General features: G+C 38.6%; 3 protein-coding genes and 2 long non-coding RNA genes across 6 annotated transcripts in view; 3 read left to right on the forward strand and 2 right to left on the reverse strand.

Annotated features, from left to right (window-relative positions):
- Window positions 1-18,724: 18,724 nt before the first annotated feature.
- On the forward strand, window positions 18,725-44,445 carry TMEM184C (transmembrane protein 184C). Its single transcript, XM_026499444.4, has 10 exons — window positions 18,725-18,943; window positions 26,238-26,368; window positions 26,467-26,503; window positions 27,451-27,656; window positions 37,246-37,320; window positions 38,430-38,523; window positions 41,155-41,267; window positions 42,697-42,796; window positions 43,299-43,470; window positions 43,681-44,445. The coding sequence occupies exons 1-10, from the start codon at window positions 18,725-18,727 to the stop codon at window positions 43,944-43,946; spliced, it is 1,413 nt and encodes a 470-aa protein (XP_026355229.1). The 3' UTR covers window positions 43,947-44,445.
- On the reverse strand, window positions 42,696-82,003 carry PRMT9 (protein arginine methyltransferase 9). The gene is made up of 12 exons (XM_026499443.4): window positions 81,505-82,003; window positions 79,010-79,158; window positions 75,607-75,843; window positions 74,914-75,081; window positions 72,591-72,693; window positions 70,234-70,340; window positions 63,555-63,747; window positions 61,901-62,084; window positions 58,682-59,396; window positions 50,507-50,660; window positions 46,577-46,699; window positions 42,696-46,274 (listed from the first exon to the last, which is right to left on the reverse strand). The coding sequence occupies exons 1-12, from the start codon at window positions 81,691-81,693 to the stop codon at window positions 46,059-46,061; spliced, it is 2,538 nt and encodes an 845-aa protein (XP_026355228.2). The 5' UTR covers window positions 81,694-82,003; the 3' UTR covers window positions 42,696-46,058.
- A 23-nt stretch (window positions 82,004-82,026) lies between these two features.
- Window positions 82,027-84,239, forward strand: LOC130543346 (uncharacterized). The gene is made up of 2 exons (XR_008958646.1): window positions 82,027-82,255; window positions 83,872-84,239. It is a non-coding gene; the product is annotated as an uncharacterized LOC130543346 (long non-coding RNA).
- Window positions 84,240-121,414: 37,175 nt separating this feature from the next.
- On the reverse strand, window positions 121,415-132,238 carry LOC125281001 (uncharacterized). Its single transcript, XR_007187965.2, has 3 exons — window positions 132,018-132,238; window positions 128,265-128,344; window positions 121,415-123,303 (listed from the first exon to the last, which is right to left on the reverse strand). It is a non-coding gene; the product is annotated as an uncharacterized LOC125281001 (long non-coding RNA).
- Window positions 131,212-144,179, forward strand: part of ARHGAP10 (Rho GTPase activating protein 10) — a 308,230-nt gene continuing 295,262 nt past the window's right edge. The window contains exon 1 of one of the 2 annotated variants that reach the window (XM_026499449.4): window positions 131,212-131,599. In XM_026499449.4, coding sequence (XP_026355234.1) covers window positions 131,446-131,599 — 154 coding nt within the window. In that variant the 5' untranslated portion in view covers window positions 131,212-131,445. The remainder of the gene's footprint in view (window positions 131,600-144,179) is intronic. The other variant, XM_057310112.1, reaches the window with a different exon arrangement.

Here is a 144,179-nt window from a genome sequence, read left to right on the forward strand (position 1 = left end):
TATAATATATAATGTTTATAATAAATAAATGTTACAAATAGAAATAGAAATATTAGTTCATATCAATAGGCTTCTGCAATAAGAAAGTGCCTAGCTTTATAAACCAACTTTGGGGAAAAATACACAAAAATAAAACCCTACTAGATCTAAGAATTTGTAACTGTACACACACACACACACACACGCACACACACACCACACGCAGACACACACACAATGTCCCAAATTTAAAATAATCTGATTAAGAAACCACAGTCGCCTTTTAAAGCTGAAATTTTTATGGCCATGAATGAAGATGACAATAGTACAGCTAATGCGATATATGATAATAGTTCATTATTAGAAATTTTAAGGATTAAATATAAGTAAAAAGAAAACTAGACCACCGAGATTCACTTTGGTATACTTTTGCATAAAATTTTACTAGTCTTCAGTTTCAAAATTTGCTCTCACTGCCTTGCTTCACCTCTTTCAGAAAATATACATTGTGCAATTCAGGGCTCCCTGAGGTTAACTAGTATGGTCAGTTCAGTGTGGCTGTAAACTTCAGATCTGGATATTGTCCCCCATTTGCTCTTTCCAAAGATGCAGGGCACTTATTTCAGGAAACCTGTCCTACTGTATTAGCTTAAAAAGTGCTGGTGACAGTGTAGCTGAAAAGTCAAATGGAAAAGAATTTGAAAGGCTCAGCATCTTCTCTTCTGCTGATTTTTTTAGACTGATTCTTGAGAAGAATGCTCCTGTGCAGAATGACCAGGCTGCAGCACCTCTAATCCCATCACCACAAGCCCCTTCATAATCAGTATAGATGGCCACACAGTTCATTCACCCCATAGTGATGAGAATCAAACATGAAAATGGCTGAAATAATTGGGTCAAATCTGCAGCGGGCCAGTTCAGTGGTCACATGAAAATGAGGGCATGTTCAAAAATCATAACAGATCATACTTTCTGTGGGTAAAATAGGAGTGAAGATGGGGAAGTATCAGCCAGTTTCAGAAGGACACTAGCAAGTAAAATGATGTAAATCATTCATATTTATACAAGTATGGAATAAAAATAAACAATACTGGTTATCATATAAATTTAGGCAGATTTATGTCCCAAACATCTAATTTCCAGCTCATTCCCTCTCATAATAAAAAAGTAAGCCAGCAATGGAAGCACTGGAGAGTCAGAATATTTTAAGCTTAAGTATTGTTTTTAATACTGTTTCATTATGCTGGGTTGGATTTCTTCCATTTGTCATTCCAAATCCATCCTCTGCCCTTCTCTGCTGTGTTCTGTGCCCTGGGAGGCTGGTTTGTTTGGACTATATCAAGAGGCTTCCTTGTCCTCTGGCTTCCAGTTTGGCCAACAGAGGGCATGAAAGAAGATCAGAGAAAGGGAGGAGAGTGAGGTTGAGCATTGTTTCAGCTCCTGTTGATGAGGTCATCCCTCCACAGAAGGTCATGGCTCTTTCTAGATGACCTATTGCACACAGTCTGTCTTCAGATCCCTGCAACGACTTCCTCCTCTTTGCCCTGTTACTGCACCGCCCCTAGTGGTTTCCATAGTCCTTGTCCAAACTTTTGTAAACAATCCCTCTGTTAAACTCTCCTCGAAACACCAACCTGTTTGACCATGTGTGACCTTGGTTGAATCATATGACCAGCTAGAACCTTGACTGAATCATATGACCAGTAATCATTATAAGTATTCGGCAATTCGTCCAAAATTGTCTGATAATAACAAAAGGTGTGGCTGTTTCCCTTAACCTGTTGCATGCTTTCCTGATAAACCTGAGACAAGATCATGGAATGCACCTTCTGTATTATCTCAGACATTCCTCAAGGGTATATGGCCTTCCCTTTATTAAAAGAGCTCTACGCCTAACAGCTGTCTTGGGAAAGGAAAGCAAGTAATTCTGTCAGGTTGACTCAAGTCAGTCCTCTATTCACCAGGTGTATAATTTTGGTGATACAAATCAAGTAGGTCTGGTTATCTAGTTTAATCTTTATTAGGGGACAAATTCATTCATAACATTTCTGCTTGCTTTCTATCAGCTTTTGCTCTGAACTATCTTTTTGCCGCGACACCGCCCGCAGCGCCGCGGCATTGATTCAGGAGAAGGACGAGGCACAGACAGGTTAGCTTGCGAAAGAGAGTGTGGGTGCAGGGGACGACCACCAGGCATGCCACTGCCAAGACTGCAATCGCCCCGAACAGCTGCAACCTTGCGTATTTATTGGCAATAAACAATCAAAGACAATCAAAGGAATGAGCCGTATTACATCCTAGTGAATAGTAGTACATCACGGGGAAGGTCACGGGATTAGATGATGTTACGTTCAGCAAGTGAGGCCTATCTTAAACATGTTTCTATGGACCCTGCGGACTATTGTCAAGAGCAATCACGTTTCGGTTGGGGCAGCGTTCTGCACTGAGCTCACTGAGCAAGCTGGGCGTTCCCAACTAGTGTGTAAGCCTGGCATTCCTGGCCGCTGGGCAAGCCGGCCTTTCCGGCCGCTGTGCTCTGACGTTTACGCTAAAGCCCGCAAGGTCACAAACCTGTTTTCCTATTATATCCTTAGCCTAAGCTCTCGGCCAGTGGCTGCTACATCTTTTCAAGGATTTATACGGCAAACAGCCTTGTAATGTAAAGATAATATCTCCTTCTAGGGCAAAGAGCACATTTGTTTCCTGACCAAGATAATAAGGATGAGTTCTACCTCCAGGGCAAAGGGGGCAGGTTCACCTGCAGGTCATTCTAAAAGATTGGGGTTTTCTAAATTTGGAGTTTCTCAGCTCTGATGCAAACCCACTACATTCGCAGCATATACTGGGACCTTTTCACCTAACCCATGGAACTTGGAAGGCAAGGGAACCAATACAGACATGAAGCTCACACTGCCTGCTGTGCTATGAGTAGAAAAGTCCTTTGTCTCTGACCGAGATGTCTCATATCTTCTATAGGCATTTATGAAACTATGGCAGGCTAATCTGTTAGTTTGCAAAAAGGGTAAAAATCTCATACCCTTCACAGTTCTTAACAGTCCAAGGACACCCATGGTAACTGAACTTACTTGAATTCACTCCTTGGTGAGTCACAGATAGAAACTACAGCAGGTGGAACAAAGCAAACTTTATTTGCAGCAAATAAGAACATCATGAGGAATAACTTCCAAAGCCATGACTCCTCAAGTAAGGGTAAATGGGTTCCTTTTATCTAGGGTTAGGATGAATATTTAGATAGGGGAGCCTTGTCATCATAGAGGTGGACATAGGGTGGGGCATGTGCCTTATGGAAACATGCCTATATATACAATGTATGTTATGTGAAGGAGGCTTGTGCTCCTCCTTGGGCACAGATTTTAGTATTATAACGAGGGAAAGGTAACTGTTGGTCACTCCATGGTTACTCCATGGTCCACCTGTGCAGGTGTGAGTCGGGGTTAAGTTAAAACTGGCCTGATGCCAAGTGATGTGGAGAATTTTTTCATGTGTCTGCTGGCCATTTGAATGTCTTCTTTGGAGAAATGTCTATTTATGTCTTCTGCCCATTTCTTGATTGGATTTTTTGTTTTTTGGGTGTTGAGTTTGGTAAGTTCTTTATAGATTTTGGATATTAGCCCTTTATCTGATAAGACGCAAATATCTTCTCCCATTCTGTTGGTTGTCTTCTGGCTTTGTTGACCATTTCCTCTGCTACGCAAAAATTTTTTATCTTGATGAAGTCTTAATGGTTCATTTTTGCTTTTGTTTCTCCTGCCTTTGGGGACACATCTAGCAAGAAGTTGTTGTGGCCGACGTCAAAGAGGTGCCTGCATTCTCCTCTAGGATTTTGATGGATTCCTGTCTCATTTAGGTCCTTCATCCATTTTGAGTTTATTTTTGTGTATGGTGTAAGAAAGTGATCCAGTTTCATTCTTCTGCATGTGGCTGTCCAATTTTCCCAATACCATTTGTTGGAGAGACTTTTTTTCATTGGATATTCTTTCCTGCTTTGTGAAAGATCAGTTGACTATAGAGTTGAAGGTCCATTTCTGGGTTCTCTATTCTGTTCCTTTAATCTATGTGTCTGTTTTCTCACTAGTACCATACTGTCTTGATGATTATAGCTTTGTAATAGAGCTTGAAGTCCAGAATTGTGATGCCTCCAGCTTTGGTTTTCTTTTTCAACATTCCTTTGGCTATTTGGGCTCTTTTCTGGTTCCATACAAATTTTAGGATTGTCTATTCCAGTTCTGTGAAAAATATTGATGGTATTTTGATAGGGATTGCATTGAATGTGTAGATCGCTTTGGGTAGCATAGGCATTTTAACAATATTTGTTCTTCCAATCCATGAACATGGAATGTTTTTCCATTTCTTTGTGTCTTCCTCAATTTCTTTCACAAGTGTTTTATAGTTTTCAGGGTACAGATCCCTACCTCTTTGGTTAGGTTTATTCCTTGGTATCTTATGGGTTTTGGTGCAATTGTAAATGGGATCAATTCCTTGATTTCTCTTGATCTTCTGCCTCATTGTTAATGTATAGAAATCTGTGCACTGATTTTTTTTTTTTTTTTAAAGATTTTATTCATTTATGTGACAGAGAGACAGCCAGCAAGAGAGGGAACACAGCAGGGGGAGTGGGAGAGGAAGAAGCAGGCTCACAGCGGAGGAGCCCGATGTGGGACTCGATCCCGGTACGCCGGGATCACGCCCTGAGCCAAAGGCAGACGCTTTAACGACTGCGCTACCCAGGTGCCCCTGTGCACTGATTTTTTATACTTAACAAATTTTTTAAAGGATTTTATTTATCTGAGAGAGAGAATGTGAGCAAGAAAGAACATGAATGGTGGGGAGAGGCAGATGGCAAAGGAGAAGCAGACTCCCTGCTGAGTGGGGAGCCCGATGTGGGGCTTAATCCCAGGACCCCAGGATCATGACCTGAGCCACCCAGGCCCCCCGTGTGTTGGTTTTATATCCTGCCACTTTGCTGAATTCCTGTATCAGTCCTGTTTCATTTTTTTGCTGGAGTCTTTATGTCATCTGTGAAAAATGAAAGGTTGAACTCTTAGAATATTATGTCATCTGTGAAAAATGAAAGGTTGAACTCTTCTTTGCAGATTTGGGGGCTTTTTATTTCTTTTTGTTGTCTGATTGCTGAGGCTAGGAATTCCAGTACTATGTTGAACAACAGTGGTGAGAGTGGACATTCCTGTTGTGTTCAGAACAGCTAAAAGTAACACTCAGGAAACAATAGATATCGGTGAGAATGCAGAGAAAGGGGAACCCTCTTGCACTGTTGGTGGGAATGCAAACTGGTGCAGCCACTCTGGAAATAGTATGGAGGTTCCTCAAAAAGTTAAAAATAGAACTGCCCTACGACCCAGCAATTGTACTACTGGGTATTTATCCAAAGGATACAAACAGTGATTCAAAGGGGCACATGCACACCAATGTTTATAGGAACAATGTCTGCAATTGCCAAAATATCGAAAGAACCCAGAAGTCCATCAACAGATGAATGGATAAAGAAGATATGGTATATGATGTAGTTTTTCAATGTTGGTGATGTCTGGGCCGACGGCCAAGAAAGAATTCTTGAGACGTCTTTGGTGCAAAAAAGGTGATTTTATTAAAGCACGGGGACAGGACCGATGGGCAGAAAGAGCTGCTGTCCACGGATAGTGAGGGGCAACTAATGATATGCTTTGGGGTTGGGGGAAGGAAAGACAAAGGGAAGTTCCAAAAGGATTTTCTTTATGTTAAAGGAGACTCACAGGATATCAGAGGCTTTGCTGTTGTCAAACTAAGGCTGTTTTTCCCTCTAGCAAGGCGTTAAACATTAGGACAGTTGGGAGCTTCCTGGAGGAAAGTTTATACTCTGCCTGCTGCAAGTATTTGTCAATGGGCTATAGGTTTATAAGGACATTTACTTTTATCCACACTTCCTTCTGCCTTTGTTTCCCATATCTGTATGTATGTATGTATATATATACATATATACATACATATATATATATATATATATATATATATATATATATATATATATGTGTATATATACACACACACACACACTGGAATATTACTCGGCCATCAAAAAATGAAATCCTGCCATTTGCAGTGATGTGGATGGAACTAGAGGGTATTATGCTAAGCAAAATAAGCCATATGATTTCACTCATATGTGGAATTTAAGAAACAAAACATGAACATAGGGAGAGGGAAGGAAAAACAAAATAAGAGGAAAATGGAGAGGGAGGCAAACCATAAGAGACTCTTTAACTGTAGCAAATTGAGGGTTGCTGGAGGACAGGTGGGGGGGATGGGGTAACTGGGTGATGGGTATTAAGGAGGACACTTGAAGTAATGAGCACCAGGTAGTGTATGCAACTGATGAATCACTGAGTTCTACCTCTGAAACTAATAGTACAGTATATGTTGATTAAATTGAATGTAAATTTTTAAAAAATTTTTTAAAAGATAAAGAAAAACTGATCCGGATGGTCTGGGTGGGCCCACCTGGGTGGAACCTTGTCTAGACAGTCATCATTGCTTGAGGCGTAGTTTTGGTTTCTATCAGGAAATGCTATGCATCTCAGGAAGTCATCATTGCTTGAGGGCTAGTTTTGGTTTCTATCAAGAAATGCTATGCATCTTGGTCTTTAGTCTGAGTGAAGAGATAAGCTGGAAAAAAATGCTTAAGGAAAAACATGGGATAAAGGTCAGTGGTACAAGCAGGTGAGCAGGAAAAGTCAGGTCTTGGGGTCTAGCTGCTGTCACCATGTCAGTGATGAGGGAGCAGAAGGCAAGCTGAGGACAAAGCACAAGCTGACACCCTGAAACCTACCCACCCCCCTACCATAGGGATATGTGTGACATTCCTCCAGGAAACTCCCAACTGTCTTAATGGTTTGCTGGAGGGAAAGGCAACCTTAGCTTGACAATAGTAAGGCCTCCAGTATCCTGAGGGCCTTCTTTAGCATATGAAAATCCTTTTGGACACCTCCCTTTGTCCTGATCTCCCCCAACTCCCAAGTGTATAATCAGCCATTCCTCACAACCCCAGTGCTGCCGCTCTCTTTGCCCTCTGGTCTTGACCCCTTGCCTTTTTTTTTTTTTTTAAGATTTTATTTATTCATTTGAGAGAGAGCAGAGTAAGAAAGAGCGTGAGTGTGGGAAGGGGGGTTGCGGAGGGAGAAGCAGGCTCCCCACTGAGCAGGGATCCTGATGTGGGGCTCGATCCCACGACTCCGAGATCATGACCTGAGCCAAAGGCAGACACTTAACTGACTGAGCCACCTAGGCACCTCAAAAACTGCTTTTCAAAAGAACAGTTATAGCTTGAACTTCCTCAGAAATCTAGGGCTTGCCAAAGTCTCCAACAGCATCTCTGCTGCTGGGCACACTTACAAGGCCATTAGATCTGCTAAGCCCATAAGGCCCAACAGGTACGTCAGCCTGCTTATCAGCCTGGACCTGCTGCAGAACTCGTTCTTGTTCCAGGACCCACTTAAAACTGGCAGCTGATGGCTTATCTCACGAATGGGCTGGTACAGCATGCCCAAATGTGGTATAGGTTGTCACCAAAATCCAGAAAGCTTCATCATACACTGTGCCTCTTTCTTTGAGGTGGTTGGTGCAAGGTACTGCCACTTGTCTCTCTGTAGAAGGGATTTCCTAAAATATGCCCCAAATCACTGAACCCCTTAAAACTTCATCAAGGTGGTAGGGCCCTAAACTATTAGTTTATCTCCCACCCTCCAGCATACACAGTTTCTACTCCTGCTCACTAGGTTCAATTAACATTGCAAAATAATCAATGTAAAAAAAATGTGATGTTTCATAAAATGCAGTAAAAGGTATAGCTTTGGCTCTGCTATATAAATGCAAACTGCTCCTGACTGGTTGTAAAAGAATGCATTTGCCAGGTCATTGGTCGCAGGGCAGGTGCTAGGGTGATGACCTGTTCCAGTCAATATACGCCTAAAACTACACCCACAAGGAACATCACAATCTGATCAGATCTGCAATAATCAATCATTTTCCAAGGCCCTTCAAGCTGTTGCTCTGATCACATAGAAATATTTTATGCAGATATAATAGGAATCACTATCCCTGCTTCTCTCGAGGTTTTTATGGCAGTGGTAATTTCTCCAATCCCTTCCGAAGTACTGCTTCCCAATTACTATTGGTGTATTGTGTGGGATGAGTTCCAGAGACTCTAGTTTTTCCTTTCATAACAGCCCTCACTCTGAAGGACAGGGAACCAGAACGGTACTTTGTTGCCACGTATATTGTGTGTACATTCTCACCATATATCCTGCAATTGTAATAATCAGCACAGTGTGGATCTGCAATTCCACTAGACCCACTGTTAGCTGAATTTGGGTCAAGACTTTATGTAAAACCTGACGTCCATAAGCACCAACTTTGGTGGACTTTTGTAGAGTTCAGGGTTTCTGGGGATCAGTGTAAAATTAGAGTCAGTATGTCATAGCTCCCAGATGTTCTGGGTATTTCCCTTTCCTCAGTGCACAGTCCCATGGGTAAATAGCTGCAGGTCACTCTGCAGAAAGCTCTTCTCCACTCTGTGGAGGAAATTCACTGTATACCCCTATAGCTGTCCTATAGGGTTCTTTTTCAGAGGCATGTAGTCCCCACCTCTGTTGAGGGACTTCAGGTCTATACACTGGCTTACTTCTGGGAACCTGGTAAGAAATCATGAATCCAGTGATCTAGTTAGTTTCTTCCCAGCTGACCTCAAAGTATTCCTTCTATGTAAAGCAGAGCTGTGTACGTGTCTATTCCAGAACACCCCTATTACTATTCTCTGTGGATTCATTGTACTAACCACACCAAACATGTCTTTGTGAGGACCTACGGCCTAGCTTCTTCCCCTCTGAAATTCCATTTTCCCACTGTAATCTAGAAGTGCAGCTTCTGTGACATTTCTCACCGTCTTCTCTGGATGTCGAGAGCGCCTTGGAGAGATGCCCTCTTGCTCCCTTACCCAATGCTTGCTAAAAGAAGTGGTCTCTAGGCTTTCCCAGAGGGCATAATTAGGTGGTAGCAGAGCTGGTGGCCAATGACAGGGTTTAGAGAATCAAATCCAGAGGCTGCCACTGCCTCCAGTTTCTTCACTATGAACTCTAGAATGCTGCTAGGAGACCAAGCTGTGCTGGACACCTCATTCTGCCTTCTACACATCAGAGAATGCATCACTAGAGGAACCTAATCACTATTCAGAACTTGAGCTCCAAAGGGTTTGAGAAATGTACTTTCTAGATAGGTGGCCTTGTGCCGAACCACAAGTCTTTTACTGTGGCAGAAGGGAAGAACAGATACATGTGGGAGAATTACCTTCAGTCTGCCATGCTTCCCTTTCCTCCTCTACTGGCTCCCTCCCATCAGCACTTAAACATGCTCAAATCATTGTTGTTTTCTGTCATTTTTGGAAGAGAAAACTTTCCCTCATCTCTGTATCTCCTTTATTTCCATCCCCTTATTCTATATAGTTCTATACTATGAAAGAATTATCCTCAAATACTAATTGGTGGATGTAAGAAAGTCTGAATTCAGCATAGCAAAGGAAACTGTAGATATCAATATACAATGTACGAAACTGACAGCTGAGGACTGGCTGAAAGCTGAAGACTGTTCCAATATCAGGTCCTTTATGAACATCACCAAGTGTGGTATGCAGAATAATGGGCCCCAAAGATGTTCATGTCCTCCTACTTCCAGAACCTGTGAATACGTTACCTTGCATGGCAAAACAGATTTTGCAAACGTCATTAAGGATCTTGAGATTATTTTAAATTAGCTGGGTGGCACCAATCTAATCACAAGGATCTTTAGGAGTATAAGATGGGGGCACCTGGGTGGCTCAGTTGGTTAAGTGTCTGCCATCGGCTCAGGTCATGATCCCAGGGTCCTGGGATCAAGCACTACATCAGGCTCCCTGCTCAGTGGGAGTCTGCTTGTCCCTCCCCCTCTGCCTCTACCCCCAGCTCGTGCACACTCTCTCTCTCAAATAAATAAATAAATAAATAAATAAATAAATAAATAAATGAAAACGTTAAAAAATAGAAGTACAAGATGAAGAAAAAAGAGGGGACTCTTGAAAGGAACTCAACTTACTGTTGCTGGCTTTGAAAGTAGAGGAAAAAGACCACAAAGCAAGGATGTGGACATCCTCTAGAAGCTGTGGACAGCCCTCAGCTGACAGCCAGCAAGGACAGGAACTTTAGTTCTGTAACTTCAAGGACCTGAATTCTGCCAATGATGTGAATGAGCAAGGAAAGACATTTTCCCTAGAGCCTCCAGAAAGGAATGTTACCCAGCCAACTCCTGGGCTTTAGCTCTTTGAGGTCCAGGCCTCTAGAACTGTGAGATAATATATATTATTTAAGCCACTAGATTTGTGTTTGTTATGGCAGCTATAGAAAATATATCAAACAAGGTACTTTTGCCATTGAGTCTTCTTTCCTGGGGACACTGATTATAAAACACTATGAAGTCTATCTAGAAAGTACATTTCTCAAACCCTTTGGAGCTCCCTGAGATTAGGGGGAGGTGAAAAAGATTGGTTCTGGGACAACCACCTGATTCTTATACCCTGACTTAGAAAGAGTTCTAGGGAGAGTATCAAGCAGGGAGGGAGAAACAAAGACACTGCTATTCTTTTTTGTTCTCCCTTCCCAAATAAGAAAACTGGAAAGCAGAAATCCTAAGACTTACACAAGAGCAGCAAAAAATTCTAGTTCTACCTCTACATAGTAAAGATGATATCTAAATAAAAGCATTGATTAGACTGGCCCAAGCCTGGTGGGATTCCATGCAGAGCTACGCATGTACAGAATACTGGTTCTATAGCACAGGAGAGGTATTAATACTTACCCTACCCCCATCTCCTACCTGTGTAAAAGTACATAGGACATGTACTTTACATGAGTTTACACAAGTGCAATTCACAGCCTGAAATTATAGAGAGCTCTCCTCATATTTGAAGAAGAAAACCATTCCTCCACAGTAGACCAAAATCCTCCCATGAATTCTCCTTACCTCGTGTAAGTCAAAGCCTTCTTTCTATGGGTGATCACCATAGTCTAGCATCTAATGTACAGATGAATGACATAATGACCTTTGTTTAAATCCTAAAATAATTTGTTTCAGTATAAAAACATTTTTCCTTTCTCACATTTTTATAATGCACAGAATCTTTTTCCTAACCAGAAATACCTTCTCTCCCAAATCTGAATTATCTAGTTTTGAATCTATTACCTAATAATGTTATTAAGGTTTTTCAAATTTCTTTTAACCTGTAACTTGGTATTTCAGAAGTGTCACTTAAGTCAGCCTGAAACATCCATGGAGATAAGAAGGCAAAAAAAGAAAAAGAAAAAGAAAAAACAACTTCCCTACCAGACAGAGCTACTGGAAAGTTCATCTAGTGAGTAATAATTTATAGTAAAGGTAATTTATTATTTACCATGCAAGTTGTTTATACCATTCACAGCATCTTCTTCACTTCAGTGACAAAGGCCAACATATACTACTAAGGATTATCAGGTGGCTTAAGATACTTTATCACCTTTCTTGTGAGGAAACTAAAGAGCCTTACAGTCATTAATCTAGTAATTCCCCTAACACACTTTTGAAGATGAGGGTAAATGTTCTACTCATTTAAGTATTTATTTCAGTAGTATAACACAAAGACTTTATAAAGAAAAACCAATATAAAAGCTAATGAAGGAAGAAACCTGAATCAAGAATGTAAAAATTAAATCTGTAAGCAGAGAGAGCCATCAGAAATTGTTAGGCAAACCCTGGAAATGTGGGAAATAGTAATTGGGTTAAAACAAGAAGCAAGGGTAAGGACAAAATCAAATCCAAGTCAGAAACACAGGTAGAAGACCCCAGGACTGCAATTCCCAAATTGTGTGCTCAGGGGCATAGGACATTGGAGTGAACTCACAAGGCACCATGGGACATTTTAAATTTTTGAGAGAAACACAGAAACAGCCGCGAAACATTATAAGAATGTCTATGATTAGGTTGTTTGGACCTAATTACTTAATAAATGGAACTATGAAGTATTTCTTAGGCTCAAGGACACCATGAAAAAATTAGAGATTCCAATGGTGCTGTCAAATGAGAAAGTTTGGGAATCTCTGTCTTAAGGACATACTAGGGTTCGAAAGACAGCTTGCCCAGAGTAGCATCAGAAAAGTAGAGCAAAAGTAAAAAGGACAGTGCCTCCAACCTCTATATTCCTAGTTATACCTAGTGGGGCCTTTTTTCACTCTATCCTGCTCTAAAAAAAGGAACTTTTGTGCCCTATTACCCTGAATTTACTGCAGGATCTCTTTAAAATCAATGAATCTTGCTTGTAAACCCGTGAACCTTACTCTTACTTAATAACAAAAACAAAACCATGATTTTTTCAATGTTGGTTTGGGGACTAAATTAACTAGAGTTCCCCAAATATTTACTATGAGAAAGTCTACTAAAATTTAAATACTTCTCTAGTGAAGAAATGAATGAACTTTATGTGGAGATTCATTCAGCAATAATAGCCCATTATAGAAGTTTTAAAAGTTACTTTAAATTAAGGGTTGGCAAACTTTTTCTGTAGAAGGCCAGATAGTATTTTTAAATGCTTTTTAATCTTTTTTAACAACTCTAGAAATGTAAGAGCCAATTGAAAGCAGTTGGTATATTCACACTGTTGTCAACCAATCTCCAGATCTCATTACATCTTGAAAAGCTGAAACTCTATACCTACTGAACTAACAGTTCTCCATTTCCCCTTGTAACCTGTGTACACAGTGGCACTAGACGCCATTAGGGGATAGAAAGGAGGGCTCTGTGGACAGGGTCAAAAGGTCAAAGTACATACACCAATGTTCGCAGCAGCAATATTCACAACAGGCAAAAGGCGGAAACCCAAATGCCCATTGACAGGTGAATGGACAAAGAACATGTGGTATATACATACAACAGCATACTAGTCAGCCTTAAAAAAGAAAGTTCTGATACCTGCTACAACATGAATGGACCTTAAAAACATTATGCTAAGTGAAATACGCCAGATGTGAAAAGGACAAATAGTGTATGTCTCCACTTACATGAAGTACCTAGAACAAATTCATAGAGACAGAAAGTAGGATAGTGACTACCAGGACCTGGGGGAAAGGAAAATGGGGAGTTGGGTGTCAAATAGATACAAAGTTTCAGTTTGGGACAATGAAAAAAACCACATATGGATTTGGTGCTGGCAGTTTCACAATATGAATGTACTTAATGCCACTGAACTGTACACTTAAAAATGGTTAAATGGTAACTTTTATAGTATGTTATTTTACTACAGTAAAAAAAGATGTAAAAATAGCTCTTAGCTCATAAGCCACACAGAAACAGACTGCAGACCACAACTGGGTGGCAGGCCATAGGTTGCTCTGAATCCTAAGATCCACAAACAAAATGAACAAAATGACATGAAATATTTGAAAATTTTTTCCAAGTCATTTTAATTCATTTTTCTTTTAACATGAACATGTTAAACAGATTTTCATATTTCATATATTTGTTACATCCACCAAAACTTGTAAGTGCAACCAAAAAATACTTGAGAGAAGTCTAAAATGAGGTCAAAATGTATATAAAGACATACAGACATGTATGTAGAAATCTGGTAATACATAGACGTATGTACAGCTTTACCTATTACAGATGTAGAGGTAGAAATGAATAAACCATGGTGTCTTCAATGAAGCTTAAAATGTAACCTGAACAATGTGATAGGTAAAGCTGACACTTAACGGGCAAAGTTCAGATTTTAAAGTTTCCACTTTTATTTTCTTCCCCATTCATTTGGTACACAGTAGGCTATTTTCCCTCCCACTTTGGGGGAGGAGAAAAAAATGACACATGACAGAAATCTAGCATTATGGAAAGACCTACTCACATCCCTTCCCTGCATTTGCAACCTTTAAATCTAACACTCACTTAACTCTTTCATTGGTTAACACAATCTCAGACTCTGAAGGCAACATATTCCTAAAAAAGAAAACCCTAGACATCTTTTCTAAGCTTAAAGTCAGCTCTAGGCAAAAAAAATCACCTGAAGCAAGAAGCCTTTTTCAAATAGGTGGAGTGTATGTAAGTACAGAGACAATGGACATGGTTCCAATTATCTATTCCCTGGCACAGTTGCATAACAAACAACCCTAAACAAGAAGTAAAACAATCATTTTCATTATGCTTCTTTTTAAGACTTTATTTTTTCTCAGAGCAGTTTCAGATTTACAACAAAACTGAGCAAAAGGCACAGAGAATTCCTGTATACCCACTATCCCCCCACATGCACAGCCTCTCCCATTATCAGTATTGTTTACTAGAAAGGTACATTTTTTACCAAGGATGAATCTACACTGACACATCAAAATCACCCAAAGTCCACTGTTTACCTTAGGGTTCATTCTTGGTGTTGTACATTCTATGGATTTGGACAAAAGCACTGTGACATACATTCATCATTATAATATACAGAATATTTCTGTTGCCCTAAAAATCCTCTATATCCTGCCTACTCATCTCTCCCTTGTCCCCATCTGGCAACCACTGATCTTTTTTACTGTCTCCAAAGTTTTGTCTTTTCCAGAATGATGTATAGTTGGAATCACAGTGTGTAGCCTTTTCAGATTACTTCTTTCACCTAGTAGTATTCATTTAAGTTTCCTCCCTGTCTTTTCATAGCTTGATAGCTCAATTCTCTTTACTGCTAAATAATATTCCATTGTCTGAATGTACCACTGTTTATTAATCCATTTATCTACTGAAGGACATCTTGGTTGCTTCTAAGTTTTGGCAACTATGAGTAAAGATAACATCAATGTGCAGGTTTCTGTACGGACATAAAATTTCACCTCCTTTAGGTAAATAGTAACAAGTGCAATTGCTGGATCACACGGGAAGAGTATGTTTCATTTTATAAGAAACTTACAAACTATCTTCCAAAGTAGCTGTACCATTTTGCATTCCCATTAACATTGTATGAGAATCCTTCTGCTCCACATCTTCACCAGTCTTTGGTGTTATCAGTGTACTGGATTTTGGCCATTCTAATAGGTGTGTGGTGGTAAGTCATTTTGTTTTACTTCGCATTTCCCTGAGGATATGATATAGAGCATCTTTGCATATATTCATATGACATCTGTATTATCTTCTTCGGTGAGGTTTATTAAGGTGTTTGGCCCATTGTTTTTAATGAGCTTTTATTTTCTTATTGTTGAGTTTTAAAAGTTCTTTATACATCTTGGATAACAGTCCTTTATCAGATGTATTTTTTGCAAATATTTCTCCCAGTCTGTGTCTTGTTTTCCAATTCTTTTAAGGCCATGAATTCTTCAGGTCAGGAATTAGGACAAGACAGAACAGGAATGGCTCGCTTCTGGTCCACAAGTCTATGGCCTCAGCTCAACAAGACTGAAAAGGCTGACGGGTGGCTCAAATGGCTGAGAGATGGAATCTGCTTCACCATTCACATAACTGGTACCTGGGCTAACTGGTGTGGTGGGTTCAGCTGTGATTGCCAATGAGAGTACTTCAAGGGGTCTCGTATTATTCTGGGCTTTTCACAGCACACCAGACTCAAGTAGTCAGACTTCTTACATGATGGCTGAGAGTTCCAAAACCAAGTGTTTCAATACACAAGATGCAGTTGCATGGCCTTTTATGACCTAGCCTCTGACGTCACATATACTGATTATGATCACTTTCACTATATTCTGTTGTATAAATCAATCATAAGCCCATCCAGATTTAAGCAGGGGGCACAAGGTATCTTTTTATGGGAAGGATATCAAATAAGTTGTACCATGTTTTAAAACCACCATGGACATATTTCTAGAGAGAGATAGAAATATATGCCAAAGGGTTAACAGTGCCCACCTCCCAGGGTCCCTCAAAGTGAATTTTATTAACTTACTATTTTGTCAGACTAACCCAAACATATCCTCCATGGATGGCAAAATTTCATCTACATATTTTCATATAATACAGTAACGGACAGAAACTTCATTTTATCTATATAAACTGCATTAAGAATGACTAGTATCTTACTTTTGGCCCTAGTACCATCTGCCAGTTACAACCATTTCTTATTATCTGAACACCATCAAGCTCAGACCCATCCTCGGACTAAGGCTAACTCATATCCAGAATGAATACAGAGACTATTACAGCAAATGAAGCAAGTAGATTAGGATCACGCCAGCATTATGATTGCTGACATTGGTGGCCATTCTCTATCTTAGTGATTGTTAGATTTTAGGATTTCATGAACCAAGAAAAATTTCAGAAATAAAATAAACCAAATGGGAGCAAATAAAGCTAGCAACATTTATTTTCCAAGGAAAAATATTTAGAAAACAACTACTGCTCTATAACTGTCATCATATAAATGTAATAGAATGGACAATTTCAAAATAAAGCACAATCCTTAAGAGTAAGTTTGACTAAATGAAAACTCACTATATATATTTTTTCTCATTTCTCCGCTGAGCTGCAGAAACTTCACCATAGATGAACAAACTGTGTGTGAAACCACTTGTGCATCTGACATTCTGGTCTCTTCCATCTCTTGCTTTGTTCTAATAGTTCTAGAACTTTAGCTTGCTCCTAGGAACTCGGTCTAAAAGACATACAAATAGGTAATTATAATACAACATGAATGCTATAAGGATACAGTAGAAGAAATCGCAAAAGGTTTCATATATTGGTTGGAAAAAGTTTGCCCATGAGCAGGAATGAGGAAGACTATTAAAGGTGGCAATGACTATGGCTGAAAGCAGAGAAAATATGCGTGTGCGGTATATCCAAGGAAGCTATATTGTGTGCCAAAAATAAGTAGTGGTTATACTTGGTTGCACAGAAAGGGTTACTTTTCTTTATTCTTCTATTTTCTGAAATTTAACAATGGAATATGTATTAATTTAATGACCAGGAAATAAACAACTATTTTAATTTTGTAGATTACAAAAACTAACAAAAGGCCTATTTCCCTTTAAGAAAGCAGTTTGTATTAAAAGAGGCCAGGTTGGAAAATGAAGATGTTAAGAATCTGATAGATGGGTGCAGAAATCCAGCTCCAGATTTTGGCTAGGACAGATGACACTGGGGAAGATAACACTCCCTCAGGGCCTCTGGGAGAATTCTAAGCTAGGTGCACTCAATACTGAGGTCTTCTTGTCCACATAGTCATTAAATTAGTCAGAAATTCTCAGGGGGCAGGTGCTGCTGATGGGTCAAATGCTTACAGTGCCTTTGGAGTCAAGAGACCAAGGGTAGAATTTGGCTCTACCACTAACTAGCTCAATGAGCAAAAGCAAATTACATCACCACTTGAACCTGTTTTCTCATGTTTAACATGGAAAACTGCCTACCTTTCTGGATTTTTGTACAGATCAACTGACATAATGTAGGTAAAGAATTTAGTACAATGCCTGCCCCTCAGAAAATGAGAATTACAATATAGAACATTTTTGTATATCTAATTGAGAAGTTAGAAATTTGTTTGCCTTATCGATTTTGAAAGGCTTTATCTTATTTTCCATTTGTTCTATAGGTTTAGCTAAGACCTGTAAGCACATAAAAAGTCTGTCAGTTGGGATGTCAAAACCTTTTGAAACTTAAGGGTATGAGAGTTTCTAAAACAAGTTCTAAATGCGGAAAGGATATTCATTATTTGCAGTTGCTTCTAAAATTAAGCTACCTTTAGAGTGTTCTGCAGGATCCGGAAATAACTAAGTAGCCCTCCCCTAGACTCTAACAACTGCTAGAAAACGAAGAGGACGTTTCCCATTCTTCACTGACTTACTCCGTCTGGCTCCCCTATCCACTCCCAGAGAACCGGAGATCTTTGTGCAGATAAAAGGCTCAGTTCTAAGGTCTTACCCAGGCTTTCTTAATTCTGGAATACAGTGAGCAGAAGAATGTAGTAGGTATTCCTCGAGTCTTTTCAAACAATTCTTAACAGCTTCCAGAATCCTGCTAACGGGCCATCGGGAGCCCACTACCAATTCCAACTCCTGCCTATCTCCTCTCTTCCCAACCTTCTCACCTCGCTACGCCTCTCCACAGCCCCGCCCCCTGAAAATGACCAATCAGAGAGTGTAAAGTGAGGCGGATGGGGTGGGCCCAGGTTGGCGCTATAGACGAATCAGCACCCTCAAACAGCGGGGGCGGAAGCGGAAGTCCTGGGTTGGCCTTGGGTTCCGCTGTGGGGGATGTCCCGCGGGAGTGAGTGAGGAAATCCTGGGGCCGGCGGGTTTGAGTCCTCGCCTCTTATCTGCCAGCAGAATAGGGCCAAGAGACGCCTGCAGGCACGGGAGGGAGGAAGCTCGACCGCCCAAGAAAGGAGCAAGTGGGCAGGCAGCTGCGGGGCAGAACCGAACTGTGTGCAGGGTGTTTAGAAGTCGGTCCTGGTCGGCGCCGCTGTCCTCGAGGCCATGGTGCAGGCGGAGCTCTGGGCGATACCCAGGTGAGGGCAGCGGCTCCGCCCGGGGATTCCACCGCGGAAGAACTGGGTAGATGCGGGGCAGGGAAGAAAGGATGCTGCCCGCACTACTCCCTGGTAGCACCCTGAGCGGCCGCAGTTGCGGTAGCAGCAGCAGAAAGCACAGCGCGGGCCGAGGAGGCGGCTCGAGCTGCTGGTAAAGTCGCCCAACAGCTGTTTCTCTGTAGTATGCGAGTTGACAAAACAGCCAAAGAACAGGGCTCCCCATTACAATCTCCTTCGAGCTCTTTTTCCTTGCTACTTGGAGCTGATTTATGCGGAAACATGCCTTGCACTTGTACCTGGAGGAACTGGAGACAGTGGATTCGACCTTTAGCGGTGGTCATCTACCTGGTGTCCATAGTGGTTGCGGTTCCTCTATGCGTGTGGGAATTACAGAAGCTGGAGGTAAGAGGGTCCTTCACCATCTTCTTCTACCGTCCTGTCCATCTAAGGTTGCTCATTTTTTACCCCAGATGCCCCAGACTTGATATCCTGAAAATATGTAAATGACCCCAGTCGTAGTTGATAAACCTGTCTGGTTTCTTGTTCACGGTTTTTCAGAGCATGCTGCAGGTGGAAGGAAGACCAGGTAGAGAAAATAGTTAGAATATATTAAGTTGCTGCTTAGAAGAGCACTATTGCAAGTATTCATCAATTACCAAAAAGTAAGGTAATTCCTGAAATCTGATCTGTTCAGACATTGGACTTAACTAGATCAAATAAACTACCTGAAAACTGCGTATTGAATTTTATTAGCATTTAACAAGCTTCCTGAATTAAAGGTTTCTAGTTGGTTTAACTTTGTAGTCTGTTTTTACTTATGAATTAACTCTTAACTCACAAAGATTTTGCAAAAAGTCCCTTGTATATTTTTTTATGTCATATTCTTATTGTGACATCAGTAAAGTATTACAAACTGGAAAACCCCAAGGTAAATACTCAACTTAGATGGGTACTTTATAAAAATTGTATAATGAATTTTAAATTCTAAGTCAATAAATACCAGAAAGTACTTTTATTTAGCAACACCTATTTTACAAGAGCAATGGCAAGACCGTGGTGGCTATTTTAGGCTTTTTATTGAAGTGGTTCTTACATAATTAAACAAAATGCAGTTTAATATATATTTGTTTTCTTTATGTTCACTAAATTATATTTTGTTGACTTTCCCATATTGGCATAACCTATGTAGTTATTTTTAATGCTAATATAATATTCCACTACATTAGATATTCCCCATTTGTTAGATATTTAGGTTATTCTCATAATTTGCCTACCACAATTCAAATATAGACATCTTAATACAAATAGGTATCTTTTACTTGGGAGTATTTTTTTGGAGTGTGGTATAGTAACTCCTTTTAAGGCTACTATGTATAATATCAACCTAGTTCAAGATTTCTCTTAGTTGTTAACTGTAGTTTTTAAGTGCCAGATTTTAAGGAACATTTAATCTGCCATCTCTACTGCAAACACCCTGAACCAAATTCTCTTCATGTCTTGTCTGGACTCTTCTCAATTCACCAGCCAAAGTATCTGATTAAAACGTAAGTTACATTATGTGCCTCTTCTCTAAATTTTCCAATCACTCAGTGTCCCAGATTGACAGCGATATTCCTAACTATGGCTGTTATGGCCCAACATAATCTGACACCACCCCTGTCTCATCCACGTCTGACTTTCCCCAATTCTGGGCTTCTACCACAGTGACTTTGCTCAAACGTGGGGTAGGTGACCTCCTTAGGGCCTTTGCATTAAATGTTCCCCCTTCGTGGTATGCTCTTACCCCAGATGGTATTCTTATTCCCTTACGTCCTTCAGGTCTTTCTTCAAATGTCACCCAGCTACCCTGTTTAAAAATTGCAAGCTTTCCTTCATCCCAGTGATAAATCAGGCTTGTGTTCTATATGGTGAGAGCTAAAAACCTGGCACCCAGCTGCATGGAACTTAGTGGTGGAGACCAGTACAACCAAAAAAAAAAAAAAAAACCCCAAATCAATAAAATAAAATTGTACAAAATGCTGTGGAAGAAACTAAAAAAGATCTAAGAAATGGACAAGTGGGCATCTTCGAAAGACCACAACCAGCTATGGAAAATTAAGTTGAAGTAAAGGGACGTTGGAAAGCTCTTTATGGTAGTTAAGAGGTCATCGGTGCCTGAGTTACAGTGACTTATGGCCCAAATCAGGATAGCAGAAATAGAGATGGAAAACTGAATTTTAAGTATCATTGGCAGTGAAGAAACAAGACTTTTGACAGTAGGTTGGGTTGGGGAGGAGAGGCAATGAGAGAAAAATCAAGAACAACTGAGGTTTTTATCTTGAACAACAGGGTAAATGGTGATGCCAGTTAGTGAAGTGGAAAATTGGTGGGGACAGGTTTGACAGAAATTGAGTTCTGCTTTGGACATTTAGTTTGAGGTGTATGAGAGACCATCAGATGGGCATGTCAGATACACAGTTGGATAGGCAAGTCTAGAGCTCAGAAAGGTTTGAGCTGCAGATACTAATATGAGAGTTGTCAGAACAGAGGTGGTGGTTGGCGCCTGGATGGCTCAGTCAGTCAAGTGCCTGCCTTGGATTCAGGTCCTGATCCTGGAGTCCTGGGGTAGAGCCCCGAGTCAGGCTTCCTTTCCCACTTCCCCTGCTTGTGCCCTTGCGCACTCTCTCTCCGTCAAATAAATAAATAAATCTTTGGGAAAAAAAATAAAGCCATCAGGATGAATGAGATTATAAAGGCTGAGGACCTGGCACCAACATTTAGAAATCTGCTAGAGGAATAGGAACTTAACAAAAAAGAAGCATCAGCTAGTGAGGAAACGGAATGCCAAAAAGAGTGGTGATGGAGGCCAGAACAGGAGAGTGTTTCAGGAACTAAATAGTGAACAGTGTCCAGTGCTACTGAGACGTCTGTTGGTTTTCATAAGATAGGAGGGTCATTGGTGATCCTAGTAATGGTTTCAGTGGAGTTGAAAGGGCTGGAAACTAGAGGGAGCTGTTGGAAGAATGAATGTGAGGCAAGGAAGTGGTATCAGGATATGAAGACAAGTTTTTTGTTTGTTTTTGTTTTGAGTATTTTGACTCAAATGGGCCATAGAAATGAATGGCATTGTAGATAGGAGTGTGGGTTAGAGAAGGTTTTTTTTTTTTTTCTCTCTCGTTATGTTTTGTTTTTAAGGTTACATACAGTAACTAGAGCATGTCCCCAAGATTTACGTATAATTTTATTTAATCTTCTTAAAACCCTTGAACATGGGAATTGTCCTCATTGTGTAGATGTGAAAACTGAAACAGAGATAGTGGCTAACATGACATTGTGCTAAGTGCATTATATGCAATATATCATTCTCTTCATCATTATTCACTAAATGTGTTTATGTACCTAAAATGCTTAACATGGGGCCTGCCACTTAGTAGGTGTTCAGTAAGCCATAATTATCACTGTTGTTTTTAAAATTTCACTGTTGCTTTGGAGCAGCAATTCTTTTTCTTGTGGAATAACATCTTAGTTGGAATTAGGTTCTCAGTTGAGCACCTAAGGCAGAGTCACATACACCTGCTTGAGCATGAAAAACATTTGTCTTTTAAACACTAGAATCCTGTGCTTACATTGTGAGAAGTCAGTGGGAACTGAGATTGTAGAAAACAAGAAGTTCATAGAGCTCATCCCATGCCCATGGTGGGGCATATACTTAATTATTGGATAGCAAGATAACCATCTGCTCTACATAAACTACTTCTGTCTCTTGCTTGGCTGAGCATGTGTAATGGAAATCCAGTCAGTTAAATGCACACATACTGGCACACTACTCCGCGGTCATTTTACCCTACCCCTAAGGAGTACTCTTCATGTAAATGCTCCTGTCTTATCCTGAGGATCGGACCCAGAGAGCACTCTCTTATTGCACTCTCCTCTCTGCTCTGAAAGCATTTGGCTCAGGTTCACTTAACTCATTCCTGGATGTTTGTCCTTAATGGTTTTTTCTTTCCTCTCTACTATCTTCAAGTTACCTTAGGAAAAAAAAAAATCTATGCTACTTATCTGCTCCTTGTTTTGTGAATCAAAACAACCCTGCTTATGGACAATAAGTCTAATAATGTTACTGATATCCTCATATCAGTGTGTCTCAAGTGTGAATAATTTATTTAGAAATAAATGTAAATTAAAATAAAGGTAATAATTGTATTAATTTCTACAGATACCTGACATTTACTTATTTTATTATATTTCTTAAATATATGTGCTGCGCACACAAAACAGATAAAATTTCTAATGCATATAGCTCTTTTAGGTAGCTCAGAAGTCAAAACAACTATAAAACCAATGATTCAAATTAATGGCATTAATGTGGACAGATGATGTGTTTCTGAAACTATCACCTGCAGTGTAAAAATGGTACTGACTCTGTGATGTAAGATTTTTTTTTTTAATTTGGCTTCACTCTACTGAAATGACTCAGTTCTCTAGTCACTTGTTTTATGATCATTTGGAAGTAACTTTCTTTTTTATAGCACATTGAGGATGCTTGGCCTTTATTAGTCACAAGCACATCATTTTTTTCTTAAGTCTACCACCAAGTTGGCACTAAGGCAATTCTAAAAACAAATGTGGGCATTAATATTACTTGATAGTACTGTTCTTAATTATTGCCTTATAAGAGAGATGATCTACGATATCCTGCTGTCGTTATTTTAGGTCATCATTAAAATGAATACAGCTCTTCCTTGACTTACAATGGAGTTATGTCCTGATAAACCCATCATAAGTGGAAAATATTGTCTGTAAAAATGCATTTAATGCACTTAACCCGCCAAACATCATAGCTTAGCCTAGCCACGTTAAATATGCTCAGAACATTTACATTAGCTTACAGTTGGGCAAAATCAGGTAACCCAGCCTATTTTGTAATAAAGTATTGAGTATCTCATGTAATTTATTGGATACTGTACTGAAAGTAAGAAACAGAATGGCTGTGTGGGTACAGAAGGTCCTCAACTATGATGGTTTGACTTACGATTTTTTGACTTTACAACGGTGTGAAAGCAGTATACATTCAGTAGAGACCATACTTCATATTCTGAATATTGATCTTTTCCTGGGTTAGTGCTGTGTAGTATAATGTTCTTCTCATGATGCTGGGCCCTGGCAGCAAGCTGTAGCTTTCAGTCAGTCAGGCAGTCATCAGGGTAAACAACCGATACATTTAAACCCATATAGCCATTCTGTTTTTCACTTTCAGTATAGTGTTCATTAAATTACTTGAGATACGAGATCCTGAACACTTTATTATAAGGTAGGCTGTGTGTTAGATGATTTTGCCCAACTGTAGGCTAATATAAGGGTTCCGAGCATGTTTAAGGTAGGCGAGGCTAAGCTATAATGTTTGGCAGGCTAAATGCATTAAATGCAGTTTCAGCTTAGGGCATTTCAACCACGAGGGTTTATGGATGTATGGGGGTATAACCCCATCACACGTACAGGAAGTTGTGAGTGTACAGATTGTTTACCCTCGTGATCCCATGGCTGACTGGGAGCTATAGCTCCCTGCCCCTGCCCCACATCAGGGGCAGAGTATCATACCATACAGCGAAAAACTCAGGACAGGATGAAAATCGAAGTACAGTTTCTACTGAATGCATATCACTTTTGCACCATCGTAAAGTCAAGAAATTGCAAGTTGAACCAGGTAAGTCTGGGACCACCTGTACTCAATTTTAAATGAAATTGAGCCAAGCAAAAATCCCTAGAAAATGATTGCTCGGACATTCCTTTTAGAATCTTCACCTCCATATACTTGCTTTCCACTTACTGTTTTGATTAATCTCCAGCATTCAGCAGGACTTCTTGTGTTGTTGACCCTTGAACAGCATGAGTGTGAACTACTGCAGGTCCACTTATACACAGATATTTGTTGATAAATACAGTGTAGTACTGTAAATGTATTTTCTCTTATGATTTTTAATAGCATTTCCTTTTCTCCAGCTTACTTGCTTTATTGTAAGAAAACAGTATATAATACATGTAATCTACAAAATATATGTTAAAGGACTATTTATGTAATTGGTAAGGCTTATGGTCAACAGTAGGCTATTAGTAGTTTTGGGGGAGGCAAAAATTATAAACAGATTTTCAACTGTGCAGGAGTTGGAGGTGCTAACTCCCAAATTATTCAAGGGCTAACTGTATTTGCATTTCAAGTTTTCCATATTGTTTAGTGTAGAAGTTCTTTGTTGTAAAAAATACATTTGTTCTCTATACTTTTGTTTTTTATACCCCTGTTGAAAAAAAATAATCTTGTTCAAAACAGTAAAACTAGAAGTTGTGGACTTCAGCTCTTTTAATTAACTGTTCAGACCTCAAAAGTACCAAAATTAAATGCCTACTTTTTTCCTTGAGAAAGTTAGCATTAACTTGTACTCCTGCCTTGAAGAGTGAATTCATAAATTAATATAAAATTCATTCTGTAGGGCCCCACAGAACAGAAATTTTGTTGTTGTTGTTGTTTTCCAGGAAGTGAGTGAATTACTTCAACTTTACCTTAAGATGAGTTAGTTGAGGGGTGCCTGGGTGGCTCAGTTGGCTAAGTGTCTGCCTTCAGCTCAGGTCATGATCCCAGGGTCTTTGGGATCCAGCCCTGCATCCGGCTCCCTGCTCAGCATGGAGTCTGCTCCTCCCTCTTCCCACTGCTCCTCCCCCTCGCTCATGCTCTGTCTCTCTCTGTTAAATAAATAAAATCTTAAAAAAAAAAAAAAGAGTAGTTCAAAGTATATTTTTAGAAATTGAGTTTTAGAGGATAAAATATTGATCAGATACTGACCAAAAAAAAAGAAATTAGAGCTTTTTAAAATGTAATATCCTGAGTTGATATTGTATATGAGAGGAGTAGCATGTATTAACACAGTTTGCTTGGACAGTAGTTGTGGCAGTGCTTATCAAGCGGGAGGGTTAAAAGACATAATGCATGTAAAACACTAAGCAGAGTATTGGGCAACACTCAGAGCATGTTCTGTTAATATGTTGGGTAACAATAAAGTTCACAGAAAATGTAGGTAGGATTTTAACTCTCCAAACATAAAAGCAAAGGAGTAGACCATAAAAGATTTTTGCGGGCACCTAGGTGGCTCAGTTGGTTAAGTGTCTGATTCTTAGTTTCAGCTCAGGTCGTAATCTCAGGGTCAGGAGATCAAGTTCTGTGTTGGGCTCTGCCCTGATCATGGAGCCTGCCTGTGATTCTCTCTCTCTCTCTCTCCCCCCACACACCTCCCCCCTGCACAGGCGTGTGTTCTCTCTCTCTCTCTCAAAAAAATAAAATGAAAAAAAAAAAAAAGATTTTTAGACTTGACTTGGGGAAAATTTAAAAACTTCTATACATCCCCGAACACAATAATAATCAAATATAACAGACAACAAGCTGAGGAGAAATGATCTGATGTTAATATTCTTAAGGTATACAGTGCTATTACAAAAGGCCTCACAAAGAAAAATGCTCGGCCCCATAAGGAAAAATTCTCCCTCTCCCTCTGCAAAAGCAAAAGTAGGCTATTTTTTGAAAAAGAAAAAAAATAGCCACTAGATATTTGGAAAATGTTGGGCCTCCTTAAAAATCAAATAAATATAAATTTAAGAAATAAAAATATTTTGTTTAGCTTTTTAGTTTTAATATCAGGATTTATTTTAATATGTTCATTTTTTTTTTAAGGTTGGAATACACACCAAGGCTTGGTTTATTGCTGGAATCTTTTTGCTCTTAACTATACCTATATCGCTCTGGGTGATATTGCAACATTTAGTACATTATACACAACCGGAACTACAGAAACCAATAATAAGGTAAATCTTAATAAATTTTAATTCTTCTAATGTTATGTTCACTTATTTCGTAAATATGATATAAAATGTTTTTAATTTATGCTTTGCTTTCCAACTAGGATTCTTTGGATGGTACCCATATACAGTTTAGATAGTGTAAGTATGTTTCATTTTATCTCATTAGCTAAGGACTTCCTTGATGATACAACAATATTTACAGAGTGCTTAAGGTAATGAAAGTTTATTATTTGGCAATAAGGAGTCAGATTAATAAGAAAAGTGAATAGATTCACTTGTTTTTAATGTTAATAAAAAGATGAAGTATGACGGGTGTTTTAAATTTTTAAAAACCTATAGCTATTTTCTTTGCTTAATCTTTTAAAATTTCCAAGTACTAGTTCTTAGTCCTTTAAAGAATGTAATATTTAAAATTATATTATCTGGGGCGCCTGGGTGGCACAGCGGTTAAAGCGTCTGCCTTCGGCTCAGGGCGTGATCCCGGCGTTATGGGATCGAGCCCCACATCAGGCTCCTCTGCTATGAGCCTGCTTCTTCCTCTCCCACTCCCCCTGCTTGTGTTCCCTCTCTCGCTGGCTGTCTCTATCTCTGTCAAATAAATAAATAAAATCTTTAAAAAAAAAAAAAAAATAAAAAAAATAAAATTATATTATCATCCTTTTTGTTTATTAAATCTTTTATTTGGGGGGGGAAAAACCCTTCCCTGATGGATTCTAACATGCAGTTGTCACAGATGACTGCTTTGATTTGGTTAAATATAAAGGAAATGTCTTTAATTGCATTTTCTATGATCTCAAGAAAAATTTCAGATTATATTTAAGAACCCAATAACAAAGTAATTTAGCTTCTTTCTTCATATTCACTACTTACCCCCCAGCATGAATGTTTTTACCAGTATCCAAAATGTTTATTGATTTTAAAAATTCATTTCAAAAATTATCTGGTAGCTGTCATAAATTTTAGAAAGTTTGATGTAAATATGTGACAAAACATCTCAAGTTTAAAAATTATGATTACCATGAATTAGAATGGCAGTTCGTTTTATCTTAGCTGCAACTATTTTTAACATCTATGTTTTTTCACAGTGGATAGCTTTGAAATATCCCAGCATTGCAATATATGTGGATACCTGCAGAGAATGTTATGAAGCTTATGTCATTTACAACTTTATGGGATTCCTTACCAATTATCTAACTAACCGGTATCCAAATCTGGTATTAATCCTTGAAGCCAAAGATCAGCAGAAACATTTCCCTCCTTTATGTTGCTGTCCACCATGGACTATGGGAGAGTAAGTATGTTTGGTTTTAATCTTTTTATGTATTTAGACAGAATTTTTAAGTATCAGTCAGTTGTCTGCAAAGCAGTGTGTTAAGTACTATGAGCAGGACAGAAAGTTTAAGAAGAGTTCCTACCCTCAAGTAGTTCACAGTCAAGTTTAAAGAGTAAGAAAACACATTTTTATAATCTACACATACAGAGTACTCTCTTGTACATCATTTATCCTAAATAGAAAATTGCAGGGAAAAAACTTTATAAACCATTTTATCAACATCCTTTTACTATCAAGACCCAGGATCTACAGAGATGAACTTACTCAAGATTACATAGCTAGTTAATGACAAAATCAGGTGTAAGATCCAGGGAGAAGATAGTCTAGGTGGAGAAACAGCATATGATATGAAATGGGAGAAATAGTGTTATATAATGGGCTGTTGGCCTTATTATATATCCATAGAGGACAATAAAGGAAAATAAAGACTGAAAATTTCAGTTGAAGCTAAGATTGCACTTTTTATATGAATGAGCCATTGGGTATTTTTCAGCAAGGAAACGTTTGAAGATACCATTTTAGAAAGATTAATTTTGCAATACTATACGGAATGCATTAGGGGGAGGCAGATTCCAGAGATGGGGAAATAAATTTGGAGGTTATTATAGTAGTCCATTTGTGAGATAAGCTGAAAAGAGGGATGAAATTGGAATAGAAAGGAAAGAGACTGCAACTGAAGAACTCGTAGGACTTGATCACTGGTAATGGGGAATAAGATGAAAGTTGCAGGTCAAGATAACTGGAATGATTTGGAGTTATAGTAATCAGTGTAGATATACAACCTAGGGATACCTGTGTTGCCTACCATGCAACATAGAACCATTTGTACAACATTGGGACTGAAAATGTCTCTACACACTTGCAATGACAGGGAGCTACCTAGCTTTTTAGATAATAAGCTCTTAATGTGTTTATTAACACACTTGATATGTATTGAGCACTGAGTGTGTGCCAGTATATGGATATATCCTAGTGCATATAACAGATGTAGAACTCATGGAACCTACATTTTTGTTCAGACGTTTGGAATTAAATGAAGACACAAATACAGGGTTACTTCAATCAGAAATACTATGAAGGAAAAGGAACAGGAGACTATGAAAGAGGAATAGTAAGGGAAAACTATTGTAAGTTGGGATGGGGAGGAGATATTGTCTCAGCAACAGATACAATATCGACAGATTTGTAGCTAATGAGCAGATTGAGGTGATCACTGGATGGAAAATTACTAAGAGGAGACATCAAGGAGAGGGGGATTCTCTCTAAATGGCATAATAGAATTTCTTCCTAAGGGCAGACCAAGCACTTACACATCAAGACTGGGGGATGAGGAGCTTATCAAATATCAAGGGTAATCAGGTATCAAGGGTAGGCAGATGACTTAGCAGTATTCTTGCTTAGTCTGACTTAGTCCAAAGGGCCTAAGAATGGTGCCTAGTTGAAAAGACAACTCAGAGGAGTCCTGTCTAAAGTTTGGTCAGGAGAGAGTCTTTGTCAAATCAAAAGCCATTATAGGATGTTGAATAGAGGACTAGTGCCCAAATTTCATTTTCAGAGATTACTGTGCTCTTTGTAGACTTAATTGCAAGTGGAGAAGGATGGAAGAGATTTCAGTGTTCCAGTAAATATAATGATGATGATGGCTTGGCTTTGATTAGGACTCTTCTCCTAATACTATAGAACCTAAAATGAGGCGCTCTAGCTGTATCTTCAGAATGGCTCATCACAATTAGCTAGTGGTCCACTAAAACCCCAAACCTTTTTCAAATGATGCTACTGATCAAAATCCCCATATTCTATGCTTGTGCAATTGATTTGTTCCTAACTACACCATTATATTTATCCTTGTTAAATCTCTTTGTGTTGGTTTCATTTTTTCCTGAGACTCTTGAATTCTGACAGCTGCTGCCAGAATAATGTCAGCAGTGCATCCATAGTTATAACTGAGGTATTCTTTCCTTTGAAAAAACATTTTTACCAAAGTTATGCAGTTTGGAAGTATGGTTTTAGTAATAATAAAATGCCTCTTGTGTATAAATACATTGTAGGTTACCAGTCTTCCTCCAGTAGGTAACTGGTATTACAAATCTGATACTTAATCAGGCTATTGCTGTTTAGGATAATTCAGTATAGTCCTTTGGTTATAAGATGTAAATACCATGGCCATTTTGCAGTTGTTAATTGATTTAAAAAACTAAGTCTGCTTTTTATCCTCTTGCTGTAACATAAACAGTGAAGCACGATGAGTTTTTCTTTCAATAAACCTTAAGTTTTGTCTATGTTCAGGAGAGGAGAGGAAACAGTTTACCTACTAGTTTAGTATACTGGTGAAACAAATGTTTCCGTGAAATGGTACTGATCCTTATTATATATTTCCTTCTTTTCTCTTGTTTTTAAAATTCAGGTCGCGGACTACCAAGTTAAATTTGACAGTTTGAAAAAAATTGCTCTAGGGTAAATACCTTGTAGTGGCATGTTAGGTCTTTAGGTTTTGTTCAGCTTTGTTAGTGGTAAATTGTTTTCTGAAGTGGCAGTACCATATTCCTTTCCCACCGACAGTGTAAAACACTTCCAATTGCACTATAGCCTCCCCTACATTCGGAATTACCCAGACTTCTTTATGTTTGCCTGTCAGGAGGATATAAAGTGGTATATTGCTGTGGTCTTAATTTGGATTTCCCTGATTAGTAATGAGGTTGAGCAACTTTTTATATGTTTAGTAACCATTTGTGTTATCTTTCCTGAGGAATGTTTGTTTCTGTTTCTCATTTTTTAATGGGTTGTCTGTGTCATGGCTTTATAAGGGATCTTTATATATTCAGATACTAATTCTTTGTTTAGTGTGTATTGAAAATATCTTTTCCAGTTTTTGGTATGCTTTGTCACCTTTATTAAATCTTTCGATAAATGGAAGTTTTGAATTTGATTTTAATATAGTTGAATTTATCTTATTTTATAGTCAATACTTTTTGTTTTGTTCAAAAAATTATTCCAATTACAGGATTATAAAAACATTGTCCTGTGCTTTTCTTCTAAAGATTTCAAAATTTTCTCATTAAGATGTATAAACATTGGATGTTTTGTGTATATGTTGTGTGAGGTAGGAATGCAACTTCATTTTATTCCATTAGCTAATTGTCCTAGCTAATTCTTTCCCTTCTACCTCCCTGATCTTGCCATCTCTGTCACATGTGAAGTTTCAGCACGTGTGGGTCTGTTTGTGGCTTTTTGTTTTGGGTTTGGTTTTTCTTTTTCTGTTTTATTGGTTAACTTTTCTATTACTGGACCAATTCCATACATTAACTACTACAGGTTATTAATAAGCTTTGAAGTGAGGGGCAAGTGCCCTGACCCTATTATCTTGGCTATTTTTGGATCTTTGCTCTTACATATAAACTTTAGAAACAGTTTGTCAAGTTGCTTGAAAAACCTGTTGGGATTTTTTTATTGTAATTGAACTCCGTCTTTACTGACATCTTTATGATTTTTTGAGTCTTACCTGTGAATATGGTCTAGCTTTCTGCTTATTTAGCTCTTCATTTACCTTTCAGTAAAGTACATTTTTCTCAAATAAAGTCTTGTGTATCTTTATTGATTTTATAAATGTATTTTGTTGCTATTATAAATAACATATATTTTAAAAATCATTTTAATTGCTTTCAGTGTGTGGAAAGGCAATCGGTTTTGCCATATTGGTCTTGTATCCAAAAGTCCTGTTAGGTTTTCTTAGTCTGTAGATCTTTGTAAGTTCTCTGTGAGGATAGTTCTTCAAGTGAAGGATCTCTTTGCTTTCCAGGTTATTATATACATTTCTCTTTGTTCTCACTGTGCTGGTGAGTATCTCTAGATATTCTTGCATTATTCCTGATTTTAAAGGGAATTCTTATAAAATGTAGTTGAATTTTATTTTTCTAAAGGTGTTTTGTAGGCATCCTTTATCAAGTTAAATGAGCTCTTACTCCTAGCTTGTTTGAATTTTTAATCACGAGTAAATGATTAAATTTCATCAAATGCTTTTTCTGTATCTATTGAGGTGGTTGGTTTTTGCCTTTAGCCTGTTAATTTAGTGAATTAGATTAATAGCTTTTCTAATGTTAAATCCCCCTGCATTTCGACGATAAATTCAAAGTGATTAAGATGTATCATCTGGGGGCGCCTGGGTGGCTCAGCCGTTAAGTGTCTGCCTTGAGCTCAGGTCATGATCCATAATTTTAAAGTTTTCCAAATATTAGAGGAATACGAACAAATGTAAACAGAAAAATCTGTTTTATAACATCCACATTTAACAAATATTAATATATTATAGGTTTGTGATTATAAAATACTTTTTAAAAAATCTTGAAAACCAAAAGCTTTTTCACAGCTCACATTGGGCTTTTTCACATCAGGCTCCCTACTTGGCGGGAAGCCTGCTTCTCCCTCTCCCACTCCCCTTGCTTGTGTTCCCTCTCTCAATGTCTCTCTCTGTCAAATAAATGAATAAATAAATAATCTTAAAAAAAAAAAAAGATGTATCATCTGCTTTTCTCCATCGCAAGATTTGGTTCGCTAATATTTTTTTTTTTAAAAGATTTTATTTATTTATTCGACAGAGATAGAGACAGCCAGCGAGAGAGGGAACACAAGCAGGGGGAGTGGGAGAAGAAGAAGCAGGCTAACAGCAGAGGATCCTGATGTGGGGCTCGATCCCATAACTCCAGGATCACACCCTGAGCCGAAGGCAGACGCTTAACCGCTGTGCCACCCAGGTGCCCCTGGTTCGCTAATATTTTGTTCAGAATTTTTACATCTATGTTTATGAGTAAGATTAGATTATAATTTTCCTTTTTTACATTATTCCTGTCTGATTTTCATATCCAAGTCACACTCCCTGAATAGGCATTATCACCTTTTATTTGTGTGTCACAGAAAGAGTTGTAACTATAACATGAAAGATTAGACCTGGACTTTGTGGAAGGACAGGTATAGAACTATTTAGGCTTCCTGTTGTTTCTGAAATCATTTTTTTTTTAATGTAATTTTTAGGAATTAGGCAGAATAAACAAAGTTTTAAAATGTATAGGCAGGAGCACCTGGGTGGCTCAGTCAGGTAAGTGTCCTGCTCGATTTCGGCTAAGGTCATGATCTCAGGGTCCTGAGATGGAGCCCCAAGTTGGGCTCCAAGCTCAGCAGGGAGTCTGCTTGGGATTCTCTCTTCCTCCCTGCTCCCCCCACCCTTGCTCATGCACACACCATACACACACTCTCTCAAATAAATAAATCTTTATGGGCATACATTTATATCTTCTCAATCCCTTCTGGATCTGTTGTTATGACTCCTTTTCCATTTCTAATGCTATTAGTATCTTTTTTTTCCCTTGAACAATCTTGTTAGAAGTTTGCCTGTTTTTACTAGTCCTTTCAAGAACTGATTTTTGGTCAAGAACTGATTTTTGGGGGCACCGGGTGGCTCAGGTCATGATCTCAGGGTCTTGGGATTGAGCCCTAAATCAGGCTCCCTGCTCAGCAGGGAGTCTGCTTCTCCCTCTGCCCCTTCCCCCACTTGTGCTCTCTCTCACTCTGCTCGCTCCCTCTCTCAAATAAAATCTTTAAAAAAATAAAAATAATAAAATTCTTTTAAAAAGAACTGATTTTTCGCTTTGTTGATTCTCTGTGTAATATATTGGTTTTCTCTATCATTAATTTCTGTCCTATTTTACTTCCTTTTTCCCATTTCTTTTGGTTTACTATCTTTTCCTAACTTTAGTTAGAGTCTTAGCTCACTAATTTACACAGCCTGTCTTCTTTCTTTTTTTTAAGTAATCTTCACCTAATGTGGGGCTTGAATTTAACCCTGAGATCAAGTCACATGGTCTTCCGACTCAGCCAGCCAGCCAGCCACCCCCTTCTTTTTTAATACTGCATTGAAAACTATACATTTCCCTTCAAGTTCTACATTCACTGAATCCCAGTTTTTGGGTTTTTTTTTTTAATTGAAATGTAATTGACATACATTATATTAATTTCAGTTGTACAATATAATTCTTCAATATTTATATGTATTGCAAAATGTTCACCACAGTAAGTCTAGTTACTATCCCATCACCACATAAATCCCAGGTTTTGTATTTTGTTTTTTCATTATCATTCCATGTAATGTTTTTAAATTCCTGTTGGGATTTTTTTCTTTACTGGAGTTATTCTGGAATATTTTTAAATTTCCAAACACTTTGGAGTTGGGGGTAGATTTTCATTTTATTTCTTTTCATTGCAGTCAGAGAATATACTCTGAGACAGTCTTTGGAATTGGTTAAGATTTGTTTCGTGTCCTTTAGTACATGATCAGTTTTTATAAAGATTCCCTGTATGCTTGAAGAGAATGTTATATTTATATCCATGGAGTCAGTCTTACGTGTTATTCAACTTTTCTGTATTTCTGTTGACTTTGGCTACTTGCAAAGACAAGACAGATTCTAATACACCCTTCACCCAGTTTCCCCTAATATTTAACACCTTATGTAATCGTGGTACATTTATCAAAACTAAGAAATAACATTGGTGGGGTGCTTGAGTGTCTGTCAGTGAAGCATCAGACTCTTGATTTCAGCTTAGGTCATGATCTCGGGGTCGTGAGATTAAGCCCCGTCTTGGGCTCCACGCTCAGTCTGCTTGAGATTCTCTTCCTCTCCTCTCCCTTTGCCCCTCCACCCAATTGCACATGTACTCTCTCTCTAAAATAAATACATCTAAAAAAAAAAATAACATTGATATAAGACTTTTAAGTGCAGATTCTTCAGATTTCCCAAGTTCTTCCACTAATGTCCTTTTTCTGTTCTTGGATCCAGTTCAGGAATCCACATTTTAATAAAGATTTTAATAAACAATTTTAAAGTTTTCCAAATATTAGAGGAATACAAATGTAAAAAGAAAAATCTGTTTTATAACACCCACGTGTAACAAATATTAGTATATTATAGGTTTGTGATTATAAAATACTTTTTAAAACTTGAAAACCAAAAGCTTTTTCACAGCTCATATGGTGGCAAAATGGGGTATAATCTTTGACTATTTTACGTATTAATGAAAATATGTATTTTACTGCAGCTGTATCAACCTGATTGCAGGTGCTACTTGAGATTCCATTGGTAGTTAATTACTTTGTTATTGTTGCTGTTTTCATTTTCTTACTCTTTTTTTTTTTCTTATTCCAGTTTTTACTACTGGTTTGAAAGTTACAGTTTCTGGTGTTATGACTACTAAGAGTCTAAAATTTACTGTTGGCTACTTAAAAATCTATCTTAAAAATTAGACATTTTTTCAGATAGATTTTTTTGTAGATTTAACTACAAATATTAACAATTTATTTGCTGGAACACCTGGATGACTCAGTTGGTTAGGTGTCTGCTTTTGGCCCACCTCATGATTCCAGGGTCCTGGGATCGAGTTCTGTAACGGGTTCCTTGCACAACAGGGAGCCTGCTTCTCCCTCTGCCTACCGCTCCCCCTGCTTTCTCTCTCTGACAAATAAATAAAATCTTTGGGAAAAAAAAAAAAAAACAACAGTTTACTTGTTCCACACTCCTTGCATTCCAGCCCTCTGTGGAATCATTTCCTTCTTTCTAAAGTCTGGCCCTTAAAAGTCCCCTTTAATGTCAGTCCATCAGTGGCAAATTTTCTCAGATATACTTATCCAAAACTATCTTTATTTTGCCCTCATTCTTGAAAGACAATTTTGCTGGATGTAATTCTATGTTTACAGGAATTTTCTCCAAGCATTTTGAAGATTTTATTCTACTTAATTCTGGCTTCAATTATTACTGTTAAGCTTTTCTTGTCAATTTGTTATTCCATTATAGACCCCCATCTTTGATGTTTTGCAGATTGACTATGAAGTATTTAGGTGGTTTTGTTTCTGTTTTAGTCCTGCTTAATTTACAGGGTGTCTCAACCTATAGATTCATATCTTTCATCAGTTCTGAAATGTTCCTAGCCATAATCTCTTCTGATTTTGCCTTTCGTCCACTGTCTTCTGTAACTATGAATATATGTTAGATCTTCTGATTCTGTTCAGTTCTTTGGTTATAACTCTCTTTCACATTTGTTTCTTTGTCTCAGCCTTTGCTACATTCTGGGCAATTTCTTCAAATACATCTTCCAGTTCATTAATTGTCTACAGCTTTCAAAGGTTGCTAATTAATTTTACTCCGTTTATAAAGAGTATGGGGCAGGAAGCACAGCAAGTATAGCCAAGGGATTCTCAAGAGGTCTTGGAACAAGCCCAAGTGCACCCCGTAGGCCCCCACAGGGGGCACACTTAGCTATAAGTGGGAGTGAACCACCTCAACAGGGAGAAGGCTCTCAGCGCATAGAACCCCAACAGTTTCTTTATTCAGTCCTATTAACACAACACCTCAAGGCTTGTATGCCAGATTCTCAATCTTCTCAGTTTAGATGGAATTCTTTTTTTTAAAGATTTATTTCTTAATTTGAGAGAGAGAGCAAGCGGGGAGAGGCACAGAGGGAGAGGGAGAATCCTCAAGCACACTCCCTGCTGACTGCAGAGCCTGATAAGGCATTGGATCCCAGGACCCTGAGATCATGACCTGAGCCAAAATCAAGAGTCAGCCACTTAACCAATTGAGCCACCCGGGTGCCCCTAGATGTAATTCTTAAAATTAGGGGATTCATAATACATAACATTGATAATCAGTTCTCCTGATAGTAGTACTAAATAAAGCATTTGCTCTCAGAGCAACTTGGTCTTTTAAGAAGGTTAGCACAAGGTTGTCAGAGAGCCTTTTTTGTTTTGGGACTTTGTTTTGTTTTTGTTACTCCTTGTGAATTTTCACCTATGTTGAGTGAGCCCAGCAATAGGATAAAAATTGTTTATGCAGGATCTTTGTCCTTTCATTATATCTAATCAGTGATAATCTCTGAAATGATATTTAAATTCCAAACTTGAAACTGAACCTTAAATGTAAATAATACTTTCTGAATACGCTTTCACATATACATGCACACAGTTCATTTGTTACTCAGTCTTTGTTCCAGAAACATACAGGGACACACTTTTGTTCTTTCTGTGCTGTAGTAATCAAGAACTGGAGACTGAACACAGAAAGGGAAATCTTTCAGAGGGTGTAACTATCAAGTAATTTAAAAAACAGCATTTAAACAGTGTTTGCTTGGGGCTCCTGGGTGGCGCAGTCGTTAAGCGTCTGCCTTCAGCTCAGGGCGTGATCCCGGAGTCCTGGGATCGAGCCCCACATCAGGCTCCTCTGCTAGGAGCCTGCTTCTTCCTCTCCCACTCCCCCTGCTTGTGTTCTCTCTCTTGCTGGCTGGCTGTCTCTTTCACATAAATAAATAAAATCTTTTAAAAATAAATAAAGTGTTTGCTACCATCCACATTCTTCCCCAGTTGCCATTTAGAATGATTAAATTAAAAGAATTAAATATAAATATGGCATCATTTGTGAAAATGATTTTAATTCGGGGGGCTTTGGAGGAAATATGTATTCTTTAAAGGAGTAGTTGAAATGCTAAGTTTTGTTTTTTTTTCCTTTGGCAGAGTATTGCTGTTCAGGTGCAAACTGGGTGTATTGCAGTATACTGTGGTCAGACCATTCACCACCATTGTTGCTTTGTAAGTACAAAGAATTTATGTTATCGTTTTTTAAAATCCTTGTGCTCTGACTTCAGCTAGAACTGAATAGATATACAAAGAGCATTAATTTACTGGTTTAGGATATATATCTAGTCTGTTGTAAAAAAAAAAAAAATAGTATATAGAAATCCTACTATGTTAAAATAAGGTGACCATTTATAAGCAAAGAATCACCACAGAATTCTTCTAAATAACATTCCCTACAGCTTTCTGGAAAACATTTAAAAAAATTTTTTTCCCCTAATATTAATGTTCACACAGCTTTACAAAAACATATGTTACATCAAGTTAAAGTATGCTACCTTAGGTTCTGTATATGGTTTTATTTTCTATATCGTTAACTTAGAACATGAGTACCGTATTCCAAGGATGAATCATTTTTCTTTTGTAAGAATTCTGTCGAGGCTTAGGAGACGAGGTAAAATGGTATATCATTAAGCTATCTGGTAAAACTACTCCGTAAAAATTTAAGAATATCAGATAAAGTGGGTAGGTTGCGTGTTTTATCTGGGAATCATAATTAATATTGCACATATTCAGAGAAGAATGGGAAGAAAGGTAAAAGGAGCATTCTTTATTCTACCTTTGAGCTAGCAATTCTTTAGTAACATTTACCTTAGAATTAAAGCTAATTTATTTTGAAGGTATGCTTTATTTGTCAGCAGTTTAAAGGAAACTGGGGGAGGGGCAGGAATCATATAAGTTAATTCTTAGATCTGGGTGTTCATAAAATTTACCTCCCAAGATAGTTTGGGGAAAAAATTATAGTTGTATTTATAGACTTGCATTATATGCCTGTAACAACAGGCTTTTCAAAATTAGGCAACATATTTTTTTTTAATCTAGTAATTACTTCTTCTGATTCAATGTATGTGTCTTATTTTGGATTTAAGTTGGGGAATAATCATATGGTAGCATTACTAGAAAAATGCTTTAATTTTAAACCACCTCTGTGACCAAAAATCAAGTGATTATCTATAGGGTCTTTTAAATAACTAACTTCTAAATTTAAGTATTGCTGTCAGTGCTGTGTTTTAAAATATATTTTGATTTAGTTAACCATAAATCTCATTTTTACCATTTTTAAGAATCTGTGAGCTGCTTGGTATATATGATGAAGGGAACTTTAGCTTTTCAAATGCTTGGACTTACTTGGTTATAATAAACAACATGTCACAATTGGTAAGTATTAATTTTAATTGTATTAAATTAGTATGTATGACTCTAAATTTTCTTAGAGGTTTCTTTGGGAAAAAGTTTGTTATTTTTTAATTTTGAAATTCAATTTATAGGAAAGAACTTGAAGAAACTTTAGCATGTCTTTATACATACATAAAGATATAGTATCTTTGTAAATTATCTGGTGACTTTTACCTTGACCTGGTTGTTCTTGTTTGTTCATTTGGTCCTGGTAGTCATTACATAGTTGTGTGGATATCATAAATAAAAGGACAATGCTCTCCTTAAAAAACACATAACGTAGGCATACTCAATAAGAGACAATGTCTGTGTCTAAAAAAAAAAAAATGCCTAATTGGTATATGATAGTACCAGGTTTGGGTGTTTTTTTTTTTTTTTTTTTAAGTTTTTATTTATTTATTTGAGAGAGAGAGGGCGTGCACGCACAGGCAGGGGGAGCAGCAGCAGGAGAGGGAGAAGCAGGCTCTCCACTGAGCAGGAAGCCTGATGTAAGGGGTTGATCCCAGGACACTGGGATTATGACCTGAGCTGAAGGCAGACGCTTAACCAACTGAGCCACCCAGGCGCCCCAGTACTAGGTTTGAATAAAAATGGGAGACTAAAATTCTCTCAAATATTTGAAATAAAGGAAAATTGCGAATGCCAAGTTTTAAAAAAAATGAGGTTCTAGAAACTGAAATGCTCTAAAAAATAACTGGAGCGCCTGGGTGGCTCAGTCAGTTAAGCATCTGCCTTCAGCTCATAGGATCGAGCCCTGTGTTGGGTTCTCTGCTCAGTGGGGGGCTTGCTTCTCCCTCTCCCTCTGTCCTTCCCCTCCCCCCCCTTTGTGCTGTCTCTCAAATAAATGTCTGATCCTTTTGGCCTAAGAACATGCACTTTATTTAAAATCTTCAGGTAATGTTTTCAACAAAATAGTAGGTGCAGTGGCATGCATATGTGATATTTGATGTTTATAATAATTATATGCCTGTGCATTGAAAGCTTTCGCATATGTTCATATTCTTTGGAACCGGTAATTCCATTTCTGGGAATGTAGCTTCAAAAAATGGTCGTATTTTTGGTTTGAATATTTTTGTGTATACAGCCTATCATTTGTAATAGCAAAAGTCTGGAAACCTTGCAAAGCCCAGTGATAGGGACTGTTTAAATGTACTATGGTTCTTCCACTGGCCAAAATATTAAGCACTTATTAAAAAATAATCCTTATGAGGATGCCTAGGTGGCACAGTCAGTTAAGCGTCCGACTCTTGGTTTCGGCTCAGGTTGTGATGTCAGGGTCATGGGATTGAGCACTCAGTGGGGAGTCAGCTTAAAATTCTCTCCCTCCCTCTCCCTCTGCCCCTCACCCCGGTGAGTATGCTCTCACTTGCTCTCTCTCTCAAATAAAATCTTTTAAAAAATAATAATCCTCATGAAACATGAAAAAGTAACACACTTTAGGGGTGCCTGGGTGGCACAGCGGTTAAGCATCTGCCTTCGGCTCAGGGCGTGATCCCGGCGTGATGGGATCGAGCCCCACATCAGGCTCTTCCACTATGAGCCTGCTTCTTCCTCTCCCACTCCCCCTGCTTGTGTTCCCTCTCTCGCTGGCTGTCTCTATCTCTGTCGAATAAATAAATAAAATCTTTAAAAAAGAAAAGAAAAGAAAAAGTAACACACTTTAAGTGGGGTAAAAGTCGGGCAACAAAATTTTATATTTAGTTGATGATACCTGTTAAAAAGCACCTTATGTGTAGAAGGGAATGGTTAGATAATGGGATTATGGACGACTTTGTATTTTTCTTTATTGCTTTCAAATTCTAAAATATTTTAAATGAACATTTTATATAATTTTAATGGGAAAAACTAAACCTTTAGGGAAATGTTTATTTCTATGTACAATACACTAGGTTGTTACAACTGATTTCTAAAAATAAGTTAAGTCTTGAACACTTATTTTAAAAAAGTAAATTGAGCTGGATTAACATACTGCTCTCAAGAAAAAATTGTTTCCCTGATTCCTTACTTTCATATTTCATGGTCATAATTTTATTCAAATAGTACTTACTGTGTTGTCTAATAAGCAGATAGATATATTTTTATTTGGGCTGAATGAGGGCCTTTTCTTCCATTTATGATAGTCATTTGTTCATTGTTTTCTTTATGGCCCCCCATAAGTGAATACTGAAAACCATTTTCAGGGAAGACATTATGCATCTCTTCTGAGAAATTTCATATCCTATATTTTCATCCATAGTAAACTCTGCAAGCTCATTATTAATCTAGAAGTAACAGAATAGAGGTGCCTGCGTGGCTCAGTCGGTTAAGGATCTGCCTTCGGCTCAGGTCATGATCTTGGGGTCCTGGGATCGAGTCCCATGTCTGGCTCCCTGCTCAGAGGGAGCCTGCTTCTCCCTCTCCCCCTCCCCCTGCTTCTCTTCTTTCTCTGTCAAATAAATAAAAATCTTAAAAAAATAATAATAAAAATAAAAGTAACAGAATAGAAAGCCTAGAAGATTTTGCCTAAAACATTACTCTGTACCAGTTCTCTCTGGTTTATAACTATATTATTTCTGTTACCATATTTAGTTATTCTTATTGAAGAAGTTTAACTGTTGTTAATTTTGTTTCTAGTTTGCCATGTATTGTCTGCTCCTATTTTATAAAGTACTGAAGGAAGAACTGAGTCCAATCCAACCTGTTGGCAAATTTCTCTGTGTAAAACTGGTGGTTTTTGTCTCTTTTTGGTAAGTGTTACTTTCTCTTAAATGTAAATGCTCTCAATTTCTACAGGGCAATAAAACTGTTGATTAGAGAGGATTTTCAAAAGAGTTCTAATATAGAAAATGAATTAATATGCCTCTACTTACCTTTTAAAAAGTTCATCTGTTTAGCCCTTCTTGGTTTTTCATAAGGAAATAATCAGATGTTCACCGTAACAGTTATAAGAGGAAAATAACTTGAGACAACTTAACTGTCTCAGCACTAGAGGAATCATTAAAAAATATATGATGGTCCTTTCATATAAAAGAATAGTCTGCAGTTTGGAAGATAAGCATAATAAGAATATTTAATAGTGTGAGGTAATGTTCATTTACTTAGTAAAATATATTTTTTAAAGCAGAAGGCAAAACTGTACATGGTCCCAATTTAGTAAGAGGTGGGTGATAGGGGACCTAGAAACAAATACACCAAATTTAACAGTATACAAATACAAAAAGGGGAAAAAGAATAATCCTTGAAATCCTACCACCCAGAAAGAATGAGTAACATTGTGGTACAGATAATGTCACATATAAAATGCCACAGAAAGAGTTTCATACCATAAAAACTTGCAGAACTCAATGATACATTCAGTATGTTGTGGATATAGTTCTTTGTTAGTAAAGTGAGGATATAATTTTCTTATCGTTTGGTGTTTGTTTTGTTTTGTTTTTTGTTTTTACTAAGTATTCTGTTCTGTGGATCTAACTTTTTAACTACTCTCCTCTTGACATTTAGGTTGCTCCTAATTCTTTCATCATTACAAGCAATACTGAAGTAAAATTCTTATATACAGAACTATATAAACCTGTCTCTCTCATTATTAGCTGTTTAAACTTAACCTAGGGTCATAGCCACGGATGTGCTTGAAATGTTCAATATGACTCCCATCTTGGGAGTCCTGTGCCTTCTGAGTTTATGTCTAGTTCCAGCACTTCCAACAAGACTGGTTTCAAAATGTTTTAAAAAATAATCTGAATAATTAATTAATACATGTGTAAATAACACTTAAGTGCCTGTCCTTTATTTTAAATGCCTATTATTCATGGTTGTGGGCATTGTGTATAGGAAGAACTTAAAATTTAATTACTTGTATATACTTTCAAAACAAAGAAAGACATGTAAACCAAGTTTTGAAGTTCCATGTGTATAAGAAAGCATAATCAAAATTCATATGATGAAACCGTACTAGAAGAACAAATTTGTAAAGCAAATAAATATATTTAGTATACTTATACAGTGTCTTTGGGAATATGCTGTGAAGACAGGGTGGGGGTGGTGGTGGGGGTGGTGGTAGTAGTAGTAGTCCACAAGTTGTACTGGGGCTTAACTTTTTAAAATGGCCTATTTTTAAAACAACTGCTCATTTTATGCTTGATATAGATATGGCGTTTACCTTTTCCTAACATATAGGCAAGCAGTAGTTATTGCTTTGTTGGTAAAAGTTGGCGTTATTTCTGAAAAGCATACATGGGAATGGCAAACTGTAGAAGCTGTGGCTACAGGACTCCAGGTTAGTGCTATCTATGAATTTAATAAAACTTTACTGTTTACCCATTTTACATATTATCTCCTAAACCTGACAACATGCAGGCTGTGAGGTACTATTATCCTCACTTTACAGATGAGGAAATGGGGGAACCCTAGAGAGCCTAGTCATCACTAATTTGTGGTAGAGCCAGGAAAAGAACCTAGAATTTGTTTTTCCTAGTCATTTTCTCTTTGTTCTTTTCTCTTCTTAGTCTTTGGGCAGTGGATTGAGAATGCATTGTACTTTGCTAAAACACACTTGACTGAGGTAGTATAAAATAGATTTAAATTTTTGCTATTTTGTCCTTTTTTTAAGAGGTCAAAAATAATTATTTTGGAAAATGAAAAAATGTAACCTTATGGGGGATAAAACAGCTGTTGATACTGAAATATTTTTTGAAGAGAGAAAGATAGTGCTTTTCCTTTATCTACAAAACTAGATTTAAGCTCAAAGATGGCTGCTATTTTTGTTTTTATTATTGTAGGACTTTATCATCTGTATTGAGATGTTCCTTGCTGCTATTGCTCATCACTACACTTTCTCATATAAACCATATGTCCAAGAAGCAGAAGAGGGCTCATGCTTTGATTCCTTTCTCGCCATGTGGGATGTTTCAGATATTAGGGATGACATTTCTGAACAAGTAAGGCATGTTGGTAAGTATCAGCCATTTCATTCATCCAAATAGGTTATTGTAGTTCTCCTATTAGAGCAATTTAGTAGCTGTTTAAAAGATGAGAAGACTGTTTAAAGCAGTACCAATAAGACTCTTCAAATTGAGAGACGGGAGGGGTCACTCACATGGTAAGTTTATAGTGGTAAAAATAACTTTTGGCTAACTTGGAAACCTTTCTATTACTTTAAAGGAAGGACTGTCATGGGACATCCTAGGAAAAAGTTTTTTCCTGAGGATCAAGATCAAAATGAACATACAAGCTTGTTGTCCTCATCATCACAAGATGCAATTTCTGTTGCCTCTTCTGTACCACCTTCACCCATGGGTCACTACCAAGGGTTTGGACACACTGTGACTCCCCAGACTACCCCTACTACAGCTAATATATCTGATGAAATATGTAATGATACTACAGAAGAGAAAAAAGAACTTATAGATAAATCTGTGGCCTCCTGAACAGTATGCAAAAGCAAACTGCTCCTGCTACCATGTTACTTCATTACCTGGTATCCCATTGCTCAGGATTTTGTGCTTGGGACAAGCCATAAATGATGGAAAATTTCAACACAAGGTGAAAGCCAGGTACAACTACTGGATTTATATAACTGACTGAGTTTTGTTATATCACAGATAATCAGTCTAAATATCCTAGACTTAGACTTGATTTCTTAACATTAGAGTATCACATACTCAAATGGTAGAAAATGACTCTACTAAATGTTCCTGATGTTACATTGCTTTATCAAGAGGATGGACATTAAAAAAAAAAAAAATCAATGCTTCCTACCACTGCTGCATGACTATGATGCTCTGGATTTAGCAGAAAGCGTAATTTGGAAATATGAATTAGTGGAACTTAATCATAATCATGTGCCATATATGCCTAACAATTATTTCTCTATTTCTCAACTGGATGTCTTTCAATAAATAAGAATTTATCATTTATTTTCTGCAATTTTTTGTCTCTCATTCTTTAACTTAAACCCTTAATGTTTTTAGAAAAAGTTCTTGATTAAAGGAACTGCAAAAAAGAACTTAAGTCCAAAAAGGTTAAAGGTCAAAAATACCTTTACATACCTTAAACATACCTACAATGAAAGATACCTGTATCTTCTATTCCTTTTAGGAGAAACAGCTAGGACCTGATATTAATCTTTAAAACAACTAGTATCTAAAAATCCTACTTGCAACACTGCTAATAGATTAACAGATTATCCATGACTTTCAAATGAAAAGAATAAACTGGATAGAAGACTGGGAGAGTAAGAAAGAAACTTGTGATAGAAATGGAGTCTACTTTTCCTCAGTGCTATTAAGGGTGTCAGCAAACATAAAGCTAGGCTGAGTAGTCTTTAATTATTCATTAAACCACAGTCAGAAGACATGTAGGTGCTATTTTGGAGACATTTATTACTTAGGATGGAGTTTCTCTAATTGCTAATCACAACCCACTGGGTCATGTTTAACATTATATACTGAAAATCTAGAAGGTGCCAGAGTAGGAGGTTACAAATAGCAAGAATAAATATTTTCTCAGAATCTTTGCTTCATATATTTATGCACGCACACATTGACATTTATGTACTGGTTCACAGCAATTAGTCTTTATTCTGTCCACTATTTATAAACATTTCTATTGAAAGTAAAGCTGGGTAGTATAATACTAGAGGCAATGGGAATGTAGGCAATGTAGAGAGAAGGTGCATCTTATTTTCTTTGTGGCTTACTTACAAAGAGCACACAGTATGTTCAAGGCACGGTAATCATCCTTATTCATCTCCCTGTTGCAAGTCTTTAAAAATTGAGCCAATTATTATGTATTTCTTACTGTGCATCCAGATCAAAACTTTAAAAAATACTGGTTTAGGTTTAGCTCTTTCTTGAATTTACCAGTTTAATTTTCTTTGCAAAGTAGACCAAAGGAAAAAATGCTGCCTCCTACAGATTTTACTTCATCCCTAACTTTTACTCTCTTATATTTAGCTTATAGCTTAAATTCTGAATTCAAGTTTGCATTCTCAAAACACAGAGCCCAAGGAATTTCAGAAGTATAGTGAGTATTCAAAAGAAGCAACTTTGGAATTTACAGGTAACCATAACCCTCAGTCTTTAGCGGAAGCCAACTTTCTGATGTATCCCAATTAAGAAATTTGGATTTAAAAAAAGCCAAGGTGCCTAAAAAGTTAAGTTTTGCTTTATTTACTGGCACAGGACAATGAAGATGGGACCCAAATCCCTTATCTTTATAGCTTTAGAGTATAGACTGAAGTATTCAGCAAAATTGAAACCAGTGTAAGTACAACCAGGCAATAAAAACAAACTTTCCTAATTTGAAAAATTAATGACAGCCTTTTAGAGAAAGGAAGTTTGCAGCAATATCTTTGTAATAATGCTCCTCTTTAAGATCTTTTAAATATACTTTATTAATCAATTTTAAAAAATATTTGACCATTACAAGGAATTAAATCTTTATACCCTCATTTTGTGATTACAATTCCACTACTAATTCAGACCGGAATTGTGTACTTGCTGCTCTACCTGGATAGTTTTTCACTAGAAAACTGCTCTTCATCGCTTCACTGTGATGCTGACATTGCTTTTGTGGTGCTGGACACTGAGTACTAATTCCTCTCCCATTTCCACCTGGATGGGATTATCTAGAACAACTGCAGCTTGTTTCCAGTGGGAGGCTTCACTTGAAGTATCCAACCTAATCTCGTCATCAAGATACATATGATACCAAAAGGGAATGGCAGTCACTTGTCCAGATTTACAAATGTGTACCTATGAAAATTAAGAAATCATGAAAATTTCATCAGAGTAAATAGAGTAGGCTTGGATAAGTAAGTCTGTCTTTTTAAGTCAATTTTAGCTCCAAATTTTATAAAGATTTAATCGCCCAATTCAAATTAATACCAGTCTATGGTATTCACTAGGATTTACCCAAGCTCATTTTTAGATATTGTTTAGAAAAAAACGTAACATTTAAATCATCAAAGAAAGTGGCTAATACTGTTTCATGTACATCAAGTATTACCTAGCTTAAGATAATTCTAAATATGACAAGAACAATCATTTTGTATTACCTTTACTTCTCTGTTAGAGGTGTTCAAATATGGAGTCATTAAATCTAGTCTTAAGAGTTCCACTGGCTTGCTTAAAGGTATACAGGGCAATGAGGACAGATCCAAAAACACACGTATAGGTACCTAGAAAAAGTACAAATTTTTCACTTTTACTCAATTCTTTTTGTGGCCAAGTACCCTCGAGTGCTTACTTCGTACTTCCATCAGTATGATACAATGCTTTTTACATCTAATACCTCATTTAATTCCCTTATCAGCCTTAAGGCATTAGCACTTTCATGATTCCAGTTTTATAAGGATGAAAAAACCAAGGTTTAGGCAGGTTAAATAATTTGCTATGGTTTCAATATCTACAGATTCTTTTTCTGGATGAACACAGGTTAAATTTTTACTTAAGCCAAACAGCTACAAAAATTTTAAAGCCAGGATGTGCTTATGTATGAAAGATGAACCAATAAAAATGGTACGATATTAATTATTATATTGTTTGAGAAAATATGCCAAATTCAACCAAATAATTAATAGTGGATTTCATTTGGAAAATAAAGTTTATTTCTAGAAAGCAATGGTTCTCAACTTTGGCTTCAAGTTAAAATCACCTAAAGAGCTTTTTAAAAGCCCCAACTGCTCAGGCCACACCCAGATGGATCTGGAGTTGGGATCCACGTATCAGTAGTTCTGAAAGTTCAGTCAGGGTTGAGAGCCACCACTATAATGTGTTCCATCAATTTTAATATCAATGGAACGTTCCTACTAGTAACTTTTAGCCTCTTCGTTTGAAATAAAAAGGAAACTTGTTTTGAAAGTGCCCTCTTTCCTTTAAGTGAAATACTAGAGAGCAACTGTGCATAGTGAAACAGTGGACACGGATCTATCAACCCCTCTCTGGGCATCCCTGAAGGCACCCAACCTTCCCTGCCATAACAACACAGCAGTTCCATGCCATTTCCAGGACCCATTATGCCCTTTATCCTCCTTTAAATCAGTCACCAGAAGCTACCCTAGATTCCTGTTACCTCTCCTCACATGCCCTCTAATCCCTCATAGTCTGTCCTCACTCCTGTTTCTCAACTGAGCCTCCTGGCCACTCCTGGTATCTGTGCTAATTTCTACATTTCCCATCTAGAGCTCATCATTTCATGAATTCTCTAGAGTGCAGTGCTTTCTATATACCCCCATGGTGATTTCACTCAGGCTTTAAATATCATCTACCAAATTTAAGTACCAAATTTTATCTTTAGCCTCAATCTTTCCCTGAATTCTTATCCTACTGTTCAATGATCCCGTGAACACATAAACACAATCTGATCCTCCTGCTATTTCCCCCTTTCAGTAGATGGTAACTATCCTTCCAGGGGCTCTCGTACCCCACATCCAATATACCACAACCTAGCTTCAGTGTCTCTACAGTCGGAACACTTTGCACCACCTCCACACTGCTACCACTCTAAGTCACTATCACCTCTCCCCTGGATTATTGCAGTAATGCCTTTGCCTGCTCTCACAAGTGGTTTACTTATAACATAGCAATCACAGTAATCAAACCAACAAGATACACCGTGCCATTCCTCTGCTCAATACCCTCCTAGTATCTTCCATCCCTTTCAGAGTAAAAGTCTTCATATGACCAAAAGGCTGTACAAGATCTGGCTCCTAATACTTTGTTGACCGCATCTTTCATCTGACCTGTTTCTGAACACTCCAGTCATGCTCTTGCTTCACGCCATTGCACTTTTGATCCTTTGACTTGTTTATGGTTTGCTTCCTTATTTCTTCAGTTCCCTGCTTAAATATCACTTACCCATGAATCTTTTCCTTAGTCATCACCTATATAAAATAGTATATCACATAACCCCATTCCCTCTTAATCTGTTTTATGTTCACAGCACTTCTAACCATCATCATTCTAATCTTTTTACTTGCTTATTATCTATCTCGTTAGTCAGTTTGAATCCTAGCTCCATGAGCACAGGAACTTATCTCTTAGATTCACAGCTATATTCTGAAAACCTAAAGTAGCACATATATGGTAGACATTTGTTGAATGAATAAATTTGTTGTTTTCTGTACAGTAGTCCCCTTTATCTGTGATTTCACTTTGCATGGTTTCGGTTACCAGCAGTCAACCAAGGTCCGGAAGCAGAGGGTCCTCCTCCTGACAAACTGTCAGGTCAAAGCAACCTAATGCCTTATCAGTCCCCTCACATAATCTCTTTAGGTAGGCATTTTATCATCTCACCTCATCACAAGAAGGGTGAATACAATAAGCTCCTCTGAAAGACCACACCCACCAAAGTTTTATTACAGTACATTATAATTACTCTATTTTTAGTTATTGTTATCTCTTACTCTACCTAATTTATAAACTAAACTTTATCATAGGTATGTTTAGGAAAAAACAGTATTAGGTTCAGTACTATCGGTGGTTTTCATTGTGGGTCTTGGAAAGTATTCCCCATAGATAAGGGAGGACTACTGTATAGTTTGTTTTGTTTTGTTTTACAACTTCTCATTTTGTTTCATTGGTTCACTCAGTTGTCTGTGTAATAGCTAATTATCATATTATGATAGATAGGAGACAATATCTTCTAAGAAAATGGGTAAGTGGACCAGGAAATGCAAAACTACCAAGCAAAAGTTGCCTGTTGGGATGAGTAGTCACAAGCTGATGTGAGACCAAAGTCTGAATATTCAGCTGTAGGAGTACTGGTGTAGAGAAGGCAGAGAGCTGGATTTAACGAAGGAAGGGTTTTCCCAGGCCAGTGGAAAACTGAAGTGAAGGGATATATGAAAAGTATATGGACCACGGAATACAAACTATTAAGGAAGGGAGAATATAAAACAGGAAATACAGTGAAAACATGGCAGGATCAAAATATCATAGATTCTGATGGAATCAAAGAATTGTTGATGCCAAGATCAAGAGGGAATAAGCCAGAACAGAGATGGTGGTATTTCTGAACCACACAAACAACTAAAACTTCTGTCTTCGTCTTTTTTTTTTTAAAGTTTATTTATTTTTTTAGTAATCTCTCTACCCAACATGTAGACTCTAAGATTAAGTCACACACTCCTCCAACTGAAACAGCCAGGTGCCCCTAAACTTCTGTCTTCTCATAAGTGTATTCTCCTTATTAAACACTCCAAAAATCTGAGATTAAACAAACTCTGAAATCTCAGCCAGCCCTGGAAAAAAAGCATTTTCTCAACAAACTTCTATTTGTTGAGCAAGTACTATTCATAAATTCAAAGGCTTACTATGTATAGCCGTTAGAGAAAAGTTTTTAGATATCACTTCTTTAAATCTGTACCCAAATCCTACTTCCCCAAATTCTGCTTTGGCTTACACGTCAGTATTCCACGTACTTCCTACCTCTGCCTTCAACCCCAAACCTCTTTCCTTAGACACTTCATCCACTCACACAATCTTAACTCACAAATTTGTATTCTGCTGCTAATGCCTTTGCCAGCACTAAATCTTGAGTTCTTGTTTCCCAAATAACAACTAACCCCTTTGCCTTGAGCTCCAGTTTCCTAGGCGCCTGCAGTCTGTCTAGACGTTAACTGCTTATGCCTATCACCTGCTAGCCTGCGGTTTCAATGTAATTAAGGGTTCAAGTTTAGAATGCAGGCCTTTTTTCTGGCTGCTTCTGTTTTAGACAAGCACCCTTTTCCCTAAGACTAAACCTAGGATCTTATTTTTCACTTGTAACAATAGTTCAGAGGAATATCTATAGACTTTTGTCAGTAAGAACAACAGAATTCCTTGGCTATTCTAATCCCTAGGTTGATTTTCACTCATAAATTCCTTTGCTCTAGGAAACTGATTACCATCCTAATGAAGCTAAACACAGTGACTCGATAAAACTACAAAGAAAGATAACGTAGATGATGGCTAACAGCCACCTGGCCGAACTTCTAAACACTTACCTGAAATTGATTAATAAAAGGTGCTATATTTAATCCAAGAGTGCGTTCCGTTCCTTGAACAGCACTCTCTTCTACCAGTGTCTGTGATTCCACAAGCAACCCAAACATCAGCACATACTGAGGAAAGATCTTGCCTCCAGATTGTAGCAAACACCTAGAGAAGGAAAAATGTTTTAAAAAGCATCTTGATTCCCTACGTTTTATAAATACCAATAACTAAATTGTAATGAATCGGTGAGCTACAAATTGTACATAATCTGACAGACTTTAGATTATTGGCTGGTAGCTGAATGGTAAAACCACTGGAAATAAATTCCCAACAAGTCAAAATGGCTGCTGATCCATGAAAGAGAAAAATAACCAGTTGGCTAAATGGATATGTCTTCACATTTAGGAAGAGTCATCAATGGATATTAAAACTAGTGAGTGAAAGTTTTATTAGGAAAAAGATATTACAAAGTCTCAAAGTATTGCCCCCCCATCACAATGACGTACTCATTACAAAGGGAAAGAGCAATTGGTGAAAAACCTGGTGCATACAAGTTAAACCAACTGATCTAAATTAACATCAAAATAATGGAATAAAGTAACACTACGTGCCTCCCAATGTGACAAAACTTCGGTAAGATTCCTCTCTAAATTGGATAATCCAAATCTAATTAAAAACAAAATAAAACACGAGGAACATTCTACAAAATAAATGGCCTACACTCTTCAAAACTGTTAATGTCATGAAAAACTTAGGAACTGTTCCAGAATTAAGGAGACTAAAGAGACATGCAATATGTGATCCTCAACTGGATTCTGAACCAGAAACAAAAAAAGCTATAAAGGATATTATTGCAACAAATGGTGAAATCTGAGTAAGACTGTACACTAGATATAGGTTATTGTGGCCATCCTTCCTGATTTTGACAACTGTATGATGGTCATGTACATGAATATCCCTGTTCTTAGAAATATACACCAAAGTATTTAGGGGTAAAAGAACATGATATCTGGAACATACTCTAAATAGTTCCGAGAGAACAATAAAGCAAATGTGACAAAATATTAACAATTTGTGCATCTGTAAATAAGGTATAAGTTAAAAGTTCTTTGTTGTTATTAAAAGTTCTTTGTAGTATTCTTTAACTTCTCTGTAAGCCTGAAATTACTTCAAAATAAAAAGTTAAACACTGAAAGAAAAAATTGTAATTAAAAATCCAAACGTTCTAATAAAGAATGTGAGGAAGAGTGTGAGTAAAGAGTTAACAAAACCCATTCTCCTCCTACAACTGATCTTAGGTTCTTCACCTTTTGTTTCCCTGGAAATCCCATAAAGGGGGAATGTCAGCTCTCTTAGTGTGATCAGCAACACTGCTTAGGATAAAGATTTTTTTAATTGCCTCTTAATAGGTAGAGTGCACCCAGACTGACAGAACTATGAACAAACTATAAGCACCTAATGGGAAGCTATATCATCTTTGGGCTTCCCAGAGTGTGGTCTGTCTTGTAACCAAGTGTTACTATTGCTACACCCATGGAAGGTATTAGTTCCTATGTGAAATTTAGGGCTCTTAAGCCAAGGCAGTTTCCATGTCCACCTACAGTCTTATTTCCTCACACCTCAACTTTGAGAAGCATGAGGGGGTGAGTGGGTCACCCACTCACTCACCCACTCACAATGAAGCAGAGTTGGAGGATACTCTAAAGGACTTTAAAATTAAGTCATTATTTCCATTTGCCACATTTACAATCACACATTAAAGCCCTCATTTTTACTGAATATTCTAAGCTGGTTTCTACCTGAACTTCTAAGACAGGCTATTTATAGACAAATGGACTTCATATTATCATACATATCTTTCATAGTAAATTTTTCCTCTTAAATACATAGAGTTACTAAGGATCTATTTATAATAACACAAGGCTAAGGTTTGGTTTTGCCAAGACATTTGTGTGTATCTAAAAAAAATACTGCCTACAAGTTACTAAAATTTTATGCTATGTAGTTTCCCTGAATAGGTCATTAAAATCTTAACGAACTATAAAACACCCATTTCTCAAAACCTCTTTAGCACTTCTGCTCTTAGTTTCAAATCATTAATTCTTCTGGCTTTTACTAAACTGATTCTCTCAACCATTTAAAAATACTGTATCGAAAACCATAATGACAAACTATAACAAGACATGACAACTAAATGAAATGCAGAGGGACGCCTGGGTGGCTCAGATGGTTAAGCGTCTGCCTTCGGCTCAGGTCATGATCCCAGGGTCCTGGGATCGAGCCCCACATTGGGCTCCCTCCTCAGTGGGGAGCCTGCTTCTCCCTCTGCCTCTGCCATTCCCTCCGCTTGTACTCTCTGGCTCTCTCTCTCTGTCAAATAAACAAATAAAATCTTTAAAAAATTAAAAAATGTAAAAAAAATAATAAATGCAATGCAGGACCCTTGATTAGAACCTAGATTGGGGAGAGAAAAAGGAATATAGGATATTAGTGGGACAGCAGATGAAGTTTTAATATAGGCTATATATTAAATAATGGTATTTTATCAATGCTAAGCTTCCTGAGTGATTTTATTGTGATATGTAGGGGGGGGAAGCCTTTGTTCTTACTAAGGAGATACACACTAAATGTTAAAGTAAGAGTGAAGGTTATAAAGACAAAACAGTCTTTATTCCTGCAATTTTTCTTAAGCTTGAAATTTTGAAATATTTCAAAATAAAAAGCTGATGGAAAAGTTTACAATAAGGAAACAGACTGTTGTTGTAACAGCTCTGCCTAAAGATTAGCTAGCTAATCAGAAGCCGTGTCATAACCAGGTCATTTGAAGAACAGAATCAGCAAGGAAAGTTAGAGGTGATTCCTAAATACAATGGCATTAGACTGATTGAGACAAGTCATGACCCTAAACCAGGATAAACTCTCTTCAGTAACAAGTACATGATCACTTATAGTGTAATAAGTCCTATATATTAGAGATCAACCTAAAAAAGGACTCCATCCTGACCCCAATGCTTTCCTTATTTTCGTTACTGCCTTCCTAATAACTTTTGGTATTTTAGGTAAATTCTACTAGAAATTAATCTCCACAATTAGTAAAATTACACAGGTCTTAATAAAATTCCTATCTATGTCTTTAGCAAATCAGATAAAAATTTATCTTCCAAAAAACTGGAGAAACCTGTTTTTTTAAATGGATCAGGTTTAATTCTGGAAAACCATGTTACTAAATTTTTCTGAAGTTATCTGTGATCCGCTTAAATGGAACCAGATCTAATTTTTCTTTCAAGAGCACAAGATCTCAAATGACAGACTAGCCACAGAGCTTTATGCTGCTTGACTAATTCCCTCCACCCCCAAATAACCACAAGAGGGTACTATACTATGAAATCTGCAAGCTGAAAAAGCACATAGGTTAAAAGTCAACCTTCTAACCATAAAAAATCTATGAGAAAGAGGAAGGGAGGGCAATACATCAAATCATTTCAGAAAATTAGACTAAACAAAATATCAAAATTTTATCTGCTGAACCTTAAAAAGTCAGAAAAGGCTGAATCAAGTACTAATGACCATGCCAGAGATAAATACTACACAAACTCAGTATATATAAATTATTTTAAGAGGCCATGGTCCTACTCTTTCAATCTAAAATCTTGTACAAATCCTTAACTCAATATTACCGTCACTAACAGGAATGCTTCTCAGTTATGTTTAGATAAAACAGTAAACACCTTGAAACTCTGCTTAGCTTTACTGTCATCGTTTTGTTGTCACTTATGCCACTGGAGCTGCCAGACTCCTCAATGGAATCCTCTGCAAAGCCAAATAATACTTCTGAACCACCTGTGCCTTTAGGAGTGAAAAAATATGTTCCAACTCAAAAGTCTAACCATAAATGGCAAAAATTCTGAAGAGAAGAAATTCTTCAGTTTCCTTGTGACCCAACACAAGATGTTTTTAAATGGGTTTCGATTTTTTTTTAAAAAAAGTACCAACCTTTTAAACTTTCTCCTGTATTTTAATTTAGTATGACTAAACGTTTTAAAACAACAACTACAAAAGTAATTAGAAACTAAACACTTAAGGTGGTGAAATGACTTGTTTTCCCTTGCCTTTGGTGGTGATGGGGTGGGGGGGTTGCCAGGAGGAGTTCCAGTGACAGAGATGCCCTTATCCCAGATATAATCTATTCTCCCCATCACTAATTTCACCCTCTTTCACCAGTCATAAGACCCCCCTCTGTTAGAGGCTAAAGATAAAAATAGGAGGCCTGTGTGAGAATATCTGCATACCTCTGTCCCCAGAATTAAGACAAGCCTACCCACCCAGGTAAGGAGGCTGTACAACAGCTTGGGCTAAAGGAAAGAACCACTGGTTCCCCACTGTTACTCAGGAGGTATTTGGAGGGGAGGAAAAGAATACCGGTTTAAACAATGATTACAGGAGCTACTAGCACTTAGTGCCCAGAGATGTCAAACAGTGTACAATCCATGGGACAATCCTATATAAAAAATGTAAAACAAAAAAACCCCAAAAAACAAAAAAATTAAAAAAAAAACCAAAAAAACAAAAACCAAAACAAAACAAAAAAAACTGTCCCACTCAAAAAGCCAATAGGACTCCTCTCCCTACTAAGAAAATGGGGAAGAGGAGTTGATAGCTTTACATAAATTGTTTCCCACTATTATATAACTAATCCTTCACATAGAACACATTGTCTGCTAAACTGTTCTTATAACCAAAAATGCTTTTTAAAAATCCTCTAAAGGTTCCATTTAAATAAAATGTGACTGACTGAAAGCTTTTCCACTAAGATCATAAACAAGACAAGGACACCCACTTTCACTGCCTCCATTCAACATAGTCACTGGAAGTCCTAAATGAAGCAATCAGGCAAGAAAAATAGAAGGCATCAAAACTAGAAATGAAGAAGTAAAATTATCTCTGTTCACAGACATCATCATATATTTAGAAGCCCCTAAAGATTCCACACAAAAATGTTATAACTAATAAATTCAGCAAAGTTACAGGATATAAAATCAACACACACAAATTAGTTGTATTTCTATAATTAACATGAGCAGTCCAAAAAGGAAATTAAGAAAACAATCCCACTTACAAAAGCATCAAAAATAATAAAATACTTGGAAATAAACTTAACCAAGCAGGTTAAAGACTTGTAAACTGAAAACTACAAACATTTCTGGAAAGACACAAATAGGGGCAACTACATGGCTCAGCCATGGTTAAGCATCTGCCTTCAGCTAAGGTCATGATCCTAAGGTCCTGGGATGGAGTCTGTGTCAGGCTACCTGCTCAGTGGGGCGTCTCTCTGCACCCCCCACCCCCCACCATGCTCCTGTACATGCATGCACTCTCTCTCTCACATAAATAAATAAATCTTTTTTAAAAAGTCACAAATAAGAAAGACATCCCACATTCATGGACTGGAAGAAAATATTGTTAAAATGTAAATACTACCCAAAGTGAGCAATACAGATTTAATGCAATCTCTATCAAATCCCAACAGCATTTTTTACCCAAATAGAAAAATCCCCATCCTAAAATTCATATGGAATTTCAAGGGATCCAGAATAGCCAAAACAATCTTGAAAAAACAACAACAACGAAGTTGGAGGTTTTACACTTCCCAGTTTCAAAACTTAACTACAAAGTACAGGGAAAATGACCATATAAGCAAAATGGTGAATAGGAAGTCTTCAACTCACCTCTCCCCAGAGACACTTACTTAACAAAAACACACAGACTAAACTGTTTCTGTGAGATATCCAGAAACCAGTTAAGAGGTTCCTGTACCCCAGGCCAGTGCACAGCCAGAAAGAACTCCATGGAAGATGGTAGGAAAATGTATCGCATTTATTTGCCATAGTCCCTTCCCCAGGCACACACAACACAGTAAGTACAATCAAGAGAGAACTCCCAATTCCCAGCTTCCTGTGGGGAAGAAAAAGAGAAGAATGGAACGTACATCCAACATTCTAACTTTTGGCGGGGGGGGGGGGGGGGGGGGGGCTGCCCAAGGGACTGGTTTCTCTCTTGCATGAACCTAAGCAGTGACAAAAAAACAGGAGCCAGGTTGGGGACCTCTGATAGATAAAAGAGATCACTTGGCTTGATTAGGGAGCAGAGAGTGTGCAGTGCCACAGGCAGACATTAGGGTGAGCTCTAGTACCATGACTGGCCATAGCACCAAGGAAGCTGCAGTACTTCGTCAGAATTACCATATGACTCAATCGCACCCCCAGACACATACCAAAAAAGCCAAACGCAGAATCTGAGAGATGTATGCACACTCATTTTCACTACAGCATTATTCACAGCAGCTAGAAGGTAAAATAACTCAAATGTCCACCAACAGATGAATGGCTAATGAAACTAGAATATTTATACAGTGGAATATTATGCAGTTTAAAAAACAAGGAAATCCTGTTACATGTTACAACATGGATGAACCTCAAGGACATTATGGTAAGTGAAAAATATCAGTCACATAAGACAAATACCATATCATTCTACATATGAAGTATCTAAAGTACTCAAAATAATAGAAACAGAATTTGGAAAGGTGGTTGCCAAGGGCTTGGGGGCAAGGGGAATTAGTGTATTGTGGTCATAAAATTTTAGTTTTGCAAGACGAAAAAGTTCTAGCAATCTGTTGTAAGCAATGTGAATACACCTTAGTACTACTAAATTGTATGCTTAAAAATGGTTAAGATGAGGAATGCCAGGGTGGCTCAGTCAGTTAAGCACCTGTCTTTGACTCAGCTCATGATCCAGGGTTCTAGGATTGAGCCCCCTGCCTCTGGTTCCCTGCTCAGCGGGGAGTCTGCTTCTCCCTCTCCCTCCCCACCTTGCTCTCTCTGTTGAATAATAAAATAAATAAATAATTTTAAAAAATGGTTAAGATGATAAATTTAATGTTGTTTTTTACCACAACAACAAAAAAGAATTAGTTGCTTAAAAACATTTATTATAGGGGCGCCTGGGTGGCACAGCGGTTAAGCGTCTGCCTTCGGCTCAGGGCGTGATCCCGGTGTTGTGGGATCAAGCCCCACATCAGGCTCCTCTGCTGGGAGCCTGCTGCTTCCTCTCCCACTCCCCCTGCTTGTGTTCCCTCTCTCGCTGGCTGTCTCTATCTCTGTCGAATAAATAAAATCTTTAAAAAAAAAAAAAACATTTATTATAAAACTACAATAATCAAAATAGGATGGTAATGGCATAAAGACCAGATATGTACATCAATGAAATACAACTGAAGACCTCAGAAATAAACCTCGACGTATATGGTGAAACGATTTTTGCCAAGGGTGTCAAAACCATTCAATGAGGAATGGATGTCTTTTCTACTAACAGTTATTGGGAAAACTGGATATCCATATTCAAAAGACTGAAGCTGGGCCCTAACTGTATGCCACATACAAAAATTAAATCAAAATGGATCAAAGACCAAAATGTAAGACCTAAACCCTCTTAAAAAAAACATAAGAGAATAGCTCTAGGCCATAACATCTGACAACGATTTCTTGGAAATGACACCAAAAACAGGCAACAAAAGTAAAACAAACAAAAAACAAAGTGGGACTGTATCAAAAATTTAAATTTCTGCATATCAAAAGATAATATCAATAACGTAAAAAGGCAACCAACCCACAGAATGGGAGAAAATATTTGTCAATTATCTGGTAAGGGATTAATAGATACATAGAGAATTTCTAAAACTCAAAAAAAAAAAAATCTGACTCAAAAACTTGGCAAAGAACTTGAAGAGACATTTTTCTAAGAGTCAGACACTTAACTGACTGAGCCACCCAGGTGCCCCATTAAAGGTATTTCTTCAATCAAAAAGATGAGATTGGCTTTTTCTTTATTTACTCTGAATATCTTCTCTCTTCTTATAAATCTCTACTTAGTTCTCTATATTATATAGAGGCAGTCCAATCCCAAAGCAGGCTCTCTTCTTCACACCTACAGAGAAGGCATTCCTTTAGATGAAAAAAAATGAGTGATGACATGCACACAAAGAGAAAGGGATAAAGTCACACATCCTGAAAAGCAATGTTTAAGGAACACACATGATCGTGACTCATTTGTACAGTTATGCCATTAAAGAACTAAAAGAATTTACATGAATTAAGCTCAAAAACCAAAAGTTGTATTTTGTGTTTTACCTGGATATTGCTGCTTTTTCCATTATCTCCTGCTGAATGAGCCCAGATGGCTCAATGACATCCAATATAATTATACTCCACAACTTGTCTGATTTTGGCCTTTGCAACACAGCAGATTCATCTTCCACATGTCTCAACCAAAACTCAAGTGTTTCTTTAGGAAAGTGATTGGCTTCAGATATGAGGTCCAGAGTGGTACGATGCTGGTCTTTCTCCACAGAACTGTAAGGTTTAACCTGCCCAAGTGTGCCAGCAATTATGGGCAGAACAGAGAAGCCTTCAGACACATCTAACACATAGAAAGGTTCCAGGATGCTTTCTTCAGAATTACTCTCTTCACTTCCGCAGCTCATCTCATTCTCACACTGAGTGTCCATGGCCTGACACAGTTTCTCTGGTGTCAATGAAGACAACACTTTTCTCATTGCCATTTTAAAGCCTTCGTGATAGAGGTTGTTATTAAGCAAAGCAATTTCTGTGGATTCCAATATACACGTCTGTTCCACAGCATCTGGTTTACCGGTCTGAAGGTTAGCCAGGGCACTACAGAGTTCAGCCTCACTTCCTAAAGAGAGCAAGTCTTTATCCTTGGTAAAATTTTTTCTAGCATCCACTTCACGTTCCAAACCAAAAACACTGATATTCTGGATTCTTAAATAACAATCTTGACAAGACACTTCCATCATCACATGGTCGCCAGGTTTTATCCAGTAGTCTCCGTAAAATAGTAAGAAAGAAAAAAATTGTAATTGGTGAATATATTTATAAGTCTGAGGATCGTACAAACACTTCCACCATCCCCCCATTTTGAAATTACTACAGGGAAGATTACATCTATTGATTTAATAGAATTAAGTGAATTAATTTATTCATTTCCTACAAAAAACAGGAAAAATCCCTCTAGCTTTCTTAGCCAAAAACTTAAGTTTGAAGACAATTTACTCATGGTGTAATAGAGAGATTCAAGAGCTCCATTACTGGACCCCAACTATTAGCACTATAGTGCTTTTAGTGCAATCACTAGGTATCATCATCTCCATATTAGGGGATGGGGGAGGGGCTACAGGGGACTCCAAATCTTCAGTAATGAAGCCAACAATAACAAAGATAAATGAAAGAGGTCAATACCAAACCCTCACCTAAGCTTAAATGGGCATTCTTTTCCCTAAGAGAAATTTCCAAAAGAACAAGGCAGCATTTAATAGAATCTTAGCAGTAATATTTCTAACTATAAGTATTTAGACACTTGCATTTTTAGGAATTTGACAATATAAGGAAGGACCAAGTCCTGTAATAAAGACTATATCAAGTTCTTATCCATGAACTTTCAAACTCAGTAAAACTTAAAAATGTAAATGTATAATCACAATTCCTTCTTATCAGCTTAAGAACCAGTTGAAAATAAGGTTATTCTTGTGTTTACACACTTAAAATGCCGTTTCCCTAAAAAGAATTAAAAAAAAAAAAGCCCATATGTCTAAGTAACTATAAGAGAGTTAGAATAAACAAACAAAAATAACACACGAAAAGATGCTCAACATCACTCACATCAGGGAAATGCAAATCAAAACCACAATGAGATACCACCTCACACCTGTCAGAATGGCTAAAATCAAAACACAAGAAACAATAAGTGTTGGCGACAACGTAGAGAAAAAGGAACCCCTGTGCACTGTCAATGGGAATTCTGTGGAAAATAATATGGAAGTTCCTCAATAAATTAAAAACACAATTACCGTATGACCCAGTAATTCCACTACTGGGTATTTACCCAAAGAATATGAAAACACTAATTCAAAGGGATACATGTACCTCTACGTTCACAGCAGCATTATTTACAATAGCCAAGGTGTAAAAGCAGCCCAAGTGTCCACTGACAGATGAATGGATAAAGATGTGGTACAGAAGGGAGGGGTGGGGGGGGATGAGTTAAACAGGTAATGAAGATTAAGGAGTGCACTTGTGATGAGCACCAGGTGATGTATGAAGTGTTGAATCACTATATTATGCACCTGAAACTATTATTACACTGTATGTTAACTAACAGGAACTTAAACAAAAAAAAATTTTTTAAAGGTATGGTGTATAGATATAATAGAGTATTAGCCATAAAAAAGAATGAAATCTTGCCACTTGCAACAATATGCATCTATCTAGAGAGTATAATGCTAAGTGAAAGAAGTCAGTCAGAGAAAGACAAATACCATATTACATTCATATGTGGAATTTAAGCAGCAAAATAAATGAACAAAGAAAGAGACAAAGCAAAAAACAGACTCAACTATAGAGAACAAACTGGTGGTTACCAAAGGGGAGGGGGGTGGACGGATGGATGAAATAGGGGAAGGGGATTAAGAATATAATTATGATGAACACTGAGTCCATGAACTTATAAACCCTCTAAAACTGCAAAACTTTGTTTTATATGTGTGTGTGCACTTTTATGACCTGGGGTTCCACAGATTCTATAAGCAGCAAGAACTCCTACACTAGTACTTTTCCACTGTTCTATAAAAAATGGACTAGCATTTCTCTTATCTATGGATAATTAGAGTAATCAGGGCTAAAGAAATGATATTTTTTAAAGCTTTATTTATTTATTTGACAGAGCATGCATGCAAGCAAGGGGAGGGGCAGAGGGAGAGAATCCCAAGTGGACTACTCGCTGAGCACAGAGCCCTACACAGGGCTCAATCTCAGGACCCGAGATCACAACCCCAGCCGAAATCAAGAGTCGGACACTCACCCAACTGAGCCACCCAGGTGACCCAATGATAGATATTTTTGGGTAGTATGCAGCAATTATGTTTTACTTTCTCTTCTTAACTACATATATTAGTTATTTAAAACTACTTTTTAAAAAAGTTAAGTTCTGGGGCGCCTGGGTGGCTGAGCCCATTGAGCGGCTGCCTTCCGCTCGGGTCATGACCCCAACTAAAGTCCTGGATCGAGCCCCGCATGGGCTCCCTGCTCAGTGGGGAGCCTACTTCTTTTTCCCTCTGCCCCCTCTGCCCTTGACCCTGTTCATGCTCACATGCTCTCTCTCTATAAAATCTTTTTCAAAAAAAAAAGTAAGTTCTGAAAAATTTAACCAATCTCCCTTGGCTGGAAACTTCATATTCAAAGTAAATTTTTTTCCACTAATTCAAATGCTTAGAGGATTAAAGTAACAAGATTAAAACAAACAAACAAACAAACAAACAATTAGATAAGATATACCTGCAAGGTTATGTACGGGGTAGACAGCCTGTTCCCAACATGTTTCCTCACTGGGACTTGTGGATAAACTGTGTTCATCATCGAGCTGGAGTACAAACCAAACCACAATAGCATCTAATATGCCTTCTTTAATAACAGGAATACCAATTTTACCAGGTTTTTTAGTTGCAAGACTTTTTAATTCCTGACAAAAATGTAAAAGGAATGAAAACATTTTATGTGTTTAATATATACATGCCCCAATATCACATCACTTTCTATTTCTGTAAATTCTCAGATCTGCCCAGCACCCTTAGGAAAGTCAGTATCTTAACACACCTATAGCCATTTAAGGCATACTGAATGAGAAGCTCCCATCTATCATAGTGGAATACCGTGCAACTATTAAAAACAATGAGGCAGATACATAATACTGATGTAGAAAGAAGTCCATGATGTATTGTTGAATGAAGGCAGCGAGCGGCAAACGGGGATTTTGTTTTTTAAAAAGTGTGTGTGTGTGTGTGTGTGTGTGTGTGTGTGTGTGTAGAATAACAGAAAAGCAAGTCTGAAAAGACGTACTTCAAATTGGTGATCTGGGGAAAGTAGGACCTAGATTTTAAAAAGGCAGACATACGCTTTCTCTTTTCTGTTCTTGATTACTTGAAAGTGTTAAACAAGCAAATATTACTTCCAACTTAAAGCCTTGCTAAGGTGGGTTTTTTTTTTTTAATTGTGACAAAGAAAAATTAACATAAGAAAAGCTCAAAATAAGAGATGGCTTTGGGGTATTTAGCAACGATAACTGTGTTGTTCCCTACTGTACTGTTATATCAGAAATGAAATGCTCTTGAAGCTCAGCCTCAGTAAGTAATGTCAAAGTGTTAAAGTAGTTCCAAACCACCTCAAGAAGAACCTAGTAACAATTAATACGGGATTAAATTATATTAAATTTATTAAATTATAAAGATCATAGGCTAAAATGACCCGTACAAAGTCTTCTGTCCCCAGGCACATCTCATCTAACCTTAAAGATCTTCAGAGAAGGACTCTTTCTCAATTTCCTTGGGCACTTTCTCTATGCAGCACATCCACCCACCACCCACCAATAAAACACACACAGATGATACACAGGACAACCAACCTGTCCTGGTTTGCCCAAGACTGTCCTAGTCTAAAACTGAAAGTCCTATGTCTTGGGGACCTCTCACTTCTGGGCAAACTGATTTGGGAGATCACCCTACTACAGATACAATCTAGAGATCTGGATTACTGTTCATTTCAAGGAATACTGTTAACTTGAAATGGTAGCATGACATTCAGAAAGTCAGAAAGCTTTAGGTTATAACTCTTGCATTCACACTTGCATAATTTAGCACAAAGATAATTTTAACTATAATTATAATTGCAGCACTGTTGTAAAAGCAATCTAAAGAACACATGTGAAAGCACCTGGCACATTACACATTCCAACAAACCTTAGGGATTTTTCTTCCCTATGTATTTAAAGTAAGTACATAATTTCAGGAGAAAATACTGATTACCATTTAATCATTTTCCTTATATATAGTAGGTAGAATCCCATGAAAATTCATAAAATAAGACTATCCTATGTATTACTCTAAACAATGCCTGAAATTTAATGCTCAAAAACTGTAACTGAACTTTTTTTTACCTGAAGATTGTTGAAATCTACTGTCATAATTTCAAAGCACTCTGTCAAAGCCAAATATCCCCCAGGAACTCGACTCATCTTTTCAGTTGTATATGGTTCAATTGTCTCTTCAGTATCTACAGAAGAACAAGCTGGACTCTGAAATTTCACGTTTGCTGGTAAACAGATCCCAGCAACATCCTTAGTACCCACCCTGGTAGGAGGGAAAATGAGGAGGGGAAGGGAAAAAGATGGTTTCTCTGGTTTTTTTTTTTTTTTTAGAATCAAGTAACACATCTAATACTGAGTCCAGAAAAAATAAACATAAAAATGAAATAAAACTTCACTGACAGAGGTTTAAACACAATTACATACACAATCACTAACAATAAAGGAAAACAAATGACAAATAGGTCATATTAAAATTAAAAACTCTTTTCATCAAAAGATACTCAGCTTTAAGAAAGTACAAAGGCACACTGACTAGAAGGAATTTATAATATATCTATCCAAAAAAGGGCTCATATCCAAAATACATTTTTAAATTTCTACAAATTAAAAAAAATGGGCAAAAGACAAACAAGACACTTCACAGAAGGGCATATTCAAATGGCCAATAAGCATACAAAAAATTGCTCAGCTTCATTAGTCACCAGGGAAATGAAGTTAACACCTATACAACCACCAGAACTGGGAAAATGAAATAGTCAATACCAAGTTCTGGTGATGATACTGTCTCATACACTATTGGCAGGAGTATAAAATTAATAAGAACACTTTGGAAGACTTTTTCACAGTACCTACTCAAGCTGAACATAACCATTCTAGATTCAGTCTTAATATAGGAACCTCAAGGTATTTGGCTTTTCTACTTCTGGGAATATAGCCAACAAAAATCCATACACACAATCACCAAAAGAATACTCAAGAATGTTTACAGATGTACTATTTCCAATAACCAAAGAACTGGACATAACCTAAATATCCATCATCAGTAAAGGCAAATGTATTGGTATAGTCATCTACTGGTATACTGTACATCAATGAGAATGAGCAAACTACACACCAGCGAACATGGATGTTGAAAAGAAGAGGCCAGGCACAAAAAAAACCTATTCTGTATGATCCCACTTGTATGAAATTCAAAACAGGCAAAATAATCCATGGTGTTAGAAGTCAGGATAGTGGCTACTTTTACGGGGGACAGGGTACCCATAACTGGAAGGGGTTTCTTTCTGGGTACTTTCTGGGGTGATGGTAATGTTCTGGACCTTGATCTGATCAAAGATTACATAAGTGTATTAACTTCATGAAAACTCATCAAACCATAAATTTATGGTTTATGCACTTGCTATAACAGTGTTCTGATGTCAATAAAAATTTATATTGAAAAAAAAAAAACAACACTTCATGAACATTTTAGCAACACCATTTTATGAAAAATAAATACTCCATGGGTCCCTGAGTGGCTCAGCTAAGCATCTGCCTTCGGCTCAGGTCATGATCCCAGGGTCCTGGGATGGAGCCCCGCATCAGGCTCTCTGCTCAGCGGGGAGCCTGCTTCTCCCTCTCTCTCTGCCTGCTGTTCCCCCTGCTTGTGCTCTCTCTCTCCAATAAATAAATAAAATCTAGAAAAGAAAAAAGAAAAGAAAAGCTCCAATCTTATCTCATCATAGAGGCATTCATTAATCTCTCTCCTTACAGTGTTTTAGAAGTTGGAATGGTCTACTTCTAGAAATTATTTTATTATAAACTCAAAAAAATGAAATCAACAAATGGAATGATTAATGATTTTCTTTTTAAATATTTTTTTTATTTATTTGAGAGACAGAGTGAGAGAGAGAAAAAGAGAGAGAGCACGCGCACAAGCCAGGGGAGGGGCAGAGGGAGAGGGAGAAGCAGACTCCCCACTGAGCCAGGAGGCTTATGTGGGACTCGACTACAGGACCCTGGGATCATGACCTGAGAGGAAGGCAGACGCTTAACTGACTGAACCACCCAGGTGTTCGATTAATGATTTTCATAACTCAAAAGTGACAAGTTACAGAAACAAAAAAAGGATATGACAACTTCCTTTTCTTATAAAATACATGAATATAAACTTATCAAAACTCTAAACAAAATAGTAAATAGTGGAAGCCCACCTTCACAGTACTCCTTATCCCCATTTTTTCACTGTTAAAAGTCTGATCCTTTCAATACCTTTTCCTTTATGTAGTAATATGTACGTATATTGTTCAGATATATATATTTTCCTTTGCTCTATTTTGAAAATGATTTCAAATTTTTAGAAAGATTTCCAGGATAATCTAAAGAACTCTACACATCCTTTATCCAGATTCATCACATTTTTAAATAACATTTTAAATTTTTTTAAATAACATTTTTAAATAACATCACATTTTAAATTTTGCCACATTTGCTTTATCATATTCTCTCTCTCCATATCTGTTCTTTTTTTGGAATCATTTGAGAGTAGGTTGCATTCACCATGCCTATTTACCCCTTAATAACTACTTTAGTGCATCTTTATTACAAATGAGGATAATTTCTTAACCACAATACAGTTATCAATTTCAGTATTATCTACTCTTCAGTCCATAGCCTATATTTGTCAACTGAATTAACAAATCAAAATGTCCTATGGTCTTTTCTCCCTGATACAGGATAATGATTTCAATTGAACTTTTTTTTAATCTCCTTTAATCCGTAACAGTTCCTCATCCTTGCTTTGTCTCTCATGATAGGCCAGTTATTTTATAGAGTGTCCCCCAGTATAAGTTTGCGTGAGGTTTTTTCACAATTACATATATGTTATATACATTTTGGGTGTAATATTACATAAGCATATATCCTCAAAGTATGAGATTTGGAGGAATCTTACTGGTGATGCTAATTTTGATCACTTGGATAAGATGCTATGTGGTTTCTTCCCCGTGTAATTAACATTTTTCCTTTTGTAATAAGTAATTTGTGAGAAGATACTTTTAAACTTATAAATATCCCGACCTTCATTAAATTTCTCATTGATTTGATACATCCATAATTTTTGCTCCCATCTTTACATGGGGATTGCAAACAATAATTCTCCAACATTTGTTTTGTTATTAGTCAACATTCTATTGCTAGAAAGAACTGTCTTTTTGTCCCCATTTATGAATTTATTAAGCTATTTATTGTAAGTAGGAACTCATGGATTCTTATTTTACTCGATGGGTTTTGATTTATAAATGCCCTTATGTATGTATGTATTTGGTGCTTAATTTGTCTCAGATTTGGCCAGTGTGAGATCCTTCCAAGCATGCGTCTATGTCCTTTAACGGTCTATAATTTTTTTTGGAGTACCTCCTTAATTTCTGACGCAAAATGTTTCAGAGTCATCTTGGATCTGTCCTACCCTAGTTCTGGAAGCAGCCATTTCTCCAAGGAGCTATAGTTCCTTTTGGCGAGAAATGGAATTTAGAAACCAAGACCTAAGTGCCAGGTATGCTCACTGCTCCTAGGATTACACCTTGTTTTTTTCACTTAATAGTATATCATGAACTTCTTTCCATGTCAGTACATGTACCTTAAATAATTCTTTTTGACACTTACACAGTACTGCACGAGGTAAATGTTTTATCAAAAATTATTGAAATATTTTCTTATTAATAAGCCTTCAGATAGTTTTTTTCCTCCAATTACAGCATTACAGTAAGTATCCTTGTACATGTATCGCTGCACACAGGTCTAAGTACATTTATCAGGATAGATTACCAGAAATGGAATTACTAGGTCAAGGACTACACAGATCTTTAGTTTTGTTAGACAATGACGAATTGAGCTATTAAAATGTTGTACTAACAGTGTATAAGTTTTCACCACACCTGTGAGAAAATAGGATATTATCATTTTTAATGCTTACTAATATAAATATTCAAAAAATGTTCTACTATTGGATTAATTTCTTTCTGATTAACAATTTTAAGTTTATTAATACTTTGTTGTAAAAGTTACAAATTTTTATCTCAGTCTGTCAACTGTCTTTTACCTTTATTTATACTATCTTCCACCAGTATATTAAAAAATTTTTAATGTGGTCAAATTTGTCAATCTTTTATAACTTCTAGACTCTATCCTGTGTTTTCCTTTGGAAAGCCGTCATCACTCGATGGATTTTCTACACTTAGATATTTAATTCATCTTGAATTAAAGTAAGAATCTAATGTTTTCCCCCAAATAAAAAATGTCATCTCTATCTCCATTCATCCTTTCTCTGCTGATCTGAAAAACCACATCTGTATCATTATTAAATCCCTATAAATTCCAAGGTCTATATCTGTATTTATTGTGTTCCACTGATCTATTTTTCTATTTCTGCATCTGTATTTTTTATTTCTAGAATTTTATATCTAATAAGGCAAAATTTCTCACTTTTCTTGACTATTCTTAAAACATTTGCTTATTCATGGGGCGCCTGGGTGGCACAGCGGTTAAGCGTCTGCCTTCGGCTCAGGGCGTGATCCCGGCGTTATGGGATCGAGCCCCACATCAGGCTCCTCCGCTATGAGCCTGCTTCTTCCTCTCCCACTGCCCCTGCTTGTGTTCCCTCTCTCGCTGGCTGTCTCTATCTCTGTCGAATGAATAAATAAAATCTTTAAAAAAATAATCACTGTTTGGAGCCTAATTAGTTGAATCTTCTGTTTATCTGAATAAGCAGGCAGACACTTAACCGCTGTGCTACCCAGGTGCCCCCAAACAGTAATTTTTATAATAGTTAAAATTGTTTCTACCAGGGGCACCTGGATGGCTTAGTCGGTTAAGGGACTGCCTTGGGCTGGGGTCCTGATCCTGGGGTCTTGGGATCAAGCCCTGCGTTGGGCTCCCTGCTCAGCAGGGAGTCTGCTTCTTCCTCTCTCACAGCTCCTGCTCTCTCCCTCAAATAAATGAATAAAATCTTAGAAAAAAAAATTGTTTCAATCAGGGGCACCAGGTGCCTCAGTTGGTTGAACATTCAACTCTTGATTTCAGCTCAGGTCATTATCTTAGGGCCGTGGGATCAAGCCCCACGTTGGGCTCTGCCCTCAGTGTGCAGTCTGCTTGGGATTCTCTTTCCTCTTCCTCTGCCTCTCCCCATCCCCCCCACCCCTCCACCCCCACCCCCCACCCCCGCCCCCGGCCGCCATGAACGCTCTAGCTCTCTTTCTCTCTCAGGTGAATAAATAAAATCTTTAAAAAAATTGTTTCTACCAGATAAAACAGTAGCACTCATCTCTATATTATTCAGTACCCTTCTTCATCATCCTCAACCCACACTGCTGAGCTTCGTGAAAAATAAATACCAGGCCTCACTGACCCAGACCTACTCCAGCAAAATGTATGGCTTTTTTTTTTTTTTTTTTTAAACAAAAGCTGCTATGGTGCTTCTGTTGTATAGTCAGGCCCTTATTTGCTATTATTGAATCAATGATAAAGGGATCCTTTTTCAAAATGGATACCAGTCAATTTCTTTTTTGCTTAGGCAAACAATTTTAGTGACTTACCCATAAAATATAAAGAGAAACTGTTAATGGCAAAGAATCTAACATTGTGTTATAGCAAGAAATCCCAGCAAGAGACAACCTAGCTTTTCTGGTGGGCAATTCAGCAATTTGTCTCCATGAATGAAAAATGTACGTACCTTTTAACTCAATTCTTTTTTTTTTTTTTTAAGATATTAGTTAACTCAATACTTTATTAAGAAATTTATTCCAAGAAAATAATAAAGACAAGTCCACACAGACCTAAGTACGAAGGTATTTATTCTTGTTCTTAAATGCAGAACAGTAGAAGCAACCTAAAAATTCTCAACTCTGAGAACTATAAGAAATTGGTTTTAAAAAATCATGAAGCATATCTATTAACACGAAGAGGCTCACAAAGAAAAAGCAAATATATTTACTGATACTTTTGAAACAAAATTAAATTTATACACACACACATTTACTTACACAGAGCTGACACTCAACCAGCACACTAATTCAGCCAATCTATTAATTAGGGCCACTGTCTGGCTGGTGCCCTATGCCCTACCAATAACTAAATATTTTTACTTATCACCCTGTAACATGCATAGAAAAGTAAGGAAGAGTATACAACAAAGATGAACAGTAGCTATCTAATGGTGAGGAGTTTAGGATAATTTTTATTTTCTTCTTTTCATCACTATGTCTTAAAATATTTATATGTTACCTTTACTATCATTAAGTTATTGAAGGGGGCCTCTTTAATCTATCATAAATAAAAAAAAATACTAAGTTGTATCAAAATTGATTTTCCACTAAAAAACTGAAAGCTGGTTTTCATTCTAGAGTTCCACTTTATTTTTTAAGATTTTATTTATTTTTTTGAGAGAGAGAGCATGCGCACAAGCAGGGGGAGCACAGGCAGAGGGAGAAGCAGGCTCCATGCTAAGCACAGAGCCCAATGCGGAACTCAATCCCATGACCTGAGCTGAAGGCAGATGCTTAATCAACTGAGCCACCCAGGCATCCCCAGAGCTCCACTTTAAAAGAAAGTAAGAAAAAGGCAAAAAGGGAATTAAGACTGGAATAAACATCATGAATTTAAAGGCCACAAAACTACAAATTCTCATCCAAATAAATACTAAATAAACATTCAAGTATAGTTTAGTCTTTAAAATTATTGTTTTCTAAAATTTACTATTTAAATAATCACTTACCTATGATGTCTTCTTATCTCTGCACATTCTACTGCCATCCCAAATATCACAGCACTTGCTGGTATAACTTTCCCATACTTTTCACAATTACCATTTTCACCTCTGTTCTAAAATATAACAATAAAAATTATATTCAATTACATGTATGTAAAAATGTGTGCATGATTATGAGAAAGAAAATTAATAAGAAAAAAACTTTAAAAGCAACAGGTAAGGATGAACAAGTTAAGGTATTTTTTTCTTTAAAAAGTTTTTTTGGGAGGGCATCTGGGTGGCTCAGTGGGTTAAGTGTCTGACTCTTGGTTTTAGCTCAGATCATGATCTCAGGGTCATGAGACTGACTGTATCAGACTCCACGAGATTCTCTCCTTCTCCCTCTGCCCCTCCCCCCACTCGCACGTGTTCTCCCTGTCTCTCAAATAAGTTATTAAATAAATAAAATATTTAAAAAGTTTCTTTTGGGGTGCCTGGGTGGCTCAGTTGGTTAAGTGTCCGACTCTTGGTTTCTGCTCAGGTCATGATCTCAGGGTCATGAGATAAAGCCCTGCAATGAGCTCACTGCTGAGCTCAGAGTCTGTTTGAAATTCTCTCTCTTCTTCTCCCTCTGCCACTGCCCCCTGCCACTTCCCCTCTCTCTCTAAAATAAAATAAAATCTTGTTTTAAAAAAAAATATTAAAAAATTTTAAAAAGTTTCTTTTCGGGGGTGCCTGGCTGGCTCAGGAGGTAAAGCATGCAACTCTTGATCTCAGGGTTTTAAGTTCTAGCCCCACATTAGGTGTAGAGATTGCTTAAAAATAAATCTTAAAAAAAAAGCAATTGAAAAGTTTCTTTTGTGAAGAAACTTTCACAATATATACTATTTATATATAATATTCATTTCACTATATATATAGTATATATATATATACTATATATATAATATTCATATATAGTATACTATATATATAGTATTCATACTATATATACTATTTATATATAATATTCATTTCACTATATATATAGTATATATATATATACTATATATATAATATTCATATATAGTATACTATATATATAGTATTCATATACTATATATATAATATTCATTTCACAATATATACTAATTTTGAATCATTACATTCTACACCTGAAACTAATATATGTCAATCGTACCTCAATAAAAAAGCTTTAATATTAGCCATAAAAGAGAATGAAATCTTGCTATTAGCAAACAACATGGATGGATCTAGAGGGTATAATGCTAAGTGAAATAACTCTGAGAAAGATAAATATCATATGATTTCATTCATACGTGGAATTTAAGAAACAAATGAACAGCAACAACAAAGAGATAAACAAAAAAACACTTAAATACAGAGAACAAACTGGTGATTGCCAGAAGGGAGGTGGGGGGGGATGGCTGAAATAGGAGATGGGGATTCAGAGTACACGTATCATAATGAACACTGAGTAATGTACAGAATTGCTGAATCAGTATGTTGTATACCTAAAAACACTGTGTTCATTATACTTGAATAAAACATAGTAAATAAAAAAATGCAAAACAATGAATGTGATGCCATGTTAATACTAATTTTATTTTTTAAAAAGTTTACTTCACTTTCATTGCTATATATGTGTGTGTGTGTGTGTGTGTGTGTGTGTACACATTTTTTTTTCAACAGAACAAATAGGAAGAAGAGGGTAGCTATAAATCTGTATACAACAAAAAACTGTTGGGTATGACTCTAACTAAGAAGCCAAAATCCTTATTACCTACTTGAAAAACTGCTCTTCTTTTCAGCCTTTAATTATAGGTATTTTAAATTCAAATCATTTTCTATAAACAGTAAATTCTTATGACATGTTAGACTTTCATTCACATTACATATTATAAAAACCAAATCTACAATTTATGGGCCACATTAGAGGATTTCATTGCAAAACACAATTTGGCAATTTTAAGAGTTAGTCTTGTCCAATCAATTGGTACCTTAAAACCATACCAAGCCAGTTATCACTACACTCCCCTTTGATAGTTTGCCAAAATCCAAGCAGTGAGAGCTATTGAGACTAAAAGTACTTCCCTTTCTCAATCCTACTCAAGAATTCCACAATATCTGTCCCACAATGTAACCTCAATTACTATGAATTCCTTCCTGGAGTTTTTTTGCCTATATACCCCATGGGGGTACACAAGTATACATTACATTACATGACTGAATGATTTTTTGCACAGATTTCTTTCCAACTACATAGTATGTACCTTGAGAGGAGGATGTATTTCATACTGCTTTGCAAGTACACAAGGGGCTCAATAAATACCTGCTGAAATAATGAATTCTTAATCAAATTTAAGTGTTTTCATGCTGCTTACCTTTGGCTGCAAAAGTAAATGCTCCCATGCATGAATTAAACTCTCCACAATTCCTTCTCCAAATAAACCTGCATCGACAGTTTCTGTTACAACTAGGGACACTCTATAGAATGATTTTTTAAAGATATATGTAAGTAAAATATCATACTATTTAAGTAAAGATGTTAAAGTTGAGAGAACAAAGGAAAAGTATATTATAGAAACAGTCCACATATAAAATTTTCTAATGAATTTCACTTTTTTAATATCTACCCTCAAATCTGAAGGAACTTGACTCTACTGTTCCACAGGCTCCTCTGTTCTCCACTGGCACCCTCCGGGGGCAGGAAGACACACAATCTTCATATGACCCTAGGGCCTCCTCAGGCTATTGTTTCACTGCCTAAATCCATAAGAGTGCTTCACATACTCATTTGCTTTACCAGTCCCCTCCTTAATGCTGAGTAAATGGGTTTCGATCTCCAACGCTCTATAAAAACACATTCTCTATCATAAATTTAACTCCCCTACTTAAGATGAATAACCTTTCTCAGTTCTTATTTTCCTTAATCTACAAATAACATGTAATGTACCTGAGAAGAACTCCCTCTCAAAATCCTCTCTCCTTCATTACCCATGGTTACCTCTTACACACTCATTGTAGCTCTCCAGTTGTTTCTCTTGCTTTACCTACTACCTGTGAGTTTTCACAAAGGCTTAGTCCACGGAGCTGTGATCTTCTGACCATTCTTTCTAGAAAATTTCACCCAAAGACATATCAAAATAATATCTCCCTCCTCTGAACTTCTTTAGCACTTATTGCCATTATCATTTATTTATGTAATTAGAAGATAAAGAAAAGTTTCATGAATATTCCTTATCTTCCTCTCTAGATTGTAGATGCCTGGAGGACAGAAACAACTTTGGTATCTCCCCACAGTGCTATATATACTACATAAATACACAAAATTTCCAATATTTATGGTTGCATACATTTAGAATGTGGAAGGTATCTCAATCATCTAGTCCGACATCTTGATATCTCTAGATTTGCCCAAGGTCAAAATTACTTAAAAACAGAGTTAGTATTGGAATCCCTACCTCCTAATTCAAAACCTGTAGGTCCTTCAATAACACTATGTGTGAAAGAAATGAAGGTTAAATTAAAGTAACTGATCCATGCCATGGATCAAATTGTGTACCACCAAAATTCGTAAGCTGAAGCCCTAACCCCCAAAGTGCTTACATTTGGAGCTAGGGTCTTTAGGAGGTAATTAAAGTTAAATGAGGTCATAAAGGTGGGGCCCGAATGTGAAAAGGCTGGTATCCTTATAAAAGTGGAAAAGACACATGCGATCTCTCCTGATCTCTCTTTCTCCTCGCCTGCACAGAGGAAAGGGCAGGAATGTAGCTGTCTGCAAGCTAGGAAGAGCGCTCTCACCAGAAACCAAATTTGTCAGCACCCTTGATCATGGACTTCTAGCTTCCAGAACTGGAAGAAAATAAATGTTTGTTGTTTAAGCCACGTAGTCTGTGGTATTTTGTAATGGCATCCTGAGATTACAATAGTTGAGGACACTGTTTATTTCTAGAAAATGTGTCTCTCTGCCTCAACAATCTAATAAGATTGTTAGAAAATCATGTAAATCAATGTAAGACAGTCCAGATGACAACAGAGTATAAAAGTCCTCTTTCAATCTAAACTGAATTTAAGGCAGATGAGAAGACAGACCACCCAGGAGAGGTAGTAAAGAAAGTGCTACATTAAGAAACTGTCTCTAAAATGATAGTGCTGGACCAGAGGATTTGTAAATCCATTCTAGCTCTAAAATTCCATCACCCTTGGGATATAGATTAAAGCGAGATGATATACTAAAAAGCCAAAACTTATTAGATAATATTCAAAGTATGTGAAGAACCCAGGCCAAAATACTTGGACAGCTTTCATTTTCGCCAAGGATAACACAAAATATGACAAGTCCATCAAGCCTGATTTACTCATGTATTATTTTTAACTACAATTTTTAAGTAGTGACCACACAGGAGGTTGTATCTGTTTTCACAACCAGAATACTGAAATTAACAAAAGTAAAGTAACTTGCTAAAAGTCAAGTTTATTGTATATCTCTTAGCACAAGTTTTTCTCAAGATCTCTAAAAAATTTTTATCAAGGATATGACCCTATTATGAAAATCCACCTTATGCTAAATGATCCTATATTCCTATCTTTACAATATAAGGGTTTTAGCATTTTTATTTGGGCTAGAAGCTCTAAACATGAGTATTTTAATTTTTAGAAAAATTATAAAAACTAAAATTATATTATATAAACATTATATAGTACCTTTCAGGAATGTGTTTAGGAATTTCAATGTCAAGTGACTTCATATGTAAGAGTTTGATTCCTGCTTCCATCTTGTTTGCTGCCACTACATCACAGGCAAGTTCATACATGGTCTTGGATAACTCGCAAGCATATACCGAATGTGCTCCAGCTTTTTTAGCAAACATGCTGCAAGGGAAAAAGTGCTCCATCAAGAAAAAATAATCCACTGTAGTTTTTCAAATTTTAGTGGAATTATGATGCTTAGACATGGGGTTTTCCTTTTATTCTTTAACACAACCATTATTCATTCCACATAAAAAAATGAACCAGTATTCTTACCAAGAAACAAATCATACAATAAATCATGACATTCATGTTTTTAAGAAGACACAGTTGGCATGAAAAATGTTGACAGGCTTTAACTTAGACAACTAGATTCAACCAGACTGTTAATACAAAAAGTACTCTTAAAAGGCATTATTCAAAATTTCAACAGTAACCACAAATTCTTAGTAGTTACGTCCAGTTCTTGCTAAATTAAAGTTACAGTGAAAAATACAATAATGGTAGTTGCATGAATAATCATAAGATTATGAGAAATAAATTAAACTCTATTTTTAAATTCCACTGTTAAATTTTCCGTATTTGGTAAAAAGCTTTAATTTACCTTAGTATATATGTGTATATAATTAAAACACAATTACAACAAACCTCAGTATTCCAGTTCCTGCTCCAATGTCCAAAACACTCCTGGACCCCAAACAAACTGCATTTTGGATTGCTGCATTATAAACTGTATTCCTTTTGGTGTCATTAAGCATGATAAAGTGCCAGCGTTCCACCAACCAGTTGGCAACACGATAAAAATTCTCCTTTGCATCACTAAAATCAGGGTTTAGTTTCACTGCTTTATGAAAATACCCAGCTGCTTCATCTCTAAAGCCCATTCTACAGTAAAAAAATGACAGACAAAATATTCAATTATTATGGTATCAATTACTGTGCCTTTGTTCATGCCACTCAACAGGCCTGAGAATCACTATCTCCAGCACCCCAAATCCTACTCAACCCAAGAACCATCACCTCTGAGAAGCCTTTCGTGAGGATTACAATCCTTGATCATTTTTTTCCTTTCTGAACCCTTACTGTATTTATGCATTCTAGGAGACTGACTATAAGCTACTATTATAGTAAAGCAGAGTAGAAGCTCTCAAGAGTCATCCTGCATTTAACCAACTCACTAGAAAACCAGTGCTTTCTAAAAATCATTCCTGTGTAAAACATATTAATGCCTAAAGCTAGTAGGCTTCTCTGTGGTGTGCCTGTATACCTTTTCTTTCAGCAACTGAGTGAATTATCAAGAGTCAGTTGTGTTTGCTGCCAGACCAGTTTATATCAGTTGTACTTGTTATTATAATTACACATTTTAAATTAAATATTATAAAAACCAAATAAATATAACTGCAGAGAGCCATTGTAAGCTAAATGCTTTGGGAAAAAATCAAAAGGCAAGTCACCCAAAAATTGCTACTGAATTAGATGTGAGCAAATCAACAATAAAAGGCGGGAAAACTACCGAACTATCAGGAACAGTGCTTCTTAAACTTTCTGTGGCAAAGAACTCATCTCAGACCCTTTCTAAAATATCTAAATATTTGTAGAACAATACAGTTCTACTACATGTGATTAGCATGCAACTCACACATCAGATTTCAGTAGCACCCAAACTGGTCCACATTCTCCTCCACAAGTGAGTTCCCTGATCACATGCTTGGATTTAAGCAATGTCAAACTGCTATATACATTTCTAAACGCTTACTCTCAATTTCTATACTTATCTGTCATTGACTGATCATTTGTGGACCTGCCCCAGTGTGTGGTCCACAAGTTGAAGAGACATGAGCTAGTAAAACCTTTTTACACTCATACTTCTTCACAAGAACCTTTAAGCATTCTGTCAATTTTAAAGAAACCAAATCAGACTATTCATTCTAGGTATGGTTTACGTAAAAAAAAAAAAAGGAAAAAAAAAAAAGACATTCTGGAACTCCAACAGGGAACTACACTCTAACAAAAGGTAATGGTCCTATGCCAAATGATAGGCACTCATGTTTTAGGTTAAAATAAAAATGTTTAAGGTTAGTATCTATTATTTTTAAGTGAAGACAGGGTTATCTTATTCTAATTCTGCAGGTGACACTGCACATAACACAATATAAAACACATTTTATATAATCATAGTTGGTGAGACAAACCTAGCAATGGATATTTTAAAATGTTTAAATATCAATAATCTGCTGAATCAATGCCAAACCTGCCCCTAATAATTTCCTGGGGTCTGTGCTTCCCTGATTCTTAATATATCATTCAGTTTTCTTAACCGTCATGATAACCTGAAAGATATATGGTCCACTCAATTAAAGTTTATCTCATATTGATGGACTCAACATGTGTGTCAGTATCAACAAACTATAAAACCACCTTTCTTCTTTTAACTGGGAAAAAAAATTACCTTCCCACTTAGCAACTTAAATAGGTTTTGTTTAAATCTGATTCTATTGGAGTACTGGACAAGGCTGTAAAGTTGAGATTTTTCCAGACACAAATTGTATTGCACAAATAAAAGGAAGGAAGGAAGGGAAGCTATCGTTTACTCTGGAAATCTTTTTCTCCTAGAGTAGTGATTCTTTTATTGGGAAGTGAGTGACCTACCATTTTTGATGAGGAAAGTAGAGAGGACAAAGGCTAAGAACCACTGTTGTTGGGAACAAAGACAAACTGTATAGCAAAAGCCACATTCACACCATCACAAGTTCTGAATTCTCAATGTCTAAATTAGAAATTTTTCATAATTACATCTCCTGAAGTAAACAAGCATTTTTTTTTGTCTCAGTAACTGGTAACTGCTCAGACTAGTATCTTACAACAATAGGTCACCAAGTTACAACCTGTCAAAAGTGTGTAGCACTCCAATTTTCTGTTGAACTGAGTTTATCCCTAAACGTAAGTTCTAGAATGTTACAATCATTACTTGCCTTATTATCTGGAAGTATAACTGAATCCTATAGACTAACTTCCCTTATATGGACTGAAGAACTAAAGAAAATTTTGAAATTAAAATGCGGATTTTTAACTAATGTGACAAGTCATTTAAAAATCTTTTAAAATTAAATTTCATTTAAGGGCAAGTAGTTGCTAATTAATAGAGATGGAATCTGTGTATCAGGATCAAGTTAGCTGTTAGTGCGAGCAAACAAGCCTCAGTTGACAACCTGCGTCATTTTCACGGTTATTATCATACTCTACAATTAGAAACTATGAAATATTTGTCTCTTAAAGGAGTACTTATTTCACTCCCCCAGGCCATGCTGATTAAGACTATTAAACTCTATACAGCTACATCACTGAAACTAATACATTTTGATAAAGGTACTTCTTATACAGAACTTTCCATTGAATAAAACTTAATATGACTAGATGAACAAAGCAATAATACTAGAGGACAACTGCTGAACACGTAAAATGATCTCACTATATAGAATAGGACATTATCATGGTGTTTCTTAAATAAGAAGTCTCCTTCTACTTTGTACAAAGAAGAGAAAACAAATTTATTAAAACAAATCCAAAACAAAAATTGGGGGTTTTCATGTTTTCCTAATTATATAGTTTCTACAGAGAATGGACAGAATTTCCAATGGCAAGTTTCCAGCCAGATCCAGAGAACAGATTCACAAGCACCCTGGCAAGGTACCACAGTGACTTACACTGCCATCCTGCAACCCACACCTGTATCCTCTCCAGCAAGGTCTGGATTTTAGCCCAGTGAGGGGAACTCTTCCTTAGATACTCTATATCAGCCCTAGGGGCAGTGGCTATTATGTAGTATACAATATAATATTAAAATTAATCTGTTATTACATTTTATATTTGCTATTCTTATATTCTTTTGAGTTTTTACTTCTTACTAGCCGATCCTCCATTACACTAATCCCCAGTCACAGTTAATAATTCTTTACATTAAACTTTCCTTTTCAAATTACTGTGTGATTCATCCCTGATCAAGCCTGATACAGAATAATTCTTAACAAGAAATACTGAAATCACCACAAACCTGAAGAGATGCTCCCCCATACTATTGCAAATCACTTCATCATCAGGAAATAGTTCCAAAGCTTGCTCATAACAGCCAAGTAAGTCTTGTGTTCGACTGAGAGCATCAAGCTCTTCAGCCCATCTGAACAGTGTATACTGAAAAGTTTCCTATGTGAAAGAGAAAACAGTAATTTAATCAATAACATAAATGAAGAACATACAACAATGTTTGGTGATTCCACAGAGAACAGAACTTAACTATTATTAACTGATCACCTTAAACTTTATTTAGCTTTAGTAGACAGTTTGCTAAATAAATGCATAAATGAATTTTACCACCTATGTGGCAATAACATCCAGAAGTAGAGTTTGACCACTCTAAACTCTATTCTTAGCTACCATATCACATTCTCCACCTACCTCTCTTTTGTGTGCTCCTATGTTTTAGGAATTGTTTTTGGCCGCCTTCTCCTTTCTTATCCATCTCCGACGCATTAACTATCACCCATGCACTGATGGATGATGCTACACTACATCTCCAATCAAGACCCTCTCCTCTTCTGAACCTGACTCCCAGACACAACTTCCCATCAGTCATCTCAACAAGGAACTGCACCCTCATTCATCTCAAATTCAGCTCAATTCAAGTACTTCCTGAACAATCAGTATGCAAAGAACTGGACCTAAAACACAGCAATGAACAACATAGATCCTGTTCCTATTCTCACAGAAGACTTGTTGGGAGAAGTTTAACATATAACTTTGAAAAAATTCAAAATGCTCTAAAGTGAACCTATTATATTCCTCTCACACAGGATATAAGGTTAAGGTACCACCCAACCTCAAACCACTAAGTCATCTTACAATGCTACCTTAACTCCAATGCCATCAGTTTCAAACCCAGCCAATTCTATCTCAACACCTGTCCCCGTCTCTTCATCCGCACTGTTACAACGTAGTCTGGCCCTTGTAATACTTGCTGGACCACAGTAACAGCATTCCCACTGTCCCTAGCTCCAATCTCACCTCCCTCCAGCCATTCTCCACACTAGAAGACCGTAGAAAGAGGGAAGGCTTTAGTCATTCCAGTTTTATCATGAACACATTTTACATCATCTTCACAGATTTCTACAGAAGAGTTGATACTTGTAACTGAATTTTGATGGAGTTTACTAGAGAGAAAAGGATACAGAAGACGATTCTACCGTATCGGTGGGGGGGGAAGCACAGATGATATGAACTGGGTCAGGGAATCTATAGGAAACTAGCTTGGTGTGGCTGAAGTGTGGACATTGGGAATAGAGTGAGTAGTAGTAAATAAGACTAAAGAGATCTTTTGCTAAGGCCCACACGAAGAAATATGGACTTTGGTCTGTAGGAAACAGAAGTAGTTTCTGAATCCTACTGAACACGAGGCATTCAAATACATGCTTTATATATACTTTTGATGTACGCTAAACATGTATAAAAAAGGTACTGTCACTGTTTTACAAAGAGGGAACCTAAGGAACAAAGAATTAAAGACCACACTTGGTTGATCCATTATTCTACTGCTGCCTACCTGTAAGAGCAAACTGTATCTCAACATAGCACCACCTTCTCCTTGGGGCCAGCTTCTCCTGAAATTTACACTAAATTTATGTTTACCACAAACATCTAGATGTTACTGACATCTAGCAGGTAGAGGAGATCAACAATGCTGCTAAACATTCCACAATGCACAGGCCAGCACTCCAAAACAAAGAATCATTCCATCCAAAAAGTCAGTAACGCTAATGTTGAGAAACCCTGGGTGAAGTAAAGCAAGTAGCTTGAGGCTGAAAAGTGAATGCAAAATTAAGTGAAATCATTTAATTTAGATTCTAAAATAACTTGAAAAAATTTACAGCATTTAAACAGAATAACCACAACAATCCAGTAGCTGAAGCTTAAAGAACGCATCATCAAATGATTACTTTAGGCTACTTCCAAACTGCATTCAACTGCAGATAGCTGTAACATTCCTTCTGCATACAGCTGGGACAAGGGCAAAGGTCCTGAGGCAGGGACTTGCTACAATTAGACACCGGAGGAGGGATAGTATCACCTGCGGCCTCATTTGCAACACTTTGCAAACGCAAGCATTTATAGTTAAGATGGAAGTTTTGAAAAAGAGAAGTGACATCGTTTGACTTGGTATGAAATGCTCACACAGGCTGTGTTCAGACAGGCTACAGGAGAAAGCCTAAGTTATGAGCCTACTGCAACAGCCAACAGATGATTGAAGTTTTAACCATGGTAGGAAAGGAGAAGGTGGTGAGCGTAGTGGTAAGATTCGCGATATATTTCAAAGATGGAGCCGACAGGATTTTCTGATGGGCTGATTGTGGGGCGAACAAAAGAGAAGTCAAGGATGAGCAGTAAATATTAATGGCAACCACTAGCCACTCATCTCAGCCACCCACTTCCCCCAGTTTATTTTACGTGAAGAACACAGGATCTGCTAGCAAGTGAAATAAGGGACCTCCTCCTCACCTTCACGTCGTCTTTCAGCTCCGGTGCCAGGCTGAGTACGAGGAGGTAGTGGGCATAGGCGGTGCCGAAGTCCTGGGCGCCCAGGCAGTGCTCTGCGCTCTGCAAGGACCGCGACACCAGCTCTTCCCGCCCGGCTGCCCCGGCGCCACTCCGGGCACCCCGACGGGGCCTGGGCTGCGAGTTCGGCATGACAGAGCCACCGCCCTGAAACCTGCGCTTGTATAACCAAAGGGAAAACGTTCTGCTAAACGGAACGACAAAACTGTCCCGATGGCCACACTTCCAAGTGACTTTAAAAAACCACGAGGGCCGGTACAGGAAAGTTACCCCTCTGCAGCGTGCGTGCGCGCCCACCTCTCCCAGACAGAAGCCCCGCCTCCTCCTTGTCAGGCGGGCTCCGCAGACCGCAACTCCCAAGCTGGTAAGTACCGACACCGGCCGGCGGCGCACGCCAAGCGAGCGTCAGTGCGCCCGACGTGGGCACGTCGCCGTCCGCCCCATCCCGTAGGAAGGGAGGTGCAGGGCGGCCGGTGCGCGTGCGTGAAGGGCACCTTCTCTGACGGTTTCTTCTACGCTCGCCTTCCTCTCCTCCTCCTGCTCCCACCCGTCCACGCGCTGACACCGAACTTTTCTGTCTCTCTTTCCTGGCGGTCAGGAGTGTGTGACTTCGACTGCAAGACCTCACAATGCAGACCCAGTCAGCGCGAAGCTGTACGACCGTGAGGGACCTGGGTGGCAATGAGGAGAGAAGGTCAGGCGTTTGTGGTGATGCTTAAGACCTTTGGATCCTGATTGATCAGATCCAAACTGGCGACACTAAAAAGAACCCCGAGATAACAAACCTACCTCAGATGTGGTAGAGCAAATGCTTTCACAGGCGTAATTTTAAATCGCCCTCACAAAATCCATGAGGTGGGCCTTTAAATCACAATCTTAAGGACGGAAAAGTGGACACCCTGGGAAGTTACTTGCCCAATATCACAAAACCGGTTGGTGGCAGAGACGTGGCTCAAACCCAAGTAGCCTGACTTATTTTAAAACGAGTTTAGGGTTTATTTCACTGTTCGATGTATCACCAATATATAGTGGTTATATTAATACATAGAAAAAGTTTTTCTTCCTTCAAGTATGGCCCCTAAGAGATGGATTCAAAACTTTAAAGGGGGGAGCGTAGGAATTACACTTGAAAACAGTCATTTTTGTCCTCATTTTCAAACATGTAAGTGGTGAGTAGCTTACTTAACAAAAAACAAATAGAACATTTGCATATCAAACTAACAAACGTTGGGGGCTCCTCCAAGTCTCTGCCTTCTCTGATGATCTGATTATCTGAACCACTCTTCCTCTGAGAACCTCCAAAGTAAATCCTAATCAGTTCTTCTGGGTCCAGGTCACTAGATTGTAACCTGCTGTCCTAGTCAGAAAGTTCCTCAAAGGCAGTAACTATTCTTAACCATTTTTGTAGCCTTTGCCCCTAGCAGAGTCTAGCTCAAAGTAAGGACTCAAAAGTTTTTTGTTTTTTGTGGTTTTTTTTTTTAACTTTAACGGAAAATACATTCCCCATTACCAGGTTTTGTAAATTTTCCCAACCATTGAGGTCCTTATTTCTCTCCCCTTCTGAATTGCTACTTTTTGTACTGAACAATTTAGGATATAACTATATATTTTCCTAACAAGACTGAAATGCTAGTCCTTGCAGGATGTAGTAGAACACGAAAAGGCCACTGAACTTTAAAAAAAAAAAAAAAATGAGTTCTAGTCCAAACTTGACCTTTTCTGCCCATCCAATTACTTTTCCAAAAAGAATTATTTGTAAAAAGGCTTAACAAAGCTATCATTCCTACTTTGGACAAAAGATTAGTAAAACTAAGTGAGATAATGAGATGTATGAAAGCATTTTATATATAAGATATATTTAATGCTAGGCATTGTTACTATTATCTAGAGTTATTTAAAACTTACCTGTATTATTAAAATAAAAATTAGGTCACTAACACCTTCAAGCATTTGATCAGAAATGTGTACAACTCATATCATTTAAGAGTCTAAAGTAATTGGCTGGAATCTCCCTTCATAAAGCAGAGGGAGACCTCCCAAACTTTCTCTGCAGAGATTTGGGTTAATGGGGAATCATTTAGACTTCAGCATTCTAGTCACCTCTGTGAGTCCCCGCTTCAGCTGAATTACTTCACTTCACAGTTTATCTTGTAGTCCAGGGCATCCTTTCCCATTCCACAGGGGCAAGGTTTCTTTTGTCCTGTTTTATTTTGTTTTGTTATTTTTATCTGTTGCTTTATTGAGATAACTTACATCCCTCAAACACCTAGACCGCATGAAGTTTACTGTGGACGTATATTACCAATATAGGCTAAGAGATGAAGGAGGGACTTGGCAGGAAGTGGAGAGAAGGCAGAGAAGAAATGAAAGGAGCCAAATTGCCTTGTTTCATCATCTACAGCATCATCCTGCGGTTAGTGACTACTGCTAAAAAACTACAAGGGATGCTTCCTGCCATTCGTGAAATACTTCAGGTACCTTTGTGAACTATTAAGTCTCACTGAGTTAAAATATGATTAGTTTTCATAGAGAAAGCACAAGTGACTTGCATTTCTTTGTGGTTCATAGCTTGGACACTACATAAAGTAAGGCATTTGAAAAAAATAGAACTGATACAAATAACATGGAATATCTGGTTACCTTAACAAAATGGAATAAAAAATATATTTTGACTACTATTTTCCTTTGTTACCTCATTCCTAACTAAAAATTACTCAGATTGTTCATATTTATTGAAGGTTAACTGTATTTATTGTAATTCTTTTTCAGTCCTTTTTGAAAGAGTATTATATTCCATTACAGAGAACCCAAAAGCATGTTGCAAAACAAATGCATAATGTAGATTTTACTTCTTGATCCTTAAAGTTTTCTTTAAAAATATGGAAGGCATCTCTCCTTTGTTCACAATTGCCTTTTTCCTATTCCCACCTCACAACCAAAACTATAATCTTTAATTACCTTTGAGAGTCTATTTGATTTCTTCACTTATGTGTTCTACTTCACCATCTTTTAGGGTTCCAAGAAAATTCCCACTGATTAGAAAACCACTGCTGACTCAGAGGCAGGTTTAATTGAGGTTGTCTTTTACCACGTTCTGGGCCGCTTGTCAACAAACCACACGTACCAAACAAGGAAGCAAAACCAACTGCAAGGCTCTCAATCAGCTTTCCAATGTGCAAAAGTTGAAGGTTAACAGTGAAAAAAAAATAAAAAGGCTCACAGGAAGTTCATTAACAAGGGATAAATAGCTTGCTGGGCACAAGTATCTTGTGTTTATATCTTCTGTGGAGATTTGTACCTTTTTGTGTGATTTAGTTTGTTTTCTTTTGTGGTTTGGAACCTCTTCTAAACTCTGTGCATTTTAGGATCACCTAGCCCTGGTACCTGGAGATACTGATTTAATTGGCCTGGGGGGCGGGGAGCGGGTCAGGACATGAGTACTTTTTTTTTTTTTTTTAAGATTTTATTTATTTATTTATTTGACACAGATAGAAAGTGCACAAGCAGGGGGAGTAGCAGGCAGAGGGAGAGGAAGAAGTAGGCTCCCCCCCACAGCAGGAAGCCCTATGTGGGGCTTAATCCCAGTACCCTGGGTTCCTGACCTGAGCCAAATGCAGATGCTCAACCGACTGAGCCACCCAGGCACCCCTAGATATGAATACTTTTAAAAAGCTCTCTGAGTGAGTCTAAAGTGCATGGTAGGGATGGGGAGTATCGTGCAGGCTTCTCTTATATCTGATATATTTGAATTATTTAAGGTATTGTAGTATAAAGTATAAGGACAATGTAGGAAGTAGAAATATAATTTGTTTATGGCTTGAAAGAACTGTGAAGATTCTCTAAACTAAATTCTTTTGAAACGATTGCTATGCGATGAAGAATAGAATGTTCATCATATTGAATTACTTGTTGGAGAAAAAAAATTATAACTGGATCAGCAAAACACTACCACCATCAACCAACTGCTTGGGCACTGAAGTTTGCATTGATACATTCCCAGTGCTTAATTTTCCCAGTTTCTTCAATCTTTTTTATTTTAGTACAGTTACGATTATTTTGTTGTTGTTTTATAATAGCCCCTTTCTATTGTTCTGTGTGCATTTCAAAATCTAGAACTCAAAAGTTAAGTATAAAACTCTAATAATAGCTAGATCAGTGCTAAATTCAGGATCTGTGTGTACAAGGACCTGTAATAATGTGACAAGAGTTTCAGAGTTTCAGAGACAAGGTAATAGAAGATTCACTTATTGAGTGCTACTATGCACCAAGCACCATGCTTGGTTCTGGAGAACCTGCCTGAAGCCCATGCTGGAGATGCCTACCAAGGTGTTGGTACTGGGACAGACACCAAGTAGTTTGAACAGAGCATGTCCTCACAGAGCATTCAGGAAAATGCTAAAATCCATTAAGGAGCAAAGAATCTATACCCTGGAGTCACCTCAGTTGTCTGTACTCTTCTCCCTATTCCCCATCAGTCATGACTTGTTAGGTCTCTGCAGGAAAAAGATTCAAAGGGCTTAATTCTAGAGAGCTTAACCAAAGGACATTTTATAGAGGTGGAGGAAGTTAAGGGACTACGCAGTTTGTTAGATACCCACAGAACAGCAATAGCTGGAAGAGATTACCATCCCCTGTCCTGAGGTATCTTCTCTAATAATTCAAGAAAGAGCTGTAGCTGTGGAAGCGGGGCCACGGAAATGGACATGTACTGTAAGTAGAAGAGAATTCCCTGACCTTTTTCACCTGCAGTCCTCATCTCCCACTGCCCACCGGCCCTCAGTAAGATGCCAGCCAGTAAGGGAGCTTGGATGATACAGCCTATAGAGTCACACCCTCTAGAGCACAGAACAGAGTGAAGACAGGTGGAAAATGGTTCAGTAGGGCAAAAGGAAAGTAACCATCAGAATTTACCAAGTTATGACTCTTCGTGGTCACTGAATTTTTTTTAATCTGCCTACTCCTCTCAATGCTTATTACCATTCTCTGTGTTCATGTTCTTTTAATCTTTCACCTGTCATAAAGACCTTTTCATCATCCAGCCTTCAGTTACGCACTCCTTAAATTCATCTCTCATGCTGTAGCTAGAATGATCTAAAATACAAATTTCCCATTCAATGGTTCCCCAAAACCCATAGCTGTGTTTTACAAACTTTTCTTCTTAGATGTTCATGTCGAAAATTTCCTAAATCCTAATTAAAAAAGAATCGTCTTTCCTTAGGAAAGGGTCAAGTTGAATGTGTAGGTTTACACAATGATGTGGTTTGGTTTAGAATGTATTATCTGAGTAAATGAATTGAAGATCATCTGGTGTTCTTAGAGACAAAAAGCCATAAGAATGTTTAGTTATATTGTCCACCCTGGGCAAAATAAAATAGTTGAGCCACTTAAGATTGACCCTTGGAGGTAAAGGAACAGATAAGGACACCGCCTCAATTTCTTTTGTAGCAGCCTTGGAGGAATTGGACCATCAAGGTGCAGGTTGTCCTTTCAAGGGTAGAGATGAGACAAATTGACTTTTAAAAATCTAAGCCCTGGTCATAGGCTATGCTTTTTGGGATTGGCCTTTCACATCCTCTGCCCTAAAGAACTCTCCTTAAGACCCACTTAAAAACACACTATAGCTCAGTGATTGTGAGATCAAATACTGGAGCCAGACCATCTGGGTTTAAATTCTAGCCCTGCCACTTACCATCTAGATATATTGAATAAGTTAAATTCCCTAACCTCTGTACCTGAATTTCCTCATCCATAAAATGAGGAACACACATCTGAGCTTTGTTGTAAGAATTAAATGAGTTAACACACTTAAAGTGCCTGAAACATATGAAGCCCTCAATTAAGTATGAATTGTTGCTGTTATTACTCCAGCTTTCCCTAGAGGAGAACTCTAGTTGTTCTCAGAGGAGCAAGGCTTCCACCCAAGAGGAGCCAGTGACTGTCTTTGGCCAGTCATGTAAGTCTTAACACAGTGCTTGGATCTAGAGAACTTTAATGGGGGTAAGAAGACAAGTCCTTCCTCCTCCTCCTACTGCCTCCCAAATAGATGGACATGGACATCTGTCTCAGAGCTGAACGATAAGTGCTTAATTTGGTTTTCTCCCATAGTTGAGTTAAGGAAAGGGACCAAAAACAGTGTTTTTCATGGTAAAATAGACCATAAAGGATAGATCTTAAGCTGTGATAACAAGCCCTCTGAAGGTTCTTTGAACTTGATGGAAAGCGAGTGTTCACAGTAGATTCCTGTGACCTATTTTTTGTGCAGAGTACTAATTGGATGTGAACCATGAAAAAGCCATAAAACCATGCAGAAATAATAACAATGTCTCATCCTGTGCTTTGTCTTCAGAGCAGAGTTTTTAAACTGTTCAGTCCTCATGCTTTCCAAGCCAAAGGTATCTTCTCTAAGCTCTTTATTTGTATGGTTTTGATAAGCACCCAACACCTTTAGGTAAGGGAAGTATTTGCAAGCGATGGTGTGAAAGTTAGCTGAGCTGCTCTGATTGAAGTAGGTATCAGAACCAAAGCCATAAAGCACAGTTGGCCTTCTGCCCCCTTCCCCCCACCATTCATCGAACTCTGAGGGGCTTTGTTTATCCCAGTTTTAAACTGCAGTCTTACAAGATTAAGTCCAAGTTCCTTAATTAAGTCCAGCTACATGATTTGGTTTCCACTTAACCTTTCTAACCTCAATCTTTAACATCTCCTTCTTCACTACCACCATTCATGCATCTTTGCTAAGGCAGTTCTTTCTCCCTATAATGTTTTACATCTTAGTTTGCTCTGTTGCCCTGTATCACCCTTACTCAGTTCAAGATTCTTCCTTCCAGAAGTTGCTAGTTTAGGAGGAGCATTCTTTCTTTGATTTCTCATAATTCCCTATCTATAGCTCTATCTTAGCATTTACCCAGTTATGTAAGTGAAATGATATGTTTGTCTTCCTGACTAAAAAGTGAGTTCTAGGCCTTAGGAAGTATGCCTTTATTCATTCCTTATCTCCAGCATTCAGAATAGTGACTGGAACTTAAAATGAAATGTGTGCTGAACTAAGCTAAAGGCAGTAGCAGGAAGATCAGAGAAAAGAAGACTCGGAAGGTGTGTAGAGAACAGAATCTATAGCACTTGAAACAATTACGTTATAGGAGTACCAAGGACGTAAGGAAAGGGGAGAACGTTAAGGTGGTGCTGAAACTTTTAGCATGAGCAGCTAGGGACATGGTGGTACTGCTAACCAGAATAGACAGTACAGTACAGGCAACAGCAACGACAACAACAACAAAGATTTGAGGAGAAAGACAATGAGTTAAATGGCCATGTTTGAGATATCAATGGGATATCAAGTGAAGATGTCCAGTGAGAGGGTAAGAAGCAAGCTCACAAGCTCACAAGCTCACAAGCAAGATTTGGTCTAGAAATATATTTGGAAGTTTTAATGATATTGGTAGGTTGAAGTTGTGTAAATGGTTATTATCCTCCAGGGAAAGTATGCAGAGGGTGGAAATGCTCAAACCAAAATGTAGAATGAAGAGAGAACAGCAAAGCCTCCGGGAGAATCCTCTGAAATTAGTAGTGGAGGAAAGTAAAATCCCGGGTAAGATGGATCATTTTGTAAAAATGCGTGTTCTAAGGAAAGCTTTATAAATGAGTTTCCAGTAGGACCAGGGTCTCTCCCAAATCCAATCAGGGTAAGAGCATATAGAATAGATAAATATAAGCAATATAAATGTTATATTTTTCTCAGTATATAGATGTAAAGTCCTCTTCAGATTTCTTTTGGTTAGTGAAAACAGGTATTAATGTAGGGACTTTGGTAAAAGCAAAGTGATGAAATGCAAACTTTTAGAAAGTGGGGGACACTTTTCAGTTCATGCCATTTCAGCTTACAGAGGTTTCATAGGAACATTCTACCTTCAGATAGTAGGAGGAAGCTGCATTATGACTCATATTTTTGAGGATTTTTTTGTGGCTTATTGAAAGTGAGATTTGGACTGGAAAACAGTATGGAGTTTCCTCTAAAAGTTGAAAATAGAGCTACCCTATGACCCAGCAATTGCACTATTGGGTATTCACCCCAAAGATACAAATGTAGTAATCTGAAGGGACACCTGCACCCCAGTGTTTATAGCAGCAATGTCCACAATAGCCAAACTATGGAAAGAGCCCAGATGTCCATTGATGGATGAATGGATAAAGAAGATGTGGTATATATATACAATGGAATACTACTCAGCCATCATAAAAATGAAATCTTGCCATTTGCAATGATGTGATTGGAACTAGAGGATATTATGCTAAGCAAAATAAGTCAGTCAGAGAAAGACAATTATCATATGATCTCACTGATATGTGGAATTTGAGAAACAAGGCAGAGGATCATAGGGGAAGAGAGGCAAAAAATAACACAAGACAAAACACCATAAGAGACTCTTAATCTCAGGAAACAAACTGAGGGTTGCTGGAGTGGAGGGAGATGGGGGGATGGGGTGGCTGGGTGATGGACTTTGGGGAGGGTATGTGTTGTAGTGAGTGCTGTGTATTGTGTAAGACTGATGAATCACAGAACTGTACCCCTGAAACAAATAATACATTATATGTTAATTTAAAAAAAACTTAAAAAAAAAGTGAGAGTTGGAAAGTTAGAATTCATTGGTATTTCTCCAGGGAAGCCTATAGTGAATGCATTAAGTAATTTAATGCTTAAGTAATTTAATATTGCATCAGCCAGCATCTCCCCTCTCTTTTCCTGGGACCTGCTTATACTTGCCAACTTTCACTGGGTTATGCTACATAACAAACAACTCTGAGAGTTCACTGGCTTACAAAACAAAGTACTTTCTTGCTTATATTACATACAGACTACAAGTTGCCTACAATGGTATTTCAGGCTTTGGGAAGTTGTCTACTGTGCACCATGTCTTGTCTTATCCTGGATTCCAGGTTGAAGAAGTAGGTCCTGATGTGAGACTTGCCATTCTCATGGTGGGGGAAGCCTGTTAGAAAAATCATGATGCCTTTTATTTTAACTGTATGTATGTATGTATGTATGTATGTATGTATGTATGTATGTGTGTGTGTAAATAAGTAATCTCTACATCTAAGGTGGGGCTCAGACTCACAACCTCAAGATCAAGAGTCGTATGCCTTTCTGACTAAGCCAGCCAGGCAACCCAAAAATCATGATGCCTCTTAAAGCTTCTACACAAGGATGTTGTATGCCATGGCCTTTCACTCCATTGGCTAAAGCATGTCATATGACTGAGCTCAGCCTTGATGGGTAGGGGATATATACTCTTCACAAGGAAGGGACACTTCAAGTCACATGTACATGGGAAGGGAAGAACAAATAAGTCAATAATACAATTTGCCACACTATCCCTCTGTTAGCTTAAACTCCATGGCTCTTGTGGGAAAATTCCCATGTTCTTATATGTTCCTGATTTTTTGGCCATAATTGATTTCTTCAGGGTTGAGCATATAACTCAAACAGAGCTCTTCAATTTTCTAACAAGAATTGAGAGAGAGAGAAAGACTCTCCAGTAGCCAAATTGTATGTGTGCTGCTCAAGTGAGCACTCCAGTAGTACATGGGAGTTATCAGTGACCACATTCCTCAGCATATGGAGAAAACCAGGCTGCAGTGGTAAGGAACAGAGCTGGCATACAGAGTAAAGTCAAACAAGGACAGGAAGGAAGTTATGACATTTCTGCTCTTCCTATGGTTTGGTTGTTCAGCTATTACTTGGATTCTGTGAAAAGTTGAGGATCGTATTAGAGGTAAAACTTATCTGGGTCTGACCTTGCCTAGAGCAGGTGCACAACCTAATTTTGGGCATCTACTTAACTGAACAACCATCATAAACTTGGATTTTTCAAGATGTTTAAAGATAGAATTTCTTTTTTTTTTTTCTTTTTGTTTTTGTTTTTTTATTTATTTATTTTTTATTTTATTTTATTTTTTTAAATGATTTTTTATTATATTATGTTAGTCACCATACAGTACATCCCCGGTTTCCGATGTAAGGCTCGATGATTCATTAGTTGTGTATAACACCCAGTGCACCATGCAATACGTGCCCTCCTTACTACCCATCACCGGTCTATCCCATTCCCCCACCCCCCTCCCCTCTGAAGTCCTCAGTTTGTTTCTCATAGTCCATAGTCTCTCATGTTTCATTCCCCCTTCTGATTACCCCCCCTTCTTTATCCCTTTCTTCCCCTACCGATCATCCTAGTTCTTATGTTCCATAGATGAGAGAAATCATATGATAGTTGTCTTTCTCTGCTTGACTTATTTCACTTAGCATTATCTCCTCCAGTGCTGTCCATGTTGTAGCAAATGTTGAGAACTCGTTCTTTCTGATAGCTGAGTAATATTCCATTGTATATATGGACCACAACTTCTTAATCCAGTCATCTGTTGAAGGGCATCTCGGCTCCTTCCACAATTTAGCTATTGTGGACATTGCTGCTATGAACATTGGGGTGCATATGGCCCTTCTCTTCACTACGTCTGTATCTTTGGGGTAAACACCCAGTAGTGCAATGGCTGGATCATAGGGTAGCTCAATTTTTAACTTTTTAAGGGACCTCCACACTGTTTTCCAGAGTGGCTGTACCAACTTGCATTCCCACCAACAATGTAGGAGGGATCCCCTTTCTCCACATCCTCTCCAACAATTGTTGTTTCTTGCCTTGTCTATTTTTGCCACTCTAACTGGCGTAAGGTGGTATCTCAGTGTGGTTTTGATTTGAATTTCCTTGATGGCTAATGATTTTGAACATTTTTTCATGTGTCTGTTAGCCATTTGTATGTCTTCATTGGAAAAGTGTCTGTTCATATCTTCTGCCCATTTTTTTATTTGTTTATTTGTTTCTCGTGGATTGAGTTTGAGAAGTTCTTTGTAGATCTTGGATACCAGTCCTTTATCTGTAGTATCATTTGCAAATATATTCTCCCATTCCGTGGGCTGCCTCTTAGTTTTTCTGACTGTTTCCTTGGCTGTGCAGAAACTTTTAATCTTGATGAAGTCCCATAAATTCATTTTATCTTTTGTTTCTCTTGCCTTTGGGGATGTGTCATGAAAAAGGTTGCTTTGGCCGATGTCGTAGAGGTTGTTGCCTATGTTCTCCTCTAGAATTTTGATGGATTCCTGTCTCACATCGAGGTCTTTCATCCATTTGGAGTTTATTTTTGTGTATGGTGTGAGATAGTGGTCAAGTTTCATTCTCTTGCATGTAGCTGTCCAATTTTCCCAGCACCATTTATTGAAGAGACTGTCTTTTTCCCACCGGATGTTTTTTCCTGCTTTATCAAATATTAGTTGCCCAAAGAGCCGAGGGTCCATTTCTGGGCTCTCTATTCTGTTCCATTGGTCTATGTGTCTGTTTTTGTGCCAGTACCATGCTGTCTTTGTGATCACAGCTTTGTAGTACAGCTCGAAATCCGGCATTGTGATGCCCCCAGCTTTGTTTTTCCTTTTCAACAGTTCCTTGGAGATTCGGGGCCTTTTCTGTTTCCATACAAATTTAAGGACTGTTTGTTCCAGTTCTTTGAAAAATGTCCTTGGTATTTTGATCGGGATAGCATTGAAAGTGTAGATTGCTCTGGGTAGCATGGACATTTTAACTATGTTAATTCTTCCAATCCATGAGCATGGAATATCTTTCCATCTTTTTATGTCTTCCTCAATGTCTTTTAAGAGTGATTTATAGTTTCTAGAATATAGGTCCTTTACGTCTCTGGTTAAGTTAATTCCAAGGTAACGTATGGTTTTTGGTGCTATTGTAAATGGGATGGATTCCCTAATTTCTCTTTCTTTGGTCTCGTTATTCGTGTATAGAAATGCAACTGATTTCTGAGCATTTATTTTGAATCCTGCCACGTTACTGAATTGCTCTATAACTTCTAATAGTTTGGGAGTGGCTTCTTTTGGGTTTTCCATATAGAGTATCATGTCATCTGCAAAGAGAGACATTTTGACTGCTTCTTTGCCAATTTGAATACCTTTGATCCCTTTTTGTTGTCTGCTGTTGCAAGGACTTCTAGTACTATGTTGAATAATAGTGGCGAGAGTGGGCATCCTTGTCGAGTTCCTGATCTTAAGGGAAAGGCTTCCAGCTTTTCCCCATTGAGAATAATATTTGCAGTAGGCTTTTCGTAGATGGCTTTTATGAGATTGAGAAATGTACCTTCTATTCCTACACTCTGAAGGGTTTTAATCAGGAAAGGATGCTGTATTTTGTCAAATGCTTTTTCGGCATCGATTGAGAGGATCATATGGTTCCTGAGTCTTTTCTTGTTGATATGATGTATCACGCTGATTGATTTGCGAATATTGAACCACGCTTGCATCCCAGGTATGAATCCCACTTGATCGTGATGGATAATCCTTTTAATGTACTGTTGGATTCTATTAGCAAGTATCTTGTTGAGGATTTTGGCGTCCATATTCATTAGGGAAATCGGTCTGTAATTCTCCTTTTTGAGGGGGTCTTTGCCTGGTTTGGGGATCAAGGTAATATTGGCCTCATAGAATGAGTTTGGTAGCTTTCCTTCTGTTTCTATTTTTTGAAATAGCTTTAGGAGAATAGGTATTATTTCTTCTTTGAATGTTTGGTAGAATTCCCCAGGAAAACCGTCCGGGCCTGGAGTTTTGTTATTTGGAAGGTTGTTTATCACTGACTCAATCTCTTCATAATTAATTGGCCTGTTTAAGGAATCAATTTCTTCCGGTTTCAATCTTGGTAGTTTATAGGTTTCCAGGAAGGATTCCATCTCTTCCAGATTGCTTAGTTTATTGGCATATAGCTGTTGATAAAAATTTCTAATAATCCTTCCAATTTCAATGGTGCTCGTCATGACCTCTCCTTTTTCATTCATAATTTTAATAATCTGGGTCCTTTCTCTTTTCTTTTGGATAAGTCTTGCCAGTGGTCTGTCAATTTTATTGATTCTCTCAAAGAACCAGCTTCTAGTCCTGTTGATCTGCTCTACTGTACTTCTGGTTTCTGCTTGATTGATTTCAGCTCTAATTTTGGTCAACTGCTTCCTCGTGCGTGGATTAGGCCTGTCCCTCTGTTGCTGTTCCAGCTTCTTGAGGTGAGAATATAAAAACTGCATTTTAGATTTTTCTATTCTTTTGAGTGAGGCTTGGATGGCTATGTATTTCCCCCTTAGGACTGCCTTTGCAGTATCCCATAGGTTTTGGACTGTTGTATTTTCATTCTCATTGGTCTCCATAAATTGTTTAATTTGATTTTTGATTTCCTGGTTTATCGAGTCATTCCTGAGCAGGATGGTTCTTAGTCTCCAAGTGTTTGAGTTTCTTCCAAATTTTTCCTTGTGGTTGAGTTCCAATTTCAGAGCGTTGTGGTCTGAGAATATGCAGGGGATAATTTCAATCTTTTGGTATCGGTTGAGACCTGTTTTGTGTCCCAGAACATGGTCTATTCTTGAGAATGTTCCATGGGCATTAGAATAGAATGAGTATTCTTTGGTTCTGGGGTGTAGTGTTCTATATATATCTATGAGGTCCAACTTGTTGAGTATGGCATTCAAAGCCTTTGATTCTTTGCTTAGTTTTTGCCAGGGTGTTCTGTCTATTTCTGATAGTGGAGTGTTGAGGTCCCCTACTATTAATGTATTTTTATTTATATGTCTCTTTATTCTGGTTAAGAGTTGGCTTGTGTATCTTGCTGCTCCCCTGTTGGGGGCATATATATTTATAATTGTCATATCCACTTGTTGAATACTTCCCTTAAGAATAATATAGTGCCCTTCTGCGTCTCTAACTATAGTCTGTAGTTTAAAATCCAATTTATCTGATATGAGAATTGCTACCCCAGCTTTCTTTTGAGGTCCATTTGCGTGAAAGATGGTACTCCATCCCCTTACTCTCAGTCTGAATGCATCTTTGGGTTTGAAATGAGTCTCTTGTAGACAGCAAATGGATGGGTCATTTCTTTTTATCCAATCTGCAACCCTGTGGCGTTTTATGGGATGGTTCAAACCATTTACATTAAGACTGATTACTGAGAGATATGATTTTAATGTTGCCATGTTGCCAGTAAAGTCTTTGTTTGTATTGGCTGTGACTTTCTGTTCTGTATCACTCTTGGGGCCTTTTTACTTTTATAGAACCCCCCGTAATATCTCCTGTAGGGCTGGTTTCGTGGTTACAAAATTGGTTAGTGACTGGCGATTCTGAAATGTCTTTATTTCTCCATCAATTCTGAATGACAGCCTTGCTGGATAAAGGATCCTTGGCTGCATGTTTTTCTCTGAAAGAGCTTTAAATATGCTCCCCCAACCCTTTCTCTCATTCCAGGTCTGTGTAGACAGGTCTGACGTAATTCTGATGCTTTTGCCTTGGTACGTGAGAAATTTCTTTGCCCTGGCCGCTTTCAATACTGTATCCTTGCATCTAATATTTGCGAATTGCACTATGACGTGACGTGGCGTAGGTTTGTCATGGTTGAGCTTGGGAGGGGTCCTCTCTGCCTCTTGGACACGAATGTTTGTTTCCCTTGCTAGATTAGGGAAGTTTTCAGCTACAATTTGTTCAAATATCTCTTCTAGACCTCTGTTTTTCTCCACCCCCTCGGGGATGCCGATGATTCTAACATTGGATCGTTTCATTGAGTCAGTAATCTCCCGTAACCTACATTCGGGGGCGTGGATTTTTTTAAGACCATCTTCTATTTTCATTTTTTCCTCTATTAACCCATCCTCCAATTCACTAACCCGTTCCTCTGCTTCTGCGACCCTGGCCGTCAGAGCCTCTAGTTTTGCCTGCATTTGGCTCATAGAATTTTTAATTTCTGTCAGATTCGCTCTCATTTCTGTCCTTAGGGATTCTATATTCTCAGTAACCTTTTCGTTAATAGTTTTTTCAATTCTACTCATCATTTTGACCATCGTTACTCTGAATTCCATTTCTGATAATTTGGTTACATCCATATCCATTATTTCTGTGGCAGAGGCCACAGAATCACTGTCTTTTCTTTGCTGGGGGGGGCTTCTCCTTCTTGTCATTCTGATGAAGAGAGGTTGCGGGGTTTCCAGAGCCCAAATTATTGACTGGGTCCCAGGCCGTGCCCCTTGTTTTATAGGGATCTTAGGGATGTGGGCTTTTTCTTTAAAGATTTTATTTATTTATTTATGTGGCAGCCAACCAGCGAGAGAGGGAACAGAAGCAGGGGAGTGGGAGAGGAAGAAGCAGGCTCCCAGCGGAGGAGCCCGATGAGGGACTCCTTTCCGGAACGCCGGGATCACGCCCTAAGCCGAAGGCAGGCGCTCAATGACTGCGCCACCCAGGCGCCTCGGGTTGTGGGCTTCTTGATTTTTCAGCCTGCCTTCTGGGGGAGGGGCCTGCCGCGCCGATACTCAGGCAGCCATGTTTGGGTAGAGTCTTGGCGTCCCCTGCGAGTGGGGATGGGGATGGGCACTCCCTGAGCCGGTATTTCCAGGCTTTTGTTCTCTGGCGGCTTTCCCTGGCGGTTTGCTGTGCCTCTTCTGAGAGTCAGAGCAGCAGCGGCAAATTTCAGCCTCTGTCACAGAACAGAGGGATTGCGGCCCGTTCTCTACTAATGTTCTGGCCACTTTAACTCTGTTTCTGTTGGTGCTGCTCAACCCTGCAGCGTCCGGGATGTGCGCCCCACACCCGGCGTCCCAGCCCTCACTTCCAGGGCCGGCTCGTCTCTGTCCTTTGTGTTTCTAATGCCGCCAGCCGCCAGCCGCCAGCCGCCCCGCGCGCGCTCCCGGATCTCCCGGTCTCAGTCTGGATCCAGTGAGCGCACCGGGATTCCGGTGTTCCGCAAGATGCCTGGTGGCGCCCGCACCCGGCTCACGGTCTCAGTCTGCTGTTTTGCGGGTGCCGTCCGCGAGCCCCGCCCACTCTCCCGTGCAAGTGGCTACCGCTTCCCGGCGCCCGAACACGGCGGCTCCCTCCCCCTTCCGTTTATCTTCCGATATCTGTGTACAGTTTCATGGCTCCCCGCTTCGTACCTCAATACTCAGCGCTGGAGATGTTCATTTGTAGAGATCCAGATGCGTCTTCCTGCGTCTCAGGCTGGTTCCGTGGTTGTTGAGGCTGGTCTGATACCTATCCAGCTCGACTCGGGGACCGGCTGAAAACAGTGTCTCCTACTCCTCCGCCATCTTAACTCCTCTCCTTAAAGATAGAATTTCTATAAAGAACTGACTTCTGGACACAAAATTCAACTTCCTAATCATTTCTATCTCAATAAAGATCTAAAAGATGTATTAGTTACCTACAGTGGTTTTAGCCCTAGACTATCAGTGTTAAGAACAACCTGAGGTGATATCAGTGAAAATAGCAGAGTATAACACACTCCAGATTTCACCCCCTGCATAAAAGCAAATGAAAAATGGGCAAATGAAAAAACAAAAAATTGTCAGAATCAACTTTTTTGTGACTTTAAAAATTAGCCAAAGGCCTGGAACAAACTGTCAAATACTTATTCAGGAAAAAGGGCTGATTTTCAATATGAACAATAAACTGTACTGTGTTTTAACTGGTGCCAGCCCCATCCCCTGCTCCTCAGATCACTGGTAGCTGTGAAAGTAACATCCTGCGTTCCTGATACCAGAGGGAACAAATCATACTTCATAAGCGAAGAATTGTAATTAATTGCAGTTGACCCTTGAATAGTATGGGTTTGAACTACATGGGTCCACTTACATACAGACTTTTTTCAATAAACACAGAACTGTAAATGTATTTTCATTATGATTATCTTAGTATTTTCTTTTCTCTTGCTTACTTTGTTGTAAAAATACAGTATATAATATATACAAAGTATGGGTTGATTGTTTATGTTATTGGTAAGGTTTCTGGTCAACAGTAGGCTATTAGTAAAGTTTTTGGGGAACCAAAAGTTACAACTGGATTTTCAACTGCACAGTGGGTTAATAAGGGGGCTCACCACCCTAACCCCATGTTGTTCGAGGGTCAACTATATTTCTTCTAACCATGTCTGGTGGCTCCCTGGAATATTGGCTCAAAGGCTTGTCTTTATTTTGCCTAACTCCAAACTAGCCTAGTGCTAAAGCTCCTTCCCACAGGGCATTTGTTGAAAACATTTACAGTATAACGTCTTGGTTTGCTGTGCCTGCTATAATAGATAATAGCTGGGGTAAACAATAGACTAATCAGAAAGGCTGGGCTATGAGTGTCCTGTAAGGGCTTACAAAGGTCCTAAAAATCTAGAAGGCCAAACTCATACTCAGGATGGTGTGCATGCTTAGGAAATACCCAGGCAAGCCCTAAATTCTTACCCCTGGCTGACTTTGAGGCTCTAAGAAAGAAGGAAGTGAAGGAATAAGGCAGAGTTGTAAAGTGTCTGGTGAATATTGAAAGCATGCCACAACAAACATACACAGGCTGTCTGCAAAGACTGGGACATTTTTTGGTTCCAGGTATTTAAGGAAATCTCTGACCAATCATTAGCTGATCACTAAGCTACTATAACAGATACTTCAGGGGCTACATACAATAAAGAACAGACTGCAGAATTAGTTCAAGGAAAGTCACTAAACAGGGGCGCCTGGCTAGCTCAGTCAGTAAAGCATGTAAGTCGTGATCTCGGGGTTGTGGCTTCATGTTGGGTGTAGAGATTACTTAAAAATAACATCTTAAAAAAAAAGTCACTAAACAAACAGTAACAATTACTATAAGCAGTATAGTAATAATCCCAGGGAATGGAGAGTAAATATAATCATTATCACCCAAAGTCTGTATTTACATTAAGGTTCACTCCATTATTGTACATTCTATGACTTTTGATAAATGTATAATGACATGTACCTTCATTATAATATCATACAGAATAGCTTCACTGCCCTAAAAATTTTCTGTGCTCTGCCTATTCATCTTTTCTTCCCCCTCTAACCCATGGTAACCGCTCCTCTTTTTACTGTCTCCATAGTTTTGCCTTTTCCAGAATGTCATATAGTTGAAATTGTATAGTATGTAGGCATTTCAGATTCTTCTACTTACTAATATGTATCAAAGTTTCCTCTATATATTTTTTTAAAGATTTTATTTATTTATTTGAGAGAGAGACACAGCAAGAGAAGGAACACAAGCAGGGGGAGTGGGCGAGAGAGAAGCAGGCTTCCCACTAAGCAGGGAGCCTGATGCGGGGCTCAATCCCAGGACCCTGGGATCATGACCTGAGCCAAAGGCAGACACGATTGAGCCATCCAGGCACCCCCCTCTATATCTTTTCATGGATTGATAACTCATTTCTTTTTATCACTGAATAATATTCCATTTTCTGGATGTACCACCGTTTATTTATCTCTTCACCTACTAAAGGAAATTTTGGTTGCTTCCAAATTTTGGAAATTATGAATAATGATGATATAAACATTTGAATGCAAATTGTTGTGTGAACATAGGTTTTCTTCTTTTTTTTATATAGATTTATTTTAGAGAAAGAGAGAAAGTTGTGGGGAGGGACAGAGGGAGAGGGAGAGAGAGAATCCCAAGCAGACGCCCCACTGAGCAGGGAGCCTGATGCAGGGCTTGATCCCATGACCCTGAGATCATGATCTGAGCTAAAATCAAGAATCAAATGCTTAAATGACTGAGCCAGCCAGGCATTCCAACATAGGTTTTCAACTCCTTTGGATAAATACCAAAGAGCATGATGCTAGATTGTATGTTAAGACTATGTTTTGGGGGCACCTGGGTGGCTCAGTTGGTGAAGTGGCTGACTCTTGGTTTCAGCTCAGGTCATGATCTCAAGGTCCTGGGATTGAGCCCGGCATTGGACTCTGCAATTGGTGGGTAGTCTGCTTGAGATTTTCTCCCTCTCCCTCTGCCCCTCCCCTTGCTCATGCACACTCTCTTTTTCTCTCTCTCTCTCAAATAAATAAATCTTAAAAAAAAAAAAAAAAAAAAGGCAGTGGGGCACCTGGATGGCTCAGTTGGTTAAGCATCTGCCTTCAGCTCAGGTCTGATTCTAGGGTCCTGGTATCAGGCCCTACATCAGGCTCCCTGCTCAGTAGAGAGCCTGCTTCTCCCTCTCCCTCTGCTGCTCCCCCTGCTTGTGTGCACTCTCTCTCTCTGTCAAATAAATAAATTAAATTAAATTAAATTAAATTAAATTAAAAGACTATGTTTAGTTTTTAAGCAGCCTCTAGTCTTCCGAAGTGAATATACTATTTCAAACTCTCTGCAGCAACGAATGAAAGTTTCCATTGCTCCACATCTTCACCAACATTTGGTACTGAAGCATTTTGGATTCAGCTGTTTTAATAAGTGTGTAGTGATATTTTATTGTTGTTTTAATTTGAAATTTCCTGTTGACATATGAGGAGCATCTTTCCATATACTTATTTGACTTCTGGTATATCTTTTTTAGTGAAGTGTCTGTTCATCTTTTGCCCATTTTTAAAAATCAGGTCATTAGTTTTCTTATTGTTGAGTTGTAAGTATTATTTGTATATTTTGGATAACTGTCCTTTCTCAGATACGCCTTTTGCAAATATTTTCTCCCATTGTGTGGCTTCTCTTCTCATTCTCTTGATAGTGTCCTTCACATAAAAGTTTTTAAATTTGACAAAATCCAATTTAACAATTCTTTTTTTCATGGATTGTGTCTTTAACATTCTACCTAAAAAGTCATCACCATTCACAAGGTCATGTCATGTTAATCCTATGTTATCTTCTAGGGTTTTATAGTTTTGCGTTTTATACCTAAATCTGTGATCTATTTTTAGTTTATTTTTGTGGAGGGTTTAAAGTCTGTGTCTAGATTTTTTTTTTTTACATGTGAACATCCAGTTGTTACAGCACCATCTGCTGAAAAGTCTGTCTTTGCTCCACTGTATTGTTTTTGCTCTTTTAGCAAAGATCAGTTGACTGTATTGATTTGGGTCTAATTTGGAGTTCTCTAAACTGTTCCATTGATCTAATTGTTATTTTGCCAATACCACACTGTGTTGATTACTGCAGTTTTATAGCAAGTCTTGATGTCAGATAATGTCAGTCTTTTGACTGTTGTTTTCTCCTTTAATATTGTATTGGCTATTCTGAGTCTCTTAGCTCTCTAAATAAACTTTATAATCAGCTTGTTGGTACCCTCAAAATATATCACTAGGATTTTTATTGGGATTGCATTGAATCTATACATCAAGTTGTGAAGAACTGACATCTTGATAATATTGAGTCTTCCTATCCATAAATATGTAATGTCTGCCCATTTATTTAGTTTTTAAATTTCTTTCACCAGAGATTCATAATTTTCTTCAAATAGATCTTGTACACATTTTCTTGGATTTATACCTAATTATTTCATTTTGGGGTGGTGCTGATGTAAATGGTAATGTTTTTAATTTCAAATTCTACTTGTTCATTGTTGTTATATGAAAGGTGATTTACTTCTATATATTAACATTGTATCCCATAGCTTTGCTATAATTGCCGTTTCATTCCAGAAGCTGTTTTTGTCAATTCTTTCTGATTTTCTACATAAGTAATCATATCATCTGTGGACAAAGATGGTTTTATTTCTTCCTTCTTGATATGTATACCTTTTATTTCCTTTTCTTGTCTTATTGCATTAGCTAAGCCTTTCATTACAAGGTTGAAAAGGAGTAGTGAGAGAGGGGACATCTTTGCCTTGTTCCTGGTAGCAGGAAAGCTTCTAGTTTTTCACCATTAAATATGACATTAGCCTAGATGTTTTGTAGATTTCTTAATCAAGTTGAAGATATTCCCCTTTACTTTTTTTGCTAGAATTTTTGTTTGCTGAGAATTTTTGTCATGAATGAAATGTTGGATTTTGTCAAATGCTGTATCTGTGATGTGATCATATGATTTTTCTTCTTAGCCTGTTGACATGATAGATTACATTAATTGATTTTAAAGGGTTGAATCAGCCTTGCATACCTGGAGTAAATTTCACTTAGTTGTGGCATATAATTTTTTATACATTGTTGAATTTGATTTGCTAATATTTCATTGAAGATTTTTATATCTATGTTCATGAGAGATTTTAGCCTGTAGTTTTCTTTTCTTGTGATATCTTTGTCTGGTTTTAGTATTAAGGTATTGCTGACATCTTAGAATGTGTTAAGTATTCTCTCTGCTTCTGTCCTTTGAAAGAGATTGTAGAGAATTGCTATAATTTTTTCCTTAAGTGATAGAATTTACTACTGAGTCCATCTGGGCAGGTAATAGTTTTTCAAAGATGATACCAAAAGCAAAAGACCCAAAAAAATAGATAAATTGGACTTCATCAAAGTTGAAAATTATTGTGTGTCAAAGGACACTATCAAGAATGGGAGAAAAAATTTTAAGTCATATATTGGATAAGGATCTAATATTCAGAATATATAAGGGACTCTTAAAACTCAACTAAGAAAGACAAATAACCTAATTTAAAAATAGGCAAAAGATCTAAACAGTTATTTATCCAAAGAAGATACACAAATGACCAATAAGCATAAGAAAAGATGTTCAACATCATTTGTCATCAGGGAGATGCAAATCAAAACCATAATGAGATACCACTTTGTACACACTAGGATGGCTATAACCAAAAAAACAGTAGCAAACTCAAAATTAAAAATGAAACTACCCTATGATCCAGAAAATGAACTACTGGGTATTTACCCAAAGAATACAAAAACAGTCATTCAAAGGAATATATACACCCTTATGTTTATTGCAGTATTATTTACAATAACTAAACTATGGAAGCAGCCCAAATATCCATTGACAAATAAATGGATAAAGAAGATGTGTTGTATATATACAATGAAATATTATCCAACCATAAAAAAAGAACAAAATCTTGTCATTTGCAACAACATGGATGGATCTAGAGAGTATGATTCTAAGCAAAATAAGTCAGAGAAATACAATTACTATATGATTTCACTCATACGGAGTTTAGGAAACAAAACAAAGAAAAAAAGAGACCAACCAAAAACCAGACTCTTAATTATAGAGAACAAAGAGATGATTATTAAAGTGGTAGGAGATGAGTGAAGGGGATTGACCACACTTACCTTGATGGACACTATATAGAACTGTTCAATCACTATTTTGTACACCTGAAACTAATATAACACTGTATATGGAATTAAAATTTTTAGAAAAGCAGTAACAGGTGTTGGTGAGGATATGGAGAAATTGGATCTGTCAAATCTTTCTGGAAGGAATACAAAATTCTGTGGCCTCTTTGGAAAACCATTTGAAAGTTCTTCAAAATGTTAAACAGAGAATTACTGTATGACCCAACAATTCCACTCTTAGGTACATATCTGAGAGAAGGAAACATGTTCACAGTAGAACTTGTACATGAATTTTCACAATGACATTATTTAAAATAGGCAAAAAATGGAAATAAACTGTATGTAATTCAGCTGATGAATGAATCAATAAGATGTAGTATAGCCATACAATGGAATATTATTCAGCCAGAAAAAGGAATGAAATACTAACACATGCTACTACATGGATGTATTTTAAAAACACATACAACGTGAAAGAAGACAGTAACAAAATTCCTCATATTGTATGATTCCATTCACATGAAATGTCCAAAATAGGCAATAGAGACAAAAAGTAGATTAGTAGTTCCTGGGGCTGGGGTAGGGATGGCCAAATAGTAGAATAACTGCTAGTGGGAATAGGGTTTCTTTTTGGGGTGATGAAAATGTTCTGAAATTAGATTGTGATGATGGTTGCACGACATAGTGAAAATACTAAAAACCATATATAAGTGTATACTTTAAAATAGTGAATTTTGGGATGCCTGGGTGGCTCAGTCAGTTAAGCATCTGACTCTTGGTTTTGGCTTAGGTCATGATCTTGTGGGTTGTGGGATCAAGCCCCACATCAGACTCCATGCTCAGTGGGAAGTCTGCTTGAATATTATCTTCCTCTGTCCCTCCCAACTCTCTCTCTCCCTCTCTCTGTAATAAATCTTAGGGCGCCTGGGTGACACAGTCAGTTAAGCATTGAACTCTTGGTTTTGGCTCAACTCGTGATCTCAGGGTCATGAGATCGAGCCCTGTGTCTGGCTCTGTGCTCAGCACAGGTTTTGCTTGAGATTCTCTCCCTCTCCCTCTGCCCCTCTTGCTTGTGCTCTCTCTCTCTCTCTCAAAATAAAGAAATCTTTCAAAAATAAATCTTTAAAAAATAAAATAAAATGGTGAATTTTATGTTACGTGAAGCATATCTCAATTTTTTAAGTGATGTAAGGGAGAAAAATAACCTGGCAGGGGTTACAATTTCTAGAGAAGAAACTAACGTGAAAAATTAGAGAAAATATAAGCCTCTATTTTTCAATTCTCATGGTTTTTTAAACATTTTTAAAAATTTGTAGTTGACGTGTAGTATTAGTTTCAGATGTACAACATAGCGATTTGACAATTATATACATTACAAAGTCTTCACATTCTAAGTATAGTTGTACCATCTGTCACCATAAAAAGTTATTATAATATTATTGACTTTATTCCCTATGCTGTACTTTTTATCTCCATGATTTACTTATTTTATAACTGGAATTTTGTACCTCTTAATCCTCTTCACCTATTTCACCCATCCCCCCCCCCCCACTGTCTTCCCCTCTGGCAATCACTAGTTTGTTCTCTGTATTCATGAATTTGCTTCTGTTTCTTTGTTTCTTTGTTCATTCATTTGTTTTGTTTTTAGATTCCACATATAAGTGAAATCACACAGTATTTGTCTTTCTCTGACTTATTTCAACTAGCAGTTACTCTCTATGTCCTTCCATGTGTTGCGAATGGCAAGATTTCACTCTTTTTTATGGCTAATATTCCACTGTGTGTGCATGTGTGTGTGTGCGCGCGCGCGTGTGTGTGTGTGTGTACATGATCTCTTCTTTACCCATTCATCTTTCAGTGAATACTTGTCTTGCTTCCATATCTTCGCTATCGTAAATAATGCTGCAATAAATATAGGGGTGCCTATATCTTCTCAAGTTAGTGTTTTCATTTTCCTTGGGTTAACACTCAAAAGTGGAATTACTAGATCATACAGTATTTTTATTTTTAATATTTTGAGGGACCTCCATACTGTTTTTCATAGTTGTTGCACCAATTTACATTCCCACCAACAGTGCACGAGGGTTCCCTTTTTTCCACATCCTCGCCAAAAGTTATTTTTTCCTCTTCTTGATACTGGCCATTCTGACAGATGGTGATACCTCATGGTATTTTGATTTGAATTTCCCTGATGGTTAGTAATGTTGACCATCTTTTCAAGGATCTGTTGGCAATCTGTATGACTTCTTTGGAAAAAGTCTATTCAGGTCCTCAGCTCATTTTTTAATTAGATCGTTGTGGGGGTTTTTGGTGTTGAGTTGTAGAAGTTCGTTATGTATTTTGGATATTAACCCCTTATCAGGTATATCATTTGTGAATATCTTCTTCCATTCATTCGGTTGCCTTTTTCTGTTTTTGATGGTTTCCTTCACTTTGCAAAAGCTTTTTATTTTTGGTGTAGTCTCAATAGTTTATTTTTGCTTCTGTTTCCCTTGCCTGAAGATCCAAGAAAATATTGCTAAGGCCGATGTCAAAGAAATTAGTGCCTATGTTTTCTCTACAGTTGTATGGCTTCAGATCATACATTTAGGTATTTAATGAATTTTGAATTTACTTTTGTGTGTGCATAAGAAAGTGGTCCAGTTTCATTCTTTTGCATGCAGCTGTCCATTTTTCCCAGCACTGTTCATTGAAGAGACTGTTTTTTCCTCCATATTATATTCTTGCCTCCTTTGTCATAGATTAATTGACCATATAAGCATGGGTTTATCTCTAGGCTTTCTATTCTGTTCTGTTGATCTATGTGTCTGTTTTTGTGCCAATATCACACTGTTTTGATTATTATAGTTTTGCAGTGTATCTTGAAATCTGAGATTGTGATACCTCCAGCTTTGCTCTTCTTTCTCAAGATTGCTTTGGCTATTCAAAGCAAGATTCAAAGCTTTGGTCTTTTGTGATTCCCTACAAATTTTAGGATTCTTTATTCTAGTTCTGTGAAAAATGCTGTTGGTATTTGATTAAGGACTACACTGAATCTGTAGATTGCGTGTGGTAGTATGGCCATTTTAACAATATTAATCATTGAAATCCATGAGCATGTATATCTTTCCATTTATTTTTATTGTCTTCAGTTTTGTTCATCATTATCTTATAGTTTGCAGAGTACAGATCTTTTACCTCTTTGGTTAAATGTATTGCCAGGTATTTTATCCTTTTTGATGTAATTGCAAGTGGAATTATTTTTTAAATTCCTTTTTCTTCTATTTTGTTAGTGTACAGAAACACAACCAATTTCGTATATTAATTTTGTGTTCTACAACTTTGCTGAATTCATTTATTACTTCTAATAGTTTTTTGTTGGAGTCTTTAGGGTTTTCTACCCCTATAAGACAAATGTTATTGTGATTTATATTGTCCCAAAGGTTCCTTAACCTACCCTACCTTTTTAAAAATATTTTATGTATGTATGTATGTATGTATGTATGTATGTATGTATTTGAGAGAGAGAGCACAAGCATGAGTGGGAGGAGGCAAAGGGAGAAGCAGAGTCATCACTGAGCAGGGAGCCCAACATGGGGTTTGATCCCAGGACCCAGGGATCATGACCTGAGCCAAAGGCAGACGCTTAACCAACTGAGCCACCCAGGTGCCCCAACCTACCCTACTTTTAAAATTCTTTTTTAATTAGTTTTGCTCTTCAGCTTGGGTGATTCCACTGCTCTGTTTTCCAGATTGCTGATCCATTCTTCTGCATTCTCTAATCTGCTGCTGATTTTCTCTAGTGTATTTTTCATTTCAGTTATTGTATTATTCAGCTCTGATTGTTTCTTTTTCATATTTTCTCTTTGTTGAAAATCTGAGTTCATCCACTGTCAAGTCCAGTGAGCATTTTTATGACCATTACTTTGAACTCTTTATCAGATAAATTGCTTATCTCCATTTTATTTAGTTGTTTTTCTGAGTCTTTTTCTTGTTCTTTCATTTGGAACATATTCCTTTCACTCCTCACTTTGTCTGACTCTCTGTGCTTTTTCTGTGTATTAGATAGGTCAGCAATGTTTCCTGGTCTTGAAAGGAGTGACCTTCTGTAGAAGGCATTCTGTGGTGCCCAATAGCCCAATCTCCCAGGTCACCAGAACCCAGCACTCCAGGGATGGTCCCTGTGTGGGCTCTGTGCACCCTCCTATTGTGACTGGGCCATGAATACTGTGGGCACAGTGGTGGGCAGGGCTGCCCCCCAGCCCGGTTGACTGCAATGACCAGTTGTGACTACTGTGGGTGCACTGGTGAGCAGGGCTGGCTCCTGGTATGACTGGCTGAGAGGCTTGGCTGTAGCTGCTGCATTTGTGCTGGTGGGTGTGTCTGCTTCCCCAACCCAGGGCAGGTAGTGCTTTGGAGGGGCATTGGTCCTGGTCAGGACTGGTTGCTGAATGTGGCAGGGGCTAGTTGCTTTTGGTGGACACCGGTCCTGACCAAAGCTGTCTGCCTTGTGTGGCATGGTGGGAGCTGCTTTGGAGGGGAACCTGCCAGAGTGGGTGGGTTGTATGGGACTGGTTCACAGGAGAAGACCAGGTCAGGGTGAGTGGTCTTCTCAAGGTAGATGGACAGTGTCAGAATTGGCTCCCACCAGTGACTGGCCAGCTAGCTGAAGAAGAGTTATAAAAATGGTGCCTTCCAGCACTTCTGTTCCTAGAGAAAGTTTGTACAGATTTCTGCCCTTTCACCACAAGCCTTAAAATTAGTCCGTAAATATCCTTCACATATAACAGACACTTTTTTAAAAAAGATTTTATTTCTTTGAGAAAGAGTGAGAGAAAGCACGCATGGGGGGAGGGGCAAAGGGAGAAGCAGACTCCCCACTGAGCAGGTAGTCTGATGTGGGGCTTGATCCAAAGAACTTGAAGAGACATTTCTTCAAAGAAGATATACAAATGGCCAATAAGCATATCAAAAAATGCTCAGCATCACTAATCCTTAGGGAAATGCAAATTAAAACTACCATAAGATATCACCTCCCACCTAGTAAGTTTCTTTTGTTCACTTTTTTTTATTTTTTATTTTTTTTTAAGATTTTATTTATTTATTTAACACAGAGAGAGAGACAGCCAGAGAGGGAACACAAGCAGGGGGAGTGGGAGAGGGAGAAGCAGGTGTCCCGCTGAGCAGGGAACTCTGTGTGGGGCTCTATACCAGGACCCTGGGATCATGACCTGAGCCAAAGGCAGATGCTTAGCTACTAAGCCACCAAGGCACCCTTCTTTTGTTCACTTTGTATTTTCAACACTGTTCTATCTAGAAGAGTGCCTGGCACACAATAGGTGATTAACAAATATTTCCTAAATGTATTAATAAAACAAGGATAAATGGGAGATTAATTCTTTATAGAAAACAGAAAAATAATTTAGGTTGTTCTTTTTACTACATGTAGCTCAATAATTAACCAACACGTGCCACAAAATGGCCTGAAAATCTAATTTCACTATTACCATTTCCTTTTGTAAAGATCCCATTGACTACTAAATTATGAGCAAAAGACTAAAGGATGTATGTGAAGGAAGAATATGAAATGTGCCAGAATCAGAATAAATGCTATTTTTTTTCCCACAGAAGCACAGAGCTTAAATGCTTTCAGAGATCATGTAGCCCAATTCCTTCATTTTTGCAAACGAGAAAATTCAGCTGCCTGGGAGGCTCAATGACTAGCCCAAAGTCTTAGAGTAAGTGACAGGACTAAAATACAGATCTTTCACAATTTTTCTTGCATATAGAAATGATAAGAACAATGGGAGGCAAGAAAATGGTTGTGTACTTCTGCTTTGAAAAGGGGCCAATCAGGTCAGAGTCAAATCCTTAAACCACTCCTTAGGTACTTGAGGACAGAAGAGAAACCTGGAGTTAAAGGATAGGACACTTAAGTAATACCTCCTGGTTGAGTACCTTGCTCCTCCCCCAAACAGCTCAGGCTGGAGACATGCAAAGACTACATGGGGAGTCAGGCTAGCCCCTTGAAACTGTGAAGAGGAAAAGATTCAGGCTCTGAGAAGTAAGCAGTGGGGGCCTGATCCCTAAAATAGGTGGGCCTTGGAGCTATACTGGATAGTAACATGGATTAGGCCAGGGACTGAAAAAGCCTCAACAGAGAAGAATGTCTTTGGTATTTGCCAGCAGGGAGCTATTGGCATTTTGTATGAACAGTGCTGCATTTTGCAGGCTGTTTACCATCCCTGCCCTCCACCCACCAAATGCCAGTGAATTCCAAGTCACTGTGACAACAGATAATGTCCTGCACATTTTCAAATGCCCACTAGAGGGCTTGCATCACCCCTGATTGCCCTGATTACCATGTATCACATATTTACTAATAAACACACTTCCTGATGGATGTGGTGGGACACAATTTGGAGATGTTTCTCTTCTTCACAGGCTTTTTGGCTCTCCTGCCCCACCACTAGTCCTCCGCCTTCACCCCCTGAATCAATTGCATTCATGGTTCCAAGATGAGGGTAAACATAGCTAAGAACAAACAAGACAACTGTTTCCGAATGGGGTTTTTGGTGGTGGTGGTAGTGATGGTATTTAGTTTTCAAGTGAGTGACTTATTTTTCTCTGACATTATACGGTCAATTTCTACAAAACTTTCTGCAGAGAAAATCTGAATGGAATTTTAAAATCAAAGCTGAAACGGTAGGCTTATTATAGTGGAGGGTTTCTCAAAAGAGGAAACATGGGATTTTTTTTAGTTTTAGATCAGTTAGAGGTTGGAGAACTCAGGGCAGATTGTTTACACCATAAGCAAGAGTTACGAGGTATGAAGTTGTCTACCAGAAGAAAACAAATGTTCAACCTGCTAGAAGGAGAAGAGAATCTGAGGGCATGTTGCTGTAATTTAGATGCTGGTAGGTACCTAAGAAAGGATTGTGCCCGCCATTCATTCTTCTGAGTCAGCTGAGAGGACAGGAAATGTCCTGGAGGAAGACAGGAAGGACTTTAAAGCAGAGAGGATCTTCACCTTGCTTCCAGCAGGCCTCATTGAGAGGGTCCCTGCTCACCACACAGGTGAGGCAGAGTGACTGAGACATGCCTACCCACCCTCCAGCATACTGAGCATTCAACAGTTGTTTCCTGAGTTCCCCAAAGCTGCACATAAGTGGCTTGAGTGGGATGGCAGAATGAGAGGGGCCTTGTGGTCAGGATGAGGATGCAGATGTGGGGCAAGAGGGAAAGGAGCTGATAACCAAAGGCTAGAGGTGACTACCTATCCCAGCAGATCCTGGACCGGGTGACTCTGAGTTTAGTACAACATACAAATCCCTAGAAAAGGAGAGAGAGGGGCAAACTCCTGGATTGACTGAATTTAAATCTGTAAATTGCAAAGTTTACATAGAAGGTCAGGTTTTAGGCTCTTAAATGAAAAGAGGCTTAGGAACTAAGTGCAGTAATAAAGACCTAAAGAATGCAGGAAATTCATCCTCAATACAGTAATGAATCTTTACACCCTCTTTGCTTAAGCCCTTTAAATTTGCAGAAGGTACCGAGATGCCAAAGATCAGCTGTTCAGTTTGTTTAAGTTTTATTATTTGTGTGGCTTTGATGACTATTGACAAACAAGTGCTCCTTTTACTTCTCTGTGATTGGAAATACCGCTGAAGTGGCCCCTAACTATATAGAGGAAGCTGAAGATTGGTTGATTTTGCTGGTTATCAATGGATGAGATACTTCAGCTGGAATCTGTCCCTTTTTTAGTCAGTGGAATATTTACCCTCTTTTGTACAAACTGTAGTTCTAAAATTAACTGTCACTCAAAATAGACTTTGAAACAAAGACTAACAAGGCACAAAAAGGCATTACATAATGATAAAGGGATCAATTCAACAAGAGTACAAGATATAACACTTGTAAATATCTATGCACCCAACATAGGAGCACCTAAATACATAACGTAAATATTAACAGACATAAGGGAGAAACCAACATTAATACAATAATAATAGGGGACTTTAACACCCCATTACATCACTGGATAGATCATCCAGGGAGAAAATCAAATAAGGAAATGGTATCTTTGAACAACACATTAGACCAGATGGACTTAGCAGTTATACACAGAACACTCCATTAAAAAAAACAGAATATGCATTTTTTTCAAATGCACATGGAACATTCTCCAAGATAGATGACATGTTGGGCCACAAAGTAAGTCTTAATCAACCTAAAATAATTGAAATCATATCAAGCATCTTTTCCAACCACAATGGCATAAAACTAGAAATTAATTACAGGAAAAAAAAAACTGTAAAAAACCCTGATGGGGCAGATGGCCAACCAACTGCGGGTAGTGCCCTGACCAGAGCCTTCAGTGGGGTGAGCTCAGAGCCTTGCCAGCCTGCCCCCCAGGAGACCCCCACCCACTCTGCCCCCCCCAACCCTGCAGATGGGGCCCTGTGCCTATGAGATCAAGCAGTTCCTGAACTGCTCCACAACTCAGAGTGAGCTGTCCCTGTGTGAGGACTTCAGTGAGGCCCTGAAACAGTGCAAGTACCACCACAGTCTGAGCTCCCTGCTCTAAAAAGATGGGGGCAGACTGGTGCAAATTCACAGGCCAGCCCTGCACCTGCCTTCCCCTCTTCACTGACAGCTGGACCATGATATCAGATCGCACTCATGTAGCTGGGATTGGGGGTGAGGATGGGGGTTTTCACCCCAGAGATGACAAGAGTAACAAATGTGTAATTAAAAGAGTTTATTTTTTTTAATTCTAAAATTTATATGGGATCACAAAAGACCCCAAATTGCCAAAGCAATTTTGAAAAAGAAAAGCAAAGCTGGAGGCATCACAATTCCAGACTTCAAGTTATATTACAAAGCTGTAGGAATCAAAACAGTATGCTACTGGTACAAAAAGACACATAAATCAATGGAACAGAATAGAAAACCCAGAAATAAACCCATAATTATATGGTCAATTAATCTTTGACAAAGCAGGAAAGGATACCCAGTGGGAAAAGACAGTCTCTTTAACAAATGTTGTTGAGAAAAACTGGTAAACTACATGCAAAAGAATGAAACAGGACCACTTTTTTGCACCATACACAAAAATAAATTCAAAATGTATTAAAGACAGGGGCACCTAGGTCTTACTCTTGATATCAACTCAGGTCTTGATCTCAGGGTTGTGAATTCAAGCCCCATGCCCTGTTTTGGGCCCCACACTGGGCATGGATCCTACTTAAAAAAAAGAATTGCTAAAGACCTAAATGTGTGACCTGAAACCATAAAAATCCTAGAAGAGAGCACAGGCAGTCAAGTCTCTCATATTGGCTGTAGCAACATTTTTTTCTGGATATATCTCCTGAGGAAAGGGAAATAAAAGCAAGAATAAACTATTGGGACTACATCAAAATAAAAAGCTTCTACACAATGAAGGAAACAATCAACAAAACTAAAAGGCAACCTAAGGAATGGGAGAAGATATTTAAATGTGACATATCTGATAAAGGCTTAATATCCAAAATATATAAAGAACTTCTAAAACTCAACACCCAAAAAACAAATAATCCAATTTAAAAAATGGGCAGAAGAAATGAACAGAGATTTCTCCAAAGAAGACAATCAGATGGCCAACAGACACATGAAAAGATGCTCAACATCAGTGATCATCAGGGAAATGCAAATCAAAACTACAGTGAAATATCACTGCACACCTGTCAGAATGGCTAAAAAGAAGACCACAAGAAACAATAGGTGTAAGTGTTGACAAGGACGTGGAGAAAAAGGAACCCTCTTGCACTGTTGGTGGGAATGCACGCTGCTGCAGCCACTCTGTAAAACAGTGTGGAGGTTCACCAAAAAGTTAAAAATAGAACAACCCTATGATCCACTAATCATGCCGCTTGGTATTTACCCAAAGAATACAAAAACGTTCATTCAAAGGGATACATGCACCCCTATGTTTATGACAGCATTATTTATAATAGCCAATTTATGGAAGTAGCCCAGGTGTTCATTGGTAGATGAATGGATAAAGAAGATAGGGCATATGTACAATGGAATATTATTTAGCCACAAAAAAGAATGAAATCTTGCCATTTGCAACAACATGGATGGACCTAGAGGGTATAATGCTAATAAGTCAGTCAAAGAAAGACAAATACCATATGATTTGATTCATATGTGGAGTTTAAGAAACAAAACAAATAGACAAAGGGAAAAAAAAGAGAGGGAGAGAGAGAAGCCAAGAAACAGACTCTTAACTGTTGAGAACAAACTAATGGTTACCAGGGGGAGGTTGGTAGGAGAATGGGTGAAATAGGTGATAGGGGATTAAACGAGTCCACTTGTGATGAGCACTGGGTGATGTATGGAATTGCTCAATCACTATATTTTACACTGGAAACTAATATAACACTGTATATTGATGAAAGAAATTGAAGATGACATAAACAAATGGAAAGACATGCCATGCTCATGGATTATAATAATATTATTAAAATGACCACACTACCACATGCAATCTACAGATTCAGTGCATTCCTTAATCAAATACCAACTGCATTTTTCACAGAATTAGAACAAAGAATCCTTAAATTTGTATGGAACCACAAAAGACCAAAGCTTTGAATCTTGCTTTGAATAGCCAAAGCAATCTTGAGAAAGAAGAGCAAAGCTGGAGGTATCGCAATCTCAGATTTCAAGATACACTACAAAACTATAATAATCAAAGCAGTGTGGTATTGGCACAAAAACAGACACATAGATCAACAGAACAGAATAGAAAGCCTAGAAATAGACACATGCTTATATGGTCATTTAATCTATGACAAAGGAGGAAGGATATAATATGAGGGAAAAGACAGTCACTTTAAAGAACAGTGCTGAGAAAACTGGTCAACTACATGCAAAAGAATGAAACTGGACCACTTTCTTATACACAAAAATAAACACAAAATGGATTAAATACCTAAATGTGTGATCTGAAGCCATACAATTCCTAGAAGAAAACATAGATAGGAATCTCTTTGACTTAGTAACATTCTTCTAGATGTCTCTTTAGGCAAGGGAAACAAAAGCAAAAACAACAATAACAATAACAAAAAACTATTGGGACTACACCAAAATAAAAAGCTTTTGCAGAGTAAGGAAACCATCAACAAAATGAAAAGGCAACCTACTGAATGACAGAAGATATTCACAAATGATATGCCCAATAAGGGGTTAATATCCAAAATATATAAAGAACTTCTATAGCTCAGCACCAAAACAAAACAAAACAAAAACTCCAAAATCAATCTAATTAAAAAATGGGTGGAGGGGGGCACCTGGGTGGCTCAGTCAATTAAGCATCTGCCTTTGGCTCAGGTCATGATCTCAGTGTCCCGGAATTGAGCATTGTATTGGGCTCCCTGATCAGTGGGGAGTCTGCTTCCCCCTCTCCCTTTGCCCCTTCCCCCTGCTCATGTGCTCTCTCATTCTGTCTCAAATAAATAAATAAAATCTTTAAAAAAAAAAAATGGGCTGAGGACCTAAACAGACTTTTTCCAAAGAAGACATATAGATGGCTACCAGGTATATGAAAAGATGCTCAACATCAGTAATCATTAGGTAAATGCAGGAAAAAACCCCTAGTGAGATATCACCTTATACCTCTCAGAATGGTTAGTATCAAAAAGAGAAAAAAATAACAGTGTTGATGAAGATGTGGGAAGAAGGGAACTTGAGTGCACTGTTGGTGGGAATGTAAATTGGTGGAACCACTGTAGAAAACAGTATGGAGGTTGCTCAACTATTAAAAACAGAAACACCGTATGATCCAGTAATTCCACTACTGGGTACTTACCTGAAGGAACAAACACTAACTTGAGAAGAAATATACATCCCTCTGTTTATTGCAGCATTATTTACAAGAGCCAAGATACGGAAGCAACCCAAGTGTCCATCGGTAGTTGAATGGATAAAGAAGAGGTGGTATATACACACAATGGAATATTAGTCATAAGAAAGAGTGACATCTTGGGGTGCTTGAGTGGCACAGTTGGTTGAGCATCTGTCTCTTGGTTTCAGCTCAGGTTGTGATTTCAGGGTCATGTGATCAAGCAAGCTTATGTTGGGCTCTGCGCTCAGCGCGGAGTCTGTTTGAGTTTCTCTGCCCCTCCCCCTCATGCTCTCTCTCTCTCTCCCCCTCCCTCTCTCTCTCTCAAAAATAAATAGATAAATCTAAAAGAAAGTGTGAAATCTTGCCATTCACAACAACATGGATGGATCTAGAGGGTATGATGCTAAGTAAAATAAGTCAGACAGAGAAAGACAAATACCATGTGATTTCATCACATGTGGAATCTAAGAAACAAAACAAATGAACAAGCAAAGCAGAAATAGACCCACAAATACAGGGACAAATTGGCTGTTGCCAGAAGGGAGAAGAGTAGGAAGATGCACAAAATGAGGGATTTAGAGGTACAGGTTTCCAGTTATGGAATGAGTAAGCCATGGGGATGAAAAGTACAGCATAGGGGATATGGTCTCAGTGGTATTGTAATAGCCTTGTATGGTAACAGATGGTAGCTACACTCATGGTGAGCATATAGGGGTGTGGAATCAATATACTGTACACCTGAAACTTATGTAATATTGTGTGTCAACTATACTTCAGTAAAAAGAAAATAGAATTTAAAAATAAGAAAAATAAATAATATTAAACTGTCACTAAGAAAACAACAAGGGTTCACACCTTGTAGAGGTTTTTAAATTTAGATGTCATTAACATTCAGATTTTAAATTTGGTAGACATAGTCGGTGTACAGACTCAGCCTGCCAGTGGAGATGACCAAAGTGGGCTTTCTTACCTTATTGCCCACACTCATTCCAAGTAAACCTAGAGTTGATTTCCTGGTTTTGATACTGGTAAGAAGTGCAAGTTTTCATTAGTAAATTTGGCCTTTCTCTCTCTCTCCAGAAAAAAGGAGAATTTCAGCTTGTTGTCAAAGAATACCAAAATAGTCTGAGAAAAAAAAAAAGAGAGAGAGAGAAAAAGAGTCTTAAGCTCTCATAAGCACATAATCAGATCTTCCCATCTTTCGTGGGGCCTATTGTTTGGTAAATTGTGTTTTATGTTCCAAAAGAGCAAAGCGGCAGTATTCTAATACACTTGTAGTTTTGCAACAAAGTCTTGTAAAATTTCATGTTCTCATTATTAAATATGTGGGGTTTTTAGGGGCAGCCTTATGTTTAAGTGATAAAACAAAGAAATGTGCTGAAGTTAGTCTATTTTATTACAAACCTGACACTTTTTGTGGTTGAATGTGATTACTCGATTCATGAAAAAAAATCTGCAGGCTTGGCTTTCAGGTCATTTGGATAGCCTTGTGGTTTATTCTGTTGCTCAGGAGCTTTGAATTCTGTTTTTTATTTGTTGGTTTGTTTTACTTTTTGGAGAAAATAGGTTGGTAGTTCTAATGGTATCTATGCTTTAGTTAAGTAAAGAATCAAGAGAAGACTTCTTAGCCTTCTTAATCCTTTTAATGTTCTCTCTGGTAAAGATAGTGACTGAGGCTGGAATAGGAGAGACGGTTGTGAATTTAGAATTTCTTTTCTTCTTTTGATCACTTCATTCTGTAAGTAACAAGAAACACATGAAACATAAAATTCTGAGAACTAACTTTTAAGCTCAACCTTTGAAAACCAAGAGAAACTATGAGTTAAAAACTGGGTATTAGTCACTGAGCATGCCAAAGCAACTTATTTCTTGCTCTTGTAACTACTTTTTCTAGCAGGTTAAAAACTGATAAGAAGCTCTTGGGAAACTCTTATCAGCCATTGCAAAAAATAGGTTAACCCATCCTAATCTGGCCAAGACTTAAAAGGCCTAAATTCCTAAAAGCATTAGGGGATTTTTTTTCTATTTGCTAAGTATGCTATGTAAGAATCATTTCTGTTATAACAAATTCAGAGTTAAAATATCTTTTTATTCATGTGATGTTCTATGAGTGCATTTGCAGCCTATAAAAGAGATTGTTGCTTAAGCTGACACTGCACAACATTGCAGGAAGTGTTGATTAGAATTTGCACATTTGTTCTGAGTTTGTGAATTCCAAGCAGGTTTGCTAACGGAGAAGCAGTGGCTTTTTCACAACCGTTCAGCTCTAGGTCATGGCTCCCTATGTGTGTTTCCTATGTGGTGACGGCTAGTAGTATTTTAGTATATATCCTTCCTGCCTTTTCTTCTCTTCGTGTATGCTTTTCACTTTGCAAAGTTAATCTCATAGTATACTTGCTATTTCATAATTTTTTTCTCTGATGGCGTGTTATTAATTTTTTGAAAAAATACTTTCAATCATATAAGATAATCTATCATCTAGCTATAACATAATTTATTAAACTACTTTCCTATTGTTAGACACCTCAGCTATTTCTGTTTTCTTTTTCTTTTTCTTTTTTTTAGGCTATTTCTGATTCGTACCTATTGTAAATATTGTTGTAACTAGAATCCTTGAACTTAAACTAGAATCCTTGAATTTAAATCTGTGGCACATTCTAATTGTTGTTTCCTCTTTTTTTTTTTTTTAAGATTTTATTTATTTATTTGACAGAGAGAGACAGCAAGAGAGGGAACACAAGCAGGGGGAGTGGGAGAGGGAGAAGCAGGCTTCCCACCGAGCAGGGAGCCCGATGCAGGGCTCGATCCCAGAACCCTGGGATCATGACCTGAGCCGAAGGCAGACACTTAATGGCTGAGCCACCCAGGTACCCCATCTAATTGTTGTTTCCTACAGATAAATTCCCAAAAGTAATACTATTGGATCAAAGGGCAAATATTTTAAATAATCACCACCCTAAGATAGCCACTGCCAACAGTTTGATGCATATTTTTATAGTCTTCTAAAAAATAAATATTTACATGCTTGAATGTATGAATATATACAAGAAACCTAATTAGGAGTCCATAGAAGTAATCCAGGATATGGATCAGAGTAGCTTGTAGCAGGAGGCAATAGAAGTAGTGAATGGTGGTCAGATTCTGGATAGATCTTTTTTTTTTCTCCAGGAAGGCAGATTGGATACAGAGTATGAGAGAAAGAAAGGAGTGAAGATTTACTCCAAGTTTTGGAGGGCTGAGCATTTGGAAGGGTGGCGTTGACATCAAGTAGCAGGGGAAATGCTGTAGGTGGAGCAGGTTGGGGGAGAGGAGGAACAGAGTTCAGCTAGGAGAGAGTGAGAGTGAGATGTCTACTAGGTATCCAAATAGAGATGTGCAGTAAGCTGTTAAGTATATGAGTCTGCAGTTCGGGAGTGAGCAGGTATTGGAAGTATAAATATGGGAATCCTTGGCATATAGATGATATTTGAAGCCAGGTGATGGGGTGAGATCACCAAGAGAGTGAGTACAGACAAAGAGAAGATGAGTCAAGACTGGGGAGGAGGGCGTTCTTACCTGAAGAGCACTAACTATGCACCAGGCACTTTTCTATGTGCTTTGCATAGGGTTGACTCATTTAGTCTCCAAAGCAACTCAGTGAAGGGGTACAATTATTAACCCCATTTTACAGAGGAGGAATCTGAGGCACAGAAAGATTGATTTGGTAATAACTATTTCATGATATGAATTGATAGAATAAGCTTTAACTCCCTTTTTGAATAATGCAAACTTGTTTTGAAATATATCACATAAACTTTTTCTGCATAGGCTTTGTCCATCATGTCTCAAAAATCTTAATAGTTATGCAGTCCAGTTATACTTTAATGAATCAGCATGACTAATCTGTTCAAAGGTGCTTTTCTTTTCAGCTGACAACACATTCTAGAAAAGAATATTGAAGGGGTGCTTAGGTGGCTGTCAGTTGAGTGTCCTGCTCTTGATTTCAGCTTAGGTCATGATCTCAGGTCATAATCTCAGGGTCGTGAGGTTGAGCTCCAGGTTTAGCTCTGCACTCAGTGGGAAGTGTGCATGAAGATTCTCTCCTTCTGTCCCTGCTCACTCTTGCACGTAAGTGCATGTGCTTTCTCTCCCTCTCTCTCTCAAATAAATAAATCTTTTTTAAAAAAAAAGAATATTGAGGAGAGACTGAAAAAAGAAAAAAGCTTATTTTCAAAAAGGAGATAAAGGAGAGCCGTTTTTAGTGTTCAATGTTTCTTAAAGACCTTGTGTTTATTTGCTTTCATGAGTCTCTTCCTCAAGAACCATGTATTCTTTAATCATATTTAAGGTTGGGAGTGTCATCACTTCTACCTACCATCTCACTCTAGACCATATTCAGAATATCTCAGTGGGATGGTTTCTAAGGGCGTACTTCACATTTAACAGAAGTGTGCATAAGACAGGGAAAGACAAATTCACTATGATGGGTTAATCATTACAGAAGACTTCCAGAAAAAAAATATTTCCAATTGTCCCCTTGGTACCCTGGAGATTTTTACATCTTGGGACAAGGTTGCCGATGAATGAACTTGCACTATGCTTTTCTACCTTCTCTTCCTTGAAAGAATGGTCACTGTGAAAGGGGAGGTGGGTAGGAGAACTTGCAAAATGCTTTTTCAGATAGTTCAGTTTTAGGAAAAAGGACAAAAAGAAGTTGAGGATCTGGAAATAAGATGTTCCCTGCCAACAGTGCTTCTTGAAAAGTATTCACATACTTTTGGGGTTTCCTATAACTCAGGTTGAAGATTATTGTCTTAAATAATCCCCATAGGGAAGAATAAAAGAGATATCTTAAAAGGCCAAGAGTGACTGCAGAGGTATTCCTTTACTGAGCCCAAAATATGAAATGATGGAAAGATGTGTACATTTACATAAATCCTAGGGAGCAGCATGACCCTTGAATAACAATACTGGGAAAAGCAGAATCCAGAATGAATTCAGAGATGTGAAAAATATTTTTAAAAGGGGGGGAAGCGGTTGGGGGGAGGGCCCTTTTAAGGTCATGTTCATAGAAAGAACAAAAACATAAAGACTCTGGGGAAAGATGATGTAATGTTTAAAAGATAACAGAGAAAGCAGAACTAACCAAAGCCTCTTTTTCTCCATTCTTCTCTCAATAACTACATTCAAATGAAAAGGGTAAGAATAATGGTAGGAGGAAACATAAATGCAAGGAAGGTAAAAAACAATTTAGTTAATAGAGTTATTTTAATGAGTTTGTGTTTATGCCCAGATAAATTGTATCCTGAGATATTTAGAAAACTTGTAGTTGTAATCATGTAACCACAGTTAACAATCTTAGAAAACAATTTTAGAAACAGAAAGTCAGCATAGATTCATTAAGAATTTGCTGTCAAGCTAACGTTACATCTAAGAACTTATTACTCAACTTAAGATCTAATCTTTGTATCTTTTTCATTTAACATTATATTGGAGCATTTCTTTAATATTTCTCATTAAATATACTACTTTACTATAATTTTAGATAGCTACATAGTTCTCAATTGTATGAATATACCCTAAATTGCTTAGCCAGTCCACTATGGTCAAGTTCAGACTATTTCACATTTTTGGCTTTTAAAAACCATGCTAGGGTTAAGATCATTTAATGTAAAACTTTATAAATTACTATTTTTTAAGTTTTAGATCAAATTCCCAGAAGGGGAATAAATGAATCAATGGCATCATATTTCTTTTTTTTAGAATGGCCTTTTAATAAGCACTACCAAAATTGCCTGCAGAAAGAAGTACCTATCTATATTTTCAACAACCATACATGAATGACTATTTTTCCAACCCTTGTATTTACTGGAAGATTTTTATAGAAAAACTTTATATTAGTGATTTTTTTTATTGTGGTAAAATATACATAACATACAATTTACCATCTTAACCACTTTTAAGTATACAATTCAGTAGCATTAAGTATACTCATAATGTACAACCATCACCACTACTTCCAGAACTTTTTTATCATCCCAGACAGAAACTCTGTACCCATTAAACAAAAATTTAAAAATAAATATTAAAGGGACGCCTGAATGGCTCAGTCGGTTAAGTGCCTGCGTTCAGCTCAGGTCATGATCCCCGGGTCTTGGGATCGAGTCCCGCATTGGGCTCCTTGTGCAGCAGGAAGCCTGTTTCTCCCTCTGCCTGCTTCTCCCCCAGCTTGCTCAGTTGCTCTCTCTCTCTCCCTCTCTGACAAATAAAATCTTTTAAAAAGTATTTAAACATATTGCCATTGTCTGGCTGTATGTTATTCAATCCCTTCAACTATCCTCTTACCCCTTCCTAATATCTTAGAATTCTTCTGTATTAGGACAGGCTGTACCATGGTAACAACTCCAAAATCTTGTGGCTTACACAACAAGAATTTACTTCTCCCTCAATTTACGTATTCTATGCCAGTCAGCGAGGATACTTGTTTCTCAGTCTTTCAGAGGTTGAGGCTAATGGAGACCCAATCATATAATCGCTTCATGGTTTGCATGGTTACAGAGGCAGGGCAAGAAAGTGCCGTGGAGCCTGGAGGCAGCAATCAAATGTTTCACCCTGGAAATGGCACGTGCCACTTCTAAGAACTTGGTTACAACTAATAACATGGTGGAGGGTGACAAGTACATTCCTCCCATGTTACCTAAGAGAGAGGAGAGCACTAGAAGTTCTACATCTTCCTTTGTATCCTTACTGATACAAAGTTGGCTTCATTTAATTATTTGCATTTTTTTCCTATTCGTGAAGCCCGCACATTAATGTTTCTTGTTTCACAAGAAATCCTGGAATCAATGAAAACAATTTAGAAGAGTAGTAATTTGATCTAAGTGAAAAGTCACATGTGACAGAGTAATATATAAACACTCTATTGTTGCTAACGTGTTAGAGTGTCATCTTTGGGCCCAGTTTTCTTAGTAAGTTCTAACTTTTGAAGTTGATGCTGAACTTTTTAGTTGCATTGGGCGGTCTGTGTTACTGTGCCCCATGGAGGATGATAAATATTGGCAAACACTTGACAAGTTCTTTAGCAACTTTTTGAGAAATGAGAAATCAGTACTTAATTTTTCATTAGACATGCACTCTCTCTTAGCTCATTCCTGCCCAAAGTTTTGTTTTGTTTTGTTTTGTTTTTTTGTACAGAAAAAGTTACCAAATAGTAAAGTATTTAGTTATGTACTATAGCCATGAGTTCAGACTTCTCTCTATATTCTCTGTGGCAGCTCTAGTAAGCCCTCATTTTCTTTTATATCTTATACTTAACCTGAAAGTTTTTATGAATCACACTGACCCTGATGACCCGGCAACTTCATTCATCTTGCAGGTTACTGCATGGGCCATTCTAAAATTGGCTGATATATCAAACAGCCAGCGAGTAGCAGTGTAAACTACTGGAGGGAGTAACTGTAACTGTCCCTACCCAATCCTATCCCAGGGAACTTCATTAGACTCCTAAGTGCCCTTCTTGAAGGTGTGTTGGTTACATTGCTTCTGGAAAGGTCAAAAAAAGAGAAATAGGTTATCCTTAGTCACCTTTCAGATATCTTACTTGTCAAAGTAAGAACTCTATTCACCGTATATGTGTCTCATGCACTACTAGAGGAGACCTTGGCAGAAGATCGAATACAAGGTAGAGATCCAGGAACCCATCTTGGCTTAATTTTAAAAATCTCTTCAATGTTGGGGCGCCTGAGCAGCTCAGTCCGTTAAGTGTCTGACTCTTGATTTTGGCACAGGTCTTGATCTCAGGGTCATGAGTTTAAGCCCTCCTTTGGGTTCTGTGCTGGGTGTGGAGCCTACATAAAAATTAAAGAAATACATAAATAGATAGATAAATAAATAAATAAATAAATAAATAATCTCTTCAATGCAGTCATTTATAGTAAAAAAACTATTTCAAAATGGCACATCCAGGGGAAAATTGTGAAAGGACGACAGCTCGGCATGCCAGCCTTGGAACAGGAAGTCAGATAGACTGCCAGGCAGCAGGTCTTTTTTGACGCTCTTGGCTGGAACAGATGAACTTTGTTTCTTCTGTCAGTGCTTTACCATGCTTCAGAGTCAAAGTCCTGGGAAAAAGAATCTGGTTGGCTGAGCTTAGGGCACGTGCCCCGCCCTTGGCAATGCGCAGGTCTGAGAGAAAGGATTAGCAGAAGGAACCTCCAGAGATCTCCTTGGATTCCCTAGTGTGAGACAGGCACATGAATTTTACCAAGACTCCATGCTATGTGGGAAAATAATTACCCAGGTGAAAATCAGGGTGCTTTTGGCAAGTGGAAAGGGAGGCCAAGCATCCAAAAATGCCAGTATCCACCACTAGGCGCAAAAAAAGTGATTATTCTAATGGCATCGAAGCCCATGTACTCATGAATCTGTGGAGCTGATATGTGGCTGATTTATTTTACTATTTTCCAGTTGTTAGATTGCTTCCTTTTGTTTTCTTTCCTGCAACAAATAGCCCTAAGCACATACATTTAAAAAAAATTATTTTCTTAGGACAAATTATCAGGCCTGGAATTATCAGGTCAAAAGATAACATACGAGTATTTACATTTTTTTCATTTTCTATTTTACTGATGTGCTGATGGACTCTGAAAGTATGCCTCTAGTCATTGTAGATTGGCTTTCCAGTGACTGGATAATTGCCCGGTTGAAGGTCACCCTGTGAAACCTCTCTCTGGGTCATTTCAGGGGCATTTGCGGTCCCAGGAAAGGCATACTCTTTAGAGCTCTCCTCTTTCCTTCTACTAATGTTTTTTAAATATCCATTGCTATCTGGATGAAATGAAGTGCAAGGTCTCTGCTTTGGTCAACTGATTCACTTGTTATAGAAAAGAAGGCAGCATTTGCCGGAGGGATCTGTGGGCAGTGGGGAGTGCCTGCTTCTAATAGGCTATATCCAGCTCTCTCTTCTCCATGCCAAGTCTCTCCAAACCTGGGGGCAGGAAAAGCAGTGATTTCACTGATGTGCACTCCACCCAAGGAAGGTACTGGTTGTGTGCCTTGACCCACATCTTCCTCAGCCAGGTTCTTCTAACTCCAAATGTGAGAAGAGTCCTAGATTTCTTCGAAAGCAGCAGTGTGCTTTGTTTTATAATTATTCCTATGTCACTTATTCCCCATGGCTATAGTACACCAGATTGTAGATGCCTTGAGATTAGGAATTGTCTCATCTTGGTATTTCTTGCAGCACTTTGCACAGTGCCTTGCTCATTCCAGGTACTTAATATTTGCTAACCATCTTTTTTTTTAACGATTTTATTTATTTGTGTGTGTGAGAGAGATAGAGAGAGCCAGTGGGGGAGGGCATAGGCAGATGGAGAAGCAAGCTCCCCACTGAGCAGGGAGCCCAACACAGGGCTGAATCCCAGGACCCTGAGATCATGACTTGAGCGGAAGTCAGATGCTTTAACTGACTGAGCCACCCAAGGGCCCCAATATTTGCTGACTATCTTAAGTGGAATAGTTCTAGTACTTTCTTGGGGTCTAAATTTTTCCAAGTTATGTCTCAAGGTGCTAGAAAAGGTGAGCATCCCCTAAAGGCAGTGAGGAAACGCTAGGGGGTTCTGAAACCCATGCTCAGTGATCTGGAGGAAAAGAGCTACGCCTGGTGCAGATGCAGATGGATGGGCACTCGCTCCCTTTCCAGGGGTTGTATCTCAGCCCACGGTGCTCCAGCCACATGGCCTTTTTCAGTTTCTTGTACTAGCTGTCTGACCAAGGTTTTGTTGGGCATGTTTCTCCCCTCTCTAGATAATATCCACTTACTTGTACCCATGAACTCCTCATCCTTAAGATCTCAGCTTGCTTGTTAATTCCTCACTAACATCTCAGTACAGGTCAAATTCCTGTTTTATATAGCGTCATGTACAGCTCTTTCCTAGCACTTATCAGTGATTTCATTTAATATTTATAGTTGTAATTATTTGATATGTCCTTTCTCTCTGACTGGAGACTATTAATCCATGAGGGAATGAATTGTTCCCTTCACAAAAGTGCTTGTTTTGTTTATTGTTGTATTTCTAGTTCTAGGGTCCTCCCTGGCATATAGTGGGTACTCTGTCAACATTAGAGGCATGAGTAATAGTTTCTCCACAGCACACACATGTACCCACTACACTCCTAGGAGATACAGAGTATATTGATCAGGGTTCTCCAGAGAAACAGAACCAACCAATGGGCTATATAAAAAGATATGTTTTTATTGTGGTTATAAATATATATATTATTTTTATTGTGGTAAATTACACATAACATAAAATCTACCATTTTAGCCATTTTAAGTGTACAGGTTAGTGGGGTTAAGTATACTCACATTGTTGTACAACTTTCACCATTATATTTTATAGATTCCTAGTTCACAAACTTATTATATGGCATCCTCATATCTTGGTGGGTTAATCCACCTTTAGCTCAAAGGATGTATATATACGATACCAAGAAGTCCCACGATCTTCCATTTGCAAGCTGAAGAACCAGGACAGCCAGTGGTGTAAGTCCCAGCCCATGTCTGAAGGCAGGAAAACAAGGAGCACCAATGTCTGAGGGTAAGAGAAGATGGACATCCCAACTCAAAAAGAGAGCGGGAATTTGCCCTTCCTCTGCCTTTTCGTTTTATTTCTGCCCTCAGTGGACTGCATGATGCCTACCTGCACTGGTCACCCCCAGCTCAAAGAGTAACCCCTGGGTGGCCTAAGCTACTTGGCATTACCCCCACCCCTGCCTCAGTTATCACTTGAGGGAGAAGCCTCCAGGTTTAACTGAGATAGGGCATGGCAGTCTCGTAAACTGTTCTGCTGCCCTGATTAAAGTGATAGGAGAGCATCTTTCTAGTGCAGGAAGTGACATTGTTTATAGGTAAATCTGGAAAGGATGAAGCCATTCAATTCTCAGAAAGGAAGCTTCCAAGAGGCTAAAGTCAATACTCGGCTGGTGCAAAGCTGAACAAATCACAGAAAAGTGAAGCTGGAATGGCGATAAATCTACAGAAGCCTGTCTTACCTCTCCAGGGAGGATTTTAGTGATATGGTCCAATAATTTCTTGTTTACATTGTTCTGGCATTTCCCCCCTTAATTCTTGTGACAAAAGCAGCCTGATACAATTTGGAAGACACTCAAAGATTTATCTTGCATTTCCTCTCTTTATTTCATTTATGTTTTGCAATAGCTATAATTTACAGGCCTCGCTGGTAAAGGTGTCAGCCGGCAGCAGAGATTGCTAGGTTCCTGCTCAAAATCTATTGTCCTTTTTCTCTTTGTAAAAAATTTCAGGTTTCATTTAGGTGGCTGTGTACTTGGATAAAAGACTACATTTTCCATTTTCCCTTGCAGTGAAGTGTGGCCATGTGACTAAGTTCTGGCTAATGAAATAAATAGCAAAAATGTCTAAGACCTGAAGGAAGGCTGAACAAAGTGCTGACTCAGCTGTGGGAGGGGGGTCGCTTTTATCCTTTCCCCCCCTCCTTCACAGAGAGAGCTCTAGGAGTCACCTTGTATTATGAGGTGAAACTGAGGATGGAACCCAATGCTTCCCTGGGGACTGTGCAATGTTAGACTATTTACTTCTGGACTTCTTTTACATGAGAGAGAAATAAACTTCTTATGGTTTAAACTATTGATATTTTGGATTTTCTGTTACAATGTGTCTGAACCTAATTCTAAATTGACTCAGCCTGAAACATATCCAAAGATTGAGTAGAATCCATATTTGACTTTATATGTGGCAATATTGTTACTCATCAGAGAAGGACAAAATTGTATATAGCAGAACCTACATAAAGGGGAGGTTTCATCTGTATTAACCTCTATTTTATCTAGACTGGAACCTGACCAATATGCGTTGTTTCAAATCCTTAACTAATCCAAGCATTCAGCAAAGCATAAGAATGCTTACCTGACACACATACTTGAATATCTCCCAGGCATCTAAAACTTAATGAGTCTGATACTGAAACTGATCTTCCCCATCCCAGTCATCATTAATTACCACCACCACATGGACTTCTTATCCCCTGTTTTCCTTTCAGTGAATGTTCAGTAAAGTTCATATCCACCCACCTTACTTATCATGACAAGAGCCTGGGGGCCATCTTTGACACCCTCCTCATTTCTAATATCTAGGCCATTGTCAACTCCCAGAATCTTCCTCTACAATATATTCTGATCTATTTCTGTCCCCATTGTTACTTAGAGGGTAAAGCCATATCATTTCTTGGCCAGACCACTCCAAAAGCTGTCCCTCTGGACTCCCATTCTCCACACAGCAGCTAGAGAGAAAACACAAACCAGATCACATCACCATCATGCAGAAACCTCTTCAAAGGCTCCCAATAGCATTACAATACAATCCAAAATACTAAGTATGGCCTATGAGGCTCTGTGCAATCTGGCCTCTGGCCCCTCTTCACGACCCTGTGTTGTCTTGAGACAGTTTCTCTCACTGACTATGCTTCAGCCACCTGACCTCTTTTGTCTCTTGAATATATCAGACTTTACCATTCCAGACGCTTGCGCAGTCTGGTTCCCTGCCTGGACTACTTTGCTCTCAAAGCCCTCTATTTAATGGTTAATTCCTACTGATTCTTCTGGTCACTGATTAAGTGACATTTCTCATTAAATCTTCCTGACCCCACTCTCCATTTTTATCAGGCCCTCAATTATAATCTCTCATAGACTCTTTAAGTGTATGGCACTTTCATTTTAAATTAGATATATATTTATGTGTTATGTAGGGTTTTTTTTGGGGGGGGGTACTTACTGTGTCATTTTCCCTCCAGAGAACGAAAGCACAGTGAGGACAGACACTGTCTGTTTTGTATACTGCTGTATCACCAGCACCTAGCATGGTACATAATACATATAGAAATTAACAAGTATTTGTGGGAAGAATGAATGAATTAATGAACAAAGATGAGACCTAGGAACCCAGTAGTATCTGCTTTTGTGATCACTTTCCTTGCATTCTGTCTTACGTGATTTTAGGAGAATAGATTCCCCTGCCCCCCTTCCCCCATTTTTCCCATATTGATGGAATGTAATCGTCATCTCCTCTTTCTCCTCCCTCTTTTCAGCCTACCCTCCCAAACTTCTCCTTCTCCTGATCATCAGTATTATAACTTTAGCAGGTACTTTACAAAAACAATTTTATTAAATCTTCTCAACCAACTTGCAGTTGCAAAGTCATCATCTCTGTGCCATGGATGGCAAGCCTGAGATTTAGAGAAAATTTACCTTTGCCAAGCTGGTAACAACTACTGAGCAGTTTCTATCTTCCCATTGTACCATAAGGTTTCCCTTCACTTGGCCATACTTCTCATTCATTCCACAATTACTGATCATTTCTTGTAGGCACCGTACAAAATGTAATTGAATAAAACTAAACCACTTAGAGCCTTCCACTCTCGGTGATCACAGTAGACCTATTCAGTATTGAATTAAGATTCACATTCACCTGCTCTTTAACACTCTTTTGGGGGGTGTATGTGTGTGTAAAGACAGAAGTAACAATGTTTTTGTGATGCTGTAAAATTGTTTTAAACAACTTATTTTACTCCAAATATCTAAATATCTAAAAAAGAACTGGCCACACTGAATGAACCAGAGTTTTTGTGGCTGGGAGTAGAAAGTAGTAAGGAAAGAGAGGCACTTCTGGAACACCCCCCCCCCCCCCCCCCCCCGCTTTCTTAACTTAGTGATTGAGGTATTTCACATACCAAAAAAATTCATCCATTTAAAGTGTACAATTTAATGATTTTCAGTATAGTTACAGAGTTGTGCAATCATTACCAAAATCTAAGTTTAAATTATTGTCATCATCCCCAAAAGAAACCCTTACTCTGCACCCATGTCACCATCCAGCCTCTGGCAACAACTAATCTACTTTCTGTCTCTATAGATTTCTTTGTTCTGGACATTTCAAATGAATTGAATAATACATGTGATCTTTTGTGCCTGGCTTCTTTCATTTAGCATGTTTTCAAAGTTCATTGTGTTGAGGCATGCATCAGCACTAAATTTTTTTCTATTAATATTAATATTCCATTAGATTAATATTCTGCTCTATGGATATACACATTTTCTTTATCCCTCCATTCATCAGTTGTTGGACATTAGGGTTGATTCCACTTTTTGGCTCTTATGAACAATGCTACTGTGAACGAGTATTTGTGCAGACATAGGATTTCATTTCTCTTGGGTATATACCCAGGAAGTGGAGTTGCTGGCTCACATGTTAATTTTATGTTTAACACACTGAGGAGTGTCAGCAGCCCCTCTTTATGAGGATAAGTTTAGGGTTTTGTCCAGAGGATTGAGTCAGTTTGTCTGTTTTGCCAGGTCCTCACTGTTTACATCCCTTCTATTCTTGTGTCTTTCCCCCTTTATTTACCTATTCTGTGTAGAATCCAGACCCCTGCTGATTTTAGTAGGAACTAAAGCTTTCAATGCCTAAAAGTTATTTGCAAAACATTTTGAACTCTCTAGAGGATGGACATTAAAGCAATAACGTTTATCTGTTTTTTTCTGTGGGTCTGCCGTACTCGGTGCTATTTTGTAACAAAAGAGCTCATTGAGTAGGAGGCTTATTTAACTTGCTCTTGAGGGTTACACTCCAACAACATGCTGTCCAAACAGATTCTTAATTACCCAGAGCTGAGTCTGAACTCAGTTTTAAAAAATCAGTTTGAAGTTTCTTGGAGGATACGAACATCTTTAATAAACCTGTATATGTAAACGTATGTTGAGAGCTTGTAAAAGATGGTGTGTGCTTGGCACGTAATTGCTTAATAAATTGTTAGTTGCCATTATAAAAAGTTACTATAATGAACAACTGATTTCTTTTAGGTATAAATCTCAATTACTTAAAAGTCTTAACTTTTTTGGAAACACATTTGAGTTCTGTTTCAGAATACACAGAATACTTTTCCATGTGTGCTGACATAAATTCCCATTTGATCGTCACCTCCACCTCGTGAAACCTGGGATTTGTTTTCCAGTGGTTATTTTTAGAACAATAAAGATCATCTCCACCTACCCAAGCAGATTTAATCTGAATACAACAGAGACAACTCTTCAGTGGTTTATCCACCCTCTCCCTCCCTCCAAATTGTTCAGTGTGGAATCACCGAAGAGTGTAATAGGAGCTGTCGTCCCCCAAGCTCTCCCTGCTCGTGTAAAGCTTTCAATTAAAGTGGAGATTGAACACGCATTTTACTTGAGATGAGAAACGGGAATAAGGAAAAGCGAGCCCGGCGTGCGAGAACTTTCGCAGCTCGGGGTCGCTCCCAGGATAAAGATCAATGAGTGAAGACATCTGAGCGCGGTCTCCCAGCTGAGGGGATTAGAGGCTGTTATTAAGACGCCCCTTCCCCGTCCTGGTCGAGTTCCCGGCCTCGCGGAGCCGACTTTGAGTCACCCCAAGAAGGCGAGCCCAAGAAAGGGGAGGGACACGCGCCCGGGGGGTGGAGGAGAGCCGCGGGACGAAATTCTAGACCGAGTAAGGCTCGGAAGGAAGAGGAGGGGCAACTGCGCGTGGGGAAGAGGAGGGAGAGGCTGCTGGGGAAAGGAAGAGAAGGGAAGGGAGGGAGGAAGAAGGGAGGCGGAGGATCAAGAAAGGGGCGAGCGGGGGTGGGGGGGACGCGGGGCGGGCCGGGGAGGCGCCCGGGGCGGGGCGGCTCGCGCCTCGGGTAGGGTCCGCGGCGCGGGGGCGGGGCGGTACCGCGGGCGCGCGGGGATCGGCGGGGGCTGCCGGGATTGGGGCGCCGCGGTTCTTGCTCGCCTCGGCCGCCGGCCTCAGTTCCGAGGGACACGTCGGTGCTGCGCTCGCCCGGGGCTGCGAACCTCTCCGGGACTTCCTGCCCGCGCGCCCCGCACCTGGCCGCGGCCCCGAAGCCCGGCTCCGGCTGTAGTGCGCTGCGGGCGGGCGGCGGACCGAGGCAGTCATGGGGCTGCAGCCCCTGGAGTTCAGTGACTGCTACCTGGACAGCCCGTGGTTCAGGGAGAGGATCCGCGCCCACGAAGCGGAGCTGGAGAGGACCAACAAGTTCATAAAAGAGCTCATCAAGGACGGGAAGAACCTCATCGCAGCGACCAAAAGTAAGCGGGGACCTGGGCGCAGGCAGGCTGCGGCGCCGCGAGGCCGGGAGGAGCCTCTGCGGGAGCGAGACAGTCAGTCGCGTGCCCCGGGTCAGCCTCCTGCGGAACAGGAGATTGGGGACCGGGAGGCCCCGGGCTCACTCCTGCCCGGCTCTCCAGGCAGCGGGTGGCGAGTCCCCTTTCCCTCCTCTAGCCCTCTAGCAGCGGCCAGAGCCCGGAGCCGTGCGTGGGAGCGCGCAGCCGGGAGCCCCTCGGTGCCTGCGTTCCCTGCCCCGCCCGCCCGAGGTCAGGTGGGATTGCACCCTAAGCTCAGTTTCACTAGTTTGGCCTCTTGACCTTTCCAGAGGACTTTCCTGGGGATTCTTTGAAAACCTGCAGTGTGCTGACTTTTCAAAAGTCCCTTAAACTACACCCTTACCGTGTCATTTTCTGATCTTTTCGGATAGTCTGGTCCCGGGTCCTTCGCTGTGCTAAACCAGAAAGTCCACCTGGCATTGTGCTGCTTTCCGCACATTCTTTCCCTCCTGCGCTGGGAGGGTTCAAAGATTGGGGCTTGTAAGGGTGAGCAGACAGCCTACCCTTTGGCCAGAGCCCGCGTTGCCTGCAACTAGGGAATTCCACCCACGGCAGGCTTGATGCCTTCCTCCCTGGTTCTTTTCTGCTTTTTGAAAAACTAGGAAGTGGCCACCGGAGAAATAGATCTCTGTAGATATATCTGTATCTGAGAAGAGTCTTTCTAGGAGGGAGAAGGGCTAAAATTCTGGCTGAAACACCGAGTTGGTGATGCTGCTGGGTATGGGGCGGCATCAGCTCCAGTGAGGAGCTGGGTGGCCTGACCACACCTGTAGCCCATAGCCCTTCTGAGGATGCCTGTGAGTGTCCTCTTTTCTTCTAAAGAAGATATCAGACAAGGGACAGGGCAGTATCCAGCCTCACAAGTCTGTGTTGTTAGGGTCTTTATCGCTTCTCTGGTTTCTCAGTTAAGTAATTCTCAGCTTTGGGAGTTAGTCCCTTGTACACTTGTTTGTAGACATCTCCTCTGGGAAAAAATACCCCATATCACTGTTCCCCCACTACCACCATTTTGCATTAAAGAAGATTAAAACATAATGAACAAACTCTCAAGAACCCAGCACAGTGCCTGGAAGAGTAAATATTCATTTAATGAATGAGTTGAAATAAATTTTAATGGGAAGAATTTAGCGAGCCATCCCTGTAATTTTGGAAGCAAGTCACTCCTCTGGATGATGTCCAAGGTTCCTTTTGGTTCTGTGACCTTGTTGGTGTTGCAAAATGAGGACAGGGAATCACTTTGGGACGTGTGACTAGTGGGCTTATTTGGTTGATGGGTGTCCAGTGCCTTGGCATTAGGTATGTATGTTGGGAGGGGAGTAGGGAGGGGTTATAAATATGTAGGCAGGAGTGAGAAAGGCAGTGTGTGTGTATGCATGAGAACGTGAGGGAGAGGACTTCTTCCTGTAGCTTGGTGTTAACCAGTGTCAGTGGCGGGGGCAGTATACCTTCTCTCTTACTGGCTGTAGCAGCTCCCTCTGGAGCTAGGATGATGAGGAGGGAGGCTTTGGTATGGGGAGAGGCAGATGGCAAAGCCAGTTTGGCCACTGGTAGAAAGCTATTTATGTGACTGCATGTTAGCTCTTCTGCCAACAGGACACATGCCTGGTGTTCCAGCAGCAGCTGGTGCATCTGGGGGCCAGCTGTCAGCCTTCCTCCCCAGAATGTAGACTTTCTTGAATTTGTCAACTGGCATCTTACTCCTTTTGATTCTTGTCCTTTACCATAAGAAACATAATTTATAATTGTAATTAAGAGAGCAACCCAGAAGTATCTTTTTTCTCATTATGGTTGATTAACTTAAAGTCTTTCCCAGAAGGCAGCAAAAACACAGCTTTAGCTCACATGCTTTAGGCCAAGTTAGGAAAACCCTGAGTTTGCCCAGCTTGCTCCTCAAAGTTTAGTTCTAGTTTATTCCTATCAAAGACTACAAGCACCTGACTTAAGTCAGGACACCTGTGTTTAATTCACCTCTCCTGTTGGTTAGGGCCCGGCCACACAACAGCCGAACAGGTCACTTAATTATTTTGTGTGCAGTTTCCCTTGTCCTACTTCTTAGAGGCACTGGTAAGGTCCTGCAGTGTTTGGCAATTGGAGTGTAGGTCAGTCGTTCGCCTAACCAGTTGAGCCTTTCTGTATAACATCTGCGAGTCTAGAAGTCGAGGAAGGACGTAAGGTGGGGGAAGGAGCTGCAGAAAGAATAGCAATCAACTAGGTCAGACTGATTATATTTTCAGATGTCTTATACTCCGTTGTGCATAAATGGCATTTGGTGCATTTTCAGAATTGTGAGTTTAAGTGATTTTTGTTTTTAATTGCCCTGTAAGATGCCTCCTGCATGCACTAAATACTTGTTGGCTTTATGTAGTTTTGATGTCTTGATGCTTTGAATATTCCATAAATATTTAAAGAAATTGGAGGTGGCTCTGTGGGACTTGAAGGCTTACTGCTGAGTTCAGTGATGCAGCAATCAGCAAATATTTAGCATCTATGATTCATTAAATATTGGGATTGAGATACAAAGAGGTAATAAGGCAGAAGCCCTTGTCCTTAAATTTATTGTCCTATGGTTGAATTCAGTCCAATCTAGGGAATGTGTTTGGACTCCTGTAGCATTGTACCAAATTCTTGAAGAAACAAAGGATAGACAGACATACACATATTAAAAGGTTAAGGGGCACCTGGGTGGCTTAGTTGGTTAAGTGATTGACTCTTGGTTTTGGCTCAGTCATGGTCTCAGGGTCCTGGGATTGAGCCCCGTGTTGGGCTCTGCTCTCAGCACAGTCTGCTGGAGATTATCTCCCTCTCCTCCCTGCCCCTGCGTGTGCATGCTCTTTCTCTCTCTCTCTCAAATCTTTTTTTTTTTTTTTTTTAAGGTTTTATGTATTTATTTGATGGAGAGAGAGAGCACAAGTAAGGGGAGCAGCAGAGGGAGAGGGAGAAGCACACTTCCTGCTGGGTAGGGAGCCTGACTTGGGGCTTGATCCCAGAACCCTGAGATCATGACCTGAGCCACCCAGGTGCCCCATAAATAAATGTTCAAAAAACAAATAAAAGTCTAAAAATTTAGTGATGAGCAAGTATTCTAACTTTGCCAGAAACAAGAGTTTGTTGCAGGTTAGAATGAAGACATGTGACTGGCAGTTTGGGAACTTGTTTTAAGTAAGGAATAGAACCTTGTAGAACTTGTGAGTTTGAGAACAGCTGAAAAGAAACCTGAACACCACAGTGTTTGAGGGCCATGAGGAGACCAGTTAGGAATGGGATGAAGGGAGAGGTCAGTTTCAGATTATGGAGGGTCATAAAAGCAAGGTTAGGAATGTTGACTTTATCCTGTGGAGAATCACTGAGGTTTGTCAGCAGAAGGCTGACATAATGGGAAAGAGTTGATTTCGAGACAGGATTTGACATCTGTGTGTAGGGTGGATTTGGACATAACAGTGGGGGTAGGCGGGAGCTCCAGAGAGAAGTCTGGGATCATTGACTTACGTTGTACATTTGGAGATCATTCACTCAATTCAATGGAGTCTTTGTTTAAATGGATTTTTTTAGTCCTTTTTCTTTTCACGCCTTTCCTAGAATAACCAGTGTCCTCTTTTAATACAGAATTTCCTTTTGTGAGCCTTTCATGTGCTGTCTGTATAGTTTCAGATGCTTATGATTCATAGAAATGTTTAGCATATTTGCCAGGAACAGAAATAAGCCATATATACTTTTCTCACAAATTTTACATTAGGCAATCTTGAGAGAATGTGTTCTGTTTTAGAGGAAAAAAAAATTTTTTTTAAACAAATAGTCCTTACAGTTATTAAGCACTTATATAGTTATATAAAATGCTCTTTAGTAAGCTTAGATTGTCTAGCTTTCTTGGTGTGTATTAAGCTGGAGAGCTCCTCATAAGCGAGCCTGCTCTTAGCACAGACATGGAGAAGGGTGTTAGTGGCAGCCGGGACTAGAATTGGAGCCTCCTGAGTCTTGGTTTTAGGACTTTTTTTTTTTAGGCCTTGCTATTTTAATATTTGCTATGCTTTTTCCTTTAATATTTCCTTGATTTTTATTTGCTTTCTTCAGGACAACATAAAAGTTCCTTTTTGCTTTCTTTTTGATAATATTTCAGAGAAATGGTTCGTGCGATAATCCCTTTTGGGAGAAATTTCCCAAGTTGCTATTACATTGAAACATACAGAAGTTTGGAAGACTGAAAAGAATTTCACATTGTAAACTTGAGCCTCAGTTTCCTAATTTGTAAAATGTAACTATTGCAGAAAGTCCAGTCTGAGGATTGACTAAAATAGCGTGAAAGTATTTTGCAATCATACATGTAAAGTGGTTGTGTAGCTCTATTGTTTGCCCAGCCAGCATTATTTTTCTCTGGCTATCCAAATTTTGTTCAGGTATCTAAACCTTTTCTTAGGAGACACAGGGAAAGGTGATTAGGGGTAATTCAGTTTTCAAGCCCAGCTGATCTTTAGAATCACCTGGCTGATTATAAAACCATGCGGTCAGGGTTAAGAGTCCCAGAACTCTAACCCAGTTATGGTGAACTTATTTTCTGGGCCGGTAACTGGTTTAAGAATGAGGATATATCTCAGTTTTTGCTAGTGAGACAGGATAGGAAGGCTGCTGGAGACTTTGGAAAAGATTTCCTTTTGTGTGAGGAGGCTCATAAAAAGGGTCCTTGGGGCGCCTGGGTGGCTTAGTCAGTTGAGCGTCCGACTCTTGGTTTCAGCTCAGGTCATGATCTCAGGGTCGTGGGATCAAGCCCCCTGTTGGGCTCCCTGCTTAGCTCGGAGTCAGCTTGAGATTCTCTCTCCCTCTCCCACTCGTGCTCGCTCTCTCAAGTAAATGAATCTTAAAAAAAAAAAAAAAAGGTTCTTTACTTTTCTGTGATATCTGATTGTGTTGCCTGGAGCTGCTACTACCATCTTGGGACAGTTGAGTGGAGCCAAGGTGAGGCCTGTGGAGCACAGAGGTAACAGTATCTGGGTTTTTGACGTCATTGTGGGAGCCACAGATTGTTCTATGTCAAAAGCCCAGCTCTGGATATATTGTTAAATGACCTAAGCCAGTTTGAATTGTGTTTTTTGCTACTTCACACCCCAATTTTGATGGAGTAGTATCTTTGTAAATTTCATGCTAGTACTGCTATTGAGTGGAATTTAGGGAGGTATAGAAATAAAATGTTACTTAAAAAGTTGATAAATTACAAATATAATGTTTCCCTGAATGGAAAAGAACACTCGCATGTATTTTTTGTCCCAAAGAAATCACCATGGATCACCAACAATTCAGGGCATCGCCTGGGATAAGCCTTCAACTCTCCCTTGGGTTTTTAGTACAGTGGGCAAGTCTCCAGTATGAATGTAGACATGTTGTAGAAAAACTATCAGACTGGAGCTAGGATGTGGACCCAGACAGGCTTTGAAGCTTCAAATGCTTTACTCACTATAGGTGGTCCTTGACTCCATATAGAATAGTTTCTTTTTTTTTTTTCTTTTTTTAAATTATTTATTTGATGGGGGCGGGGGAGAGTATAAGCAAGGGGAGCAGCAGAGGGAGAGGGAGAAGGCAACGTGATGCGGGGCTTGATTCCAGGACCCGAGATCATGACCTGAGCTGAAGGCAAACGCCTAACTGACTGAGCCACCCAGGTGCCTCTATAGAATAGTTCTCTTTAGAGCTCTCCACTGGCCCGCCGTGTGCATTTAGGATGTTTTATGGGTCAGTCATCCGGTGTTTCCCATGTCCTACTGACACATTGCCTTTTCCCTGTCCTCCCATCTGTTGGGGTTCCTCTGATCACCTCCTTTCTGCTTAGTTTTTTTGTTGGGGACCAGGGAACATTGTTGATTTTTGGAAGAGGGGAAGACAGGAGGGCATTTTTGTTTTAATTTTGAAGTAGCTGATGCTCCGGTACAGGATAGAAAACGAAGAGCATAGGTTGAGGGTACTGGTCTGTCTAGCTCAACCACTCACTGGCAGTGGGACCCTGGTCAAGTTGCTTAGCTTTTCTCTGTGTTGTTGCCTATAAAATGGAGATTATAATGCTATCCACTGTATAGGGTTGCTAGTTGGATTAAATTAGTTAATACATGTAAAGCATTTAGAAGCAGCATTCAAACGTGAAATGTTAACACTTATGATCTAAATTGCAGGTACGTGTTTTAATATCAAGGTTCTTTTCTTGTCTGAAAAATGGCTGCTCTGGCCCAGTGACTAGTATGTAACCTTTTGACACTTATTACCCCTAAGAGTATATTGGTTCATATCCTCATTAGCAGGGACCAAGAAGAGAGACAAATTTGACAAACTCTGGGAAGGCTTCCAAGGTTTGAATGTAGTGCAAGATACTGAAGAATCTTAAAAATAAGTCGATGAATCAAAGCTGAATGGTATCTTGGGAAACTGTTCTCCAGAATTTATTTCCAATTCACAGAAATTTGAAGATGAAGTAGAAGGTTCCAGTAAGGCTGCTTATTTAGATCTAGCCAAACGTCTGCAGCTAGGGCTCAAGCAGTCAGCAGTGGGCCTCTGTCTAGAGGACTGATAAGGAGGGGTTGAAGGTGACAGAGCTGTGTTCAAGGTACTGAGATGATAACATCAATGACTGGAGCCTTCAGATATTTAAAAATTACAGTGATACTTTTAGAGGATACTAACATTAGTGTTTAATCTGCAGGAAACACTAACAACTAATGGACAGTGCTTGTGTCTGCTGTGGGAAATTCACAGTGAGAAAAGGCAGTCAGAGACCTCTCGAAGAGGGATATACCTAAGACCTGCTAGGTAATCCTATTCTCTATGAAAGAATCCTCAAAGTCCCCTCAACAAATTCCCACAGAAGCTGTTTGGAGTCTGTGACTCCAATAACTGCTTATCACCTTATGGTTTTGTTTATTTTGGGGTCATAAGCAAGAATTGTGAAGGATGTAAAAATGCTGGGTAGTCTGCTAGGTTACCATAAATTGTGCTTTAAGTGACTGCTGACTGTATAGGGCAGTGAATAGGTACAGTGTGAAAGCGTATTCAAATCACACAATTTGTCAGTGGAGAAGCTGGAATGTGAACCCACTTCTGTCTAACTCAGAAACCCTTAACCGCAATCATTAGCTGTCTCCATAAGGGGGTGTAACTGTGGTGTTGTGTTAAGGGAAGTTATTATGATAAATCTTGGTTATCTGGAATGTGTGTTCATTTCATGATCTAGTTGGGAGACTCTATTAGCTTGGCAGAGGACCACGACTGAAAATATAAGGCCTCCTAGGGTGACTATTGTAAATAAAACTGGCTGCTAGCTTGTATGATAAGTATAGACATTCAGAGATTGGTTGATTTAGAATCAATAAGATTCAGATCTCTACTTAAAACAGTATCATTCCTTCCCCTTAGTCTCGGTCTCTTAATCTCCACTCTCCCATCCTTTCTTTACTTCTCATTCCTTGTCCCACCCTTTAGTAGAATACATTTTCATTTTGTTCTTATGTTTTGGCATTAGGCTTTTTTGCTTACCAAAATTATGAGATAGTTTAGAAATATAAAAAGATACAGAGAATCTCATAATAACTACAGTGTATATATTGTGTCCTTCATCTAACATCTTGTTTCATTAAGATGCAAGTTTTTGTAAACATGTGCAGAAGCATATAGGAATAGCTGTGTTCTTAACTCATTGAAAGCACACTGTGTATAAATTGTCTTTCAAGTAATATGTTCTTTCATTAAGATATAAGTGGTTGTAAATGTTAGTGGAGAAGCATATGGAAATAGCCCTGTTCTTAATTCATTAAAACTATGCTGTGTGTGTGTGTGTATGTGTGTAAAGAATCTCATAATAAACATTTCTGTGTTTGCATCTTGGTTTATAAAAAAAGCTTACTGTCTTCCTCTCCCCAGTAGCAACCTGTCCTCCCCAAACAGTAGCAACTACCTCAAATCTGGTGTTTATTATTTTGAGACATTTTAGTATATCTGTACAAATTCCTAGATAATAGCTAGCATGTTTATAGACTTTATATAATGGTTCTCATACTATATGTGCACCTTCTTTTTCCCCCCTCAACTTTATGTGTGTGAAATTTATCCATGTGGCTACATGTATCTCTATTTCATTTACTTCAACCCCTTTTTCCTCCAAGTCATGTTTAAAAAGTCTTTGTTAATTGATGTTTTGTAGACGTTACATAAACGCATAAGATGTTCTATGATGTATCCTATAATCATGCATTTTTTGATTGCCAAACGACTTACTAGAGAATTTATGCAGCATGAAAGCCTTATTGTAATTAATTTTATAAACTTTAAAACAGTAGCTTTGACAACAATCTGTAAATAATGTACCCATGAATTTTGAAGTCTTTTAGTAAAATTTTTTTGATAAATTATCAGCTTAGTGTGGATAATCAGCAAACTAGTTTAAGTTTCAGTCGCTGGTCTGAGTCATGAACAGACAAAATTTAAAGCCTTTCACTTCCTTGAAACTAGACTTCTGGTATTGGTATCTAGAGATAAAATGGTATTTATATTCATCAACACAGTGTGCATTAAGAACTGTGGTAACTGTCAGTCTGGTTAGGTCAGATGAATGTGATTTTTAGGCAGGGATTGGTTGGTGTTTTGTGATAGGCTTCCAAGCAAACAGGAACCACAGCCTGCTTTATTTGATTATCCTAATATAGGAACATAATTTATAGACTTGCCAAGGGGATGCTTTTGTAATCAGGGAGCCTTGACATCCTTCTCTTTTAAACAAACAAACACATGCACGCTGACAAACCCTTGACACTTTACATTCTAAGGGCAGGCATCTGTAAGTCCCAAGCTCCCCAAGTATCCCACCCCTGTTGCTGCTGCTGGAGGTCTGCCTCTCTGGTTGAACTAGAATTGCCTCCCTGGTTGAACTAGAATTTCCTCCCTGTGTTTCCTGAGGAAGATGTTAATCCTGTGCCACTTAATATTTCAGTGGTGAGTGTGATTTCTCCTTCCTTGTTGACTCGTTCACCCATGGGCACCGTCTGCCCTTGGTGCCAAGGTGTGTGTTCCGCTACCGTCTGGGAGCGAGTCATGGTGAGGTGTGTGGCTGGAGGAAATTCATTTGGCCAGAGTAATGTTACTTCAGATCTGAATACAAGATGTTTGATACTCTCTAAAAAGATGAATGTTTTTATCTCTCACTGTAAAGTTGGCTCCCCTACTTAGCAGTGTAGACTGCTAGATTCGGGCAAATCAGAGTTTGGGCAAATTATTTAAACCCTCAGTGCCTCACTTTCTCTCTCTCTCTCTCTCTCTCTTTTTAAGATTTTACTTATTGTCAGAGAGAGTGCATGCACACAAGCAGGGGGAGCAGCAGGAGCCCCATGCTGGACTGGGACCCTGGAATCATGACCTGAGCCAAAGGCAGATGCTTAACCAATTGAGCTACCCAGGCGTTCCATCTCACTTACTGATTCGTTATTAGTAAAATGGAGAGAGTAGGAACTCTATCTAATGGGGTGGTATTATGTAATCCTAATGTTCCATAGTCAAGGATCTCAGAACTGTGTCTGGTCCCCGGTAGGTGCTGTCATCCTCACTGTCATCAAAAGAGCACCATTCTGACTTCCTTTGGTTGAACTTGGACACGGTTGTGGCTTTACCAGTAGAGAGAGTAGAAATAGTCTGTGAATACATGTTCCTTTCTCTTTCAGGCTATCCGTGTTTTGAAGCACAGGGCTGAATATAGGCCTTGCATTTATTAAATACAAGAGGCCAGCTGTAGTAGCGTGTTGAAGTCCAGCGTATTACTGAAGCTCTTTGCTTGAAAGTTTCTGGGACAAAGCCAAAGAAGCACAAGGGAGTGGAGTGTCATTGACATGTCATGACTTTTATTGGAGAATCTGGCAGATAGGACTTCTGTCACTGTGACGGGTAGTTTTGTTTTTCTTTTGTGAAATGCAGGTCAGAGGCAGCACAGCAAAACGTATTGAAGAGCGTGGTCTTTGATGTCAGTTTTACTCTGTGACCCTGGGCAACTTGTTTAACTCCTTCGTGCCTTGATTTCCTCTTCTGTAGAGTGTGGATAGTTTTATCTCCCTAAATGTTGCCAGAATTAAATTAGTTGATTATTTCCAAAGTCCTTATAAACCTGATTCATAATGACCCCTGAATGTGTTTGCTAAGCATAGAAAAAGAATAAAAAATCTGTTCACAGTCATCATTGTAATACCCTCATTTATGACAGGGGGGATGAAGTGTCATCCCAAGTCATTAAACTCCACCTATTGTGGGCAAGTTGCTGGAGGTTTAACAGTGAACAGAGACCCTGTGTATCTGTGCAGAAGTCAGAGTTCTAGTGGGGGAGAGGGAAGATTAATTATTGTCATGCACTTTGTTGAGTAAGATTGGGATGCTATGGCCCTAGTTATGGCAGGACTAACTAGGGAGTCAAAGAAGACTTCAAGACAGTAGTAACTTCTAAGCTGAGACCACAGGGAAGGCTAGGAGCTTTCCATGCTGAGGGTAGGGAAGAAGGATTCTTTAAACACGGTCAAATGCATGCAAGAAGGCTGGAGGCCAGAGAGGCCAGAGAGCTCGTGTGCTGCCCAGATAGAGGAACAGCTCTGGTAGATTGGGAGTGGCCCGGAGCTAGCCGCGGGGAGTGCGAACAATGGGGCTGCAGAGTGGGCAGGGTGCAGGGTTGGGAAGGGCCTGGTGAAGCCCCGTAAGGACTTCACACTTCATTTGAAGCACAGTAGAAAGGGATGGAAACATTTCCAGCTGTCGATTGGCCTCACCGGAATTGCATTTTAGAACAGTTTCTCCAGCCAGCAGTGGCTGTGAGAGCGAATTTGAGGAAAGGGGACCTGGAGGATGGGAGGTCACTCATCTAGACCAGAGACTTTGGTATTAGAAGAGGCAGATTCTCGAGGAGGAGTCTGGATACAGAGGCTGCAGGCTGTGGTGGGTGACTGGGTGCGGGGGTTGAGGAAGGAGGCACCTAGGGTGATTCCTCAGTTCCTGCCCTGGGCAGTTGGGTGCTATCCACAGAGGCTGTCCAGCTAGAGAAACAGGTTTTGTGGGAGAGAGGAGACGTTTTTGGATTAGATATGTTGAGACTGAGGTGCTCTCAGCTATCCAGTGGACACATTTGGTAGTTTGCTTCTTTTATAAGTATGCATTTCAGGAACACAGAATAAAGCTGGAGGTAAAGATTCTGGAGACCCAGCATATGGATAGGAAATGACACCGTGTAACAGCAGCAAACCTGCCCGGAGGAGGAATGTAAAGGGAGAAGACAGGGAGGCTGGGCAGATCCTGAGGAATACAACTTTTCTTTTTTTTTTTTAATTTATTTTTTTAAAAGATTTTATTGATTTGAGAGAGAGAGTAAGCTAGAGAAAGAAAGAGCGAGCGAGAAAGAGCACAAGCTGAGGGGGAGAGACAGAGGGAGAGGGAGAGGCAGGTTTTCTGCTGAGCAGGGAGCCTGATGTGGGTCTTGATCCTAGGACCCTGGGGTCATGACCTGGGAGGAAGGCAGGCACTTAACTCACTGAGCCACCCAGATGCCCTGGGAATACAACTTTTAAAGGGTGGATAGAAGAAGAGCTTGAGAAGGAGATTTGAGAGTAGTAACTATGGGGTGGGGGGAAGGAGGAGTTGGAAAATCTGGTGAGGGTTGCACAGGTCACGGAGAAAGGAGGAGAGAGGAGACCAGGTCATGTTACAAAGAGAACCAGTACCAGCAATACAGGGACATTGCATTAACACAGTGTCATTGGTTGAACAAGAGGACTCTTAACCACAGAGAACAAACTGATGATTACCAGAGGGGAGGTAAGTAGGAGGGATGGGGGATGGGGGGCTGGAGATGAAGAGTACAATTGTCCTGAAGAACACTGAGTAATGTGTGGAAGTGTTGAATCACTATATTTTACACCTGAAACTAATGTAACACTGTATATTATACTGGAAAAAAAAAAAAAAAAGGACAGCGACATTGGTAATAACTGGGAGATTAGTTTATGCCACAGCAGGGATGAGACCCTGACTGCAGAGGGTTGAGGGGGAGGGTATAAAGGAAATAAATGAGCCTGTGGTATAGATAGCTCTCCCAAACTATTGGTTAATGGGTGAGATTTGAACATGCTGATGACGATATCCAACAGAGGAGGAGACTGAAGATCTGGGGCCTATTCCAGAGTACAGAGTACTTCTGAACATAGAAGATGGGATTCAGAGTCCAGGTGAAGGTAGGACACACCCTTTGTCTCCTTCAAAACTGGAAGGGGGGGAAAAGATGGGTGCAGACTCAGATAAATTTGTTGATTTGTGTCAGGACTTTGAGGAAATTACTACCAGTAGATTTCTTTTCTCTGTGAGGTACATGGCGAGATAGTTTCTAGTAGTTAATTGTGTTTTAATTTCTCCCCCACCACATTCTTTTTCTGGTTAATAAATAATACATGACTTATAAGACTTTCGTTTCACAGTCTGTTTAAAATGGGGGCGTGGATAGACTCTAGATGTTAAACTG

Source organism: Ursus arctos, unplaced genomic scaffold, assembly GCF_023065955.2.
Source record: "Ursus arctos isolate Adak ecotype North America unplaced genomic scaffold, UrsArc2.0 scaffold_11, whole genome shotgun sequence".
Taxonomy (NCBI): domain Eukaryota; kingdom Metazoa; phylum Chordata; class Mammalia; order Carnivora; family Ursidae; genus Ursus; species Ursus arctos.

Coding starts and splice junctions, on each gene's coding strand:
- PRMT9 (XM_026499443.4), bottom strand. CDS start 81,693: ATGCCGAACTCGCAGCCCAGGCCCCGTCGGGGTGCCCGGAGTGGCGCC. Junction 50,661..58,681: donor GAAAAAGCAGCAATATCCAG/GTAAAACACAAA, acceptor TTCCTTCTCTAG/GTGTTTGCTACAATCTGGAG. Junction 46,700..50,506: donor CTTTTATTAATCAATTTCAG/GTAAGTGTTTAG, acceptor TACTTTTTCTAG/GTACCTATACGTGTGTTTTT.
- TMEM184C (XM_026499444.4), top strand. CDS start 18,725: ATGCGAGTTGACAAAACAGCCAAAGAACAGGGCTCCCCATTACAATCT. Junction 37,321..38,429: donor TTCACCACCATTGTTGCTTT/GTAAGTACAAAG, acceptor ACCATTTTTAAG/AATCTGTGAGCTGCTTGGTA. Junction 41,268..42,696: donor GTGGTTTTTGTCTCTTTTTG/GTAAGTGTTACT, acceptor CCTAACATATAG/GCAAGCAGTAGTTATTGCTT.